At 34.3% G+C, this 108,987-nt stretch overlaps 3 protein-coding genes across 3 annotated transcripts; 2 read left to right on the top strand and 1 right to left on the bottom strand.

The window, feature by feature from the left end:
• Positions 1-5,656: 5,656 nt before the first annotated feature.
• Positions 5,657-61,398, top strand: LOC126884047 (centrosomal protein CCDC61-like). The gene is made up of 7 exons (XM_050649835.1): positions 5,657-5,884; positions 8,580-8,662; positions 22,883-23,022; positions 47,196-47,357; positions 49,875-50,141; positions 58,180-58,353; positions 61,031-61,398. The coding sequence occupies exons 1-7, from the start codon at positions 5,740-5,742 to the stop codon at positions 61,338-61,340; spliced, it is 1,281 nt and encodes a 426-aa protein (XP_050505792.1). The 5' UTR covers positions 5,657-5,739; the 3' UTR covers positions 61,341-61,398.
• A 10,599-nt stretch (positions 61,399-71,997) lies between these two features.
• On the bottom strand, positions 71,998-107,090 carry LOC126884046 (putative OPA3-like protein CG13603). The gene is made up of 4 exons (XM_050649834.1): positions 106,865-107,090; positions 89,044-89,212; positions 79,640-79,782; positions 71,998-72,430 (listed from the first exon to the last, which is right to left on the bottom strand). Exons 1-4 carry the CDS (start codon positions 107,004-107,006, stop codon positions 72,093-72,095), a joined length of 792 nt encoding a protein of 263 aa, XP_050505791.1. The 5' UTR covers positions 107,007-107,090; the 3' UTR covers positions 71,998-72,092.
• LOC126884045 (uncharacterized) lies at positions 86,530-88,635 on the top strand. Its single transcript, XM_050649833.1, has one exon. It carries the CDS (start codon positions 87,151-87,153, stop codon positions 88,339-88,341), a length of 1,191 nt encoding a protein of 396 aa, XP_050505790.1. The 5' UTR covers positions 86,530-87,150; the 3' UTR covers positions 88,342-88,635.
• Positions 107,091-108,987: the final 1,897 nt, after the last annotated feature.

The following is a 108,987-nucleotide window of genomic DNA, read 5'->3' as shown; positions in this document are numbered from 1 at the left end:
TTCCATGAATTTTGCTAATTAGCCCACAGTATTATTGTCATGAAAAATTGTACAATTTTATCGACATAGCTTATAAAAGTCAAGAAAACAAAACAATAACAATCGAATTTACTAAAATTACATAGGTATATCGTCAATATATTTAAAATAATAATAACAATAATGAAGTTAACCCGGCACCTGCCACGTGGGGTGCTACCAGCACCCCATAACACATTTTTATCAAATATTTGGTATTTCAAGTTTGGTAACCGAGCTGTGCGTCATAGTAGCTTTCTATCATATTATATAGCATAGATGTGTTAGTGTTTGAAGTGGTTATTTAGTGTCATTCTGAACTTATAGCTCTAAAGTCGAATTGGGGTGTCATCATCTGGCACTTTAGGTTTTAAATTTTTTTTGTATTTTTGATAAACAGGTCAAATTTACATTTTTTTATTGAAATAACTGATTTAAATTATTAATATAGACTCTATACTCACTAAACCTTAATTTTTTAAGATATTTTACTTGACTTCATTTATTATGGCTTGGTACTTGCTAATTTGCTTATAACATCTTTTTCATTTTATTTTTTAACTTTTATAACATATTAGTGGCTAATAAGTTAATAAAACATGTTTTTTTATATTCTTGTGTTACTCAACGCATTATTTTGTTTTTTAAACAAGTAGATCACAGAAAATCTTTAAGGGGTGCTGTGAGCACCCCACGTGGCAGTTGGCGTCTTGAAAAGCCACGTGGCAGCTGCCGGGTTAAACACAATTAATCAATTGCAAAATTTAAAATAAATTGCAAATGCATAGTCTACCTAGTAATTAATAAAAGTTTTAAAAGTTATAAAAGTTAATCTGCTGCATATGACACCCAAATATAGATAAAAAAATAATAAAAATACTACTTGTGCAAAGGGTACTGTAATTTCTTAGTTATTGATTAAGAAAATCTTCTACTGAATAATATGGTCTTTCAGATAGGTCGGCTTTTGTCAGTTTACGGAATTTGGGGAAAGATGCTGCAGATTTAAGTTGTAGAGGGAGATGGTTGTAAAGTTTTTTTGCGGAGTATAATATAGATTTCTTTACTAACTCCGAGGACAGGGTTGGCAAATAGACGTTAAACGTAGAATTTCTCGTGAAGAAGTCATGGTTAGGTCTTGGTGGAAAGACATGTATATGTTTACGAATTAAGCAAACAGTTTCTAAAATATACAAAGATGGAAGGGTTAAAATTCCGTGATCTTTAAAGTAACTTCTGCAATGTGTTGTTCTTCTGAGGCCAAACAGGTATCTTATTGCTCTTTTTTGTAATTTGAAAATAACATCGAATTGGGCAGCTGTACCAGAACCCCAAAAAGGAAGACCATAACGAAGATGTGACTCGAACAAAGAAAAATATGTTATTTTGGAAGATGCTAGATTGAGTTCATTCGAAACAGATCTTATAGCATAGTAAGCTGAAGATAGTTTCTTTCATAACAAATCGATATGGAGAGACCATTTAAGGTTGCTGTCTAAAAAAATACCAAAAATTTTTACAACAGAATCAACGGTGAGGTAAGGGTTGAAGAGCTCCTTTATAAGACAATGCTACTGTTTTATCTACGTTAAATGAGAGTAAATTAGAGGCAGACCAGGTTTTTATTGTAAGTAGATCAGAAGTTATATTAGCATGAAGAGTTGCAATGTTTGAGTTGCTCCAAGTGATACTGGTATCATCAGCAAAAATAAAGATTTTTCCATCGATTTTTAAACTAGTGGTGTCATTAATAAAGATAATGAAAAGTAGAGGACCCAATATTGAACCTTGAGCTACCCCACATACAATGTTTTTGTGACTAGAGTCTGTATCATTTGCTCTAACCAGTTGTTTCCTACCATCCAAGTAAGATTGGAACCAATTCAAAGAAATACCTCGAATTCCATAGAAATTTAGTTTTTTTATCAAAACGTGATTTACACAATCAAAAGCTTTGGCTTAGTCACAAAAAACGGTGGCAGAGTGAAGATTATTGTTCAGTGCTTGATAAACCTCATGTAGTACAGAAAACATGGCATCAGTGGTGCATTTATTATTTAAAAAGCCGAACTGATTTTGTGATAAAATGTTGTTTTCAACTAGAAAGGACATAAGTCGGGCTTTTATGAGTCTCTCAATAATTTTGGAGAGTACCGGTAGTAGTGCAATAGTTCTATAATTGCAGGTATTAGATATTTCACCACCCTTATGAAGAGGAATTATTGAATTAGCGACTGTCATCGCGACCGTCATCGCTTCAGCGAAATAAATTTTTGAAGTGAAAATTTCTTTAGGGACGTTGTGCACTTTTTGGATGGGAAAATAGTATTAAAGTAGCGACCATCATCGCTTCGACGAAATAGATATTTGAAGTGAAAACTTCTTGAGGGACGTTGTGCACTTTTTTGATGGGGTAAAATATTAAATTAGCTACCGTCATCGCTTTGACGAAATAAATTTTTGAAGTGAAAATTTCTTCAGGGACGTTGTGCACTTTTTAGATGGGCAAAAAGTATTAAATTAGCGACTGTCATCGCGACCGTCATCCCTTCGACGAAATAAATTTTTGAAGTGGATGTAAATTTTGGATGAAAAAAAGTAATAATTTAGCGACCGTCATCTCTTCGACGAAATAAATATTTGAAGTGAAAACTTCTTTAGATTAGCGACCGTCATCGCTTCGATGAAATTGAGTTTTGAAGTGAAAACTTCTTGAGGGACGTTGTGCACTTTTTGAATGGGGGAAAAGTGTTGAATTAGGGACCGGCATTGCTTCGACGAAATAAATTTATGAATTGAAAATTTCTTTAGGGACGTTGTGCACTTTTTGAATGGGAAAAAGTATTAAATTAGCGACCTTCATAGCGACCATTACCGCTTCGATGAAATAAATATTTGAAGTGAAAACTTCTTGAGGAACGTTGTGCACTTTTTGGATGGAGAAAAATATTAAATTAGGGAACTTCATCGCTTCGACGAAATAAATTTTTGAATTGAAAATTTCTTTAGGGACGTTGTGCACTTCTGGCATGGGGAACAGTATTGAATTTGCGACCGTCATCACTGAAATAAATTTTGTACGTATATAAATTATGTGTATGTATACATAAAGAGCATAGAGCATACGCATCGCGTATATGATATAGGTATAGCACTTCTTTTTGGATGGGGAAAAAGCATTGAGCTCGTAATTTATTTACTATAATAAGTTTTCACTTCTGTCGGCACTTCCACGAGTGCCTTCAATTTTTTTTTAGTGAATAGGATGTAGTAAAGCGCAATACAATATGCTCCATCCTGTTGGCACCACTTATTAACCTCTTTTACTCAATCCCTCTCTTCACTTTCAAGTTGGTACACACCGGTAACCTGAGCGATTACACTGGCGATTGGGTAACCAAGTGTAACCCAGTAGAAGGTGAGGTCAAGGCTGACGAAGAAGGAAGTTTTGATTATCCGATGAATTGGGGGTTGAGCAAAGGGCTAACAAGATATTTGCAGTTATCACCTATTTCAAGCCTGGTCTAAACCAGGGATTCTTCGCACTCTCTTTTCGTAATGTGGCTAGACCTCCTTCACATTCAGGAATGTCGGAGCTATCATAGACATAGACAGGGTTGTTTTCCTTTTTGATTTCCATTGTGTATTCCATTGAGTATTTTTAGTCTTACACTTACCAGATTGGCAACTGATGACTACTCCACACATACTCGATCATTAGAGCCTCATTATAGACTAAAAGCCGCTATAGGTGAAATTTGCTAATCATTTTAGGCACCATAAGAGTCTATAACTTAAATAGTAGAACCTAAAAGAAAACGTATGAACACTGTGCCGTCCCTGTTTAGTGGCACATGCGTCAAGAGTGGCGCAAAAAACTGTCCACTTTTCGACAGGATAAATAAATTAAAAGGTACCCTCCCTTACTCCCAGATTTCATTTTTTTATTTTTCTTAGTTCTATGTGATTAAAAAATAACACGTAGCCTAATTTTAACTTACACCCCCTTCCCCTATCAAAAACTTCATTTTTCGTTTTTATTTTTTTAGGTGGGATGCAATCAATATTAACATTCCAAAAAATTCACACGCATAGTTGAGGCTTTTACAAAACGTGTCTATTTTTTATGGACCTGTAGGTTGAGTGTACATAACCTCAAATTTTTTTAAAAAAATCCGAAAAAAAAACGTATAACTTCTTTTTTGGGATGGATGCAGGTCTATTTTTTTTAATCTTGTGTATTTTATTATTTTATCAAACACCATATTTATAATTTTTTTCAGATTTTTATCCAAAAAACTATTTTTTAGGCGGTTTTTGGGGGTTTGAAAGTGTTCCTCCCATTCTTAAATGTTTTAGTGGACTCAGTTACTTCAATTTTCATATAGCTTATAAAAAAACATTGATATGATCTATTTTGAAGTCTACAAAATAAAGAAAATCCCCCAAAACCCCCTAAAAACAGTTTTTTATATTTGAAGATGGCAAACCTTACGGAAAAATCTGAAAAAAATTATAAATATAGTATTTTATAAAATACATAAGACTAAAAAAAAATTAAACCTGCAGCCATCCCCAAAAAAAAGTTATACGTTTTTTCCAAAAAAAAACTTTAAAATTTTTTTTAGGTTATGTACACTTTTATCCTAAGGGTCTATAAAAATAGACATGTTTTGTAAAAGCCTCAGCTATACGTGTGAATTTTTTGAAATTTTAAAATTGATTGCATCCTACCTAAAAAAAATAAAAACGAAAAATGAGGTTTTTAATGAAAAATGATTTCCCCATGATGATGGCGGAAGGGGGAAGGGGTTGGTGGGTTGAAATTACGCTATATCTTACTTTTTAATCACATAGAACTTAAAAAAATGAAAAAAATTGAATTCTGGGAGTGAGGGAGGGTACCTTTTAATTTATTTATCCCGTCCAAAAGTAGAAAGTTTGATGCGCCACTGTCGACGCATGTGTCACTAAAAAGTGACGGCACAGTATTCATACGTCGTTTTCTTTTAGGGTCTACTATTTAAGCGGTATATATAGACTCTTGTAGAATAGGCAAGGAATGCGAGATTATTAACATAATCAAAGAGCGCAAACTAGAATATCTTGGCCATGTTATGAGGAATGAACAGAGATATGGCTTGTTGCAACTCATTCTTCAAGGCAAGGTATTTGGAAAGAGAGGACCAGGGAGAAGAAGAATATCTTGGCTTCAAAACCTGAGAAAGTGGTTTAATACATCGACAACCGGACTATTCAGAATAGCAGCAAGCAAAGTTAGGATAGCCATGCTGGTCGCCAACATCCGGAACGGATAGGCACCTTAAGAAGAAGAAGATATAGACTCTTATGGTGCCTAAAATGAATAGCAAATTTCACCTATAGCGGCTCTTAGTCCATTAGTTATTTTAGCTTTTTGCTCTGCTGAAATACTGAATGTTAATAAATACAATTTTGTAGAATTTTCTTGGTAAAAGTTTAAAACATATAAAATATTTAATTTTCACTTTTCAATTTTCAATATTATATTTTTATGGATATATATGACACCGTCCTTAATATGAAAATGATGGTTTCTTGGAATCTGATGGTTAGTTCGAGAAAATGTCAATTTGACAATCGATTTTTAGGAAACAGAATAAGACTTACGTAGGTACCAAAATAACACATAAAAATGTCAACGTTTTCTATTTTATACTAGTATAAATAAACTTTTACACTATGGGTGATCCCAATTTGGTTACAACCTGCAACTTCCACGGAGAAGAATTTTTATTTAAAATGAATATAATATGTAACAGCTTAGAAATATTGATAACTGACAAAAGTTCTGGTGAAGAATGGCAATGTAGCTACGATGCATCGTGTAAGTTTTAGTTTATTTAATTAATATTTTTATTTATAGGCTTTTTAATTCTTCTTAAGGTTCTTTCTTCATTATTGAAGGTTGGCCAGAACTACAGCAAATTGCTCTCTATCTTGAGCTGTTCTTAGTATCGAATGTGTGCCCATGCTTGTCTAGTCTCTTACGTTCTTCAGCCAGGAGCATTTTCTTCTTCCTTCCACTTTCTCTTCCATCATGAGTCGTAAAAAGTTGTATTTTTCACCTCTGTAAGTATGTCCTAGATATGTCCTAGATGTCTGTCCTAGATGACTCGTTTGTCTGTTTTTTACAATAGTTCTATCTCAGCCCCCATTCTTCTCAGCACCTCGTTGTTAGTCACGTGATCTGTCCAAAGTTCTTCAGAGTTCTTCAGCATCCTTCGAAAAACCCACATCTCAAAGCCTTCACATACATACGCCTTATACTTTTAATTCTGAGAGTCCACGTTTCCATTCCATATCGGATATCCAACGATAAGTTAGAGTTCATTGGGAATTTTTTCATTCTTTGAAAAGCGGACCTATCATACTCTATAAGAGCACGTATTTCGACCTCGTGGTCAAGATCGTTTGTTATCAAGCAACCAGGATACAGGAATCTTTGTACGAGTTCTATCTCTTTATTATAGATACGAATATTAATTTCGGCATTTGGTGCACGTGTTACTTTTGTTTTATTTGTGTTATCTTTTAATTACTATTCTCTAAAATTATAACTAATATTTTTTGAAAATTTCTGAAACATTGGATATTATTTTCTTGTTATTATTTGATCGTCAAGTTTTAAGGAGCTTCCGCATCTAGACCTAGACCTATACCGCGCTCTTATCTCCTGGTTGTTGGTTCATTCTTCATTTATTATGTTACCGAGGTAGTTGCAGTTCGTCACACTTTCTACTGTGATTTGGTTGACGTAGAGTTCATCATCATCGTCACGTAGCGCTACAACCCTGGGTGGGTCCTGGCTGACTGTACAACTTTCTTCCAACTTGTTCGGTCTTCCATCAACCTAGGATCAAATGGAATGTTCATTTTCCGGAGATCTGCTTGGATGTTATCTCTCCATCGCAATTCTGGGACGTCCGAGTGGTCTTTTGCCTGTAGGAATCTCCTCCCATACCAGTTTTACAAGTCTCTCGTTATGAAGTCTGTGCACGTGGCCTGCCCATCTTAGTCGCTGTGATTTAATTTCTTGGACAATATCGGTGTCATTGTAGAGTTCTTTTAATTCGCGATTGGTTCTGATCCTATACTGGTTTGTGTTAATGTCGTGGTGAGGTCCGAAAATTTTTCTAAGTATTTTTCGTTGAAAACGTCTAAGCTTTTCTTCGTTTGATTTGGTCATGGTCCACGTTTCGCAACCATATGTTAGTACATGTCTGACGGTGGATTTATAGATTTTGATCTTGGAACTTCTTGTAAGATTTTTTGATTTTATAAGCTTATCCAGTGCGAATAGACAGCGATTTGCTGATTGGATTCTGTCTTTTATTTCTTCAGTAACATCGTTGTCAGCTGTGATTACGGCCCCCAGATACTTAAAACCTTGTACTCTTTCGAAATTGAAGGTGTTGACCGTCACATTTTGTCCTACCCTGTATCTTCGTGTCGTTCTATTTATACACATATATTTCGTCTTTTCTTCATTAATCCTCAGCCCTACTTCGCTTGTTGCTTCTTCCACCTTGTTGAAAATGGCTTTTGTGGATAGGATGGAGTCTCCAACGAGATCAATGTCATCTGCGTATACTAGTAATAACTTGGGACCTTGAACCGATAGCAGTTGTTTTTATTTTGGCCGACCTCATGGCTTTCTCTAATACAAGGTTAAGAAGTAGTGAAGATAACGCATCACCCTGTTTGAGTCCACTGTTGATTTCGAAGCTGTCAGACAGTTTTTTATTTACACGTACTTTTGATATTCCACCCTCCATACAGACTTTAGTCATCCGAATGAGTTTCTGTGGTATTGAGACCTCCGCCATGGCATTCCATACTTGGCTTCTTTCTACGCTGTCATATGCCTGTCGAAAGTCTATGAAGAGATTGTGTATGGGTCTGTTATACTCCCATCCCTTTTCTAGAAGCTGTCTCAGCGTGAATAGTTGATCTATTGTGGATCTGTTTGCCCTAAAACCGGCTTGATATTCTCCTAGGACATTTTCAGCATAAGGGGTTAGTCTACTAAGAATGATGTTTGAGAGGATTTTATATGCCGTGTTTAAGAGTGAAATTCCTCTGTAATTCGCGCATTTTGTTTTGTCCCCTTTTTTGTGGATGATCACTATGATGTTTTCCTTCCATCTTGCTGGTATCCTTTCTTCTAACCATATCTGTGTTATTAATTGGTGAATTTGGCGATGTAGTGTTTCTCCACCGTATTTCAGAAATTCTGCTGGTATCTCGTCCGTACCCGGCGCTTTGTGATTTTTCAGCTTATTTAAGGCCTTTCGGGTTTCTTCAAAAGAGGGATTTTCGACGTAGAGTTGACCTAGAGAAAGTAGCACAGCAGCTTCATACTGTAGGGAAAAATATTTTTGGAACCAATAATAATATCAACCTACCTTTATTTCTCTTTTAGTAATCTAATCCTAAATAATAGATGATAGTCTTATTTTCTGATAATATAAATAGGTAATGCAAATAGACCATTTCTGTTCACCTTAAATATTTTTTAGATATAGAAAGCTTAACACGTAGGACAGGAAATTTTAAACAGTTTGATATATTTGTTGCAATGATCAAATCAGGTCTTTTGCGGGTAAGTAGATAGTTTGAAATGTAATCTTAGCCATTAGAAAAAGATAATAAAGGACCAAATGTAAACAAAAGATTCGTTTTCACCTTTGTGCTGGTTCTATATGACGAAGGTCAGAAGCCATTTTCAAAATATAAAAGAATTCAAAATTTGAAAAATTATACTGAAGTGTCTACTTTTTAAAAAGATTCTATTTTAAAACCGCCATCAAAAATGTGGGACGAAATACACTCAAGTGCAAAAAAATCGATGCACTTAAAAATTTGGTCATTTTGGATGTCTCGAATTTCCTAAACCTGTTGTACGATTCAAGTGAATTTTTTACCATATTATAGCCTTATTCATTAACAATATCACTGTAATAATTTTGTTGCTAGATAGGTAAATTGTCATTGTATACCGGGTGTACGAATCAAACTGTGTTTTTTTCTTAAAGTTCACATCACCCTGTGGACTATTTTAGCACTTATAAAATATTAAAATTAAAACCCAACCATAGCCTCAGATTTTCTTAACAATCTGTTTTTAAATTCATTCGCTTATGTTGGATAATAAAAAAGTTAGATACTTTAACAACTGGCCATGTTCGTCATCGGTACAGTGTGTTTCTAAATAAGTGCGACAAACTTTAAGGGGTAATTTTACATGAGAAAATAGTGACAGTTTGCTTTATAATCATATTATGTCCGCAAACGCTTTATTTCTGAGATACGAGATGTTCATTTTTTTACAAAATGACGATTTATTTATTGCTTTAAATCCAGTTGAGATATGCAAATCAAATTTGGTGGGTTTTAAGACGTTGTTATAGCAAATTTTTTGACACACAATTAAGAATTTTATATTCACCATTGGCGTCCATACGGGTAATATCGGTCATAATACCCGTTTGCGCCTCAATGGTGAATATTAAATTCTTAATTGTATGTCAAAAAATGTGCAATAACTACGTCTTAAAACCCACCTTTGATTTGCATATCTCAACTCGTTTTAACGCAATAAATAAATCGTCAGTTTGTAAAAAAATTTAACATCCCGTATCTCGAAAACGAAGCGTTTGCGGACATATGATTATAATGCAAACTGTCATTATTTTCTCATGTAAAATTACCCTTTAAAGTTTGTTGCACTTTTTTAGAAACAACCCATACTGATGACGAACATGGACAGTACATAACTTTTTTATTATCTAACATAAGCGAATGAATCTAAAAACAGAATGTTAAGAAAACCTGAGGTTATAGTTGGGTTTTAATGTCAGTACTTTATAAATGCTAGAATAGTCCACAGGGTGAGGCAACTTTGATAAAAAACACAGTTTGATTCGTACACCCGGTATACAATGACAGTTTACCTGTCTAGCAACGATATTATTACAGCGATATTGTTAATGAATAATAAATATAATAATCTAAATAACATGGTAAAAAAATCACTTATATCGGACAACAGGTTTAGGAAATTCGAGACATCCAAAATGACCAAATTTTTAAGTGGATCGATTTTTTTGCACCTGAGTGTATGAAATATAATAGTTCTAATCTTCCGCATGAGTCACATTTCTCTCATTTATGTTGTGCTATTTTATATATAGCAGCTTCAGTTTCTTCCTCCTCTTCTTCTTCGCCTTTAAGCAATTCTGCTTGTTCATTGGCGGATTGATACCTCTATGTAAGGTTGTCACTCCATCTTTAGCGCGGTCGTCCGATACTTCTTCTACCTATTGGTGATTTAACTCTTGCTTTTTTGACCACACGAGTCTCCGCCATTCTGCGTATGTGGTTATTCCATTCTTTTTTCTGGTTTACCGATTTAATGTTCATTGGTTTATATGCGATGGAAATCCACAAGATAGCTACGAGGAACGTAACAACTATGTTTGAAGGTGCGAAATTACAAAATATTTAGCTAGAAATGGCCAGACTAGACATTCCTATCCTAGGTATATGCGAGACAAAATGGCTAGGGTCAAACATATTTGAGAGTAATGGATACATTGTATACCACTCGGGAAAGGCAGAAGGACCCAGACGTAACGGAGTCGCAATCATTGTCAAAGAAGAAATTCGTAACTGTATCCGAAATTTCGTCCCTTTCAATGATCGTATCATGATGATTCAGCTGCAAAATAAACTACTGAATATTAATATAATACAAGTCTATGCGCCAACAGCTGACAAACCAGATGAAGAAATTGAGCAATTATACAGCCAAATTAAACAAATTCTCCGGAGCACAAAAAAACATGAAGTTACAATTATTATGGGAGATTTCAACTCAAAAGTTGGTGCCGAAATCACACAAGATATAACCGGAAAGTATGGACTTGGAGAAAGGAACGAAAGAGGGCAAAGACTAATACAGTTCTGCCAAGAAGAGAAATGCATTATAGCAAATACTTTGTTTCAGCAACCTAAAAGACGACTATATACCTGGAAATATAAGGAAAGATAGTCAGAAATCAAATTGACTACATTATCATTAATAGAAGGTTTAGAAACAGTATTACATCTGCAAAAACATACCCAAGTGCAGAAGCAGCAACTAACCATAATCTGCTCTGTGCTGGATTCAAACTAAAACTAAAAAGAATAAAAGCCCCCACAACGCAGAAGAAACCTAATACTCGACTCCTAAGAAATGCCGTAATATCAGATGAGTTCGGAAATAAGATAAATCGTGACATTAAAAAACAGTTAGAAAGATCTGAACAAGAAAATATCGGTCAAAATCTAGATCTCATGAATTCCGCCATGGTCACCATAGCAAACGAAGTTTTGAAACCAGAAAAAGACCCAATAAAGAAAAAGGATTGGATGACCGATAAAATACTAGACCTTATTCAACAAAGAAGAAATTGGAAAAACAAAGACGAGATTCGGTATAGAGAGATATATCGACAAATAAGATACGAGGTTAAGCGAGCAAAAGAGGACTGGATGGAACAAAGATGTCGTGAAATGGAAGAACTACAAAGAAAACATGACGAGTTTAATATACATAAAAAGCTTAAAGAAATTACCTACACTCAGAGAAAAACAACTCCTCACTTTATGAGAAACTCCAAAGGTAAAATAATTCTCGACTTGGATGAAAAAAAGGAAGAATGGACTTACTATATAAAAGAGCTCTTCCTGGATACGAGGCCACCACTTAACACCACAAAGTATACGAATACTGGTCCTAGTATTTTAAAAGCGGAAGTAGAGAAAGCCATCAAACAGAGCAAAAATGGGAAATCTCTAGGCCCTGACCAAATACCATCAGACTGGCTCAAACTTCTGGATGACGACAATGTCTCACAACTAACAAACATTTATAACCATATATACGAGACTGGCATGATGCCACAGATATGGTTAGAGTCTACATTTATTCCACTCCCAAAAAAGCCTAATACATCATCATGTAAAGACTTTAGACTAATTAGTCTCATGAGCCACTCTCTCAAGCTACTTCTTAAGATAATTCTTAATAGAATCAAGCAGAAATGTGAAGAGACAATGGGAAACAAACAATTCGGTTTCAGAGAAGGATTGGGAACAAGGGAAGCTTTGTTCTCAATGTTAACATTACTTCAACGATCATGGGAAGTACAGAAACCAATTTACGTCTGCTTTATAGATTTTGAGAAGGCGTTTGATAGAGTTCAACATGATAGGTTGTTTGAATATCTAGAAATGATTGGAATAGATGATAAAGATCTGAGACTTTTACAACATCTATATTGGAATCAAGAAGCTTTTATTCTGGTAGACGGCAAAGAAACAGACAAAATTTGCATTCAAAGAGGTGTTAAACAGGGTTGTGTGTTATCCCCAACTTTGTTTAACGTATACTCAGAAATAATTTTTAATGAAGCCTTGGAAGGACAATGTGGAGTTCGAATCGGGGGAGAAACTATTAACAACATCAGATATGCAGACGACACCGCGATCATGGCTGAAAATATCGAAGATCTTCAATTCCTTATAGATCGAGTCACTAGAGAATTCTCCAATAACGAACTTAACATAAATTCAACAAAGACAAAGTTACTTGTGGTTAGTAAACAAGACGTCGGCCCTATGCAACTAATTGTCAATGATGAATCAATAACAAAAGTTAACCATTTTAAATACCTAGGATGTTGGATAAATGAGACACTAAATCCGGATGAAGAAATTAAAACTCGTATAGAAATTGCAAGAGGAGCATTTATGAAACTTAGATCTATTCTGAGCAACTCTCAGCTGAACTTACAACTAAGAATCAAGTTCCTAAAATGTTATGTGTATCCTGTATTACTATATGGATGTGAAACATGGATCATGAAGGTTAACATGATGAACAAATTAGAAGCCTTTGAGATGTGGTCGTATCGTAGAATGCTCAGAATATCTTGGGTTCAACGCATTTCAAACAGAGAAGTCTTAAACAGAGTAGGTCAAGGCGAAGGTGATTTAATGAAGATGATAAAAAAGAGAAAACTTGAATATCTGGGGCATATAATGAGAGGTAGCAGATACAGGATGCTGCAGTTAATACTCAATGGAAAGATCGACGGAAAAAGAGGAATTGGTCGAAAGAAATATTGATGGCTCCGAAACCTTCGTCAATGGACTGGCTTATCAGCAGATCAATTATTACATGCCGCACAAGATCGAGAACGATATCGGCAAAATGTTATGGAAGCTACCCACGCCTAAAAATTTGGGCACGGTACTTAAAGAAGAAGAAGGTTTATATGTTCATATACGATGAAGAAGAAGTAAAAATATTTTATGATGAAATAAGAACAGCTATAGAAACAAATAAAGCAAACTACGAAATACTATTAGGAGATTTTAATGCTAGATTGGGCAAAATAGAAGAAGATTATGAACATTTAATTGGCAATTATGGCTAAGGGAAAAGAAACGATCAAAGAGAAATGCTTCTCAATTTCATGAATGAACATAACATGTACTCAATGAACTCCTTTTTCAATAAAAAACCAAGCAGAAAATGGACATGGATGAGCCCCGATAAAAAGACAAAGAATGAAATAGACTATATCTTAACGAAAAATAGAAACCTAGTAAAAGACGTATCGGTATTAAATCAGTTTGACCTAGGAAGCGACCATAGACTAATAAGAACAAAACTAGTAATAAACAAAAGATTAGAAAGAAAAAGAATACATGAAAAAAGATACAAATGGACATCTGAAGAAATAAAAAATAGTGAATTTAATAAAAAGATAATGCATGCATTAAATCAAGTTAACATTCAGCAGATAAACTCCAATGATACTGATGATTTGAATAACCTTATAACCGAAACAGTGAACAAAAGCATTCTGCAACTAAAAAAAACCAAAAACAACACACAATGAATTAGACAAAGAAATATTACAACAAATAGAAAAAAGGCAGATCTTAAATAAATCTAACAAAAAGGGAACCGCAGAATATAGAGAACTTAATAGGCAAATTGGAAAAGGAATCAGAAAACAAAAAAGAAAAGAAAAAGAAAAATTAATAACAACAACTATTGAAAAAAATAAGAGTATGAAATGCCTCAGACCGACACTAGGACGACGTCAGATAATATCATTAATGGGAAAAGACGAAAATGAAATCACAACTAGAGAAAACATACTGAAACGAATAGAAGAATTTTACACGGAACTCTACAGAACACATCGACAAGACGATGAAATGAGACCAGCACGGAAATTAATAAAAAATGTTGGATCGGAAATAATGCCAAAAGTAACAATTTCAGAGGTAACTACAGCATTGGGAAATATGAAGAGAAATATAGCTGCAGGAGAAGATAGGATTTCCACATATATGGTATTAGAAGGAGGTAAAGAACTCATTGCAATTGTAACTAAGCTTATAGACAGTTCTAAGCTTATAGACAGTTCAGCTTATAGACCAGGGCAAAGTTCCTAAGAGCTGAAACAACTCTAAAGTAATCTTATTATACAAGAAAGGTGATAATCGAAAGTTGGAAAACTACAGGCCCATCAGTTTATTGTCACACCTATTTAAAATACTCACCAAAGTCATAACTACCCGATTAACAAGAAAATTAGATGAATACCAACCATATGAACAGGCAGGTTTTAGAAAAGGCTATTCAACTTCCGATCACCTGTTAACCACAAAAATATTAATAGAAAAACGTAACGAATACAAGTTTCCAGTTTTTATAGCATTTGAAGACTACGAAAAAGCTTTCGACACTATAGAACACACGGCCGTAATAAACGCAATGCAAAATTGTAGAATAGACAGCAGATATAATATTAACTCAATAAAAGAAACTATGAACCAAGCTGCAGCTACATACTACCTAAATGAAAATGAATACACGAACCCTGTACCATTAAACAGGGGAGTCAAACAGGGAGACACTCTATCGCCCAAACTGTTCACCTTAGTTTTGGATGTCGTTTTAAAAAATCTAAATTGGAAATTGTAATGTATGCTACCTGTAACAGTTATGTTACTTCCCACCTCTACAAATCTATCTATGACCAACTTCACAGATAACCTACAATATGTAATTCAGATATTAGCATATGTTCATTTAGTATAATGAATAAAGGTTTTCATGCCGTCTAAATTGTTTAATATCCTTAGATGTGGACACCACATAATATGGCGACGAGGATAAATAAGCAGTAGACAATTTTACAAGCAAGGCGCTTGAATAAACGTTTTATTTAGTATTTGCAAGGTGCAAAATGGAAGGTGCAGTATTTCCTTCAACTCAAGTGAGTGTTCTAAGGGGCGCAATAGGCAGCTTACAAGAGTACCGGATAGGTACTGATTGGAATATATACCAGGAGAGGTTAGAGCAATATTTTATTGCAAATTATGTAGAGAATGATAGAATGGTTCCAGTATTATTGACAATAATTGGTGATAAGGCCTATGAAATATTAAAAGGATTGTGTGACCCAGTTTTACCTAAGAATAAGACTTTCGATGAACTATGTATCCTTCTACAAAAGCAATTCACTAAAAAAGTTTCTGTTTTTAAGGAACGAATAGAATTTTATTCTTTGAGACAAGCTGAAAAGGAGTCCGTGGCAGACTTTTACGTAAGAATTAAAAATAAAGCAATAGATTGCAAGTTTGGGACTACATTAAACAATGTTTTAAAAGACAAATTCGTTTGTGGTGTGAGAAAGGGACCAGTCCTGGATCGCTTATGTGAGGAGGATCATAAAACAACCTTAGAACATCTATATGAGTTGGCGTTGAGAAAAGAAGCTGCAGCAGTAGAAGCCAACACTTCAGTTCCAGTAAATAAGATATCAAGCACCAGTGTTAACCAAGGCAGAAATAGAGAAGCACGAGAAGGAGGTTCAGAAGGTTTGTATGGAGAGTCAAAGTGTAATGCGTGTGGAGGAATAAAACATGACTTTAGAAATTGTAAGTACCGAAAATATAGTTGTAAGATCTGTCGGAAGGTTGGCCATCTGGCTAAAATGTGTAATAAAAACAAAGGAAAAAGTACTCATTATGTAGAACCTGTAGAGAGTGAAAATTCTGATTCAGAAAATGTACAAGATTTTGATTTTGTAAACATGTACCATACCTCTTTTGATAATGTTAATAATGGTTTTATAAAACCACACAAGGCAAATATGTTAATTAATGATTGTACTATTTTAATGGAACTGGATTCAGGCGCAGGTATCTCTGTCCTTCCTGAAAATATTTATATCAGATATTTCAAAACCAGTGCATTACTTCCAACTAAAGTTAGACTCAGATCATTTGATGGAAGTATTATTACACCTTTAGGTGAGATTTTCGTAACTATTCAATATAATAATGTTAGGGTAGATAACTGTAGGTTAATTATAATAAAAAATGGAACAACAGCCTTAATTGGTAGAGATTTAATGAAGACATTTAATTTCGAGATTAAATTACCGGGAGTTCCTAACATTAATATAAATAAAATAGATCAGGATGCAGAGATAGCCAGGTTAGTAAAAAAATATAGTTCTCTCTTTAGTAATGAATTAGGGCATTATAGGTTTGAAAAAGTTGACTTAAAAATGGAACCAAATGCAAAACCTATATTTTGCAAACCAAGGCCATTACCTTTTGCTTTTAAAAGGGATGTTAATGTAGAATTAGATGAACTTGAAAGTAAGGGTGTCATTACCTTGATTGAAAATGCTGAATGGGGCACTCCACTGGTTCCCATTGTCAAGGAGACAGGCAAAATCCGTCTATGTGCTGACTACAAAATAACCGTAAATAAATTTCTAATTGATGTCAAGCATCCATTGCCAAGAGTGGAGGAGTTATTTGCAGCCCTCCAGGGTGGGCACCTTTTTACAAAACTTGATTTCAAAAATGCTTACAACCTATTGGAGCTAACGGAGGAGCCAAAAATCTTTTAAGTTGGAGCACACACAGAGGTATTTATCAGGTAAACAGGCTACCATATGGTACAAGACCGGCCTGTAGCATTTTTCAAAAAATTGTAGAAAAAGTTTTGTTAGGTATTCCAAATGTTATTAATTTCTTAGATGATATTGTGGTAACAGGTCCTAATAGAGAGGAGCATCTAAAAAATTTGGAAAATGTCTTTAATAGACTTCAGAAGGCAGGCTTTAAATTAAATTTAGATAAGTGCATGTTTTTCCGGCCTGAAATAAGGTATCTGGGGCATATTATTGATAAGGAAGGGTTACATAAAGATCCAGGAAAAATTCCATATGTCGGGATGATCAATTATTATGGTCGTTTTGTGGCCAACTTATCAACAGTACTGGAGCCATTGTATAGGTTATTAAGAAGAGATGAACGTTTTAAGTGGACTTCAGAGTGTGAGAATGCATTTTTAAATGCAAAGAGGGAAATTTCTTCAGGTGCGGGCCTTGCACACTATGATCCACAGATGGACTTAAAATTGGTTTGTGATGCTTCCAGCGTGGGCTTAGGTGCTGTTTTAATGCATGTGTATCCAGATGGGTCAGAGAAGCCCATCAGTTTTGCTTCAAGAGTGTTAAGCAAACATGAAGCTAAGTATTCCGTTATACACCAAGAGGCTTTGGCAATATATTGGGGTGTACAAAAATTTTATCAATATTTATTAGGGAAGCATTTCTTTTTATGTTCTGATCACAAACCACTGATGGCCATATTCGGAGAGACAAAGGGCATTCCGCAAATGGCAGCAGGGAGACTGCAGAGGTGGGCACTATTTTTAAGTGGATTTCATTACACCTTTAAACATATTAAGGGAGTAGAGAATAAAACAGCTGATGGACTTTCACGCTTGCCTCTTTCCATACCTAAGGAGGTACAAAGTGATGTTGAGTTTGATTATTTTAATTTTCTGGTAGAGGATAAATTACCAGTTACCGCTGTACAAATAATTAAAGGAATACGGTCAGACATCTGTTTGAGCAAAGTTTTTAAGTATGTAAGAGATGACTGGCCAAAAACAGTTCCAGATGAATTGAAAGCATATGCTAACAGGGCTAATGAGCTTACCATTGATAATAATTTAATTATGTGGGGGTATAGGGTAGTGGTACCTTCCAAGTTTCATAAACAAATCTTACAGGAATTGCATAGTACTCATAGCGGAATAGTTCGAATGAAGACAGTAGCAAGGCAATATTTTTGGTGGCCTGGCTTAGATGGAGATATTGAATTGATTGTAAAATCTTGTGAAGCATGTTTAAAGAATACTACAACTCCACGGAAGGCACCTTTAATTAAGTTCCAAGAAGGAGCTCATGTGTTTGATAGAATTCACATTGATTTTTTAGGACCGTATCATGGGAAGAATTATCTTGTTATTACAGATGCATACTCGAAGTGGCCCGAGGTATATGAGATGTCAAAGACTGACTCAGAACATACCATCGGTAAACTTCGAGACTGTTTTGCCCGATTTGGGTTGCCAAATCAAATTATTTCAGATAATGGTCCACAGTTTAATTCAGAGGAGTTTCAGCGATTTTGTAAAAATAATGGCATTATTCATAAAACTTCCGCTCCTTATCATCCAGCGACAAACGGAGCGGCCGAAAACTCAGTTAAAACCCTAAAATATGCAATAAACAAAATGTTAACAGGCTCCCAGAGCAAGAGTATATCTGAGTTGATTTCAAAATATTTATTTTCTTACAGAACTACCCCTCATTCAGTGACATTTCAAACTCCTGGCTATCTCATGTTTGGGCGTAAAATTAAAACCAGATTTGACTTTTTGATATTTAACGATAAGACATTGAGAGCTAGAGAACAACAGATAAAATACCATAAAGGTAATAGGGTGGTAGAATTTATAGAAGGAGAAGATGTTTATGTTAGGGATTACAGGGTAAATGCACAAAAGCCTAAATGGGCAAAGAGTAAAATAGTTAGAAAATTAGGACATCAAACATTTCTATGTCAGCCTTTAGATAATCCAAGTCTTGAATGGAAAAGACATTTGGACCAAATTGTTAAATGTGGTCATTTTTACGATGAAGAAATATCTAAAATTTCTGATGACAAGGATAGAGATACGTGTGATCCACTAAGTTCAGTTCCAAGTACTTCTGTAAGTTCGCCATTACCTTTAAGTGAAACTGAAGCTTTGGTAACCTTAAAAAATACCAGTGAGACCCAAGGAGTGTCCGGTAGTGTTGAAACTGAATTTTCGAGTGAAGATATCAGTGCGGTTCCTTCGTCAATTAAAGACAGTGCATCACAATCAACCGTTGGGTTGCAGTCACCTAATATTAAGGAAAGATTGAGAAGAACCATCAGACCGCCTGATCGTTTAGATTTATAATTGGACCGCGTTATGTAATAGCGGATTAAGCGCCAAAATGTAGTTTTGAGATAAATCGGTTTAAAGATTTTAAATTTGTTTTTGGTACTATTTCTAAAATATAGTACTGACATGTTTCATATTTAATATATTAATGCAAATGTAAATAGACTTTTACATGTGTTTAAAGTTTTTTAAAAATAATTTATATTTTAAAAGTTATTCGATCAAATGTCGCTTAATTCGTTAATGATTTTTTAAGATATGCATGAGTTAAGATCCGAATACCGGATTAAGAGACATATTTGGCGCTTAATCTGATGTTACCTTACAAAGGATGTCTTTTAATTCGATATCTTTAACGTTAGTAAATATGTTATGTTTTGTAATAAAGAATTAACCGACTATTCCTGGCGCTTGATTCGTTATTACACTTACAAAGATGCGGATTTTTGTTTATGACAATGGATTATGTACCATTATTGGCGTTTAGTTCGATATTACAAATCCTAGTGTGGGATTTTTTTAAGAAAATAAAAAATGTCGCTTAATACAGACATTCAAAAACAGCTTTTTTTAAAAATTTTTTACAAAAAACATATTTTTATACATAGATTTGCACCCTAGCTGCAAGATGGCACTATTATCTCGATTTTGGACTTTTGGCGGTTAATCCGTTATTACATAACGCGGTCCAATTAAGACTATGACAATGTGGTTTTTATATTCGGATCTTGGTGTGGAGGGATGTAATGTATGCTACCTGTAACAGTTATGTTACTTCCCACCTCTACAAATCTATCTATGACCAACTTCACAGATAACCTACAATATGTAATTCAGATATTAACATATGTTCATTTAGTATAATGAATAAAGGTTTTCATGCCGTCTAAATTGTTTAATATCCTTAGATGTGGACACCACAGAAATATAAGGGAATAAACATCAATGGTCGCTACCTCAGTAATCTACGATTTGCGGATGACATAATCCTGATAGCTACTGACCTACGCAAGAACTGAAAACCATGCTTTCAGAACTACACACAGAATCTTCTAAAATATGACTGAAAATGAATTTAAACAAAGCAAAAGTCATGCACTCCGAAGAAACGATGACAATAATAAACAACAAAGTTGTAGAAAAAGTTGAAGAATATATTATATACTTAGGACAAAAAATAATACTAAATAGGGAAATTCAAACGGAAGAAATAAAAAGAAGAAGAAAGTTAGCATGGGCAGCATTCGACAAACTGAACTATATACTCAGAAATCAGCAAATTCAACTACATCTTAGATCTAAAGTTTTTGATGCATGCATTATTCCAATATTAACATATGGGGCACAAACATGGACAATCACAAAAAAGAATATGAACAAACTCAGAGTCACTCAACACGCGATTAAAAGAGCAATGCTTGGCATATCGCTTAAGGACAGAAAAACAAACACATGGATAAGACAGAAAACCAAAGTCACCGATGTGGTACAAAAATCACTAAAATTGAAATGGGAATACGCTGGACATGTAGCTAGGAGCGATCTTAACAAATGGCACAGAACAATTCTAACCTGGAGACCATACGAACACAAAAGACCCAGAGGCAGACCTCCTATGAGATGGACAGATGATCTGAAACGAACTGCCGGGAAAAATTGGCTACAAGTAGCGTACAACAAAAAACAATGGAAAGGGAGACTTGAAGAGGCTTATGTTCAGATGTGGACGTGAATGGCTAGACGAAGAAGAAGAAGAAGGTTTATATGTATACGGTAAATTACATTTTTCTAATGTCTTCACTCGTCTTCCGATTTCTCAGCGTATTTCCAGTAATTATTACTCTCATCTCTGTCGTTTCTAGTAGCCCTTGTGTGCTGGCTATGTGGGGTTTTATTTCTGGTGTATATTACAGATTTCCTTATTGGTCTTACACTGGCTTTATAAATAATGTAGATATTCTTCTATAACATACTTAATCGTATACTTTAGACCTCTTACATATACATATATAGATTCGTCCTGCGACTTGTCTGATGACCAATTACCACCACGTCCTATCATTACAATCTTCTTCTCTCAACCCTCGTTCCCTCATTGATCTTCTAACTCCTTCCATCCACGATTTCTTTGGTCTTCGTCGTTTCCTGTGTTCCGGTGGTATCTATTTGGCTACTTTCTTTGGTAGTCTTTCTTCTGGCATTCTTTGAACATGCCCATACTAGGTAAGCTATTTTCTCTCTATGCAGTGGGTCACAGTTTCTTTTAGACCCATTTTTCCTTTATTGTGTTGTTTCGAACCCTATCAAGTTTCGTTTTCCTATAGCTGCTCTTCTTAATGCATCCATTTCTGTGGCTTCTATTTTCCTTATTTGATGTTCTTTAAGACGCCACGTTTCAGATTCGTACAGCAGTGTGATTTTTATCATATATTCTCAATTTTCTTTGTTTTCCTATTTCAATGCTCCATAATATTCCATTCAGAGATTTAATTAATTTTCTAGTTTTATTTATTCTACTGTTTATCTCTGCGTCATCCGTTCCTTCTTTGTTAAAATTTATTCCCAGGTATCTACAGTCTTCACATCGTTTTATTGTTTTCCAGTTGCAGGTCAGTAGTTTCCTCTCCTACGCAGAAGCACAACGTTTTTCCATGTTCATTATCAGACCCCATTTTTCAAATTCCTCATTCAATTTTCGTGTCATGTACTCGAGATCTTTTTTGTCATTTGCACATATTACTTGATCATCGGCAAATTGGAGGGTACAGAAGCAAGTGTCATCATCCACCTGTATGCCCATTCCTTTGCATTTCGATTTCTACTGGGGGAGAGCTTTACAATATATATTTTAAAAAGTGTCGGTGATATGCAGCACCCCGTCGTAGGCCTTTATTGACTCTAAATGGTTCCGATATTCTGTTGCCTAATTTTATCTGGGCTTCCATGTTGTATATATTCTGAACAGCCTTTAGTAACAGCCAACTCATATGTTGTTCTGAAGCTATTTCCTTGTGGCATTTTTATGATTAATTATTTATATGGGAAATAAGCCACAATTAAAATGAAAAAAATAATTTTATTAACGTTTCGACGCCCAAATCGGGTGCCGTTGTCAAAATACAAAATATTACTGAATTATAAATATATAAAATATAATATAATTATAAATATATACGAAACGTTAATAAATTCATTTTTTAGTAAAATTGTGGCTTATTTCCCATAAAAAATACGTAATTATAAATATATATATAATTAATTATAATTATATTATAAATAATACAGTAATATTTTGTATTTTGACAACGGCACCCGATTTGGGCGTCGAAACGTTAATAAAATTATTTTTTTCATTTTAATTGTGGCTTATTTCCCATATAAATAATTAGCCAACTCATAAAGACCTCTTATAATATTCACACTAATATGTGATATTTACTATTGTAGACCAGTGAAAGCGTAACTTTAGATTTATTGACATTTGAAGATTTGGAGTTGCTTAGATCAAGAAAAATAATTAGAAATGTAGGATACACCAATAATAACAGAAGATATCTTATAGTAACATACATAGTAGAGTTCGATAAGTAAGTTTCTTCTATAGTACTTTTTTATTAAAAAGTCATCAATGCTGAAAAGTTATTAGCAGTGGTTTCGGCGTAATACATGTTGTGGTAGTTTGCAGTAATACATGTTGTGGTAGATTTGGAGTTGCTTAGATTAAGAAAAATAATTAGAAATGTAGGATATACCAATAATAACAGAAGATATCTTATAGTAACATACATAGTAGAATTCGATAAGTAAGTTTCTTCTATAGTACTTTTTTATTAAAAAAGTCATCAATACTGAAAGGTTATTAGCAGTGGTTTCGGCGTAATACATGTTGTGGCAGTTTGAATTATCCATTACAAAATTATCATCATCCTCATTCTGGTTTTACAAGCACGTATTCCCATATTTCTCATGTTTTCATCGATGTTATCAAGAAACCTTGTTCTGGATCTTCCTCTTCTTCTGTGACCAATGGGTCTATCAAGAAGCCTGTTTCCATCGTCATCACCCAGAAGGGTTAGTTTGTTCCATCCTCATTACATGCTCTACCAACCTAAGACTAGACCGGACCTTGAGCTGGGTCCCTCCAACCAGCAAACACTATGAGAGGTTTGTGGGTGCAGTAATAAGCGCTGCCAAGGAAACCATCCCTAGGGGGTATCGCAAAGAATATGTGCCCGGATGGACTGAAACATGTGAAGACTTATACGCGAAGTTTCTCGAAAGTGGTGACCGAGAAATAGCCGACGAGCTTTTACACAACATCGATACAGCTAGACGACAAAAATGGATAAAGACTGTCGAAAACCTTGACTTCAATAAATCAAGCCGGCAGGTATGGTCCCTGTTGCGGAAAATTGGAGGAGCTAAAAAGCTGCAATCCAGAGAGTCTAAAATGTCTCCTAACAAGGTTGCCTCCCATATAGTATCTCTATCCAGAGCTCCACGAGATCGAAAACATACTACCAACGTGTAAAGAGACTTAAGGGCATTAAAACAAATGGTCAGAACGAACTCCGAATATTCAGCAAGAATACTTTCTAAATCACATATGCGCTGAAAAAAATGAAATCAGGTAAAGCACCTGGGTTTGATGGTATCCATCCAGAGTTCTTGATACACAGTGGTGCATACACAAAACAGTGGCTTGCAATGTTCTTTAATGATATACTTCAGTCAGGTAACATTCCTTTCTCACTTAAGCGAACAAAGATAATTGCAATTCCCAAAACCGGGCAAATCAAACGATAAGGCAGAAAACTACCGCCCCATAGCTCTACTCGGCATAGTATATAAACTATTAGAAAAGCTTCTCCTCAACAGAATTAGTCACAGGATACTAGAAAATGTCCCCATTGAACAAGCTCGCTTCCGCTCTCATCGAAGCTGTACGGTCCTAGTGCTGTCATTAACAACTTTTATAGAAGCTAGTTTTCAAAAGAAATAAAAGACAGCAACAGTATTTATAGATCTAACAGCAGCATATGATACTGTTTGGAGACAGGGATTAATACATAAACTGGCCCGTATTATCCCCTGCAGAAAGATAATTAACCTCATTGACAACATGCTGACAAACAGAGCCTTCCAGGTTATAATGGGAAAGGAGACGAGTAGACAGATGAAACTTAACAATGGTCTTCCACAGGGTTCTGTCCTTGCCCCTTTACTTTTCAGCCTCTATATTGTTGACATGTCTGAAACCGAATCTCGGAAGTTTGGATATGCTGACGACTGGACCCTTGCATCAAGCCACCAATATTTGGAAACTACAGAAATCACTCTCACGAATGACTTATCCATCCTCAGTTAATACCTTAAGAAATGGAGACTACAATCAAGTACTACAAAAACTGAAGTATCAGCTTTTCATCTCAACAACAAGCTGGCAAACAGAGAATTGCGAGTGTATTTTAATAACAAGCTGTTAAAACACAATAAATATCCGAAATACATTGGGATTACTCTAGACAGAACGCTCACATTTAGAGAACACCTGACGAAAACAGCAGCAAAATTGAAAACACGCAACAATATAATACAGAAACTCTGCGGCACTATATGGGGGTCCACAGCATAAACTTTAAGATCCTCTGCTCTTGGCCTGATATATTCGGTGGCAGAATACTGTGCACCAGTGTGACTAAATAGCAGGCATACCCACCTGGTCGACACCCAACTAAACCGTGCTATGCGTATGATAACAGGCACAACTAAGCTCACCCCTACAATGTGGCTACCTACCCTTAGTAATATAGCACCACCCAACCTACGTCGCGAACATGCATTGGTTAAAGAATATAACAAAATAATGGACAGTCGCCAGCTTCTAGTCCACAACGACATCCCCGATATTTTTGGAAACCGTCTCTGATACAGGATACCCCCTCTACAATCTGCTCAAGCGCTGCAGCAATCCAACTTTGACTTAAATACCCGATGGAGAGAAGATTAGGAAAGTAGGACAGATCCGCATTACCATAGTCTACCGGACATCATAGGAAAACCTGGCGAATTTGAACGTCCCCATAAGATTTGGGCAGCCCTTAATCGAATTCGAACAAACTGTGGAAGATGCGTCTTCTCCCTCTACAGATGGGGTTAACTCCCCTCGCCTTCTTGTGACTGCGGCGCTGCAAGACAGACGATCAGTCACATTGTTCAGGACTGCCCACGTAGAGCAAACACAGGCGACCCTATAGACTTTGTAATGGCAACCGAAGGGTCAATCGAATATATAAAAAAAACTGAACATCTGTTTGTGATGCATTGTATAATGCATAAATCTAAATATATTCTGTGATGTACTTAAGCCATACGCTAAATAAATAAACCAACCTAAGACGTCCTATCCTAATGTATTTTACCATATCTGGTTGCTGGTATACTCTATAAACTTCGAAGCTTTCTTTTGAAACATCCTAATATATTTTCATTATTTTTTGTTAGAGTCTAGGTCTCTGAACTTTATGTTAGGGCTGGGCGTATTATTGTTTTGTATAGTTTTATGTAGGTAGATGGAGAGAATACGTGGAAGAGATGTTTCAAGACCCAAGAGAGGATGAACATTTGTATGGAGGAGATGTCGACTGGACCTTATATCAGAAAGGAAGAAATTATCAAAGCAGCAAAGCAAATAAAGAACGGAAAAGCTGTTGGGGAAGACAATATCCCAATTGAAAAAATAAAGATATTCGATGAACACATCGCACTGATGGAAGATATACTTAACAAAATATACGAAGCAGGCATAATACCGAATGATTGGCTGACATCGGTGTTTAAACCACTACCAAAGAAGAGAAACTCCAAGAAATGTGAAGATCATAGGATTATTAGCCTGATGAATCATGTGAATCATAATGCTGAAACTTTTCCTACGAATAATACATAATAGAGTATACAATAAACTAGACGAACACACTGGTCAAACTCAATTTGGTTTTAAGAATGGATTCGGAAAAAGAGAAGCACTTTTTTCAGTACGTGTGCTAGTTAAAAGATGTAGAGATATCGATTCTGACTTTCAGTAGGCTTTTGATCTGGTGAAACATGATAAACTAATAGATATTTTAAGGTAATGTAATATCGACGATAAAGACTTACAGATCATTACAAACCTCTACCAAGAACAAAAGACTAAAGCGAAACATCTGGAAAAATCAATATCGAGAAGAGAGTAAGACAGGGATGTGTTCTGTCACCTTTGCTGTTCAACGTTTACTCTGAGAAGATATTTAAGAAAGCTTTGGAAGGCACCTCGGATGGTATAATTATAAACGGGCAATGTATAAATAACCTGCGATACGCTGATGAGACGGTCATTCTGGCAGATAATGCTTAAGCACTGCAACGCCTAATGGATCAAGTAACGACAGCCTGTAAAGAATTTGGAATGAAATTGAATACAAAGAAGACACAACCGATGGCTATCAGCAAGCACCAAAACAGAAAGGTGAAGGTCAATGTCGATGGAACAGATCTGGAAAGAGTAATAAGAATAACGAGCCTTGGAAGTAATCTTGATGAAACTTGGGACCACTCACTAGAGATAAGAACACGTCTGGAAAAGGCACGTACAGTGTTTTACAAAATACAAAAAGTTCTATGCAATCGCCAGCTGGATATCTTATTGAGAACTAGAAGACATAAGTACTATGTTTTCTCCACCTTGCTCTCTCTATGGTGTTGAAGCCTGGGCAGAAGCAACACAAAAAAGAATCCAAGCATTTGAACTCTGGTGTTATCGTAAAATGCTCAGAATATCTTACATGAGCCATACGACAAATGCCAAAGTCTTGCGGAGGATGAACAAGGAAATAGAGCTTACGCTTATAATAAAAGAACGGAAAACACAATATTTTGGTCACATCGTAAGCAATCAAAAGTATGAACTGCTCCAACTTACAATCGAAGGCAAAACCAATAGCAAAAGGGAATCAGGAAGAAGACACAACTCTTAGCTTAAAAACTTACGGCAATGGACGAATATGACCTCCATAGAACTATTCAAGGCGGCTGCAGATAAGATTAAATGGGCAAATGTAATTGCCAACGTCCTTAAGGATAAGGTACCGTAAGAAGAAGAAGATAGTTTTACCTTTGTATGTCTCGCTATAATTGAGGATTTAATAAGAAGATTGAGCCGAAAATAGCACTTGTTGACCTTACAAATAATGCGGTTTATAACTGTGGTAGTGCTATTTTTAGTATTGACGAGCACCCTCAGGTAGGTACCTATTGGCTCCGTGCGTCCCCTCCCCTCTATTTACAGTCACGTGACACGCTGTCAAATTTGTAAGGACGTTTTAACATTGAGTCTTATGGGTTTATTTTGTTAAACTTGAATATTTTATTTTCTAGTGATAATAACCCAATACAAATTGTTAGAATTCATTAGTTATTCTTTTATAGTGTCATTTATAGTCCAACAAAAATATTTTTGGTCGTTAATAAAGATTTTAATTTTAATAATTTATTGAGATAATCTGCGATAGTGAGGTTATATAGGACATACCGTATCCGTACTTTTTGGAGTCAATTCGAATTTTTCAGAGCTAAAAAGTGTATGTAATATGTATAAAACTTATAGAAACGTAAATAAAATTATTATATCATCTGTATATTGTCATATCCTTTGTATATTATGGAAAAAGTTAACTTCACTTAATTCTTCTAACAACATTAATCAATTTAATTCTTTAATCTAATTTTTTTTGGGAACGAGGAAAATAAAGGTATTTCACATCACTATTTCTCCATGTATTTTTACAGTGAACAACGCAACAAATAGCGTTTTATGGCGTTTTTTAAAAAAATATTCCATTTAAACATACACTAAATCGTCCTTACAAGCATTTCAAGCAACCGCCACCATGAGCAGGTCGGTCGATTTTGCTCTGACAGTTTGTTAACGCTCGGAGCGAATACAAATTCGTTAACTGCTTCGATGACATCGTCTTCTACAAGTGGTTGTAGGATTTCTGGTTGCGTGCATATTTTCATGTAGGTACTTTGTTGTTGGTGTTTATTATTAAACCCCTACAGTACCTGGCCAAATTATCAGGCCAAGCAAGGAAAAATTTACTATATGAAGTTATTTCTCTCACGATTATGAATATATTTGAAAAAATATTGTTTTGTTCCTTTTTTGTGAATATTAACTCTTAAGGTGCGTATCCATTAGGTTCGCTGCTCCGCGCTCGATGCAACTGTTTCAATTGATACAGCATGCGCTTCTTTACATATAAAGGTGCGTATCCATGAGGTTCGCCGCTCCGCGTTCCTGCAACTGCTCCACATAGTGAATACGTTGGCGCTCCTGGACCATGCAAGAATGCGCGCTCCTTCTCGGCGCTCCAATCGGTAGCGGATTATATGTAGAAGAGCGCATGCCGTATCTATTAGAACAGTTGCAGGGAGCGCGGAGCAGCAATCCTAATGGATACGCATCTTAAAGTTAATACATATTCACAAAAAGGAACAAAACGGTATTTTTTCAAATATTCATAATCATGAGATAAATAACTTCATATAGTAAATTTTTCTTTGCTTGGCCTAATAATTTGGCCAAGTACTACTGTAATTGCAAAATTATTTGGCTTTATAATATACCAAATTTAACATTGTATTTTGCTCAATCTTTGTACAATGACTGTTTCTAGAAACTTATTTATTTTTTTACTAATTTCATCAAGTAATGCGGTTTTCACAAGATAAATTGTTCAGGAAGGGTTAAAACTAACGATAATGCATACAAAAGATCGGAGGAGTGGGACGATTATTGCAAAGCTCAGACGAAATATAATAAAAAAAAAAGAATGTGTGTGTACTTTGTACGCACGTAAGAAGATATTCTTCTATTATATAACAGGTAATTCAAACGAAGTAAATATACTTAAAAGGTTATTTGTACTTATTTTATTTAAAAATCAAACTAACTTTCTTATCTACCACTTTCAGAAAAGAAGAATATCTTCAAAAATTATATAATATACTTACAATCATAAAATCTATAAAAAAAATAAGAAAATAATAACTTGCTTGGGGCTTGAACCCACTTCACGTCTACCGCGCCGTACGAAAGTTGACGGCATTTCAAACTGCACCACATTCGCGTATACGTCATGTGGGAATATACACAAACTAAACGTTTACACCATAAATTTATATGAATTTAATAAAATTATTAGTTTGATTTTTGTCGAAATAAAATACAACAAACTATAGAGTAAGAAAACGATATATGAGATGAAGATTTGTAGAAAGTTTGTTCGTAATCAGATTATGTAAATTAAAGCATTGCCTACTAATAGGTAACTACATTATTTTGTTTACATTTTCCAAATAGATAGGTATTGAAACTATTAGGTATTTCCAACTGAAACATTTAGAATTACGTACCTGCGGCTTTTCAAAACTATTTAAAAAGTAGCTATAATTATAAATTTTATTTTATTTCTGTCCACACATCAATAAAAACTAATATTATACAATATTTTTGTTTACCGATAACCTCCATATTGAACACTTATTGACAGATCATTTCAAAATTTCAACACCCAATCAGAGCCCGTATAACGACTAATACCATACTGTCGGTGTGCGCATGCGCGCGGATCAATCAAATTTTACCCTCAATCGATTCGCCGCTAAAGAAGAATAGCTTCAAAAATAATAAGTTTCAACAACAATTAATTCAAAGCTCCAAAAATTTAAGTACTTTTCAGGGTACACCTTACAGACTCCGAATTAAACTGGTATTGGGTTTGTAACGGATAGCTCTTTCGGGACGACAGACTCAGTAAAACACAGGTTAAATAAGTTACTTTTCTACAACCTTGTTAAAAATGCAATTTTTAGCACTTCATAGGAGCGTTAAAAATGCTACTTTATCGCACTAGTGCTTTAAAAATTTTAAGGCAGTGCAGTTAAAAGTGAATTGTCAAATAGTGAAACGTCAAAATATTTATATTTCATTTATTAACATTGATATTAAGAGGAAACAGTAGCGATCAACAGGTAGCGAAAACGCGTTCCAAGATTGCGGCTGTAATTTTGAATATTTTTTCGAGATATTTGGCACACGTATTCGTAATATAATAAAGAATGGCGGTACCGAGCCCAATTTGAAAAATATATTAATATGTGGAAATTACTCTGTAATTAAATACAATATTAAAAAAACGAGCCTGTACCGCCATTAAGAAGAACAAAAAAATACACTTTCTTCAAATAAACTTTTTTATCCGATGCCTAGATTTTGTGTCATTTTGGAACTACTAAAATTTTTTATTTCATTAGTAGTTCCAAAATGACACAAAATCTAGGCATCGGATAAAAAAGTTTATTTGAAGAAAGTGTATTTTTTTGTTCTTAATGGCGGTACAGGCTCGTTCGTTTTTTTAATATTGCATTTAATTACAGAGACATTTCCACATATTACTTAATATATTTTTCAAATTGGGCTCTGTACCGCCATTCTTTATTATATTACGAATACGTGTGCCAAATATCTTAAAAAATATTCAAAATTACAGCCGCAATCTTGGAACGCGTTTTTGCTACCTGTTGATCGCTACTGTTTCCTCTTAATAGTACCACTTGCGCAATTTGAAAAAGGTGGTTTAAAAGATTTTTAAAATTTAATTCAAATTGTATTATTGCATTTTTAACACGTTTGTAGAAAAAAACTATTAAAATTTGTTACAATATACAATAAAAGTAAGAGTTAAAAGTAAGTTATGTAATATAATTGTTATGATTTACGTATTGACAGTAAACGCTCTGAGCTTCGCTGGTGTCGCTCCTAACGGATTACTAATTCAACTTTCACCGGTAATTTTTAAATTTATTATTTAATTGTTATCGCTTAATATTTACAACGCAAAAAAGTAATTAAATTGTAATCGATTTTTTTAAGATTTTGCTAATCATTTTGACGTTCTATTGATAAAATATGAATTTCTTACTTAAGATACTTTCACAAGTATCGTGTAGATGGCGCTAAGATTAATAGATTAATTTATAATTACATATTACGGAACATTAAAAAACTTAAATTCAGTATTTAAAACGTAAGTATATTTAAGGTAAAAATATATACCACAGCTTTGACCAACTAATATTTTTTATAATTAATGTTTTTAATTTTAATTTTAAATTAATCACTTTGACATTTATGTTAAATTTCCGGTAAACGTTTACAGACTTGTCACTACTGGCGCTCGCGAATTTGTAAATATCCCCTCTACGTACGAGCTCACAGCGTATAAGCAGTTTTGATGTAATGTCAAGAAAAATATAAAAATGGAATGTCAGTCAAGTTCAAGTAAAAATTTTTGAAGGTAGGTATTGTCTTGTAATTAAGAATGAACAAATTAATGAATAATTGATATATAAGACGTTTGTAGATATTGTATGATATATACGTGTTAAAAAATACATTTTTAAGGCACTCATGTGAATTGCAGAATTCGCTTCGCTCATTTCGCAAACTTTCACATGCGTGCCTTAAAATTGTACTTTTAACACATATTATAAATAACTATTTTCTACAACCGTCTTAAAAATGCAAATTTTTAGCACTCCATACGAGCGTTAAAAATGCTACTTTAAGGCACTAGTGCTTTAAAAATTTTATGGCACTGCAGTTTGTATTGACCGTATTCGCGGTGTGCAAGTACTTGGAAGGGATACGCGAAACGGTCGTGCGCGAATAGCGGAGAAATATTGCAACTTTCTTAAATAATTCATATTGCCAATTGAAATTGTCAAATTGACGTACATTTCATACCTATTGTCATTTAAGAAGAAAAATTATATATTGTTCCACAATATTGATATGATATGCAATTATTATATAAAGGTAAATTTAATTAATTGTATTTTGCTTGCAGTACTGCATTTTAATAACTAATTTTATTTACTACATACAATTGTTTACGTTTAAATAGCATAACCTAAATCTTATTTTTTCTTCTTATTATTTTTTTTGGACTATGGCCTTGACAATTATCCAGTAACCAGGACCATATGATTGGCCAATATAATCAAAAGTGCGAATAAAAGTGCAGAGCGTAGAAATAGGTGTCGCTTTTCCGAACTTGCACGGTCCCAATAGGCAATTTTGATGTACCTAATGTCAAAAAAATATAAAAATGGAATGTCAGTCAAGTTCAAGTAAAAGTTTTCGTAGATATTGTCCTCTAATTACTTTTGTAGAAAAAATATTGTATGATATGCGGTTAAAAAGTTGATTTTTAAGGCACTTATGTGAATTGCAGAACTCGCTTCGCTCATTCTGCAAACTTTCACATGCGTGCCTTAAACGTGTACTTTTAACATTTATATTATAAATAACTATTTAGTTCAGAGAAATAAGGAAAAAAATAGCCTGTTGGTGACACAACCCCCTCCAGGCCGAAACCAAATTTTTTGAGTAGTGTGGACATCTATAATAATTACCTATATGTTTCCTGCAGCCGATTTTGATGATATACATAGTTATAAACAATTGAAGATCAAAAAACGCTAAATTTTCGCTTTTTTCGTTTATTGCCAAATGGCTAAGCATTTTAAACAAATTTGGAAGTAAGAAACTCATAAACCATATAAAAACCTTCAATATGGCTCCCGCTGAATATGTCTATCCTTATTGGTTGCTTAGAAAATTGCAAAATAATTCATAAATTTTGAGTTTTTATAAAAATTTATAACTTATGTAAAAATAAACTTAGAATCTTCTTATTACACAGAATGCTGGGACTTCTGGTGCTTAAATTATACACTAAATTTATAGTTTAAAAGTTATTTAATTTGTTTATCCCAAATTAATTTTTTTTGTAACACTATAAGTCAGAAAATGATGAAGTTACAGTAATACTTTGGATAGTTTATGAAAGAAGAAGATTTATACTAATAACTTAATTAAAAAGACTGACAAAAAATTATTCTAAGTATCGCAAAATTATTTTGCAAGAACATGTCGATTTTTTGCTTATAAACAATTAGAATAACTTTTTAACCATTATCCGTAGAAAAATTATTTTTTCACATTTAGAAATACTGAATTTTTATACAAATTTAGAAAAAGAAAAAATTGTCCTAGGGCACTTAGGGACGAAGTTGCCGCCCCCCATTTTTTAATTCACAGCAGCTTTATTTATAACAAATACGAAATCAAATCTGTCACATTGGAAAGAACACACTTCAGAGTTTTAATGTACCAAATATAAAAAATATATCAAAAAGTCTAAGTTTTCACTCTAATGGCATATAAAGCAACACAATGCTACTCTACATCCCACCAGAATGAAAACAATGGGAACCTTCTCTGGTTACACCTCCGAGGCTTCTACAATTTGCAAGCCATACGGATGCCGAGACTAAGGAAGATGAGGGAATTTTACAATATATAATTCACGTCCCATCTGCTCAGCGCGGTAAAGTTCCAACGAGAATAGTTCCCTTTGTACTCCAAACAGAGTAAGTAAATCAAAAATGAATAACCATTTTCAATGTCGTTGCAACACGAAACTACAGCGGCGCGATATTCTAGTCCAATCAGAGAGTGCCGCAAGCACCCCTACCGGTTTCGAAACTTATTAGTCTCTCATCAGGAGGCACATATGCTGCTCTCCCTGATCCAACCAAAACAAACCCCGGCGTGCAGTCACGGATCGCAACGAACGAAATGGCATAGATGCCCTAGCGGCAACTGCTATCAAAAGTCTAAGTTTTCACTCTAATGGCATATAAAGCAACATAATGCTACTCTACATCCCACCAGAATGAAAACAATGGGAACCTTCTCTGGTTACACCTCCGAGGCTTCTACAATTTGCAAGCCATACGGATGCCGAGACTAAGGAAGATGAGGGAATTTTACAATATATAATTCACGTCCCATCTGCTCAGCGCGGTAAAGTTCCAACGAGAATAGTTCCCTTTGTACTCCAAACAGAGTAAGTAAATCAAAAATGAATAACCATTTTCAATGTCGTTGCAACACGAAACTACAGCCGCGCGATATTCTAGTCCAATCAGAGAGTGCCGCAAGCACCCCTACCGGTTTCGAAACTTATTAGTCTCTCATCAGGAGGCACATATGCTGCTCTCCCTGATCCAACCAAAACAAACCCCGGCGTGCAGTCACGGATCGCAACGAACGAAATGGCATAGATGCCCTAGCGGCAACTGCTATCAAAAGTCTAAGTTTTCACTCTAATCCCTAATAGCACAAGGACGTCCAATGGACGTCCATTGGACGTCCTTCACGGACTTTAGGGACGTCCATTGGACGTCCGTTTTCGTCCGAGGAACGTCCTTTATACGTCCTATTTTGGTCCAAATGTCGCACTACCGAACGTCCATTGGACGTCCATCTAAGGTCCGAGGGTACGTATATTGGACCTTAATCGGACGTAATTTGGACCTTGATCGGACGTCCTAGGGGACGTAAATTGGACCTTAATCGGACGTAAATTGGACCTTAATCAGACGTAAATTGGACCTTAATAGGACATAAATTGGACCTTAATCGGACGTAAATTGGACCTTAATCGGACGTAAATTGGACCTTAATAGGACGTAAATTGGACCTTAATGGTACGTAAATGGGACCTTAATCGGACGTAAATTGGACCTTAACCGGACGTAAATTGGACCTTAATAGAACGTAAATTGGACCTTAATCGGACGTAAATGGGACCTTAATCGGACGTAAATTGGACTTTAATCGGACGTAAATTGAACCTTAATCGGACGTAAATTGGACCTTAATTGGACGTAAATTGGACCTTAATCGGACGTAAATGGGACCTTAATCGGACGTAAATTTGACCTTAATCGGAAGTAAATTGGACCTTAACCGGACGTCCTAGGGGACGTGAATTGGACATTAACAGGACGTCCAATTTTGGTCCAAATGCCACGTTGCCAAACGTCCAATGGAGGTCCACTTAACATCCGAAGGGACGTTCGGTGGACGTCAATTGGGCCTTCATAGGACGTCCCAGTTTGGTCCAATGTCTTGCTGCCGAACATTCATCTAATGTCGTGGGAAATAAAAAATATATTTTTTAAGGAACTTATATTACATCTTATATTAAATTACAATTATTGGATATTACATTATTTACATTAAATTACAATACACTTCTCCAAGAAATTAACGCACCACCTTAAATATGGGGTATTTTTGATGTCTCGTATTTCCTAAACCTGTTTTTTCATCTAAGTGATTTTTTTATATTATAGCCTAGGCTATAGGTTACCTCCTTAAGCTTGTCACGCACAGGGAGCTATGCTGTAATATATGTACATTATATCATATCGCTCTCTATAGTAATGAGTGAGCCTGCAGACAGGAAACAAATGGTTCCGTATGTACAGGCTCACTCATTACTATAGAGAGCGATGTGATATAATATATATTACAGTATAGCTCCCCGTGCATGACAAGCATAAGGAGGTACTTAACCTATAGCCTAGGGCCTAGGCTAGAATATTATAAAAAAATCACTTAGATGCAACAACAGGTTTAGGAAATTCGAGACATCAAAAATGCCCAATTTTTAAGGTGGTGCGTAATCGGCTGTATATACAGGGTGTAACAAAAATACAGGTCATAAATTAAATCACATATTCTGGGACCAAAAATAGTTCGAATGAACCTAACTTACCTTAGTACAAATATGCACATAAAAAAAGTTACAGCCCTTTGAAATTACAAAATGAAAATCGATTATATCGAAAACTATTAGCGATTTTTTACTGAAAATGGACATGTGGCAGTATTATGGCAGGAATATCTTAAACAAAAATTATGGTGAAATTTGTGCACCCCATAAAAATTTTATGGGGGTTTTGATCTTTTGTGTACGTTCCAATTCAATTTTATTATTGTGGTAGGTACCATTAGTTAAATTCAATATTTTTGTTTCTTAGTATTTTTCAGATAAGGCAGTTTTTATCGAGTTGCGACTTCTTTTTTAACATGTCTACATAAAAATTTTATGGGGGTTTTGTTCCTTTAAACCCCCCAAATGTTTGTGTACGTTCCAATTAAACTATTACTGAGGTACCATTAGTTAAACAGAATGTTTTTAAAACTTTTTTGCCTCTTTGTATTTTTTCGATATATGGCATATAAAGCAACATAATGCTACTCTACATCCCACCAGAATGAAAACAATGGGAACCTTCTCTGGTTACACCTCCGAGGCTTCTACAATTTGCAAGCCATACGGATGCCGAGACTAAGGAAGATGAGGGAATTTTACAATATATAATTCACGTCCCATCTGCTCAGCGCGGTAAAGTTCCAACGAGAATAGTTCCCTTTGTACTCCAAACAGAGTAAGTAAATCAAAAATGAATAACCATTTTCAATGTCGTTGCAACACGAAACTACAGCCGCGCGATATTCTAGTCCAATCAGAGAGTGCCGCAAGCACCCCTACCGGTTTCGAAACTTATTAGTCTCTCATCAGGAGGCACATATGCTGCTCTCCCTGATCCAACAAAAACAAACCCCGGCGTGCAGTCACGGATCGCAACGAACGAAATGGCATAGATGCCCTAGCGGCAACTGCTATCAAAAGTCTAAGTTTTCACTCTAATGGCATATAAAGCAACATAATGCTACTCTACATCCCACCAGAATGAAAACAATGGGAACCTTCTCTGGTTACACCTCCGAGGCTTCTACAATTTGCAAGCCATACGGATGCCGAGACTAAGGAAGATGAGGGAACTTTTACCCTTCATTAATATGCTTCATATATCATTTTGTGCAAGTTATTATTACCCATGCATGGACACTAAAAGCGATTTCCTAGTGCAACCCCTGTAGCCAAAAACAATAAATAAAATGGGGGGTTGAAAATTTTTTTTTTGTTTTTTGCTTTTTGATCCATATGGGCATATGCTTCATCAATAGTGCTTTTCAAAAATATATATGGTTATTGCAACATCCCTGCGCAAACCACCCCTATCCTTGAAAATATACTGCAGAAACTACCCCTATACCTTATCCAGCATGTTTTTACGATTTTCTCATTACCTATTCATTTTTTTAAACAAAACTTATACAAGGTTAAATACCACTATTTACTCTAAAAATTAGGTCCTATTCATTTTTTTCGTTTAAGCAACCGTTACGGCACAGTGGCGCCGTAAACCTCATATATGCTTTGACGGGCTCCAGTTCTTGTTTATTTTCTCGTCATCTGTTTGTTTTATTGATAAAGTACTTATGTAAAATAAAACAACACAGTGTAACCTACAAATCATGACCTATGCACATTTTACATTCTTTGCTCACCAAAGCTACAGTGGTGGCCCAAAATAATTTTTTTCATATTTTCGCCACCTACACGGATTTTATTGCGTTAATGCTACCTTAATAGCACAATATTCACCCCTAAGTGGTCGCTAAGCAGTGGCGGATCTAGGGAGGGGTGATGGGGGCAATCACCCCACCCCTCTCAAACCAAGTGATACAGTGTAACCTACAAATCATGACCTATGCACATTTTACATTTTTTGCTCACCAAAGCTACAGTGGTGGCCCAAAATAATTTTTTTCATATTTTCGCCACCTACACGGATTTTATTGCGTTAGTGCTACCTTAATAGCACAATATTCACCCCTAAGTGGTCGCTAAGCAGTGGCGGATCCAGGGAGGGGTGATGGGGGCAATCACCCCACCCCTCTCAAACCAAGTGATATTATATTTGAAGATTATAAAAATATTCATTTATTTTTATAGAAATACTTATATTATATTAATATTATTTTTATAAGAATGACTTTTTATGCTTTAGCGACAGTGGCGGATCCAGCATCGTTAAGAGGGGGTGCCAATTGGTTATATTTCTATAAAAATAAATGAATATTTTTATAATCTTTGAATATAATATCACTTGGTTTGAGAGGGGGGGAGGTGATCACCCCCATCACCCCTCCCTGGATCCGCCACTGCGTAGCGACCACCTAAGGGTAAATATTGTGCTGTTAAGGTAGCATTAATGCAATCAAATGCATGTAGGTGGCGAAAATATGCAAAAATTTATTTTGGGCCACCACTGTGGCTTTGGGGAGCAAAGAATGTAAAATGTGCATAAGTCATAATTTGTAGGTTACACTGTGTAGCTTTATTTTGCATGAGTACTTTATCAATAAAACGAATAGATGACGAAAAAAAAAATAAAAACTGGAGCCCGCCAAAGCATATATGAGGTTTACGGCGCCACTGTGCCGTAACGGTTGCTTATACGAAAAAATGAATAGGACATAATTTTTAGAGTAAATAGTGGTCTTTAACCTTGTATAAGTTTTGTTTAAAAAGAATACATAGGTAATGAGAAAATCGTAAAAACATGTTCGCCAAGGGATAGGGGTAGTTTCTGCAGTATATTTTCAAGGATAGGGGTGGTTTTCGCAGAGATGTTGCAATAACCATATATATTTTTGAAAAGCACTATTGATGAAGCATATGCCCATATGGATCAAAAAGCAAAAAACAAAAAAAAATTTCAACCCCCCAGTTTATTTATTTTTTTTTGCTACAGGGGTTGCACTAGGAAATTGCTTTTGGTGTCCATGCATGGGTAATAATAACGTCCACAAAATGATATATGAAGCATATTAATAAAGGGCATTGTGTGTGAAGGATTCCAAGAAAATCAATTTATTTATTAATTTCTCTTTTTTTTGGGGTGGTTCCGGGGAAAAAATGGGGGTGCATTATACAAATTTATAAATAGTACCAGTACATGGGTAATCGCTAAAAGTCTTTTTACTCTAGCATAAACGGTTCAGATGGTGAAAAAAGAGGTTTTTTAAAATGTAACACCCCGTAATTAAAAAAAGGGCAATTACCCTTAAGTGAAACCTATACCAAAAAATCAGTCAATTATTTGTGAATAATTGTCGCAGGATTTCTTCTTAATTTCCGTTACAGTTAGGGAAAAATATATTTCTTTTAAAAACATCTTTTTTAAAAACTTGTCAACTTTAGGGCGCCACCCCTACTAAACGGTGGATGATAGAGAGATGGTGTTGGAAATAAATCGTAGAAAATATAGTTCTCTTCATATTTCTATAAAAAAAAATTTTTGTAAAAGTTACAGGAAGGGCTACGTTCCGCAAAAACCACAAATTACCCCCTTTAAAGGGGTGAAAAGGGAGGTTCCGGGGCGAAATTTTTTCAGAAAAAGTTAGTCTTATAATAAGCACCTCTTGATATACCAGAAAAAAAATAAAACCGGACTTGTGTCCATTTTGCAAGGTTCAACCTTTGTTTCCTACAGTACTATGGAAATCAGAAAATCTCAAATAAACTAGATTTTATTTTTTTAGTAAACATGCTATTAGATGAATGAAAAACTGAAGTTACAGAACCACCAAAAAAGAGATAAACGTAATTGATTGGGGTTGGAAATTAAGCTAAGAACCGTTAGTGCCGATCCGATCAACAGATCTTGTTTATATCAGATATTTTATTAAAATAAACTATCTGCTCTTGCAAAACTGGTTGCACCGAGTACTTGTTAGTACAGAGATATAAATAGTTTATGGACTTCGATTATCAAAACCTCAATCTTTCTCTATTATCTATTTTGGAGTTTCTTTTTTTAATCTGTGTGTACTCTTTGCGTACGTTACGGATATGTTTTTTGTTAATAAAGTGGTTATTTAATTAACTATGTAAATTGTGTAAACAATTTTTGGAAATTATTTTACGATATTTTTAGGATGACTTTGTTGGCAATTATAGGAGTGGATCATATGCACTTGACTTTACAAAAACTTATAATAAATGGGTAACTGATAATTGTTACGTTTTTCATAAAAATACAAGTATTCCTAGATAAACCTCCTTTAATTTTATTTTAATAGTCTTGCTATCATACCAAAATGTATGAAATATCTTAATTTTTGTTTTTTTGCAATCTTAAAATTATAACTTTCAATGTGGTAAGATACAATTATTACAATATTGTAGAAAATTTCTGAAAATAATTTTGTTCTTTTTATCCTCTCTCTAATTTTGTTACATTTCATTTTTCGTTTATCTAGTAGCATGTTTATCAAGAAATAAATCCTAGTTTATTTGAGATTTTTTATTTTCAATTTAATATTATAAGCCAATAATTTGAATAGGATTAGTAATTAATTATAATTTGAATAGGATTTAGGAATAATTGAATAGGATTAGTAATATAATAATTACAGGGTGTAACAAAAATACAGGTCATAAATTTAATCGCATATTCTGGGACCAAAAATAGTTCGATTGAACCTAACTTACCTTAGTATAAATATGCACATAAAAAAAGTTACAGCCCTTTGAATTTACAAAATGAAAATCGATTTTGTCCAATATATAGAAAAGATTTTTTATTGAAAATAGACATGTGGTATTTTTATGGCAGGAGCATCTTACAAAAAAATTATAGTAAAATGTTGACACCCCATAAAAATTTTATGGGGGTTTTTGTTCCTTTAAACCCCCCCCCCCCCCCCAAACTTTTGTGTTCGTTCCAATTAAATTATTAATGTGGTACTATTAGTTAAATTATTAATGTGGTACTATTAGTTAAACACAATGTTTTTAAAACTTTTTTTGTCTCTTAGTACTTTTTCGAAAACTCAGTTTTTATTGAGATATTTTAAATATTCGTCAAATCCACCACATATTTGTATAATATGGTTAAGTACGATTATGAAGACTTGGTAATCGTATGAAAATTTATTATTTATAATTTACATTTTTAGGCATATTTTGAACCATATTAAAAAAGAAGCCACACCTTGATAAAAGGTGCCTTATCGAAAAAATACTAAGAGACAAAAAAGTTTTAGAAACATTGTGTTTAACTAATGGTACCGCAGTAATAGTTCAATTGGAACGTACACAAACATTTGGGGGGTGTAAAGGAACAAACCCCCATAAAATTTTTATGTAAACATATTAAAAAAGAAGCCGCAACTCGATAAAAACTGCCTTATCGAAAAAATACTAAGATGCAAAAAAGTTTTAAAAACAGTGAGTTTAACTAATGGTACCACAATAATAATTTAATTGGGTTGTACACAAAAGTTTGGGGGGTTTAAGGGAACAAAACCCCCATAAAATTTTTATGGGATGCAAAAATTTCACTATAATTTTTCTTTAAGATGTTCCTGTCATAGGAATGTTACATGTCCATTTTCAATAAAAAATCTCTAATAGTTTTCGATATATTGGAAAAAATCGATTTTCATTTTGTAACTTCAAAGGGCTATAACTTTTTTTATGTGCAGATTTGTATTAAGGTAAGTTAGGACCAATCGATCTATTTTTGGTCCCAGAATATGTGATTTAATTTATTACCTGTATTTTAGTATAACTAATATGTACGTTTTACAATAAAAGTTACATCAAATATTATTAAAAAAATTGAAAAAAAAATTGTTTAAAAAAATTTGATGGTGTATATAACAATTAGTTTATTTAAATAACGCATATTCGTAATGTACGTAAAAAATACATAATAATTAAAAAAATAAACAACGAAATAAATAATCGAGAACCAGAGATACAGCTCCTTCCCCCCTCTCATCGATATCTCATGTTTCAACGCCGGCCGATTTTAAGGACCACATTTTTAAGCTTTGTGGACGATTTCCTTGAAAGGAAATCTTTTGTATACTTGGTACGTTAAAACTTTGAAGTATGTTCTTTCAAGTGCGGATAATTTTATTTCTTAATTGTTATAAACAAATGCTGCCATGAATTAAAAAAAGAAGGGGGCTAACTTTGTCCCTAATTGTCGTAGGACAATTGTTTTTCTTTCTAAATATGTATAAAAATTTATTCTTTCTAAATATGGAGAAATAATTTTTCTACGGGTAACGGTTAAAAAGTTATTCTAATTGTTTATAAGCAAAAAATCCACATGTTTTTACAAAATAATTTTACACTATTTATAATTATTTTTTGTCATTTTTTTCAAATTAGGTTAATAGCATAAATTTTCTTCTTTCATAAACTGTCCTAAGTATTACTGTAACCTCATCGTTTTCTGACTTTTGCAAAAAAAAATTAATTTGGGATAAACAAATTAAATAACTTTTAAACTATTTAACCAATTGCTTTGAAATTTAGAATATAATTTAAGCACCCGAAGTCTCAGCATTCCGTGTAACAAGAAAGTTCTAACTTAATTTTTACATAAGTTATTAGTATGGTATAGTTAGACCCAAACCCAGACATCCAAAGTGAAAGTTATCCTCCAACACCAAATTGTTCTATATGGTCCACATAATGTTCAGAAAAAAGTCACACCATTTTGAGCGTCGGGTTTGGAGGGGAGAGGGGGGAGAATTCTGCAAATTCGTAGTTTTTACGTTTTTCGTCAATATTTCTAAAACTAAGCGGTTTAGCATGAACAACCTTCAGCACAAAATTGTTCTACATTAAATTTGAAATAAAAAAGGCCCTATGCATAACGCTTCTAAAATGAACGGTTCCAAAGTTACGGAGGTAGTATATTATAATTGGTCCAAAAAATGGCCTAACCCAGACATCCAAAGTAAAAATTTTCCTTCAACACCAAATTGTTCTATATGGTCCACATATTGTTCAGTAAAAAGTTACACCATTTTGAGCGTCCGGTTTGGGGGGAGATGGGGGAGAAGTCGGTAAATTAGTAGTTTTTTTTTAAGTTTTTCGTCAATATTTCTAAAACTATGCTTTAGCGTAAGGAATGTTCTATAGAAAAATATTCTACATAAAATTCAAAACAAAAAAGATTCCATACATAATTCTTATAAAATCAACGGCTTCAGAGTTACGGAGGGTGAAAAGTGGAGGTTTTCGATACTTTTTATATTTACCGATTTCTCCCCCCTCTCCCTTACAAACCCGACGCACAAAATGGTGTGACTTTTTCTGAACATTATGTGGACCATATAGAACAATTTGGTGTTGGAGGATAACTTTCACTTTGGATGTCTGGGTTTTTGGTATAGCTATATCATAAATATTGCCCAAAAAATATAAAAAGTATCGAAAACCTCGAGTTTTCACCCTCCGTAACTCTGGAACCGTTGATTTTATAACAATTATGTATAGAACATTTTTATTTCATGTAGAACATTTTTGTATATAACATTGTTTACGCTAAAGCATAGTTTTAAAAATATTGATGAAAAGCTTAAAAAACTACTAATTTACCGGCTTCTCTCCCATCTCCCTCCCAAACCGGACGCTCAAAATGGTGTAACTTTTTACTGAACAATATGTGGACCATGTAGAACATTTTGGTGTTGGAGGAAAACTTTTACTTTGGATGTTTGGGTTAGGCTATACTATACTACCTCCGTAACTTTGGAACCATTCATTTTAGAAAGATTATGCATAGGGCCCAAACCCGACGCTCAAAATGGTGTGACTTTTTTCTTAACATTATGTGGACCATATAGAACAATTTGGTGTTGAAGGATAACTTTCACTTTGGATGTCTGGGTTATGCCATCTTTTGGATCAACTATACTATACTATATGAACATTTATAAAATCTCAAAATTTATGACTTATTTTGCAATTTTCTAAGCAACAAATAAGGATAGACATATGCAGCGAACGCCATATTGAAGTTATTTATATGATTTATCAGCTTCTTACTCTCAAATTTGTTTAGAATGCTTCTCTTTTTAGTAATAGACGAAAAAAGCGAAAATTTAGCGTTTTTTGATCTTCATTTGTTTATAGCTATGTATATCATCAAAATCGGCTGCAGGAAACATATAGGTTATGATTATAGATGTCCACACTACTCAAAAAATTTGGTTTCGGCCTGGAGGGGGATGTGTCACGAGAAAAATCTTAATTCTCTGGACTAATTATCGCTTAGCTCATTCTGCAAACTTTCACATGCGTGCCTTAAACGTGTACTTTTAACACTTATATCATAAATAACTATTATGATATAAGTGTTAAAAGTACAATTTTAAGGCACGCATGAGCGAAGCGAATTCTGCAATTCACATGAGTGCCTTAAAAATGTACATTTTAACACGTATATCATACAATATTTTTCCTACAAACGTTATAAATTTATAAAATACAATATTTTTGTTAACTGCTGAAACCATGAAACCTATGACCCGTAAACGGTAGAACTGGTTGTCTACACTCGAGGAGAATGTCTAAAAATTCTTAGCGAAAATATTATACCGTTACATAAACTTGTTTTTTCTACAAACGTGTTAAAAATGCAATAATACAGTTTAAATTAAATTTTAAAAAACCTTTTAAACCACCTTTTTCAAATTGCGCAAGTTGTACTATTAACATTAATGTTAATAAATGAAATATAAATATTTTGACGTTTCACAATTTGACAATTCACTGATAACTGCAGTGCCCTAAAAGTTTTAAAGCACTAGTGCTTTAAAGTAGAATTTTTAACGCTCATATGGAGTGCTAAAAATTGAATTTTTAACACGGTTGTAGAAAAAATAAAGTAAAGATATTTAAGATTATTTCATTCGTAGGAGATTCTGACCAATAGAAAGCTACAGAAATCTAAATTAAACTGATAATTTTTGATAATTTTCCGTCGTCAAGTATATTACGTCAGATGCCCTTCGTTGCTACGAAAAAATACATTCAGTGACATTAATGACAATGAATGTTTTAAAAATTATAAAAGTGATGACTTTCAACCGTCAAATTAATATTTATAACAACTGTGTGTTTAATTGTATTAATTTGTAATTACATAAATAAAATTTTACAAATAAAATACAATAAAATTTTGGTTTTGAACGGTTTTATTCATGAAATAATCGCAACAAATTGCACTCGATCTCTAAAATTAATATATAATTTTAGAGCTCTTGTGCAATTACTACTGATAATTATATCGCACACCAAGTTCAATTGTGCCACAACTGCAAAAAATTCGAATTTTGGGTTAAGGCTGTAAAATATTGCCTATACCCATCTAATGCAATACAGCCTGAACTAAAATATTGTTTTGGATAAGTATAAAGTAAGTTACTTCGGTATTTCACTGTAGGGTTTTTGGAGGTTTTGAAAATGCAATATGGTCATAACTGGGAGATGTGGCGATAATATACACTGCCACAATACAACCGATGTAATTCAATACGTTCAATACGGCCACAACTGCAAAAATCAAGAGAGATGTGGCGATAATATACACTGCCACAATACAACCGATATAATTCAATACGGCCACAACTGCAAAAATCAATTGATTTTTTCATTATTTTGCCGCCGTATCTCCTAGGTATCGTTTTATAAATGACTTTCTTCACAATGCAATATCGCCATAACTATCAAAATAATAATTACGTTTTATTTTTAATAACTTGTAATAAGATACAGCCAATAAGTGTTTAATTTGCTACCTAAATTGTAATTTTGAAGCCAGTCATTCTCAAAATAAATTATTTACAGGGCATAACGCGTTTACTACAGAACGTTCTGCTCATTTCTCGAGAATATTGTGTTTTGCACTTGTGGCACTATTGAACTAGGTGTGCGATATACAGTTTAAAACAAATAAAATAAAATATAATTCCGTCTTCTGCAAAGGAAAAACAATATTAAACTTTATTACAGTCATCCGAACATAATAGTATCTAATATTAAAATGATCCGTTAAACAATACAATATAATACAATAACAACCTCGCTACGTTAAATCAACATAGCCATATATTCCGATCCGGAGATACCGCATTTCACTTCAATGCGGCACGGCTGAACGGCGACACGCAATCAGTCGTTTCTCGCTACTACCGCCCACTGCGATAACGGTTATGGCAAGACTCCACGTCACTACTCTGGCGTCCACCTAGGCATAGTTCCACCTCACATACGGTGCATCTCTGCCAATCGAGCTATTGCTAGTTCAACACGCTAGCAACGACTAATTTTCTCATTCTCCTGACTCGCCTTAAATATACTCTCGATGCCACTACTCCTTTGGTTTTCCCCAGCGGTGGTATGCGCTAACACGGATGCTCCAACGGTCGTCTCTGGTCGACTGGCCCATCGCTCGCTCTGGCATCATATCGTTACAGGTTGTAGAAATAAAATTCAGACTTACTCACAATTCAGACTTATTGAACCATAGGACCACCGATTTCGGACACTACAATTTACTGTCCATCTTCAGATCTCCGGTACGGTCAATTTAAAAGGATGCTGATTCAAGGAAACTAGTTAAACAGATGCACACTAAACGTGTTTTCGGTTTTTCTTTTCTTTAGTAGTAATGGCAGATCATTCTATCTTTGAAATGAGTGTCGATAACGATTCAAGTAAACTGTTTACCCAGGTATGAAAATACAAAACGGGCGACGCTTAGGAAAATATTCCACCAAGGTATCTCAGTTTACCCATCTGAATCGTCATCATTTTTTACTCTGATAACGAGTATAGTGTAAAATAAAATAAAAAACGGTTTCGATTTGATTTAAATCGAGTCTCTTGCCATCCCCTGAGACGTGTTTCTAGGTTTACTCGTTATCAGAGAGGCTTTGCAAGAAGACTTTTTGTAGGGTAGACTTTGATAACCGGTAAACCTAGAAACGTGCCAGGGGATGGCAAGAAACTTGATTTGAATTAAAACGAAACCATTTATTTTTATTTTATTCTATCTTTATTTGTTTTAGAATCCGCTATCCATTACCGCTGGAGTATTGTGGTCCACCAGATCCTCTGGTTCTTCAATCAACGATACGCAGATTAGAAGTCGAATTAGCGAAAAGCAATGAGAAACTCGCCTTAAAGTCAAATAGTAACGACTCTAAAAAGATCTATTTTTTACAGAAGAGGTAAGACTTGGCAAATAACTCGAAAAGTTGCTTAGAATTAGTCAGTTTATCCATTTCCGGACTTATGGGTGGTTATTTTGTTGAAAAATGAACATATTCACTTGCAAATAACTCGAAAAGTATTGATTTGGTGAAAAAACTTAATAGAACAAAAGTTGCTTAAAATTAGTCAGTTTATCTATTTCGGAACTTATCTTGAACATATATTTTTCATCCCCGAGACGGGGTGAAACTCACCCCCAGGGAAAAATCACACATCGGCACAAAATCACTTTTTTTCTTTGATTATTTATTATCTATGTTTATGCCACATTTCATGTCAATCCAAGCGGTTCTTTAAAATTTAGAGGCTTTACAATAATTTACCGTTAAAGAACGTACAAGGAATGTCTAAAGAAAATATATACAATATTCCAGGTGGGTCGGTCAAGTAGTTTTTGAGTTACTATGTCTACAGCCTTTGAAAAAAGCAGCTTTGAGGAAAAAGCGTTTAAAGTGTTGTCAACTTGTTTTCAATTTCTTTTTTGTTTGTCAAATTGTAAAATAATGCACACCAGAATATATTTTTGAATCGCGGAGTAATTTACAAAAGAAAATGAGAACAGCTGTTGACCGTTGTTCATAACGTTCAAGCGTGCTGAAGAGAACTTGCTGCAAAGCGAGTCGAAGATAGGGATATTCAACACTTTCTCCCTACTTCCCTACCTTTGACGCGCTTTGCAGCAACTTCGCACCAGCGCGCTTGAGCGTAGTGAGAAACGGTCAACAGCTGTTCTCATTTTTTTTTTTGTAAATTACCCCGCGATTCAAAAACATATTTCGGTGTGCATCACTTTACGATTTGACAGACAAAAAAGAAATTGAAAATAAAAGTTGACAAAACTTTAAACGCGATTTTCTCAAAACTGCTTTTTTCAAAGTCTGTGGACATTGTAACTCAAAAACTACTTGACCAACTCACCTGGAATTTTGTATATATTTTCTTTAGACATTCTTTGAGGTAACACTGTCGAGATATTTGTTGTTTTATGCTTATTTTTTGTTTAACAATAATAAATATGTTGATTGTCACCTTTTTTGCAAAAATCGTTGTTTTGACTTCTGAGTGATAGCAAACAGTCAAAATTTGATAAAAGCAAAAAACCCGACAGCGTTAGCTCGAGAAACTCATGAGCTAATAAAATCTTTTTGAATTTTTTGTTTACCGTGATCCAACGATGAGTTCTAATGTCCACCGCAAAATTCGTTGTTTCTTGAGGTGTCCTTAAAAATTTGACACCATTGGCTTATTTTTCAATATTTTTCCTTGAATTTTTTCTTGAATAATCTATGAATTGTACTGAATATGCCTATGTAATTTAAAAAATATTCTACCATACTTTCAAAAAATAACAATGAGCTTGAAATATTGATTTCAACCCCTACGGCCCCCCTTATGGATAGCTATGACACGATTTTGATAGGCAACCCATGCTAGAAATGTTTGTCTATGTATGAAATTTAATAAAAAAATGTTTCATCCGGCAAGCAGATGGGTACAGATCGACCTATATTCGGATCCCGTACTATTGGTACTTCATTATTTCTCAGTAAGTGGCTTTAATATGATATTTTTCTAACGTTCACTGAGTTGAAAAGTTCTCGTTCCTTGCCTATTCTTGCAGCACTTCTTCGTTTGAGGTATGCGAAGTCCATGAAATCTTGAGGACCCTCCGGTATATTCACATTTCGAAGGCCTCCAATCTACTTAAAGTTGATGCTTTAAGGGTCCACGTTATAACTGCAGAGAGACCAGACGTAGCATTTTGAGAAACAGTCGAGTTTCAAGTTTTGTTCGAGAATTACAAAATAGCTTTTACCATGATGAGTGGGTTAAGTCAGGTGAAACGGAGCTCAATACGTGAGCGAGAAAGAATACAACATCCTTCAAATTAATGTTTTTGAGTCTCTGCGTTGTCACCATCCTGAGAAATCATATAAATGAGCAATTTATTGTTATACAAGACTTTACGTTTTGGATAAAATTTTATTCCAATTTTAATCCATCGTAATCCATGTAATAAAGGTGTGAAGGTTGTCGTAGGAAGGTGATTTGGTTATTCTCATCACTTGATTTAAGATCTTATTCATTTGGGTGGTCTGCTCCATTGTTAAATATGAGTAAAGCTTGTCTTACCTTTAATTTTGGGTTTTTACGCTTACTTATAACATTTTTAACTACAATATTCTCACTTAAAACAGCAACTATGTTCACATGTGCACCTGATAAGTTTTCAAGTTAGGCTATTTGACGTGACGGAGCTCATACTCTAAGTTAGAAGTATCATGAAGGCGCGGATGGAAGGTGGACGTATCGGTTTATTAAAGTGTCGGATTACTGAGACTCTACTACCCAGAGTTGGAATAAAGTATCATCACCATCATCATCAACAGCTAGGTACTCCATCCTTCGTAGGAGGATGTCAGCCTCCCTTAGGTGTTATCTTCACTTCACTTATCTTCACTGTTATCTTTCAGAATTGATGAACTAACAGAAGAAAATTTGGAATTGACGCAGGAGATACGACGTTTGACTGCGCAAATAGAAAAAAAGCCAAAAGTATCATCACTACAAAAAGCAGTTAGTACGTTGGAAAAATGTGTCATTAGTGAACGTAATTCACATCACGAACTAGTTGAAAAATTAAAAAACGATAAGGTACAATTACAACTGGAACTAGCTAAAACAAAACAATCGGAAAAAGATCTAAAAGCCAAATTAAACAAATCGAATCAAACATCGAAGTAAGTATTTTTCGTTCGTCCCAACTTGGGTAAACTCAAACAAAACATTAGATTAAATTGAATTGTTTATATTTTTGGTATCGTATCCCAGTATTATAATATACAGGGTGATTGATTAGTGGGGTAAAGCTCCGTAGATCCGTTATAGTAATAGATAGCGATAAAAGTTAATAACAAAAATTACGGCAATGGTTTGTTGATGCCACATTTTTTTATTTATTGTCAAATTTTTTAAAAATTATTTAAAACGTAACGATTTTAACGTGAATTAAAACGCAAGTATATTATTTTCTCAGTAATTTTAAATAGACCACCCTGTATTTTATATCACTATTGAAAAGTACCATTACTGTACTTTAATTTGTATACAACATTCCCTATGTCTAAATTTATTAGTTTTCGAGATATTTTCATTTTTCAATGGACCACCAGCGTGGCCACCCAGATTACCAGAATTTAATAAACTGGACTGATTTTTTTGGGGTTACTTTAAGAATAAAGGTTATAAAATGCCTCCAAAAACAAGATATGAGATTAAAAATAGAATACAAAGTGTATTTCGAAGTGTTAATTTACAAATGATTCGTAGTGTAAGTAACTCATTCAATGACCGTTTTTGGCATGCATAAATGTGTTAGGAGGTCATTTTGAACAACTTATGTAATTAAATATTTAAAATATTTTTTTGTAAAATTTTTTACTGATAAATTAGTTTTCGTTCTTGACGTTCATTATTGTTACATTGTTACATTTACCTAGAAAAGTAGTTTTTAATTGTTTTCACAAAATGCTGTATTTTGTGTTTGTGATTTTTTGTAAAATTTGTAACTAATAAATTATTTTTCTTACATTATTTGTTACACCTACTTACAAAAGTAGTTTTTAATTGTTTCAAAATGTTGTATGGTTGTGTTATTTTTTGTAAAATTTATTACTAATAAATTATTTGTCTTTTTTTTATTTACTACATTGTTACATTTATTACCACATTGATAATCGGTAATCGTAAATTGTCAGTTTTAGACAATCCAGTCATGACTTACTTAAAATTTGGAAAGATTTAAACCCGTAATTAATAATTTGCTCTGAAAAATGAAAATATCTCGAAAACTAATAAATTTAGACATAGGGAATGTTATATAAAAATTAAAGTACGGTAATGGTACTTTTCGATAGTGATATAAAATACATGGTGTTCTATTTAAAATTAATGAGAAAATAATGTACTTGCATTTTGACTGACCCTGCATTCAATATAAAGAAAATTAGCAATATCAATCATTTATGAAAATTTTGACAATAAATAAAAAAATATGTCATGAATAATCCATTGCTTTTGTGCTTATTTTTATTTATACAGGGAGTTGAACTTGTTACGATTTTCATATAAAATTGGTTATAACTTTGTAAATACCATGTATAACAAAACAAACCTTTATATTTTTGTAATGGAGAAGTTAAGAAGATTTCGAATATAAAATAATACATGGTGTTCCATTTAAAAAAAAAACATAAGTTTGGTCTGCCACTATGTTATCGAACACCCTGTAACATTCTAATTATTTTTGAACTGTAAAGCTCAAAGTTGGCTACAATTTTTGTTATTAACTTTTATTGTTATCTATTACTATAACGGATCTACCGAGCTTTACCCCACTAATCAATCACCCTGTATATTTATTTTGTATATAGGTACCTATTTGTTATTATAACATTATTTTGTTATTATAACCAGAGAACAACATACCACTTATATTACAAAAAAGACAAAATTATATTATAGCTCCAGAAACAAGGACCACGATCAATGTCATCAAAAGCCTATCCGGATTTTTGATGGCATTTGAAATGTGGGTCTACAGTACAATGTTGCGCGTATCATGCAGCGAACATATTGTACAAATAATTCAATACTATAGTTGATCTTTTAACCAAGAGGAGTAAACTAAAAAGACAGATTTACACCCAAGAAAGTTACCAGAAGTCATCAAATTCATCTTCTTTTTTCGTTGATCATATCAGCTTTCGATGATAATCCATACATAGTAGGTATATTATACTAACACATCGCTAAAGAGTTCTAAAAATAACTGTTTTTATATAAAAGTAGACTAAAAATCTAAAAATTAAAGGAATACCTAATGCAGAAAACGCAAAAAATCGCTGATATAGTCGGTTCGCTAAACTCAGACACAACTGGCTAGTGATTTTAGAAGGTATTTTTTTTTTGTTTTTGGCCAATTTTGCTAAAAGTGACAAAATTACTAACTACCTATTTAGTAATTATTAACTATTTAGTAATTATTTTTTTGCTAATTATACCAAATTGGCAAAATTACTTACTAAAATCACTAGCCAATTGTGTCTGAGTTTAGCGAACCGACTATATATGCTTCTTTTCATGAGTATTTTTCAGTGCGTCACAAATGATAAAAAAAAGGTAAGTCCGTGATAATATACATTTTTATAACATTTATTCTAACCTGACATTTTAGTTATATCTGACAGTTGTCAAATTTTACTTGCAATTTCTTATAAAAACAAATCAATTGTGTTTATTGAGTTTATAAAATGGTATTTTCTTTTATTTGTATAGTCTTATAAATTGTACAGATTATATTCGTAGATATATTATATAATTAGTAAATAATTTTTTCGATTATAGCGCCATCTATTGACAACTAGAATAAATGTTATAAATGTCACCGACGAAATGTAATCACCGACGTGCGTTTTTTTCTTTCACATACAATTTAATGCGTTAGAAAGAAATCTAAAAACTGTGACGCACTGAAAGATCCTCATGAGAAAAAGCATACCTACATAATTAACCTATAAAATGACAGAAGTGCCAAAATTTCGTAAATGTCATTTGTGTCAAAATTTAATAACAGTGGAGTAAACTTGCCTGCGGTTGAACCAATTAGAAACAAGCATTACGGCGCGGTAAATTTGAATCACTCCTCTTGGTTAAAAAACAAACAATAGAAGAACTTAACATAAAACTAGACTCAGAACAACTCTCGACCAAAATGTACCTACCTACTAAGATATTTTGGACACATAACAAGAAGAAGACATGACATGGAACAAACGATAGTTGAGGACAATGTAGCGGGCATAAGGTCCATAGGAAGATCTCCAGCACGATGGTCGGGCCAAATAAAGGAGATGACTGGTTGCTATTTCTCCGAAGCAAACCAACACGCAAAGGGAAGAGATAATTAGACAGAAATAGTCAGACGAATTACCTGACGCCACTACATCAGTATAAAGGAAAAATGCTACCGGAAAAGGAAGCCAAGAATTTATAAAGCGTGTAAGACGAATATTGACGTATGCCTTAGAAACAAAAGCCGACACAGCCATAATAGAAAAGTTAATGCAAACGGAGCATAAGAGTACCTACTGAGAAGAATTAGGTACAGGAAATACGCTGAGAGATCGTAAGATGAGTAAAAACATTAGAAGAAAATGTAACGTACAGTGTATAAACTAATGGACACTAAACAGAAAAAGAATGGAACAACCCCGTGCTCACAACGGTGGAGACTAGCAAGTATCGAATGACCGCCGAAAATATGGAGTAACAACCTTCCATGGAGGTATCAAACCAATAATTAATGTTTTATTAACTTCTTCTTCTTCACTCCCACATAACAATGATGTTCGCATCATGTTCAAAGCATATACTAGCAACATTCGACGGAGTACATTCTTTTTAGTATATGCGTAGTACAAGCATAGCATGTACCATAAAAAACATTCTAAATTTCATGTTCTTTGCATATACTTCAAAGAATATTCTCGTGCCGAATATACTGAGCACATTTGTGTACGTAGTATCTCGGAATATTCGTAAAAGTATATTCTTGGAATGTGTTTAACACATACTTGTAAGTACCTATGTAATTTTAAAATATCTTAAAAAGAATATGTATGGTACCTACATTCCATGTCAAATCACTCAGGCAAAAAATTTTGGATCTCCGATTTGTGTGAAAATTAGTATATAGCTTCTGCGCGACGTAAAAATAACATATTTAATGTCAAAAAATCTTCTTCTTTTTTTTCTCAAAATGTTATTATATGCGATTTTACAGTGATTTGGTGTTTATTTAAACAAATTTGCATTTTCTGTCGCAAATTATCAATGAAAAACATAATATTTTAATAGAAGGGATTCAAAAATGTCATTATATGTCATTATAACAAGTTATTTTGATTCAAAACAAGGTTTTGATCAACTTTTATAGTGTAAAAAACGTTAAAATGTCGTTTTTTACATTTTTCTTCATTCCCAAAATACATCATCGATTTGGCTTAAAATTTGCCCACAGATAGCCAAAACATAGGACTTTAAGTGGTTAGAAGGATTTGAATTATATTATAATACCAAAAAAGTTTCATGCAGTAATACCAGACTTAAAAGTATATTAGTCCAGTCGGAATAGCATTTGACCTTGCATGCCGAGCTGCCCAAAATTTTATTTTTCTAATCTTGAAGGGAGTCAATAGTATTCGAAATTTAAAATCACGAATGAATTCCTCCGTTACGTTAGCCGCCATCTTGATTTTAAAGGAAAACCTGTTTTGCTCAATATCTCCACCATTTTTAACTTTTCAACAAAAATGGTAGAAACTGAAATTGTTCCAAATAAATCGTATTTACAATTATTACAATTTCTTTTTAATAATTTTTGTCGTGAGGTCGATATTTTCGTGTTAATTTTAGTTACAGTAGACGCCTATATTTTTTACTATGATATTGCATGTAACTTCTTTGGTATTGTAATATAATGCAAATCCTTCTCACCACTTAAAGTCCTATGTTTTGGCTATCTGTGGGTAAATTTTTAGCCTAATCGATTATGATATATTTTGGAAATCGAGAAAAATGTAAAAAAAACGGTATTTTAACGTTTTCTACACTATAAAATTTAGTAAAAAACTGTTTTGAATCAAAGTAACTTGTTATAATGCTATATAATCACATTTTTGAGTCCCTTCTATTAAAATATTATGCTTTCCATTGATACTTTACGATAGAAATGCAAATTTGTTTAAATAAACACCAAATCACTGTAAAATCGCAAAAAATAACATTTTGAGAAAAAAAGATGTTTTGACCTTAAATATCTTATTTTTACGTCCCTCAGAAGCTATATACAAATTTTCAGACAAATCGGAGATCCAAAATTTTTTTGTTCCAAAATTGAGTGATTTAAAATGGAATCACCCGTATATAAAGGAAGAATAATGTTAACCTTACATATTATCAATTTCGTTATTTTTAGAATAATTATTAAAATTTATTTATGTGGCTGTGTTAGGATGAAGACGAACGACAAAGTATACTAGGAACATACATATACATATAATCCCTTTATTTTGTTTGCGGTGCTTGAAAATATTAAATTCATTTTGGTAACTCAATGTTACTTAATAGTATAAGTACAAGTACATAATATATAAATTTTAGTTAAAATTTAGTTCAGCTAAATATTATACAGAGAGAGTCTGTAAAGTGGAATAAATTCAATATCTCAAATACTAATTGTTTTTTTGGAAAATGCTCAGACCCGTCGATTAGTATTTCAAATTGTCCTTTTTGGCATTCAATAAAAATGTATACAGGGTGTCCCAATTTAGAGATATGACGTCATCGTCGATTTTATTAAATGGCAACACTGTCATTTTGATAGCTAATTTGATAGGGTTTGTAAAGTTATACATAACTGCAAAATATCAAATTTTTATTCTCTACCATTTACAAGATAATAGAAAATAACAAAGTTATATCTGTAATTTGGAATATATTCAATAATTAAAATACTAACTGTTTTTTTGAAAAATGCTCAGACCCGTCGATTAGTATATCAAATTGTCATTTTTGACATATAATAATAATGTATACAGGGTGTCCCAATTTAGAGATATGACGTCATCGTTGATTTTCTTAAATGCCAACACTATCATTTTGATAGCTATTTTGATAGCGTGTGTAAAGTTATACACATCTGAAAAATTTCAAAATTTTATTCCCTACCATTTACAAGATAATAAAAAATAACAAAGTTATGAAGAACAAGAAGTAATCAAATAATAATTGAATTTATTTATTTCAATTAAGCAAATGCTCATAACGTTGCCCATTGACAATTTGACAATAATTGAGGGCAACATTATGAGTTTTTGCTTAATTTATTGAAATAATTAAATTCAATTATTAGTTGATTACTTCTTTTTCATAACTTTGTTATTTTTTATTATCATCTAAATGGTAGAGAATACAAATTTGAAATTTTGCAGTTGTGTATAACTTTACACACCCTATCAAAATAGCTATCAAAATGACAGTGTTGCCATTTAAGAAAATCAACGATGTCATATCTCTAAATTGGGACACCCTGTATACATTATTATTATATGTCAAAAAGGACAATTTGATATACTAATCGACGGGTCTGAGCATTTTTCAAAAAAACAGTTAGTATTTTAATTATTGAATATATTCCAAATTACAGATATAACTTTGTTATTTTCTATTATCTTGTAAATGGTAGAGAATAAAAATTTGATATTTTGCAGTTATGTATAACTTTACAAACCCTATCAAATTAGCTATCAAAATGACAGTGTTGCCATTTAAGAAAATCGACGATGACGTCATATCTCTAAATTGGGACACCCTGTATACATTATTATTGAATGTCAAAAAGGACAATTTGAAATACTAATCGACGGGTCTGAGCATTTTCCAAAAAAACAATTAGTATTTGAGATATTGAATTTATTCCACTTTACAGACTCTCTCTGTATAATATTTATATTTAGGTATTATATTTATATATTCAGCATGTTTATTTTGATATGCACATAATACCTAAATATAATGTTCCTATATAATATTTATATATCTAAAATTTATATGTACCTACTTACTTTTTAAGTAATATTGTAAAATTTACCTACAAACTACATTCTCGTATGCAATTTGAGTATGTAAATATGATAATTGGTAGAACCTAGGATGAGAGTAGGTGATGCTGAAAACTTACTTCTGAGCAATATAGCACTTGCTTGGAATATTCTTAAAAGTATATTCTTCGATTATACTAAATAGATGTGCGGTAGTATATGCTAAGTATATAAATAGAAGGTTTATAGCACTTCCTTGGAATATTCTAAAACGTATATTCTTGGTATATACTAAAAAGAAGTGCGGTAGTACATTCTAAGTATATAAATAGAACGTTTAAGTACTGTAATGCTCTGCACATTCGTAATGGTAATTACGCATATTCTCAGAATATACTTTTTCTGAAAAGTATGTTCTATGAATCTAGTAAGAACATGACACTGTTATGTGGGCTGTACCATGTCCTTTCAGAACGTTGGTTACCATCATACATAGCTATCTTAATTTTATTCACTGCTATCCTAAAATATGCTTGTATCAATACCATACTAATCTCGCAAGCTCTTCAATCATGAAGTCTTTATTCGGCCTGGACTTCGTTTACCTGCTATTTTCCCTTGCATGATATTTTGTAGCAACCTATATTTGGGACCTCTCCTTATATGTCCGAAGTACTGAAGCTTTCTCTTTTTGATGCTTTTTATAATGTCAGTTGTCTTGCCGAGACTTTCTAGTATGGGCTATTCCACGAATATACGGCTGTCTTGGATTATCGCGACAACGAATATTTTAGTGTGCAACATAAGAAGTGCGAAAGTAAATGGCTCTAATACTTGTTCCAATAAACAACAATGTATTCTGCAATTTACGTTCGTTCTTCATAATTTGCACAGTAAAATATTATTTGTCGAGATAATTCACAACAGTCGTATGTTCGTGGAATAGGGTATATTGTGGAGTTTCGAGTCTTCCCCATCCAAGAAACTTTAAAATTCTTCTATAGCACCACATTTCGAATGCCTCAAGGCGATTTAGATCAACTCATAAATGTGGATACTTTTGTATGTAAAAAAGTAGTTTTTGATTTATATTGATATCAAACGTTTATCGTTTAAGGTTATATATAGGAGAACAATTAAAATTGGCTTCAACCAATAAATCATCCCATTCAAGTATTAAGACAGTGTATAAAAGAAATCAATATCCTTTTAATAGATTTGAATTTCAAAGAGGGAGAGCTAGACAATCTGAAAATTTTATTAAACCAACCAATAGTTGGAACCAGTCAAGGTAAGTACCCTAGTACATATTTAGTAATTATACCAATTGGTATTAAGGGTTATATTTATACACTGTGTCCGTAAAGTAAGGAACAAATTCTTTTTTAGCTAAACAGAGCATTTTAAGAAATAATCCTGAAACACGTCGATTTTTGATTTTAATTTACCGTATTTTAAAATAATATTCTAATATACAGGGTGAATTACTTTCGAGTAATGACGTCACCGTCATTTTTTTTAAATGGAACACCCCCATTTTGTTTCAATTTTCGGATTACTCTAGCTGAGCTGATTCCAAAAAAGCTGATTCAAATTGGTACAGGGTGGACAAAAATACAATAGTTTTGTGTGTATTCATAATATTAAATTTTAATTAATTTTTGATATTAAATTAAAATATTAAATTAAACAATATCAAAAATTAATTAAAATCAAAAATTAATTAAAATATCAAAAATAAATAAGTATTTTTGATAATATTGTTAATTTAACTAACGCGTTACTTTATGAACACATACAAAGCTATTGGATTTTTGTCCACCCTGTACCAATTTGAATCAACATGTGATACATTTTTGGAATCAGCTCAGCTAGAGTAATCCGAAAATTGAAACAAAATGGGGGTGTTCCATTTAAAAAAAAAATGACGGTGACGTCATTACTCGAAAGTAATTCACCCTGTATATTAGTGTATTATTTTAAAATACGGTAAATTAAAATCAAAAATCGACGTGTTTCAGGATTATTTCTTAAAATGCTCTGTTTAGCTAAAAAAGAATTTGTTCCATACTTTACGGACACAGTGTATATTTTAAAACAAATGAAAAACAATAGTTATTTATGATATAAGTGTTAAAAGTACAATTTTAAGGCACGCATTCGCTTCGCTCATTCTGCAATTCACATGAGTGCATTAAAAATGTACTTTTTAACACGTATATCATATAATATTTTTTCATTCTCAATTACAGGACAATATCTACAAAAACTTTTACTTGATCTTGACTGACATTCCATTTTTATATTTTTCTTGACATTACATCAGAACTGTCAATATATACGTAAATCATAACAACTATAGAATAACATCTACTTTTATTGTTGTATATTCTAACAAATTTTAATAGTGTTTTTCTACAAACGTGTTAAAAATGCAATAATACAGTTTAAATTAAATTTTAAAAAACCTTTTAAACCCACCTTTTCAAATGCGCAAGTTGTACTATTAATATTAATGTTAATAAATGAAATATAAATATTTCGACGTTTCACAATTTGACAATTCACTTTTAACTGCAGTGCCTTAAAAATTTTAAAGCACTAGTGCTTTAAAGTAGCATTTTTAACGCTCGTATGGAGTGCTAAAAATTGCATTTTTAACACGGTTGTAGAAAAATAAATTTAAATTATACTTTTAACTGTACCTATTCTAGTTACTACAAATAAAAAAAATGTATATTATCACGGACTTACCTTTTTTTCTATCATTTGTGACGCACTGAAAAATGCTCATGAAAAGAAGCATACCAGACGATATTTCAAATATCGAGCGTTGCTATCTCTAGAGACAAATTAAATCTCAAAAAGGATGACTTTTGCGTCGGATGTGCCTATTTAGCATGTCCCAGACATGTTCTAATGGAGTCTTGTCAGGGCTACGTAGGGGCCAGTTTAAAGTTGTAATTCTCACTTAAGGTACTGAATCTTCTTCTTCTTAAAGTGCCTATCCGTTCCGAATGTTGGCGATCATCATGGCTATCTTGTCTTTATTTACTGCAGCGCGGAACAGTTCATTGATAGTCGTGTTATACCACTTTCGTAAATTTTGAAGCCAGGAAATGCGTTTTCTTCCCGGTCCTCTTTTGCCATTTACTTTCCCTTGGAGAATTAGTTGCAGAAGGCCGTAACGTTCTTGATTTCTCATTAGATGTCCTAGATATTCTAATTTTTTAGTTTTGATGGTCATAAGAATTTTACACTATTTCCCTATTCTACGCAGCACTTCCACATTAGTAATTCGGTTAACCCAGGATATACGTAAGATGCGCCTATAACATCACATGTCGAAAGTTTCGAACCGATTCATAGATGCAACAGTTAGTGTCCACGCTTCCATTCCGTAGAGCAGGAATATGAATATATAGCATTTCAACAGACGGTATTTTATTTTTAATGATATATCTCACTGTTGAAAATGGGTCTCATTCTAACGTATGCTGCTTTTGTATTTATTATTCGCTGTTTAATTTCTGTTGAGTGGTCCCATTGGATATTTAAATTGGTGCCCAGATATTTATATTGATCGACTCTTTCGATATTCTGTTGGTTGATTGTAAGTTGAGCGTTATTAGTAGGTATTGTTTTTTACTAATTGTCATAAAGGGCCTAGCCGAGTACGATGATGAAAAATGCCTCCAACTCGATTCGAATTCCATACATGTGTTTTAGTTTCTGATCGGTGTGATGCATGTCCACAAGTCGGGCCAAGTTACATACGTTCATATTTTAACCCACCTACATAATGGACAATACGTCACCGGACGGTACAAATGATCAACATGCGCATAAAAACCAATGATAGTTTCATGACGATTTCTGGACCGTACACAAATTGTGTGTTGGAACAAACCTATAATAGTCATCTCTATTCAGACATTTTATTTTCAATATATTTTTTCACTTTACAGAAATATAAGGAGTGCAGCCACATGCATTCGAAGCAGAGACAGTTCAACATCTAGCACGAAATACGGAGATCCAGAATATTTGAATCTATGTGATACGAGCGTACCTTTTAAACCCCATAGTCCATCTCCACAAAGAAATAAATTGCATTGTCAATCTAGATCAAGCAGTCAGGAATCGAGAGCAAGTTCAAAAGGTAGTTTAAGAAATTCAACTAAATCACTAAAGAAAAATTTGGATTATAAGAAGTTAGAAGAAAAAATTGATAATTTACAAAGGTTGTTGAAGAATAACGGTATCTGTGATAAGTAATCCTAGTGTTACCCTTGTGTTTTTTTTTATAATATACGGAAACTATTTTTTATCGTAATATATTTTGCTTTACTTTAAAAATATTTTTATGACTATAATATATATTCCAACCAGATATAAGTTAAACAGCTTATCAATTTATCATTTTTTCTTAATCTATTGGTATTTCTAACTATCATTTCGTATTTGCCGTACCATGTCATATTTAATATACACTGTGTCCGTAAAGTATGGAACAAATTCTTTTTTAGCTAAACAGAGCATTTTAAGAAATAATCCTGAAACACGTCGATTTTTGATTTTAATTTACCGTATTTTAAAATAATATTCTACTATACAGGGTGAATTACTTTCGAGTAATGACGTCACCGTCATTTTTTTTAAATGGAACACCCCCATTTTGTCTCAATTTTCGGATTACTCTAGCTCAGCTGATTCCAAAAATGTATCACATTATGTTGATTCAGATTGGTACAGGGTGGACAAAAATACAATAGCTTTGTGTGTGTTCATAAAGTAACGCGTTAGTTAAATTAACAATATTATCAAAAATACTTATTGTATTTTTGATATTTTAATTAATTTTTGATTTTAATCAATTTTTGATATTGTTTAATTTAATATTTTAATTTAATATCAAAAATTAATTAAAATTTAATATTATGAGCACACATAAAACTATTGTATTTTTGTCCACCCTGTACCAATTTGAATCAACATGTGATACATTTTTGGAATCAGCTCAGCTAGAGTAATCCGAAAATTGAGACAAAATGGGGGTGTTCCATTAAAAAAAAATGACGGTGACGTCATTACTCGAAAGTAATTCACCCTGTATATTAATATATTATTTTAAAATACGGTAAATTAAAATCAAAAATCGACTTATTTCAGGATTATTTCTTAAAATGCTCTGTTTAGCTAAAAAAGAATTTGTTCCATACTTTACGGACACAGTTTATATGATATTTGCCATATCAGTCGCCTCTTCAATATCCAATTGTATTTATTATCTTTGGTTCCAAATTGATTCTATATCCTTCCCAATCTGTCCATTTCGGATCCCTGTAGCAAATTATTATAAGGGTGGCTTACCTGTATCTAGATCTAACGAACTAACTGAGCTTTATCAAGAACGTACAGCGGTAATTAAGTCACAAAAACTTTGTTGGTTGGGCCATGTGCAGAAAATGATTTTATCCAGAATTCCTAGAACGGTACTATCTAGGGCATTGACAGGCAAAAGGTGAATAGTAAGACCGAGGTCAAGATGGAGCAACGGTTTTAAAGAAGATATGAGAATACGATTAACGTAACGAACTGGGAAAGAAAATAAAATGACAAAAGGGAGCGGAAAAGAATAGTACATCCAGCCATGGGTCTACTAGGCTCGTAGTGCTTACATTATATTATTATTATTACCTGTATCTAAGGTAAAGTCAATGCGTCGATGGTCCCAGCTCAATGGTTCTTTCGACACTGTCAGTTAACAATTTTGTTGCTAAATTATTCAATATTTCTCGTTATACATATATCAATAATATCCTGACTTTTCTTGTTAGATAGTGAGGGCGTTATAAAGAAAGGTTCATTCGATCTTTATTGATCTCTTTATTGTTCGATATGAGCCCTTCTCCTAGAATATAGTTAAAAAGATACTCGCCTCGTTCATCGGTCCTTTTGCTTCCCCATACCTAATGATGTGTTGTTGATGATAACTTGTTGTCCATTCCTTCTACAGTGTTCGATTAGTTTTCGAATCATCATAGAAGGGGTATCTGTTGCTGCTCTATCACCTGGGAAGTATGCCAAGCATACGACTATATTCTATTTGTCCGCGTTCTTCGATATTATGATCTGAGCTGTAGGTAATCAGATCTTCCGTGCAGAAACCTAAAAGTAAGATGTGATTAATATCTTTTCTAAGTAAAATACACGATCTGGGTTTTTATCCCGTTTGAGTAGCCGAGGCGGATTCTAGGCCACAAATTGGGTCTGTACCAGTAACTCAAGTCTTCTGGATTAGTGCTACACCTACTTCATTTACGAATCTTCTGCCAATGATATATGAAGCAGCCTTGTCATGTTGAAGATTCGCCTGTATGAACTAAGTAATTGTTTCCTCTTGGAGAGTCTATCGTACCAGACCCTTTGGAGAGCCATCTTTACTGGCTCCACTTTTGCCTTGTTCTCTGGAATGTTTGACCTGTAGAGAAGTTATCCTGCACCTCCTCTCCTTTCATTTTCGCGATTGCCTTGTGAGGAAGACTATATATTTCCTCTTTCTCTTTGGCCAGGCCGCTTAAATTTTCTGGAGAGTTTGACCGTTTTCCTCTTGCTTCCGTTTTCTTCGGCCTTGATTGTTCCGAGAAAGAAGATGTCTCCTTTCTCCTGACATCCGTTGGCCTAATGATGATCTCACCAAATCCGAAAAAGGGCCTGAAATTTAATTTCTCCAAAGCCTTCATAGATGGATGGTTTATTGAGAAAATCCAGGTATTTCCTGGACATGATTCCTCATAGTGGAGTACTTTCCAGTCCTGCGTTCTGTTATCGTCCTCCAGATTTATCCTTCTAGTCTGTTTAGAATTTTCTCAGCAAACATTAAGATATCTTTTCTTCGTTATGAGTTTTGGGTGCATCAATTGCTAGTAAATGATAAGCCCAAATTCCTTTTAATCGTTTTAAATTTTCCTCATTTCCTTGAGTCGAGTTGTTCAGTCGCTTCAATTAGCGATTTGCAGTTTGTTTTTTCCACATATGTTATTACCACAAGTCATCCCGGACGATATGAGCAGCCGAATTTAACTTCTGGTCCGTCTTCGGGTAAATCATCGACGGCTTGTAGGATAACTTTCTGCAGCCTCCTAAGATTATCACTATCTATTTAATCATACGGGGTACCTACTCAGGGTGGATTGACCTTGATTCCACTAGTTGCACTCCTGCCTTGATTCCGCTAGTTGCAGCTTTGTAATTCATCTCCTCGGTTCGGGATCGATTCATCCGTGAACCCGCAGGATGCTTGCATCTGGCCCGATTCTTTTCCCGAGAGTTTTGGTAGAAGAGTTTCTCTTCCTTCTCTTTCGGAGGTTTCCTTGTTTGTAGTACCTCTTCTAGAGCTTTTTATAGGATGTACCTGATTTCAGACACCGCTGTAAGCGGTTCCGTGCCGCCCAACTTCGTCTCTTGCTTTTTCCCTTGAGATCTTAAGGGAATTCCATGGTCTGTTCTTTTTCTACTTTGAAGCTGTCTTTTGCAGTGGTACTTTTACCGGCCTCATTTTTCCCCTTTTACCGCCACTTTTTCTTTTATTTTTATGTTTCATATGGTCTTGAGTATATCTAGGATATAAATGTCCACTCGCCCCGCTTGAGCAAATAGGGCTTCTTACGGATATCGCCTGGAATGGTCATTCTTCAGCACGGTGTCACACTTTGGATTACGGTTTTTTTCCGCTGGTTTTCTCCATCGGTTTTTAGGTAAGTGCAGATTGTCTCCTGGAGATGTAGGTGGGAAAATGGATGAACAACCTTGTCTAATTTGTACTCTGAGGGTAGAATAGATACATATAGTTCGCGATGTGGGGAGTGCCGTAGACTGAAGAAGTGACTGTGAAGGCCAGAGGACTTATGAAATTGTAAGAATAATAATGAAAGAACAATTTTCTTTTCCAATACAAACACTTTTTACCTGTCAAATAGGGCGCGTTCAGAAACGCACACAAATATTAAGCAAAGAAGATTGACTATGGAATATTAAAATTCACTCTTTCAGTTATTTGGCCTCATTTACTCTTTTATTTTTTTTAATTTAGCTTACTATCAAAACGTAGTTTTTTATGTGCATTGATATATGTTCATAATAGTAGGGGAGGAAAGTATGCTACATTTGCAGTTACTCGAGCGTTATGGGGACCTATTGGGTTGTGAAGATTAGGTTCTAAAACCAATAAAAGTTAAGTAAAGTTTTCCATTTAAGTGGGGATTTTTCATTTTTTAATATAATTTTCCATTTCCAGCAATGGATTTTTCCGAATATAGCGTCATCTATCCATAATACGAAAAAATATCTCGAATAAAAATTTTTACGTAAGGAATTCAAATCTGCAATAAAAAATGGGGGCTCCCATTTAAGATTTTAAAGTAACCCCCTCCTCACCTTTGAAGGGGGTCGTGTTTGATGTCATTCGATAGATTTTTCACAAATATTGAAGTGTATTTTCCAGGGTTTCGATCTGATGTTCATTTTGCGAAATATCACGGGGTTCGTATTTAAAATTTTAAATTTACTCCCCGTCCCTCTCCATGGGGGTCGTGTTTGGTATCATTCGATAGTTTTGAAAAATATTAAACACGTATTTTTTAGTTTTTCGATCTGACGTTTATTTCGCGAAATATTAGCATTTTTTTTTTGTTAAATTTTGTGACTCACCCATTTCCTTACGCGCCGCTCAAATCGTCAGATTTTTGAAATATATACTCTTTTACATATACTTAACTTACCTTATCTTAATATGACAAATTCGAGTTTTTCTAAGAAGAGATTTTTTTTTTTCGGACCCAACTTAACTAACTTCCCTGTATTGAGAGCCAATATACAGTAGGGGTACATTTGCAGGGAACAAGGTTTCTAACGCGCTCGAGAAACTGCAAAAATCCCCGCTTGGGCTCCCCTACCATAAGAAAATTTCTGAATGTTACATTAATATACCTATGTCTAAGAAAACGGATATGTTTTACCTATGTTAATTTCCTTGGTGACCCTATGAAAGTATTTACCATTTTTTGTAGTGTTATTAGTGAAATAGTTTAGTAGTTAGTGTACAATTTACTTCTTTGTGGTTTTCGTTCAAAGCAGTTGATACATAAACTAAGATGACGATACATTCATTGGATCATTGGAATTTTGAATTCATTGGATTGCCTGGACTCTCTAAAACAGTTGTTACTATATCTTAATTCAATCTTCACTTGTCCACTGATGGACATATATTTCTCTTACAATTTTTCATGTGTTTCGATCTTGTGCCTCTTGCATCCAATTCCTATGACAACGTTTTACATCATCAGTCCAACGTGTTGGTGAACAACCTCTGCTTCGGTAGGCATCATCTCTTGGTCTCCAATCCAGTGTCAGCTTTGTCCATCTGTTATCTCTCATTCCAGCCACGTGACTTGCCCAGTTACTATACTGCGTAATCAACCTTGACTGTATAATGAAACGGGACTGCCTGTGAAAAAGCTAATAAATGTCATCGAGGCAACGATCATCAAAGGAAAATACAAAGGAGAGGATATCTTGATCCAGGGTATACCCATAACTCCAACCGACTTTGATTTCAAGCGCCGCGTTGGAATTCTGCAACGACGATAAATAAATCACAAAGCCAATCATTCGAAGTTTGTGGAATCAACTTGTAGTTTCCATGTTTCATGTATAGTCATTTATACGAGGACAGGTGGGATGAAAAATTCGTAGGCTGACACATAGGCTACTGGTATTAAATCCATATTATTTTTAGTCAGTCTTAACCTTCAAAAGATGCGTTTATAAATTTGGCAACTGTCGAACTATTAGTTTATGAGATATAGCATCTTGAGTGAAGCAACTTGTGTTAGTTTAAAAAAAAATTAATAAACAGGAATTTCGTGTCTTAATAAAGCATTGCTTTTTGGCGAAAAAAAAATACTGTTGAAGCCCAGGATTGGCTTGATAAACATTCGGACTCTACACCAGGAAAATCAACCGGTAAGAACTGGTTTGCTAAGTTTAAACGAGGCGAAATGAGCACCGAGTACGATGCATGCAGCGGACGGCACAAAGAGGCTGTTCCCGACGAAAACATCAAAAAGTCCATAAAATAATTGTGAATGACCGTAAAGTGAAGTTGTTCGAGGTAGCTGAGACTCCAAGATTCCAAAGGAACGATTTATAATATATTGTGCATGAATATTTGGGTATGCGAAAGCTCTCTGTGAAAAGTGGGTGCCACGAGTGCTTAAATCGATTAAAAACAACAACGAATTGATTATTGTGAGAAGTGATTGAAGCTGTTCAATCGTAATAAAACCAAATTTTTGCGTTGGTATGTTACAATAGATGAAACATGACTCCATCATTTCACATCCGAGTCCAATTGACAGTCAGTCACGTGACGTGATGAACCGACTCCAAAGCATGGAAAGACACAACAGTCGGCTGGCAAGGTTATGACATCAGTATTTTGGGATGCGCATGGTGTAATATTCATCGACTATCTTGAAAAGCAAAAAACTATTAACAGCGACTATTACATTTCGTTATTGGAGCGTTTGAAGGGCGAAATCACGAAAAACGGCCCCATTTGAAGAAGAAAAAAGTGCTATTTCATCAAGACAACGCACCGTGTCAAAAATCAATGCAAACGATTGTTAGCCAAGTTGATAGCCAAGCAAACTTATTTTAATTATAAAATGATAAATGCGCAGAATACTAGGTACGGCTGAGGCCTGGCGCATCATAAATCGAAACACTGTCGGAGGTGAAAATCGAAACTCTTTTAAATACCCAAGTAGATTTAAAAATAATTTGGGAATTTCTGTGGATGACCCTCATGACATAGCAGAATCTTTCAGTCAACATTTTTCAAATTCCGTAAAAAATTTAATTAGTCAAACTTCACTTGACTATAATCCTAAGAGTCTTTCTTCGCCTATACACTGCCTTTTCCTTTATCCTGTTAGTGATGAAGAAATAAAAAGTATAATTAAAGATATCTCAAAAAAATCTTCGGCTGGATTGGATGACATCCCGTATTCTATGTTAACACATGTATCTCATAACATATATAAACAATTAACATTTCTAGTAAACCTTTCATTTCAGGAAGGGATTTTTCTTCAAATTCTAAATACTGCAAAATACAAAAAAAACATTATAGAAAAGTCTCAATTTGGTTTCCGTGAAGGTATAGGTATGCAAGATGCACTACTAGCGCTGTGCAATCATATTTTATCGAACTTTGATAAGGGTAATAAAGTTATCTGTTTGTTTTTTGACTTAGCACGAGCTTTTGAAACTGTAAATCATCCAATACTGCTGGAAAAACTTTATCATAGTGGTGTTAGAGGAACTGCGTTAAAGTGGATCCACACCTTTTTATCGAAAAGGTTTCAAAAAATTAAGGTCAATGTGAATGGGAATACAGTAGAGCGTCGATAATCCGAACTAATTGGTACAGGGGTAGTTCGGATTATCGAACATATGTTCAAAATACATACAAAGCTCATAAACATAGTACATATGTACATACGTTTTAGTTACAAGGAATAAAACACCTGCATAATAAACAAATATTGTATGTATTTCTGCATAAACAAAACAAAAATCATATTTTGCCCATATTGTCATATTAAATCCAAAAATTCGGTCCGCAATCATATTTCTTAATTTTATAATTTTTTTGCGTTCGGATTACCAGGGTTCGGATTATCGACGCTCTACTGTATAATATTTTCTTCAGAAGAAAGTGTCTTCTCCGGAGTTCCACAGGGAAGTATCATTGGCCCTCTTTTATTTTTGATTTTCGTCAATGATTTAAATCAACTGATAACCGATAGCTCAACATGTTTGGTTCGGAATTCATTAGATAATTTTTCTGATGCAATATGCGTTCGAGTAGAAAACGTGGAACAGCAATCAGGCTGTTATGTCACTCAATTTTCTGATGATACCACAGCTGCACTAAATTCCAATAATTTTTTTCACATAGTACAAAAAGCAAACTGTCTTATAAAAAGTATGACTCATTACTGTTTAAATAATGCCCTAATCTTAAATACATCAAAGACCAATATGGTAACCTTTTCACCTTCTACTATGCAGATGAGTCCATTAGTAAAACTTGACAATGGGTCAGTGGTAAATAGCCACTCCACTAAGTTGTTAGGTGTTTACCTGGATTCTAATTTGTCTTGGAGCTCTCACGTTGATTATGTAGTGGGAAGATTGTCTGTGCACTGTTATGTTCTATGGCAACTTAGGAATTTTGTCTCCCTAGATATCTTAAAACTTTACTATTTTCCTCATGTACAGTCAATTTTGCAATATTGTTTGGTGTGTTGGGGAAATTGCTCGCAAATTAATGAGGTGCTTGTTCTTAAAAAAAAATTATTCGTAAAATGACGTTTAGAAAGCGCTTGGATTCCTGTAGAACAGTTTTTAAACAATTAAATAAATATTTTAACTGTAATTTAGCTGTATATTTTCAGTTGTGTTGTTTATGTAAAGACACATAGATGCAATTTTATTTGCAGAAATTATGTTTCCTTAATGAGTGGCCACAAGTTTCGTTACAGAAATGATTTGGTGACCCCTGTTCGCCACTTGACCGTTGTGGGCAAGGGTCCTTACCCAACATGCGTTCGTTTGTATAATAAATTACCTAATTATGTTAAAGAGTCAAATATTTATGTATTTAAGAGAACAGTTAAGGACTTACTTCTGGTAAACACTTTCTATTCGTTAGAGGAATACTTGCAGGCATCTTTTTAACAATTTGTATATTTTTGTGTATATTTTATGTTTTTATGTTAACTGTTTTTATGTACTTAGGTATAGTTTTTACTGATCATATATTGTATTTGACGCATTTCAATACTTGTAAAAGTCAGATGAAATAAAGAATATTGATTGATTGAAATATTTCATGAATTTTGCTTCGAATTGCTTCCACTGCCACCGTATTCACCAGATATGGCTCCCAGCGACTACCACCTGTTCGCTGACCTCAAAAGAATGCTCGCTGGAAACAAATTTAGCACCAATGAAGAGGTAATCGTCGAAACTGTGGCTTGTTTTGAGGTTAAAGACAAATTGTATTATAAAAATGGTATTGAAAAGTTGCATGACCGTTATAATCGTTGTATTGCCCTCGAAGGTAACTATATTGAATATTAAAAGCAAATTTTATCAAAAACAATTTTTTCTATATTAGCCTACGAACTTTTCAGCCCAACGATTATCGGAAAGAAATTGATTCAACTTTTTTCATACATAATATTGCAAAGTATTTACTTAAGTTGGACACATATGGGAAACTTTTTTATTATTAATTTTACGAAAAAAGTTATCCTTCATAAAAAGTTCTGCATACTCTAGGGAGCGTTTAAGTATTACGTAACGCGGTTTTTGAAGATTTTTGACCCCTCCCCCCTCTACGTATCTACGTAACGCACCTTAATGGGGTGTTCCACGTATTACGTAACGCAATTTTTGAAGATTTTTAACCCCCCCCCCCCCCCAACCAGCCTTACGTAATGCTTGAACGGTCCCCTAGAACCGATGATTCAATTATCAGATGTCAAATTTTATCAATATTATACGAGGTAAGTGAAAAAATGTGAATTTCGTTCAAGAGGAAAGTACCTTTATTTCTCTGAATATCGAAAATTCTTATTATAAAAAGTTGTTTGGAATTAAAAACTAAGATCAAATATGCAATTACATCCTTCTAATCAAAAAAAATATATATATTTTCCAAATTTTTCTCAAATTTATGACTTCCAACTTCGTTTTTATTTATTACACATATAATAACTCTTTTGTTACTACTTTTACGAAAAAAAGTTATTGTTTATAAAAAGCTCTGTATGTCCGAAGATCTAAGATGCAACCATCAGATATCACATTTTATTAATTTTATACGAGGTATGTAAAAAAATATGAATTTCACTCAAGAGTAAAGTACCTTTAATTTTCACACTATTGAAAATTTTAATTACAAAAAGTTGTTTAGAATTAAAAACTATGTTTCAATATGCAATTACATCGTTCTAATTGAAATATTGTGAAATATAAAGTTACTATACTCATGAGCGAAATTCATATTTTTTGACACACCTCTTATAAAATTAATAAAAGTTGATTGATATATCATGTTGGTATCTTAGATTTTAGCCCATGCATTGCTTTTTATGAAGAATAACTTTTTTTCGTAAAATGGATAATACAACAGTTATTATATATCATATTTGTAATAAATAAAAACGATGTTGGTACCTACTTATTCATTTTGAGAAAAATTTGTAAAATTTTTTTTTTTTTTTAATTAGAAGCATGTAATTGTACATTTGATCTTAGTTTTTAATTCCAAACAGCTTTTCATAATAGGAATTTTCGATATTCAGAGAAATAAAGGTACTTTGCCCTTGAACGAAATTCATATTTTTTGACTTACCTTGTATAATATTGATAAAATTTGATATCTGATGATTGAATCTTAGGTTTTAGAGCATGCAGAACTTTTTATGAAGAGTAAATTTTTTTTCGTAAAATTAATAATAAAAAAGTTTCCCATATGCTTCCAACTTAATTAAGTAGACACGCTGTACATATATGATTACAATGACATACGACAAATGTCATTAAAAAATATAATGATGTGACGTCAGAAGTGTTCGCGTGCTTTTTGGGTCGTTTAAAATGGTTTAAATACACAGAAGATTTTAATGTACTTCTAAGTTATTGTTAGTTTTTGAGGAGTGAAATTTTGGAAATCTGATTTTTAAACAAAACTGAACATTATTATTGTAATAAAAAAAATGTGCAAGTTCCGTATTCTAGGGAGGCACGAAGTTCGTCAGATCAACTAGTATAAAATAAAAACAAAACAAAACATCTTTAACAATATTATTAGTTTACATTCATTTTTCACTTATAATTATTAACAACTTTACTTTTCAGATCTTAACTAATTACACTAAGGTTTACTTAAGGTTGCAACCTTAATAACTTTTGTATATGGTACAAGCTTAAAAACAAAAAACTTTCTTCTTCCTCGTGTACAAGTGGATAATTCCAAAACTGATCTTCAACCTCGTTTACTGCCTTTAAAATAATACTTCTAGATTCTTCCCTGTGAAAAGGCGTTTTTTCTAATCTATATGACGGTTGTGTAAAACTTTTATTTCTTTGGTAACTATTTTCGGTTGGAAATTGTTCTTTATAACTAGTAGAATTTAAAATCAAGGGAGCATCTGATACTGATGGGCCGCTAATTGGCTTCTTAGAGTCTACCTTTTGAAGTTTCTGACTGGTTAATTTTGTATCTAAAACAAATTTTGTTGATTAAAAAATTTACGTGCCATTGAAATCTAACTTCAAAATATCAATACAGTAAGGTCTCTTTTTATGATTATTTTTAGGCGATTTTGAAGTTATGCGGTTGGTATTTCATTCAAAAATGTCTATTATTAACAATTAGTATAATTAATATTAACTATTTGCATCCAGTAGTCTGAGAGTTTGCAATTCGGGTTTTCCTCTTGTTACATGATGTACCATGCAGCTAATATATCAATCTGAATTTCGCATTGAAAGGTATTAGGTCTGAATCCCGCGTACAAAAAAAAGTTGATTAATAGCAAGCTGAAAATTTGTTAATAGCTTAAGGGTGTCTAGTCGGACAAACTTTGATATATGGGAACACTGAAACAGGGGAAGTTTTAATTGTGGAACAGCACATGTATTTTGTCCGACAGAACTTCCAATTGATTTGTTACCCTTTCATTAAACTCTAATGCAAAAATCAGACTGCTATTTATCACCAAATGGGCATTTTAATGAGTGGAACACGTATACGCTGTGAGCTCGAACGTAGAGGGGATATTTACAAATTCGCGAGCGCCAGTAGTGACAAGTCTGTAAACCTTTACCGGAAATTTGACATCAATGTCAAAGTGATTAATTTAAAATTAAAATTAAAATTAAAAACATTAATTAGAAAAAATATTAGTTGGTCAAAGCTGTGGTGTATATTTTTACCTTAAATATACTTACGTTTTAAATACTGAATTTAAGTTTTTTTAATGTTCCGTAACATGTAATTATAAATTAATCTATTAATCTTAGCGCCATCTACACGATAATTGTGAAAGTATCCGAAGTAAGAAATTCATATTTTATCAATAGAACGTCAAAATGATTAGCAAAATCTTAAAAAAATCGATTACAATTTAATTACTTTTTTGCGTTGTAAATATTAAGCGATAACAATTAAATAATAAATTTAAAAATTACCGGTGAAAGTTGAATTAGTAGTCCGCTAGGAGCGACACCAGCGAAGCTCAGAGCGTATAGCCAGGGAGGTAGTGTCAAATTTGACCAGAGCATTTTAGCATGGCTGCTTTCTTTTTATTTAGTTAGGTATTCCAAAGCTTATTAACAAATGATGTGTCAGCTGGCCTAAAACCGGGGATTTTAGACAAGAAAAGGTAAAATATGAAACTTGATGGAAAAACGCTACAACTTAAGTCAAATATTTATCTACGTGACTTACAACTCTTAATAGCCTTGCTGACTTCTCTCCTAGCTTTCACTCAGGCAATCCGGGTTCAAATCCTGGCGTTGAATTTTTTTTTTGTTTTTAAGATTGACATTTTATTTTGAAAAATAATTATTTTTGTAATACTACGTTTGTATTATTTATACGAGACAATATAAAAAAATCTGTATGTCTTATAGAATTATGCATAGAACTTATGAAATAGAACTATGCATTTGATCATAAATATTATGATTGACCTTAATAAGCAAAGTTGTTGTAAATTAACCCCTGAAGCTTCCTGAGTTAGTACGACCAATCTAAGTGAAAAACGGGGTTGCCCTCCCCACCCCCTCCCGACATTTTTTTTTATTTTTTGGACAAACTGTTTTTTCTTAATGTAATATGATGTAGAACCAAAAGATACATACAACCCTAATTTTTCACTTTTCTATCACCAACCCCCATTTTATAATAGCAATCTAAATATATATATATATATATATATATATATATATATATATATATATATATATATATATATTGTTCTCTATAATAGGTATATAAAAATGGATGTTTGTCTGTATGAGGGGCGATCAATCAAAACGCAATAAATCCTGTTTTTTAGAATTTGAGTTAAATTAATACTAAATAGCTTTGTCATGAAATATATCCAGTGGTTACAGCCAATTCCTTCCAAACGTAATATATCCAATAGAAAATAGCTATCGAAAGTGTGCAAATCAATACACAATAAATCCAGTTTTCCGCTGAATAACGCCCTTATTATAAAAATAATTATTTTTCAAAATAAAATGTCAATTGTAAAAACAAAAAAAAATTTCAACGCCAGGATTTGAACCCGGATTGCCTGAGTGAAAGCTAGGAGAGAAGTCAGCAAGGCTATTAAGAGTTGTAAGTCACGTAGATAAATATTTGAGATAAGTTGTAGCGTTTTTCCATCAAGTTTCATATTTTACCTTTTCTTGTCTAAAATCCCCGGTTTTGGGCCAGCTGACACATCATTTGTTAATAAGCTTTGGAATACCTAACTAAATAAAAAGAAAGCAGCCATGCTAAAATGCTCCGGTCAAATTTGACACTACCTTCCTGGCTAGTAGAACATATCAAATGACAGGAATTATGACAGGTCATAAATAGCAGTCAGAGCTTAATGAAAGGGTAACAAATCAATTGGAAGTTCTGTCGGACGAAATACATGTGACGTTTTCGTGGTCTGACCGTTCCAAATTTTTAACCTGTTCCACAATTAAAACTTCCCCTGTTTCAGTGTTCCCATATATCAAAGTTTGTCCGACTAGACACCCTTAAGCTATTAACAAATTTTCACCTTGCTATTAATCAACTTTTTTTTCATACGCGGGATCCAGACCTATATTATAACCTGTAATAATTGTTTTGAGATTAAATTTAAATGTTGCTGATTTCAAGTTGCAGTATAATAAACAGCACATTTTGATTTGTGGATTGAAACATTCAATTAAGTGTCGTCAAGTTTTATGTTCCATATAGAAGAGGTTTTTGCAATCTCAATATCGTTAGTCTGCGTTTTTAATTTCTTCTTTAAGATTTTATTTGGCCCAATGAAGAAAAAAAAACATCAAAGACACAATTTTTGGTGCACAAACGTCCACCATTTTATGTGATTTTAGAAAATCACGGAACGTATCCCTACTTTTTCAATGCAAGTAAAGTCTTTTTTTATGTGATTTTTTTATATGCGGTTTTCTGAAGAACGTATCCACCGCATAAAACGATACCTTACTGTATTTGACTCAGGCGCGGATATAAATACTAAAGCCCCTTAGACCCCCTATCGTATTTAGTCTATAAATATTTGTTTTTACTGTTTTGCCAGTGTAGCAAAACTAACGGTATTCAAAGACGCTTAGGTTCAAAACGACAAATGCCGATATGGATGTTAAGCCCAAGACACATCCAAGCGTTTGCTGCAACTGAATATAAGGAACGGCATGACTCAGTAGGAAAGATCCTTCATCAAGAGATAGCTATTAAACTGGTACTTCTCCAAACCAACCTTCTCCCATATTATCAATACACCCCTGGGAGTATGCTTGAGAATGACAATAATTACAAGCTAAACTGGGACCGCAATATACTCACAGACCAAACAGTGGCACACAATAGACCAGATCTCATATTAGTTGATACATTAACGAGACAAACAACACTAATTGGTGTGGCTATACCTAACAACAATAATCTGCATGTCAAATATAACGAAAAAATCGCCGAGTACCTAAAGAGATTTGGAAGTACCCAGACAATACCTATTATTCTCTCTACTATTGCAGTCATTCCAAAGAACCTTCTATAAAACAAAAAAGTTGGGTCTGAGTGAGCATCTCTAAGACCACGCACAAAACTATACTACTTTCAACGTCCAGATGGGTATGAAAATTTTTGGGAGACTCTCCAGTATAATATAACGTCACCTAGGGCTCGATAACACGGAAAGAGCTCCATCAGAGCTCAATTCTTTTGATACCGGAATGAGAGCTATATGTCTAAATCTGGAATACTACTAATAATGCCTGTTCCGCGTTTAGCTACTCATTTGGTATTATAAATTGTTCAAAAACGGATATAGAAGAGGGCATGTATCCAGGGAGAACAGGACTTATAGACATAGGCTGAGACATCTGCTTTACATCGCGCAATTTGCGGAGTACCTGAAACAACGCCTCTAAACTCAGGGAACAAGCAATACCCATAGACCACTTTTCTAAAGCGACATCTCAATGAGATCAGCCAAGAATATGTCGACAATACAGCGTCGAACTATTGGTTGACATCAGGAAGGATGTTTCCGAAATCAGAGGGTTTTCTACTGGCTATTCAGGATCAGGTTATTATAAAATTAAAGACCCTTAAGACGCTAAAAAGACAAATACCGATATGGATATCAAACAATAAGAAACCATCCAACATCTTACCGCGCGATCGCAAGCGTTAGTCGATACTGGTTATAAAGAACGCGATAACTCAGTAGGAAATATTATTCACCAGAAATTAGCCAACAAACTGGGACCCCTCCAAACCAACTACCTCCCTTGTTATCAATACGTTCCTAACATAATGCTTGAAATCGGCATCTACAAGCTACACTAGGACCGCACTGTGCTCAGAGCCTTATAGAGAAAGAGAGAGTACGGCTAAATCTGGTTAATAATAATAATATTTTCGGGAAGTCTCGCCTTCCCTATTATGAATTTCTAGATTCGCGCTTGATTTGATTTAACAACAGAGATTGAGGTACCAAAAAGGAAAAGAAAATGGTATAAAAATTAGAACCAAATTTATTTATGCTGACCTTAATATATAATTCCCACTATTAATCATAGATGTAGTCTCCAGTTGTAGTTTAATCATAGATGTCCTCCTACAGTCTTTATGAAATATCTAATGCTAAAGACATTAGGTTAATAAACTTAGCAATTATTTCTCTTAATAATCTGAGCAAAGATCCTAAACAACAGGCTACAGGTTCTAACCAAAGTACTTATACAAGAAGAACAAAATGGATTCTGAAAAGGGCGCTCATGCAATGATGATGTATTTATAATCAAACAACTCATTGAGAAACACAGTGAATTTAAGGGCATAGGCGCAAAATGTTGCTGTCAAAATGTTTAATGTGTTCGAATCCTGAGGAGACTAATAAGTATTTTTGAAAAATTAATACGCAGAATGAAAGATAACATCATTACCAAGGATAGAAAAACTTGTATAGAAAAACAAAAAACTTCTATACTGTTTATTTTAATAAGTTACAGGGGTGAAAAAAAAAGAAAAAATTTAGTGTGATTTTTAATTTCAAATATCTCATTCAAAAGAAACTTTTTATTTATTCTAAGGAACTTTCTACCCTCAGTAATGATATAATCTTTCATTCTGTATTTAAATTTTTCAAAAATATTTTTTTTTTCTCAGGGTTCGAAAAATAAAATGAATACATTTAAGGCACATTGAACATTCTGACAGGCGACACTTTGCCCTTATGCATTTAAGGTGGAAACATAATATAGCTTTCAAAAAAACTTGGTAATAAAGTAAACTAAGTAAGAAATAAGTTATGTTGTAGCGTTTGAAAAAAACTCCAACATTAATTTAATATCCAATTCCCAAAAAGTACATCTATTTTTCCAATTTGTTAATGTTATATCCTACCCAAAATATTTTAAAGCCGTCCCTGTTTGAAGATTTCCAAAAGTTAGGAGATATTACGTAAGTGAGATTTTTACCCCTACTCCCCTTCAAAAAATGATTGAACTCGTCCAAAATGCTAACCCCCCTTTGAAAAAATGGTTTAGTCCAACTGAAAGTAACTGAGTTTTTGTCAAGTAAGCATCCCTGAGGATCAAAATCGCTCGGTACTTACGTCGTACTTTTCCTGTTTGTGACTTCAGAGCGAAGCGCAATTTAGTCCAGTTTTAAGATCTGTTGGAGTAACATCTGCTCCTATGCTGTGACTCGCTTGAAAAGGGCGTAGTCCCTTGCCCCTTAGCCGGTAATGTGTAGAAGGTCGTTTTGTGAAACTATGAAGATCTAAATCTATAGTGAGTGCTCTAGGAAGATTTTTTTTACACATGATAATGGATTTATATGGAAAATCGACTACTCCTATGAGTTAATGACGCAGTTCTAGAAGCCGGTTGTCTTTTGTTTCCTGTCTTATGTATGATGGTCAAGCCCTGATTTCACAGAAGAAATGTGAACCGCCACTCCTCGTGTCGAAAGGACACTGATGTTTTCGTTTCCCGTTCCAGTTCCCAGAGCCCTTTGAATCGAAATAATGAAGAACCCCTTTTCCCGTGTAGTTTGTGACCTGTGACGATGGATTTTGTTAAAATAATTAAGGTATACATTTTTAAATTTTGTAAGGATTCCAAAAGGATATAAAGTTTGTTGGTAAAGAATTTTAAAATATAATAATAATTTGCAGTTTGCTTTCATAATGGTAATAAATGACAGTGACTTTGACATTTGACAGCTGCGTCAAATCTTGTGTTGACGTACACTGCTAACCAAAGTTGTTGTATTTAATTTTGATAGAAAAATAATGTAAAGTTGAAGTTTTTTTTGTATTAAAATAATGCAAAGTTGAAGTTTTTTGTTGTATTAAAATAATGTAAAGTTGAAGATTTTTTTTATCCTGTAGTAATGTCAATCATTCCCTGTTTTTTTTTTGTTTAAAGAATTTAAAAAAAGATGTTTGGAAATATAGATTTTTTTGTTTAAGGGAGAAATAAAGTTTCTAAAGGTTTAAAATAATTAAAATAAACATAGTAAAATGTACCTTCTTTTATTTGTTTTCTGTAACCCCTATTTTGGAAAAATTTTAACTAAATTCTAATACAAATGATGTAAGTTGTAGAGTAGAAGAAAGAAATGGCATAGAAGCCAACAGAATGAGATAAAGTAGCCCAGTTTAACCCCATAGAGGAGTCGATGATGATTGTCCCCCCATTTGGTACCCGTAAGTAAGAAAAATGTCCTGTAAGTACCCATATGTGAACCAGAGGATTTATTTCGAACGGCGTCCTTTTTGTTAAATAGTAGAAAGATCCTCTAGTCTGAGTAAGTACCCCTTTTGTATTTGGTTATGGTAGTTTAGTCATCTTAACACCCTCCTACCCCCCTTAACGAATCTACGACCCAGCCACCGCACAACAAATGAGCTGTCGTTCGCATGAAGGTTTGCGTGTCTGTTCCTTCTACTAGCCCCATTTAGACCCCCCAGTATTTTTATGGTTAGTTCTTTCCTTGTCCCCATATGAGCAGACATGAAAAACGCTTCAATGTTTTCAGGATACATGGTAATGTGTAAGGAAACTAATGTAAGAAGAGATCGATTAATAATTAGCACTTCCATTTATATCACTCAAAAAATATTTCGTGGCGCATTTAAAATACATATAAAAATATAAAACCTAATACATAAAATAATTACCTAGATTTCCTAATTGCCTCGTCAATTCTCTCAGCTGTGCGCCTTGTTCCTCTGTTTGTATAAACAGTTCTCTTATAGTATTTTGCAAATCTTCCATTTCTTGTTTCTTTGCCTCTTCTTTGGCAGCTTCTTTATTGGAGGACCTATAATCAAATAAATAAAAAATGTTTTAATAATACAACACAAAATACAAAATACAACGGTCGTCGTGTAAGGCTAGAAATTTGTCTAGTGATAATTCATAGCACACCAAGGCTAAAAACCATGGCCTGGCAGGGATCAGCCGTGCACGTGTATCTACCAGGTGAATCTAAAAGTGCAAATTTAGGGGGTAAAATAAACTTTCTCCTGTAAAGTTTAAATTTAAGTATGTGTTTGAGTAAGTCATTTAGAAGAAATGTGTACAATGACAGGCGATTCTGAAGAGCAAAGACCTTGCCAGGCGAGGGGAAAGATGGTTTTTCCTAAAATTATCTTTTTTGCATCGAGCAAAGTTTTTTTATGTTTTTTGAATCATTCCAAACAGAAAAGGTCTTAAGTGACCTTAGTTTTTCTCTTAGGTTAATAGTTTTTGTTATATAAGCGATTAAAATTTTTAAAAATATCGAAATCGGCCATTTGTAACCCTAAATCGGGCATTTAACTAAAAATTTCAATGTTGCCAAGGTAGGTAGGTATTCTTTAAACATTGATTGATGAAATCCCGAAGAGTTTTTTGCAATACAATATCGAAAACCCCTTTGTTTATTAATTGCTAATCAAGCGGGCGCGACACTGTAGTATAAATGACGACGTTTGAGTTTGCATAAATTCATTATCTCGAGAATGGGCAAATTTGAAGAGAAATCCTCAGAGAGGTCGATTCCTATTTTTAAATTAGGACTTTTTGGCATATATATATAATACTAGTGACGTCATCCATCTGGGCCTGATGACGTAATCGATGATTTTTTTAAATGAGAGTAGGGGTTGTGTGATTGCTCATTTGAAAGGTTATTTAATTCTCTATTCAGCAATATAAACCTTAACATAATTAATAAATCATACAGAAGTAAAAACTTCGTTTGTACAATGGTATAAAAAAGTTTATTAAAAACTATTAAAAGCCATCCAAAAGGATTTGCAAAACGTTGGTCTGTGTCCATTGAACTGGCAAGAACCACGATTTTTTATCGAGCAGGGAACCATGTTGCCCTTTGAGCACTCCTAACACATTTAATATTTTAACATCGACTTGGAGTCGCTATAAATATTGTATAGTTATCATGTAAACCATATTTCTCGATGTTACCTATTTCATAAGGTTGCTAGTTCCATGTACTAGGCAGAACGCACTGAAGATCATCTGACCTAGATCGAAAACGTTTTGCAAATCCTTTTGGATGACTTTTAATAGTTTTTAATACACTTTTTTATACCATTGTACAAACGAAGTTTTTACTTCTGTATGATTTTTTAATTATGGTATACAGCCAGCTACTGGGTATTTTCCCATTGATTTTTTTTTCTTAACATAATTATTTATACAGGGTGTACAAACAATTTTTTCTTCTTTTTGTCTAAATTAATTTAATAAAAAAATTTTTTGTACACCCTGTATAAATAATTATGTTAATGTCTATATTACTGAATAGAAAATTCAATAACCTTTCAAATGAGCTATCACACAACCCCTACTCTCATTTAAAAAAATCATCGATTACGTCATCACGCCCAGACGGATGACGTCATTAGTATTATATATATGCCAAAAAGTCCTAATTCAAGAATAAAAATCGACCTGTCTGAGAATTTCTCTTTAAATTCGCTCTACCTCGAGATAATTAATTTATGCAAACTCAAACGTCCTCACTTATACTACAGTGTCGCGCCCGCTTGATAAGCAATTAAAAAACAAAGGGGTTTTCGATATTGTATTGCAAAAAACTCTTCGGGATTTCATCAATCAATGTTTAAAGAATATCTACCTACCTTGGCAACCTTGAAATTTTTAGTTAAATGTCCGATTTAGGGTTAAAAATGGCCGATTTCGCAATTTTCAAAATTTTTAATCGCTTATATAACAAAAACTATTAACTTAAGAGAAAAATCACCAAAGACCTTTTCTGTTTGGAATGATTCAAAAAACCTAAAAAAACTTTGTTCGATGCAAAAAAAAAGAATTTTAGGAAAAACCCATAATCTTTCCACTCGCCTGGCAAGGTCTTATGCTCTTCAGAATCGCCTGTCATTGTACACATTTCTTCTAAATGACTTACTCAAACACATACTTAAATTTAAACTTTACATGAGAAAGTTTATTTTACCCCCTAAATTTGCACTTTTCGATTCACCTGGTAGATACAAGTGCACGGCTGATGCCTGCCAGGTCATGGTTTTTAGCCTTGGTGTGCTATGAATTATCACTAGACAAATTTCTAGCCTTACAGGACGACCGTTAGTCGGAGGGTTCACTAGCTCTTAGACTATAACTTGACATGTTTCACGTACGTGAAACATGCATGTTTAAAAGTGTAACGCATATATGACCTAGGACTGGAGATTGTTAGCAATGGAGCAGTTATGTCCTATGGAATGGAGACTGTGACACTTACAGAGCTATCAGCCAATGAGGGACACTGAACAAAGCTACGATATGAGTTTTTCTGAGAGAACATAGATATATACGAAATGAGAATGTGCGAACCAGTGCACAGGTGGAAGATGTAATTGGAAGCATTGTGCAAATAAAATGGAGCTGGGTAGGACACGTGGCACAACAAGACAACGAAAGATAAACGAGAAACATTGTGCAATGGAGACCACGCAAACTCACGACTGTAGAGGAAGACCACCAAAACAGTGACTAGACGACATTAAAAAACAATTGGGGAGAACCTGCTACCAAATAGCACAAAACAGAGAAGTTTGGAGAATGAGGAGGCCTTTGTCCAGGAGTGGATGCATAAAAAATACTATTATCAGTGTATCAGTAATATTTATACAGTGCGTAAATCGTTCAGCTGGACATAGGGAACATACATTGTATATATTTAGATACCTAAATACACACATTGTATTATATTAAGATAATTGTGGCAACTTCGCTCTCTCAATGACAATATAGTTGTTAGCATTAAGGGGCATTAACCTCAAAATTGACAATTAATTTCGGGTGACACAAATAAATGTCAAAACATGACATTGTAGTAGAACTATTTTTGACGGATAAAAATTGTCAGAGTTGACAGTTTTTAATTTTTGCTGAAAAAACCTCATCAAACCTAATTTAATTTGAAAACAGTTGTTAGTTCTTGTTAATTTTTTATTTATAGTTGATAAGAAGTCGAGGTCCGCTGGGATGAACAGCCTCGGCTTCTTTTCGCAGTGAATATCTGTTGTGAATTTTGTTGTGTTTGACATTTGATTTTTTGGAAGAAAACTTAAAATAGACAAATCTGTGATTATCGTTCGAGGTGAACGGACGACTTTTGAAACTCATCCAAAGGGTAAGGGCCAAAACTATCTATATTTTCCTGTTAATTTCTAATTTGCATCGACTGACATAGATTTTAAATTCGTCAATCTGCCGCATAAGATGGAGGAAGAAGTTCCTCCCGATCCTCCTCCACCACCTGACCCTCCTAATAAAATCAACCAACTTGAATGTCAATCTCAACCTCCAATTATTCAGAAAAGTCTTAAAGGAAAAAAACAAATACTATATTCGGAGACCGATATAGGTCCTTATGAAGTATTTGTCCAGGGTCAGGATAAAAATATTGGAGATTACCACGTGTTAAGTATAGCTAAATCTATTTCCGTTTTAAAAATTAAAGACATCACGAAAATCAGTAGAAAAGGTAAAAACAGGATAGGGGTATTATTTGCCACTAGAAAAGCAGCCAACGATTTCGTTGTGAGGAAAGATTGGGAAGCCCTAGGGTATGACGTGTTCATTCCATTTCATCAGATTTCTTGTAGGGGTATAGTAAGGGGAGTTAATAAAAGATTCACAGAGGAAGAAATAAAGGAGGCATCAGAAACAAACTTGGCTTTATGTAAGATATTAAGTGTTAAGCGAATGAATCGAAGAGTACAAGTGGATTCAAAGATTGAATTTGTCTCCACGGGAACTATTAGCATAACTTTTTCAGGAAAAACTATTCCTAAAGAAATTTCCATATATCAACTACCAATGAGGGTCACACCATTCATCAGCCCTGTTCTTCAATGTGGGAATTGCTTATTTTATGGCCATTCTACGAACCAATGTAGAGGAAAAAAGAAATGTGCTAGATGCGGAACTTCTCATGAGGATTCTTCATCTAATACGTGTACAAAATATTGCATTTTCTGCAAATCTTCTGACCATGAATCAAGTAGTCGTAATTGTAGAGAGAGAGTCAGACAAAAAGATATTAAGGATCTAATGTCCTTTTCTAATCTATCTTTTTATGAGGCAAGTCAGCAGGTTCCTAGGATCTCTAATATTTCATCTTTCAACTTAAACGATTTCCCCCCCTTACATAACGATCAGAATAATTCTAATGGCATCTTACCACAGGAGAGGAGGTCTGCAGCCTCAGCTCAATATTCAAAACCTTTTAGTCAAGTCACTCAAGCTCCACAAAAAAGAAGAAGAACTTCAATACAAGAAAATACAGGTTATGATAAAATCTCCCATCAAAGACTACTTATTAATCCATCAGGTAGAAGAATAAATGAGCCCTCAACTTCAAAATTCAATCCTGCTCATGATTCTCAAATCACTAACTCACAATCTTTATCCCAACTTCATTTGGATTTCAATCAGGCCATGTCTATGCTGAACCAATCTCACGTCATGACCTTCATTGGGGACTTAATAAACTCAAAATCATTCTCCATCCCTTACAATATGGTAGATCTAAAGACCAGTATAACTAAAAATGTATCACCTTTCAATACAAATGTAAACCAGAGTCGGAGGGGAATAGAGGATCTCGAGCCTGGGGATTCGAGATCTTCTGACTCCTTGGTCTAGCAAATATACTCTATATAATGAATCCTAACACTCCGATAACTATTATTCAGTGGAATATACGTTCATATAACACTAATTCTGACAATCTAAAAATCCTTATAAAAAACCTTAACCCAGATATAATCCTTATTAGCGAATCTTGGCTCTTAAACCAACATGTTATAAGATGTAGAGGGTATCAAATAATCAGAAAAGATCGAGAGGATGGCTATGGCGGATTAATTACTCTTATCAAAAACAATATTGATTATAGGGAAATTCAAATTGCCAATCCAGGCTTCAATCATGATGTCCAATTCCAACTCACATTTCTCCCTAACTTTAATTTGAATATTCTTAATACATACTGTCCACAAGACAACTCTATCTCCAAATCCAACTGGTCTTCCCTTGTGAAATCACTTAATAAGCCATTTTTAATCATGGGTGATCTAAATTGTAATCATAAGGCATGGGGTAGTTCTAGAGACAGTCACAATGGTAGGATTATTTTTGATTCTTTGGAGGAACTTGAGCTAGTATTTCTCAATGATGGGTCTCCAACTAGATTGGTGGCCCCAGGAGGCAGTAAGTCGGTAGTAGATCTAACAATGGCATCAGTCGATGTGGCAGCCAGGGTGGGCAAGTGGTCCACTATTTCAGATACTGGAACTAGTGACCACTTCCCCATAATATGTCAGTTAAATGTATGTCTTCAATCTCCCCCGCATTCATGTAAAAGAAGAAATCTGAAGAAAGCTGATTGGTCTACTTATCACAACAATTTAAACAGCATTTTCTCAGCTTCTCCCAGGGAAGATTACGATTTTTTTACTAACTCCATATCAGCGGTAGCTGATGAAACAATTCCTTGGCTTCACCCTGCTAATAATTCCAAATACCACATTCCATGGTGGGATGACTCATGTGCTGAAGTCGTCTCTGCGAGAGTGTCTGCCTTAAAAAAATTTAAAAATATCCCCTCAATGGAAAACTATATCGAGGCTAAAAAGAATATAGCCAAATCAAGAAAATTCCTAAAATCAAAACGTAAAAATAGTTTCAGGCTATTTTGCAGTAAATTAAATAGAAACACTCCTCTTAAAGTTGTGTGGGAGAAAATTAATAAGGTATCGGCTTCGAAACCTTCAATATATACTCAATTGCCTTCTACTCCTATATCCCACGAAATTCTATGTTGCTTAACCCCTCTTTCCGCTGTCAATAAAGTATTGGTTAGATCTCCTCAAGCCCTAGAACCGCCATTTGCTCTCGACGAGTATCAGAACTCCCTCTCAATTAAATCTGACTCGGCTCCTGGTTTGGATCAGATTTCCTACTCTATGTTAAAAAATCTTCCCGTTGTTGGATCTTTGTTATTAATTCAACTTTTCAATGAAAGTCTTAGAACGGGTATAGTTCCTGTTCAGTGGAAACAATCAGTAATTTTACCTATAAACAAAAAAGATAAAGATTGTAATAATCCGTTAAACTTTAGACCAATAGCTCTTTCTTCATGTGTAGGCAAAATGCTCGAAACTCTTATAAAGAATAGAATAGAGTGGACTGTGGAACATAATAAGATTTTTAATCCACTACAACTAGGATTTAGAAGGGGTAGAGGTTGTACGGAATGCCTTACATACCTCAACTCAACAATTCAAATAGGCTTCGCTCTAAACCAATACACTATTGGCATCTTTCTAGATATCTCTTCTGCTTATGATAATGTCAATGTATCACTCCTGTATTCCAAATTATTAAAGTATAACATTCCAACCCAACTGGCTAATTTGATTTTCTGCCTTCTAAATGACAGAGAGCTATTTGTCAAAGACAAACTGGGACAAACCCATGGCCCAAGAAAATCAAGTCTGGGACTACCCCAAGGTTCCCCATTAAGCCCTATCCTCTTCAACTTATATTGTCTTTCCCTGTATAATATAATCCCCTCTTCATGCAAACTAATTCAGTATGCAGATGATTTAGTTCTTCTTATTAGAGGGAGTGATATTAATGAATTGGTAATTAATGTAAATAAATTCTTGATTCAGATGGAATCATGGTTGCTAGACCATAATTTAAATCTATCTCAGAACAAATCTTCTGCAATATTATTTACAAAAGGAAACACGAACATCTCTCCCCCCAACGTAATATTTTGTAACCAGAATATTGGTTGGGTGGATTCAGTCAAATACCTGGGGGTAAATATTCAAAAAAACTTAAAGTGGAATTCATATGTAAACTCAATAGAACTAAAAGTAAATCGTGGCCTGAATGTGATGAGAGCTCTTTGTGGGACTTATTGGGGAAGTGATCCAAAAACCTTACAAATTGTACACAATGGTCTGATTCAGAGCCATCTGGACTATGGCTGTCAGGTAATTTTCGATTGCCCAACTTCCTTAATTAAAAGATTGGAGAAACTAAAATACAAAAGTATCCGAATTATAACTGGATGCATGAAATCTACCCCAATCCATGCTCTCGTAAGTGAAAGTGGTCAGATCTCGCTTAAATCTAGATGGGAATGGCTAGCTCTAAATTTATATTAAAAAATTTAATGTTAATTGGCAACCCAATTATTTCCGCTCTCGACCTGTTAGACTTGGCAATTCAAAGGAACCAAAATCATTGGAAAAACAGAAATATTCCATTTCTAGTGCTTTTAAAAAACAAATTTAAAAGTACTTATCCCAACTTATATTTAAGTGACTTATACCCATGCCATAACTTTGAACTAGACCATCAATTATCAACAATTCCAATCATAAATATCCAATCTAATCGTTCAGATGAACTTGCCTCAGTTCAACTCCAGAAAATAATTCTAAATAAACCTAGTCACATCAAATTCTTCACGGATGGCTCGGTTGATGGTGAAGGATCAGCAGGCTTTGGTGTCTTTAGCCCAGAGATCAACTATTCTTATACCAGTAAACTACCTAAGTATACCCAAATATGTACGGCTGAGATTGTCGCAATTAATCATGCCCTCCAAATTATTTTGAAAAATGGGATTAAACAAGCAATCATCTGCTCGGATTCTAAAAGTGCCATACAGAAAATAGGCAGATCAACCTATTCTATGGAAACAGAACACTCATCGTTCATGACCAAAAGAGGTATCATTGAAGCGGAAGAAAATAACGTTAATATTAGTCTGGCATGGATTCCAGGACACTCGAATATTAAAGGGAACATGGTGGCTGATAAACTAGCTAATATAGGTAGAACCTTAAATGTAGCTGCTGGTATCACTCTTCACTATTCCAACTTTCTACCAGACATCAAGCATTCCATCTGGAATCGGTGGAAGCAAGAATGGCAGGGGAAAAATCGAAATAATTCATTTTACTCTAAAATTGTAGGTCAGATAGATAAACTCCCCTGGTACCACAATTTTGCATACCAAGACAGAAGACATATAACCACCATTATTAGAATGAGGACAGGTCATTGTGCTACTCCAGTTCACCTATTCAGGATAGGAGTAAAAGACAACCCATATTGTGACTGTGGCCGGGTTGGGTCCTTGAATCATCTGATTTTTGAGTGCCCTATAAATATGTCACCCAATTTTGACCTATATAAAGAATTAGCTAAAACAAATATCCCTACCCCCATTGAAATTTGCCTACTTATGTCCAACCTTAATCCACGTAGGATTAACTTGATCCTTAAATTCCTTAACTTAGCTAAACTTAACTTATAAATTAATCAATTCCCAACTTTGAATTAAAAAAATTAAGAAGATAAAGATATAAAAAGATATTAGACCTCCAAACGATAATAGTTGTAACCCTTATGTTATAATATTGCCTTTCCTGTAGGGACTGTCTGGCCTATAAGAAGATGTTTCTACTTATATTTAAAAAAAAAATTGAGGCTTTAGCATATATATTTGGAAATATTCGATTGCCCAGAGCAAGACAAGAGTATTTCCCTGGTGTAAGCTGGGCGAATTATCCCGAGGGATATAACCCAATAAAGGAAGAAGAAGAAGAAGAACTATTTTTGACCTAATGGGAAAACTGTGTCTGTTTAATTTGGAAATTAATTTTTAAATAAAAGATATTTTAAAAATTAAAGTAAAATTATTAATTCATCAGTCATAATCTTTGTTTTTGATTTATTTATGGACTGCCTTGCATTCAAAATCACTCATTATATTCGTTCTAACAGCTCTATTGCACCAGAAACTCGTAGTCGAACAGAAGTTTCAACTAACAGGTTAGCGCAGTTGCCACAATGATCTCAATGTATATTCCCTATGTCCAGCAGAACGATTTACGTACTGTATATATAATCAAATTCTCTTCTACCCTATTGGTGTCGGTATAATCAGTAATATTTAATATTTGTAATAAAAGTTTTAAACGAAAAAGTTAATACAACCATCAAAATATATATTTACCTGTTATATTCCGCGATAAGTAAACCGGCAGCTATCAAAAAAATAATTCCCTCGCCTAATAAATTAGCACCTAGCTCAATAGCCATAGCTTCGTTAAGTACAGGAATATTTACAGGTTTTCCTAAGTTCAAGATCCACATTTTCGTTTTTACCTCACACCAGTTATAAACTGCAACAAAAAAAAATAAAAATAAATATTCAATTAAGAATCGAATAAAGAATTGAATATAAGAATAAGAATTGAGTCGTTATCGACACTCATTTCATTTTTCCTCATTAGAGGTCGTTCTAATCATCCTCCGGTGTAAATATTTTATTATTTATACCAAGCAGTCGGTGCGTTTTGATTCAGATCAGTCTTTATGCAAAGCCTCTTTGATAACGGGTAAACCTAGAAACATGTGTCAGGGAATGGCAGGAGACTCGATTTGAATCAAAACGAAACCGTTTATTTTTATTTTAAAATAAATAGTTTATATGTGCACATTTAATTAATAATGTTTATACTGTACATTCAGTTCCAACACTCAAATCCCACAAATTGACACTTGACACATTTGTGCATAGTTCAACATTTAAAAATCCATTAAAACTGAAAGAAAATTTATTGTATCTGAAAACTGAGCTGCTTCAATATGAATTGCAACTTTGACCATAAAACGTTTTTGAAGAATTTGTAAATTAAAATTAAACAGTGTCAGAAACTTTCAATAATAAACAATTAGACTTTTAGGGGCAATTCAGGACTATAAAATATTTGCGAGTGATCAGATCAGTGCTCTATAAATAATTTTTAAGACTTGGCACAGAAAATTTACATGCCTGGTCCACGATATTGCTAAGAGGTCTTAAGGCCGGCCGTTGTATGAAAGAGAGGTCCCCTACTAGCAGTACAACAGAGAGAAAAGATTCTTTCCCGAGAGATGCTGCGTCTATCGGAGAAATAACGCAATAGATATTTAAGCGAGACCGCAGACTGCAGACTTTTTAGTCGGCCGATAGTTTAGTTGGGTTCTTAATCAGTACAGAGAGGTATGCAGGTGCGCACATTACACCGATTCAGTCTCGGCCGACAACTAACGCTAGGAGATAGGAACAGCCCAACCCGACTAAACTATCGGCCGACTAAAAAGTCTATTCTACTATTTCTTTAAATTGCCCCAAAAGCGGCTTACATGAAAGCAAGCGGTACGCGTCCAGCGAGCGGCGAATCGGCGAAACTTCAAAGTACCGCAAAAGCGGCTCACATGAAAGAAAGCGGCGCGTGCCATGCGAACGCCTAATTGGCAGGAGGTGGTACCGTCGGCACTACAATCGATTCCTACTGTAAACAACTGGGAACAAGGATCGAGCAGTAAAATCAATGATAATCCTTTGAAGATTTTTGGCGGTGTTTTTTAAACAGCAGCCTCGTTTGCGGTAGGGCGGCGACAATTAATATTTTAATTTGTCGGTTATTATTTTCAAAAGAAACTTTATATTTAAATAGGGCTGAAGAAGCCCGACTCCCGACTCTTTCATTGCTCATTTGGTAGTCGTATCGTTCTTAGTGGTTGTTCTAGTTAGTTCTGAGTGTTTAATATTTTACAATTTAATTGTGTATTGTGCAAAGTGAAAAAGAGGTAAAACTTAATTTAAATTATCTAATGTTACTTGAATCTAAATTTTATGAAAACGCCAATTTTCGACTTTCTGAATTAATTCAAACTTATTTTTATTTATTAGAATTTAACTTATTATAAATATTTTTTGGTTGTTTTAAAATTTTATATTTCAAGAAAATATATAATCGAAGTTGGTATTTTAATAAAAGACATTCAAGAATTTTTTAATCATAGTTTATCCTATAAATTAAAAAGTGTAGAGTTTTCGATTTCCCAATTTTTCGATTTTTTAATTTTATTATTTTTCTATTTTTCGATCTTCCGATTTTTCAATATTTTCGATTTTTCGTTTTTCCGTTTCTCCCATTTTATAATTATTCGATTTTCCGTTTCTTTTGTTTATTAGAAGTTCAGATTTTATCATTTTTAGATTTTCCAAGTTGTCGATTTTTCAAAATTTTGAATTTTTCATTTTTAATTTTTTTAAAGTTCTTGTTTTTACCATTCTCCCATTTTATGATTATTCCATTTTCATTTTATTAATTTACTTCATTTTATTAATTTAACTCATTAAATCGTAGAGTTATTGAGTATGATTCAACAAGCCGTAAACTAGTTCAAAACGGGAATAAGTTGGCGCAGATAAATTTTGGTACCTCTATTTTAATATTGCGCAAACTAATAGGCGTTCTGAACTAGTTCATCGGCTTTTTGGAAGACATCCATTACCTGTTGAAGTCGAAATATTAGATAAGGGCACCGCTCGCCATGCATTTCCTATTGCGAGCAGTGTCCTCATTTAATAAATCGACTCTACACTTCAACCGTTTGCAAGCGAGAGTAATAAAAGTAATATATTATTCCAAGTACGCCCTGCTAATAATGAACCACCCGCATCCCTCACTTCCCATTGGCCGCTCAAAACGTTAGTACTCTGTACAGTACGACTAGAATAGCAAGAGACGCTAAGGTCAGATGCGCCGTTTTCTTTTTTTATTACTCTCGCTTGCAAACGGTTTAGTAAACTCATATTCGTCAAGTACCGAAATTTTCAAAGGAAAGTTTCAAATGGGCCATTACGCTCCTGAATTTTTTATATTTATGTAATTTTTTTCGTAGCGCCATCTTATACATAATGGCTACATTAACAGAGCTTAGATTCTTACAGATTCCTATACTTTTTTCGTATTATATGTCCAATATTTACGTTTCACAAGCCAATTTCTATTAATTGCAGAAATTTATTTTAAAAGTACACCACGCAAAAAGTATTTTATTAATTCACATTTTTTTAACGTTACATCCTTCCATTACATATATTCTAGTTCTAGACGGAATTTTATCATGAAATTCATTTAAATACTTGAGTAATTTAGACATAAACGCTCTTATATTTATTGAGAAAAAAGCAAAACTTTCACATTTTTTATAAACAATACACAACAGGTAGGATAGCAAAAATATGGCTGTAATTAGCGAGATATATTGCTAGTAGGTTAAGCATTTTTCGGTATACATATATGCTCTAGATTATGAGTGGTGTACTTTATAAAGGTGATGGGATCGCCTATACTTATAACAATACCAATGGCCGGCCTTAATGCAGTTAAGAAAACCATATGAATATTCTAGCGGGTAAAAAGGATTGTTTGAGTACAAATTGAAGGAGTTATAATCGCCAATAGAGAAACAAAAACATTTAAATTCAAGTCAGCAAACTAAGGCAACCACCAGAAAAAAAAAGAAGATTCTACAAAAACAGCCAGTTATAGAAATTTCTAATCTGATCAAAAGAACTTCTAAAAATAATATAAAGAAATGCCATTACTCTGGAAGTGTCTTAACATCATGATAACTAACAGTGTCTTAACAGCAGATAAGTTATTAACTGATACATCTTTTTCTTCTTCTTCTTTTTGTCAAGACATGGCTCTGGCTGTTTTCCCCAGTAAGTTGTCATTCCATCATTTTCGTGGTCTCCTACTGATCATCTCCCTATTGGGGAACCGTCTCTCGCCGTCCTTACTATTCTATTTGTGGTCATTTGGCTTATGTGGTCGTTCCATTCTCCTCTTCAGTTTTTTTACCCAGGTATTAATGTTGTCCACCTAGCATCTCTGTCGTTTATCTGCACTTCTATCTGCACTCTATCTAGTGATGTAAGAAGACAATATTCTCAAGAGAATATTCTCGTTCTTGAGAATATTCTCTTGAGCGTTGCTGCGTCATTAATCGTGCCAAGACGATACATAAAAAAGGAAAATGAAAAACGGAAAATGTGGATACGACTTTTCTCAGTAAACGCGAAACAATGAGGAATTTAACTATGGAAATAATGCTAGACAATTATGTGTTTAAGAATTTTACAAGAATGTCAAAAAGTGATTTCTAACTATTAATAAATATGATAGGGCCAAGAATAGAGAAGAAAGATCAAACATGAGAAACGCAATACCAATCTCAAGTTCTTCAGTTTTTGGCGACTGGTGACTGCTATACTAAAAGTTTTAGTTTAATGAATTTATTCAGGGTGCACTACTCCTCCATTTGTCTCATAGTTCCAGAAGTATGCCAAGTTCCACAACTCTGGACGTAAATGTACTGCATTAACAAACCTTATTGTGATTTCATTTGACCAGGTATTCGTCTTTTCTTTGTATGTTTTGACAAAACCAAATTAAATTTCAACAGAGTACAGGAAATAAAGAGGAAATATAGAGCAACATGCAAAATTTTCCACAACAGTTCGACTTTATCGGCAACGCATCAGCAACTAACTGCAATAGTGTTCAAATAACAGCAAGATTTCGACCACATGGCTCGGTCATATGGCGATATTTTAATTAAATGGCTGTAATGTTGCCAGCAACATACCAAATATATATTTTCAGCAACATATTGCTTCAGAAACAGAAACTAAATGTCACTTTAGACTTAGACCAATCCATGACTGAGCTGGGGACTCGTGAAAAACGAAATCCCACAACTTCTCATCAGTACAATGAAATGCAGAATGTAGATGACCAGGATCAGCTAATGATAGAAATAGATTCTGAATCTGAGGCCTCATCTTTTTCTGATTAGATCTTTCATTATTTGCTGTTAAGAAGAAACTTTCATTTTTTTATCAAATAAATTTTGTGTTCTCTGTTATTTTTGTATTTTGTTTATATATAAAGAACACTGTTGTATAGTCTCATAATTCTGTATATAATTTCCTGATTTTAATACCCTATTTCACCTTTAACAATATCCCTAGGAACGTCATTGGGTTCATTCTCAGAAAATTCTCCATATCGGGAATATTCTCCGATTTTTCATTCTCGAGAATTTTCCAACACTAACTCTATCCCCTACTGTCTTACCATCGATTTTTCGAAGGGTTGTCATCTCTGCTATTTCTAGCATTAGTTTTGTTCTTTCTGTAGCAGGTTGTGTTTCATGTTCCAGGTCGAAGTCTGGAAAAAATCGAAACATGTCACCCTTTTCTTACTATACAATCCGCCAGATAATATACCTGCATTGGAATTGGTAGAGCAACAAATCCAGCCAAGTACCATCATAATTGGAGATTTCAATAGTCCATCCACGAGATGGGGCTACTCTAGAACCACCAACGTTGGGAAAAACCTGGAGGACTTTTTGGATAACAACCAACCTTTTTGGTCTTGATGTAGTGAACACCCCACCTACGTTCTTATCGTTTAGAGGAACTCCATCAAGGCCCGATCTTGTCGTAACACACCCACACATTACAGGGAAGACCAGTGTAACCCTCCTGGACGACGCAGCAGGCTGTGGTCACCGCGCTCTGCTAGTGAGATGCACACTGGCAAAGGACAACAAAGCCCAAAATCGCGCCCCGCGCTGGAATTTTAAAAAGGCAGATTGGAAAAAGTACAGGGAATGCACAGATGAAGTCCTTACTCAACTAACACTACAAGAACCAGAAGAAGCAGCAAAGAAAGTAACCGAGGCCATACTTAAATGTGCAAAAGAGTGCATACCGCGAGGTCAAATTAAGGGGTATAAGACTTTCTGGTCCCCAACGCTATCCAAATTGAAAGCTGCCAGAAATAAAGCCAGGGGCAAAGCTGAAAAATCCAGGCAAATGAACGATTGTGTAGAGCTTCGAAAGAGACAAGCGATCCTAACTCAAGCCATTAAGTCAGGGAAAAGAGAAGCTTTCAAATCCTTCCTTGCTAAGCTCGACTTCCGAAAAGACGGCGTCAAAGCGCATAGGTTCGTTACTACGCTAAACAATGATGGAAACAAGCAACAGCAAATGCCAATGAGAGGCATGGCTAGAGAACTCACTACACATGCTGTGAGTAATATTAAGATAAATAAGAGGGAGAGAGCAAGACTGTTGCGCTAGAAATAAAGCCAGGGGCAAAGCTGAAAAATCCAGGCAAATGAACGATTGTGTAGAGCTTCGAAAGAGACAAGCGATCCTAACTCAAGCCATTAAGTCAGGGAAAAGAGAAGCTTTCAAATCGTTCCTTACTAAGCTCGACTTCCGAAAAGACGGCGTCAAAGCGCATAGGTTCGTTACTACGCTAAACAATGATGGAAACAAGCAACAGCAAATGCCAATGAGAGGCATGGCTAGAGAACTCACTACACAAAAGTGAGTAATATTAAGATAAATAAGAGGGAGAGAGCAAGACTGTTGCGCTATCCCCCTCCCGGCGGATGAGCAAAAGTATAAAGGACATCTGTACAGAAGATTTCTCGATATCAGAGCTGGAAGCGGCTCCCTCTGACACAAAAACGAAAAAGGCAGCAGGGATTGACGAGTTGTACCCGGAAATGCTTAAATATCTGGGAGCCGCAGCCAAAAACACCATTCTGAACTTGATTAACCTAACATGGAATTCAAGAGTCCCAAGTCAATGGAGGAAGAGCGAGGTCATACCCACCCTAAAGAAACAAAAAGACCCGAGCCTGACTGATAGCTACCGGCCAATATCCCTCACAAGCTCCTTATGCAAAGTAGCCGAAAAAATGGTTCTGGACAGACTGAACTGAGCCATAACCCATCTTGAACTGATTGACGACGCACAAGCTGGCTTCAGGAAACACAGGAACACCATGGACCATGTAGTCGAGTTTGCTCAAAAAGTCAAGGATGCTTTCCACCGTAAGATGTCAACAGTTGCAGTGCTAGTAGACCTCAAAGCTGCATACGACACAGTATGGAGAGGTTTGCTGTTACACAAGATAGCGAAGTCTGGAATTGACGGTAAACTGTTTAATTGGATAAAATCTTTTCTCGGGGAAAGGTATCAGAGAGTCAAATTTCACAACCATTGTTCCAAATTCAGACTACAAAGGCAAGGGCTGCCACAAGGAGCTGTCATCAGCTGTCAATTGTTCAACCTAATGATAAACGATGTGCTCGCAATGGTTAGAAAGACACCTGGTGTTGAAGCCCTCCTGTATGCCGATGACCTCCTAATATGGGCATCAAGTAGCAGTCTGAAAGCGCTCGAGGGAGTAATGAACCAGGCTCTCAAAAATCTAGAAAAATGGGCGGATAAAAACTGCCTAACTGTCAGTACAACCAAAACCGTACATCAAGTACTTACCCTTTCAACAAAGCAGACTGCTGTCAAGCTGACATACAAAGGAGTCGACCTGGAAAGAGAGGATGTAACAAAATACCTGGGGGTGTACATAGATAAGAAAATGACGTGGAAACCTACGACGACATTGCAGAGAAAGCCACAAAGAGATGTCGACTGCTCAAACGTCTCACAGCAACAAAATGGGGCGCCACGCAAGATGTCTTGGTAGCAACATACAAAACCTATGTCCGGCCGATACTAGAATATGGGAGTGAAGCTACAATAACTGCGAGTACAAACACCACCTCCAAGCTTGAAGTCGCCCAGAACACTGCCCTTCGCGTCGTCACCGGTGCTCCAAAATCAACACCGATTACATCAATGGAAGCCCAGACCGGTATTGAACCAATACAATGCCGCAGAGAGCAACACGCGTTAACCTTCTGGGAAAGGCAAAGACGAATACTTCCACAAAAATGGGACGAATATAGACAAGCAGCCTCACGTCTTAAAACACACACCACTCCGCTTACAGTAGCAAATCAAATCATGGAAAAATACCACATTGACCTGTCGAAAGCCGCCCCCTTCCCAGCGCAAACTACACTCGCCCGCTGTCTACCAAACACAGAATTGCGTCTTGAAAACCATAACGACCCGAAGCACTTATCGTCAGACATTGTCCTAAGGAAAGCCGCCCTAGAGACGATACACACCAATTACCCAGCGCATGAGTGGCTCCACATCTACTGCGATGGCTCCTCGATGCCGGACTCGGGAAGAACAGGAGCAGGATATGTCTCAACGTTCTCCAAAGGCTCCATAGCTGTGGGTGCCCCTCTCACCAACTATGATGGCGAAATTGCTGCTATACACGAAGCCGCTAAAAGTCTCGAGAATCTCCAACACCCCCAAAAAGTTGCCTTCTTCATCGACTGCCAAGCCGCAATCCTCGCCCTGTCGACAAATCGATATACCGACTGTGCCCAAACAATATCTTGCCGCGTCCAGCTATCGAACTTGCTGGAAAAAGGGTGGCTGATTACTTTACAATGGATCCCTAGTCATGTCGGTGTTCAAGGGAATGAAGCGGCGGATGAACTTGCAAAAGAAGGCACTACTCTTCCACAGCCCCCTAGCTTCCAATCGTACACATCAGCAAAGTCCACCATTAAAAGAGGAATCAAAGCGAAGATAAAAGACCAGCAAATACAAGCCGGTGCTGGAAAATCTTGGGCCCACCTAATAGAGTCACCAATCCCTCACAACTTGCCGAGACCCATCAGTGTAGTCGCGTTCAGAACAACTACGGGGCATGACTACCTGGCCTCCCATCTACATCGTATCGGCGTCCGTGAAAATGACAACTGTCCACTATGTAATCAGCCCCAGATGGATGCTGCTCACCTCCCAGAGTGCCCAGCCCTGATAACAGATCCACCCGAGGAGGATGAAGATCGCCTACGAGAAACGGCTCGTCTATACTGGTCAGCGCGCCGCCAAATGGCTAACATGCCAAGGGTGGGCGTTGGCTAGTAAGTAAGTAAGTAAGTAAGTGTTTCTGCCGCGTATGTCATTATTGGTCTGATGACTGTTTTGTAAATTCTGCCTTTCACTTCTTTTCCGATATTTTTATTTCTCCATATTGTTTCATTTAGCGGCCCTGCTTGCTTTATTCACTTGATCTTTCACTTCTGTTCGATCTGATGGAGCTTTTGATATTTTCGATCGTTTTAATTATCCCTAGAGGTACCTTTCTAGTGTACAATAAATGGATAATGTCCTTTAATTTGACCCTGTCAAATGATTTCTTAATAACTGATATTCTTCGGTATAACTGTGGTGCTAAGGCAAAACGCGATATGTCAAAAAACGTGATTTTGCAGCAGATGAGTTTAAAAGTTTGCGGTGTTGTTGTAATAGTGGACATATCGGAAACTAATTCTATCATCTACTGGTTATGGTTGCGTTTAGCCATGTAGGGTTTTGACATCATATTCTTCATCCCTCAATGTACATATTCGCATTAAAAACGAAAAATCGATCATTTTTTAAATACCGGGTTTTGCCTTAGTACCACAGAACTGATACATAAAGATGCAAATTCAGATCCCATAGTAAAAGATTAATTTGTCTGTTTGATGGTAAGTCCTCTTGCTCCATTTATCTCCTAAAATTTGAAGTTAGTACAATGAACAGAAGCAAAAAAGGAAAGTTTGCTTAACTGCAGCTTCAGGAAGCCATCCTGTCAATATTTTATGATCGAATCCTAATAGCTAAGAGAAATGTTATCATACTTTGTTCAATTAACTGTGAAAACTCCATAGAGATACCCATCTACAACAAGTATCTTAACCATAACTGCAAAGTATAATCCAGCTTGCAAACTTGCAGAAATTTGATGCTGATGTTACCTTGTAAATGCTCATCCAGAAGTGCCTCATAATATTCTGGAAAAAACAGTTGTAGATACATTTAGTAAAAGCTTGGGAGTTAAAGTGAAATCAAGAAAGCTTTACCATTAGCAAGGCCAAAACTATTAGATGAAGCTCTTATTTCTTTTAAACTAAAGAAAATACAGTAGAACCTCGGTTAACCGATTTCCGGTTAACCGAGATTCCAGGTTAACCGAAGCCATACTAATATGAATTTTATAAATTTGAATGAGAAAGTTATCATTTTTAACAAAGACTTCTTTGTTAAAAATGATAATTGATTCACATGTAGTGTATTTGAGATTCAACTGTTTTAAAGTTATGTATTATTAAATGCGTTTTATACCAAAACAATGTGTGTTTGTCCCAATTTTTATGTTAACCTAACAATCGTCTTTATATTGTACTATATTTAGGTTACGTTCTGTGTTATCCGAGTTTTGCCGTATCCGAGGTACTCTCGGTCCCAATTACCTCGGTTAATCGAGGTTCTACTGTACATAGTTTGAAAAATAATTCATAACATGATGCTGATGAAACATCATAGGGTATAAAAATTCAATTAAATACCTTTGAAAAAGGTATTCGGTGAGAAATTGTAAGCACTATTCAAAACTAAATCAGTAACCTGCTACACAGAGCTGCTACACAACAGCAAACTACTAAGCCAGATAAGCAAAGAATTCTGACTTTAGGTAAAATTGGAAAAACAAAAATAATGATCTTAGACAGGGAAATAATAATCTACTGAATATACACTAGAGTGGTGCAAAAAAAGTCAAGTTGATAATTCCGTATCGCTATAGTGCGGAAAAGTTGTGATTGGTAATTACAAGCAAAACAAAAAAAGAATTATTCAAATCGGACTTTATCTTCCGATCCCGCAGCGGACCTAAAGATTATGAAAAACATGAAATTTTACCTTTTTTTCAAAAATTTTTATCTATCCTTCGAGTACGTTTTATTTATCGCTATAGTAAAATTTATTTACACTTTGCATGGTTGAGTACTAAAAAAATTGTTTTACGCATTTAACGGATATTTTCCGATCTCACAAGGTCAATCAAAATCTATAAAAAATTGAAATTTTTGATGATTTTGAAAAATTAAAAAACATTTAGTTATCTCATTTTTTTGTTACATTGTGAAGCTCTTCGCTTGTTTAGATATTGTATGACAATATTTAAACAACCCAGATCTCAAAACGAGGGGGTGGTTGCACTTCTAGCTCCACACGCACCCTTGTCTCCAACCAACCAATGAGTGTGTGTTTTTTACATTATTTACATTATGTACATTTCTTTTTCATCTGTTTGTGTCCAGCTCTCAAACACCAACTTTGCATTGTGATTTCTTGATAAAATCTGGCAGCATGGACCTTGATTTAAGTGTTATCCTGATGCATCCATCTCTTGATTGAGGCCCACATACATTAGCATTAGACGATGCTTCTGTGGCCAACTTTAGACACCGCTCATCAGCTGGCTTGTGGCAGGGATAATTTTGTACATACATTCCAGTCTGACATGTCGCCTGATGTAATACAGGGAGTTATATCTTCATTTGAAACTCTTCGAGGAAGTGGTGGAGAAGATAGTTTTGCATCATTCCAGTCTATTATTTTAGTTTAGTCCTATGCTTCAAAATTTCAAGTATGTAGTATAGAGAAAGGAAACACATTATAGAAAGCTAGGGCCAAGAAGAGTGTTAAAAACCGGACAGACTAAAGCCAAGGGCAAAAGTATTAGAAATGTCGTCCCTCCTACTTTAAATTTTCAAGCACAGGACTACACTGAAATAATAGACTGGAATGTTACAAAACTGTCTTCTCCACCAGTTCTTCGAAGAGTTTCAAACTTCTTGCATTACATCGGGGGACATGCCAGACTGGAATGTACAAAACTATCCCTGGCACATGCAAGCTGACGAGCGCTGTCTAAAGTTGCCCACGGAAGCATCGTCTAATGCTAATGTATGTGGGCCCCAATCAACAGATGGATTCATCAGGAAAACATTTAAATCAAGGTCCATGCTGCCAGATTTTGCCAAGAAATCATAATACAAAATTGATGTTTAAGAACTGGACACAAACAGATAAAAAGAAACGTACTTATGTAAATAATGTAAAAAACACACTCATTGGTTGGTTGGATAGAAGGGTGCGTGTAGAGCTAGAACTGCAACCACCTCCTCGTTTTGAGTCCTGAATTGATTAAATATTGTCATACAATATCTAAACAAGCGAAGAGCTTCACAATGTAACAGAAAAATGAGATAACTAAATGTTTTTAATTTATCAAAATCATCAAAAATTTCAAATTTTTATAGATCTTGATTGACTTTGCGGAATCGGAAAATATTCGTTAAGTGCGTAAATCAATTTTTTCTACTCTCTACCATGCAAACTGTAAATAAATTTTACTATAGCGATAAATAAAACGTACACGAAGAATAAATAAAAATTTTTGGAAAAAAGGTAAAATTTCATTTTTTTCATAATCTTTAGGCCTGTTGCGGGATCGGAAGATAAAGTCCGATTTGAATAATTCTTTTTTTGTTTTTCTGGTAATTACCAATCGCAAATTTTCCACAATGTAGCGACACAAAATTATCAACTTGACTTTTTTTGCACCACCCTAATATACACCAAGTGGCGAATTTTGAAGTAGCAGACAGATTTTAATGGTTTAGTTGTAAAAGTAGAATTTAATGGTTTAGTTGTAAAATTGCATTTAACACCAAAATGTAATTAGTTGTTGATAAAAAGAGACTTTTTTCCACTTAAAAAGTTAATGTGTTTTGGTGACCAGTGGTGGAGTGTTCTTTGAATTCAACAAAGGATCTAATTGTTAAAACTTAAAAATGGCTGGAATATGTTATAAGTGTCAGACTTCATGTAATTATAAAGAAGTCAAAAATGAGATGTTTGGATGCCCATGTGATTTATGCAAAAGAGTAATTTGTAAATCTTGCTCTGGCTTATCAGCTTCTGAAGTAAAAGTTGTAGTTATGTCTAATAGAATAATGCCTTTCTTTTGCCCTTCATGTAGGGATGCTTTAAACATACCTGCCCTTATAAAAAAAGTTAATGATCTGGAATTAGAACTCCAAAATTTCTCATCAAGCCTTAATTGCAAAATCACAACTTTAGAGCAAAGGATACTAAGAATGGAGATTTACGAAGCTGATAAAGTAACTCAAAGTTCCAAATTAACTGTTTCAAATTCTGATCATGTGAAATCAACTGACACTGGTAATCATTATGAATCGTTTATAAGTGAATATAGTGAACGTCGTAAACGTGAAAATAACCTTATGTTGTTCAATGTTCACGAATCTGCCGAAGATTTAAAAACAGTTGAAGAATTACTTTCAGGTTTTACTGAAGTATCCATAAAAAAGTTGTTTCGTGTTGGAAAGCAAAGAAATAGGCCTCGACCAATTAAAGCAATTCTGGACAGTTCTGCTAGTGTTATTCGTGTACTAAAAAACCGAAGTCAATTACCTTCAAATATTAGAGTTAGCTCCGATCTTACTATCAGTCAGCGAAATTATTTAAATGAACTTAGGAAGGAACTGGAAATAAAAAAAAGTGCTGGTGAAACAAATCTGACTATCAAGTATGTACATGGAATTCCTAAAATTTTACCTATTAAAGAAAAAAACTAATCTGTAGGGATAAATCTAATTTAAATCATTCAAAGCTATCTGTTTATTTTCATAATGTGGGAGGCATGCGTACGAAGTTGATAGATTTTAGTCTAAGTGTATTATGTTCGAGTTATGATGTTATTATACTTGTTGAAACATGGTTGACAAATAGCTATTCTGATTCAGAATTGGGCTTGGATTCTGATTATAATATCTTTCGAGCAGATCGTGATAATTTTGATCATTTTAAAGATAAGGGAAGAGGTGGCGGTGTCCTTATAGCCGTTAAGAAAAAGTTTAACAGTTTTGCTCTATCTATACCTCATACTAAAGTTGAACAACTTTTTGTACTAGTTAATATTGGAACAGAGAAAGTTATTTTTGGCTCTGTGTACATACCGCCACGGTCTGATCATGAAATATACGAAGATCATTGTAATGTCCTTGATTTTATATTAATGAACAATAACTACTCTAAGGTTTTTATTTCTGGTGACTTTAATCTTCCGAATGTTACGTGGACAAACGATAATTTAGGAGTTAGTTTATTGAACTATCCGCCAAATTCACCAGCTTTACATATGGTCAATTGCTATAGTTTTTACAACCTTTTTCAAAATAATTTTGTGTCCAATAGTAGAAATGTAATTTTAGACTTAATCTTTTCTAATTGTAACGAGTTGAGTGTTGTAAATGCTGCTGATTTAATTTTTCCTAACTCCCTTAACCACAATGGTGTAACATTTGATGTTAATATAATAAATAACAGTGATCCTTTAAAGTACGCAGAGTCATATTATGATTTTAAAAACGGTGATTATATTGGTATGAACTTTTTCTTGTCGGAAATAAATTGGGATTCACTAAAGGCTTTGAATATTGAAGACGCTGTGTCTAAATTTTACGATATTGTCAATCATGCAATAAATTCTTATGTTCCTAAAAAAGTATGTAAGACAAGTACATTTCCAATTTGGTTTAGCCCGGAGTTAAAACGACTAATAATAGAAAAGAAAAAATATCATAAAAAGTATAAGATGTTCAACAATTATGATGATTTTATTATTTTTCATAACTTACGATCTGAATGTAGTACACTGAGTAAAGATTGTTATAATTTATATGTTAGAGATTCTGAATTTAGAATTAATAATGACCCAGGCACTTTTTGGAAATATATAAACAGTCGCAAAAAAAATTATGATGTACCTTGCCATTTATATTTAGGAGATGATCAAAGTAGTTCTGGGGAGGAAGCTGTGAATTTATTTGCCAAATTTTTTTCTACAGTGTTCACTGACCATAATACTACCCCCCACAATATCAATTTGAAAATGCTGGTAACATGAGTTCATGCTCTTTTAACATAAATACTATTTTTGAGAGTATTCACAATTTGGCTCCTAAACTAAATTTTGGCCCTGATGGCATTCCTAACTATCTATTAAAACAATGTGTTTGTACTATATCTAAGCCATTGTGTATACTCTTTAATAAATCTTTGCAAGAAGGGGTTTTCCCTGATTGCTGGAAACGAAGTTACGTAAAACCTATATTTAAATCTGGTTCAAAGTCAAATGTGGAAAACTACAGAGCAGTTTGTACTATATCAGCAATTCCAAAATTATTAGATTATTTAGTTACTAAGCAGCTTACTTGTGAATTCAGCAGTATTCTGGTGAATGAACAACACGGTTTTGTACAGGGTAAATCTACAGTAACTAATTTACTTCTTTATCAGAATGACATTGTCATTGCTTTGGAGAACAAATTACAAGTAGATTCCATCTATACTGATTTTTCTAAAGCATTCGATAAGGTCAATCATAATATCTTACTTGCAAAACTTACAGCATACGGTGTTTCTGGAAGTCTCTTTGATTGGATGCAAAGTTACCTGACTAATTGAAGTTTAAGTGTAAAAATAGGATGTTTTCTTTCTAATGCTTTTACAGCTACATCTGGAGTACCGCAAGGTTCCCACTGTGGCCCCCTTCTATTTAATCTGTTCTTGAATGATGTTCACTCTATTTTTAAGGAAGTTAACTTTTTAATGTTTGCTGATGATGTTAAAATATATAAGACTGTCAATAATGAGGATAACATTTTTCAGCTTCAGTCACAAGTAAATGATTTTTATGAGTGGTGTGGTAGGAATGATATGGAACTTAATATTAATAAATGCTTTTTAATAACTTTTGCTAGATCCCATTCGCCTATTCACCATCAATATTTTATTAATAATACTCCTGTCACACGTGTGAACGAAATTCGGGATTTGGGTATAATATTTGATTGTAAATTAACATTTTACTCTCACATTGACCATACTGTTTCGAAAGCATTTAAGATGTTGGGTTTTGTATTGCGTTCATCAAAATATTTGTCAATTCACACAATAAAAATCTTATATTGCAGTATCGTGAGATCAATTATTGAATATGGTTCTATTATCTGGTCACCTAGTTATGCATATCAAATCCTAAATATTGAAAAGGTTCAAAACAAATTTTTACGTTTCGCAGCTTTTAAGATGGGTTTAACAGTTAGAAATTATACTTATGATAATATATTAAAGAGATTAAATTTACAAACTCTTGAACGCAGAAGAGTCATGTTGGATATTTGTTGTCTTCGCAAAATTATCTCTGGTGTTATTAACTCCGAAGAATTGATAAGTCTTGTATACTTTAATATACCTGCTAGATTGACACGAAATCCACAAATATTCAAGGAACAACGACATGCTACAAATTATGGTCAATATGCACCAATTAGTAGATTGGCCCTGTATGGAAACAAGTTTAGTCATGTAATAGATCTGTTTGGTTCTTCAGTTTCCTCTATTAAACAAGAACTCGGGCGTCTTGAATTTTGAATTTAAAAAATTAAATAGATTTAACTGTTATAGTTAATTCAGTTGTTTTCATCATTTACAAATAATTTATATTCTTTTTTATTTTTTATGTTTGTGTTTTATAGTTGTAGTTTTACATGTATCTAAATTTTATATTTTCATTATTATGACAAAAGCTCTGCTTTATTGTATTTTGTATGTATTGGGTTTATCCCGTTAATAAATAAATAAATAGATTTGTATATTTAGGCTCCCTAATAGCCAACAATAGCAATAGCTCCCCAGAAATCGAGCATAAACAAGCAATGACCCAAACCACAAAAGCTAAATTAATTAAAATATGAAAAGACTGAACAATGTAATACTTATCTCAGGTTGGTCAATGTCCTTATTTTTCCCATTGCTACATAAGGAGCTGAAACATGGACTCTCAAAAAAATTGATAGAAGTAAGGTTGAAGCCTTTGAAATGTGGGTCTACAGAAGAATTCTATATGTGTCTTGTATTGATTCAACCTGTCAATTCTAGAAGAGCGTCACATAAAAGAAAGCCTATTAAAAAATTCAACTGAGCATACTTAAATTACTTTGGCCGTAGAGCTAGAAGAACAGAGACTATGGAACTATTAGTAGTAGACAGTCTCGGCGCTAGAGTATAAGGTGCCCTCCTGCAAAACTAGCATCAGTGCCCTTTAGTTTCTTCAAATAGTATTTTGTATAACACCAGCAAAAAAGCTCTTTTGGTGACCCCAAACAGGAGCACCTGCCTGCAGTGCATCCCCTGCTGGCCCATTATTGCTGGCCCTGGTATTAGAAGTTGACCAATTGACTGCCAGCAATGCAGCTCTAGCGTTTTGACAAACTTTGTTTATGTGCTGGCAACGCAGCTCCCACATTCTTCATGTGATTCATCTTATGGGTCTAATATTACGCTGGCATATAGATATTAACTTCTTATTGTGGCTGGCAGTAAAAAGGTTAAGGCAGAAGGCAGAAGACCAATACGAAGATCTCCAACACAATGGGTAGACCAAATGAAAGCTCCGATGGGGAAATCCCTAGAGGAAGCTGTCTATCTGGCACAGAATCACAACCAATTGAGACAAGAAGCTAAGAATACCTACTTAGAGTAGCACACACCCTGACAAGGGCTCAAGGAGTGAGGAGGAGTATTCAAAACTAGGGGAACAATTTTCCTACAGGTGATCAACCAGTCAAAAAATATCAATGGCGATATCTATGAGCAAGTCTCAGTTAATCCTTGAAATATACTATAAATTATTGTCAAAATTTTTTTCCTAAAAATAGAAAGATATCAACGAAAAAGTAATAAAGACTCAATAAAATATTCAGAACAAGGAGGGTTGTCAAAAAAAGATTATAATGGTAATCAGAGATGAGTAATATCCCAAAAGTAGATTGAAAATATAAGTTAAAAAATATACTGACAGCCACTATTAGTAATAAAAAAATGAGGAAGACGACAGTAAATAAAAGACAAAAGTAAATAAAACTTCGAAGAGAGATAATAGCTGAAAAAACAAAAAGTTTAATCAGGACATAATACTAGAAAACCAGTCTGATAGGTAAAGGGTGGTAAAGGTTCAGTTGGTCAGTAGACGAGTAGACGACCAATATAATATATTTGTATACAATGTAATATATTTATTTTAACGTTTATTTTTGTATTAAAGTATAGACTTACATTGGGCTGGAGGCATACAAACATACTTCCTAAATACGGGTGAACTTTTCGCTTGAGTTTTAAGAGCATTCGCTATCGGTTTACTAATCTGTTTTAATAAAAGTGCTCCTAGTTTTGCAGCTGGAAATGCACCAACGACCATGTTTAAACCAAAAAATTATTTCATAACAAAAATGTTTTTAAAAGTCCTTGACAGAAATATAACTGTCAACATTTTAGGTTAGGTTAGGACAACACAAGAAAAAGAAGGCGGGAGTGGCGATATAGTTTTCCAGCCAACAATTTATCTCCTATTTATCTATCTCCCTTTTGCTTCTATCTATATCTTTCTCTATCTAGCTCCAATCTAATCCACTAGACCTCGATTTTTGACCCTTTAGTGCCCTTTACCACCGCTTTACTGCTCTTAAGTCGTCTACTCATCTCTTTTGAGAACTTCCCATGCTTCTTGTCCTCTTACAGGATTTGTAACCAGCCCACAGGGACCCGGACTCCGGACAGGGCCGTAACTACGATGTTGGGGGCCCCGGGGCAAACGTGATCTGGGGGCCCCTACCGTGGAGTCTGGGGTTTATCCCCCAGCGAGGGTCCGGAAAAATGATTGATATTTAACCCCTTGAAAACTCATTTTAATGCATTTCATGACTGAAGTTTCTTGTACCTACATATTGCTATTTTAGTTGACCAACACAAAAAATTTTGAAATCACCTTATTTTAAGTTAAATAATTTTGCAAGTACCATCTTATCTGTTTTATCCAAGTACATTGTTTAGCTACAATGTGGTTCCTTTCACTTAATAATATGTGGCCTGGGGTAAATTGGTTAAGACAATATAGCTGGGACGGGGGCCCATATTCCGGTTGCATTTCAGTTTTTATTTCGCCAAAATGACTAATTTTCTCAGTAACAATTTATATCTTTACGAAAAGTCTCGGGGGTCCCAGCTTAGCCCGGGCCTCCTCTTTCAATGACATTTTAGGTTTTATTACGCCAAAATATCTAATTTTCTAGGTAATAATTTAAATTTTTATGTTATTGTCTCGGGGGTCCCAGCTTAGCCCCCTCAGCCTTATGTTGAGATCTAGGGTGCATCTGTAAGGTCTTTTTAAAATTGTGTCATTTGAAACTATTTCGTTGGGATCGGCTTTTAAAATACATATTTTTATTTTCCTCGTTAAAATCTATGCACGGCCAACCAAACGAGGGCCCCTGCGGGGCCCCTCTTAGCTGGGGGCCCCGGGGCACTGCCCTGGTTGCCCCAATGGTAGTTACGGCCCTGACTCCGGACCGAAATGAAATAAGAGGTTCCGGTCCGGTTCCGGTTCTAGTAAAATTCAAAATTTTAGGTCCGGTCCGGTTCCGGTTTTGTTAAAACATTTTGATTCGGTTCTGACCAATTTTTTCGGTCCAAACGGTTTTTTTCAGTTCCTTCAAATTTTTCAATTTCCAGTCTGATAAAAAAGTAAATATAGGGTGTAATGTAAAATTTTTTTATGTAAGATATAGTAGGGGAGGAAAGTATGCTAAATTTGCAGTTACTCGAGTGATATATGGGGACCTATTGGATTGTGAAGATTAGGTCCTAAAACCAAAAAAAGTTAAGCAAAGTTTTTTATTTAAGTGGGGACTTTCCATTTTTTAATTTATAGTGTTCCATGTCCAACAATCGTTTTTCCGATTATAGCGCCACCTATCCATAATTCGAAAAAATATCTCGAATAAAAGTTACTTATTTTTATGTAAGAAATCCAAATCTGCAATAAAAAAATGGGGACTTCTATTTCAGATTTTAAAGTAACCCCCCACCCCAACTCCGTGGGAGGTCGTGTTTGGTGTCAAAATATTGAATACGTGTATTTTGCACTAGATTTGATGTTCATTTCGCGGAGTTCCTATTTAAAATTTATCCCCCACTCCTCTCCGTGGGGGTCGTGTTTGGTATCATTCGATAAATTTTTGAAAAATATTGAAAGCACGTAATTTTTACTTTTTCAATCTGACTTTGTTTCTCGTAATATTCGCTTTTTTTCTTGTGAAGCTTTGTGACTCACCCATTTCCTTACGCCCCGCTCAAACCGTCAGATTTTTTAAATATACACTCTTCTGCATGTACTTAACTAC

Source organism: Diabrotica virgifera, chromosome 4 (genome assembly GCF_917563875.1).
Source record: "Diabrotica virgifera virgifera chromosome 4, PGI_DIABVI_V3a".
Lineage (NCBI taxonomy): Eukaryota > Metazoa > Arthropoda > Insecta > Coleoptera > Chrysomelidae > Diabrotica > Diabrotica virgifera.
Note: the sequence above shows the minus strand (reverse complement) of the source record. Positions and strands in the feature narration are given on the sequence as shown.

Coding starts and splice junctions, on each gene's coding strand:
- LOC126884047 (XM_050649835.1), top strand. CDS start 5,740: ATGGGTGATCCCAATTTGGTTACAACCTGCAACTTCCACGGAGAAGAA. Junction 5,885..8,579: donor ATGTAGCTACGATGCATCGT/GTAAGTTTTAGT, acceptor AATATTTTTTAG/ATATAGAAAGCTTAACACGT. Junction 50,142..58,179: donor AAATCGAATCAAACATCGAA/GTAAGTATTTTT, acceptor TTATCGTTTAAG/GTTATATATAGGAGAACAAT.
- LOC126884045 (XM_050649833.1), top strand. CDS start 87,151: ATGGGAATGGCTAGCTCTAAATTTATATTAAAAAATTTAATGTTAATT.
- LOC126884046 (XM_050649834.1), bottom strand. CDS start 107,006: ATGGTCGTTGGTGCATTTCCAGCTGCAAAACTAGGAGCACTTTTATTA. Junction 89,213..106,864: donor TTGTATGCCTCCAGCCCAAT/GTAAGTCTATAC, acceptor TTTTTGTTGCAG/TTTATAACTGGTGTGAGGTA. Junction 79,783..89,043: donor CTTATCGCGGAATATAACAG/GTAAATATATAT, acceptor ATTTGATTATAG/GTCCTCCAATAAAGAAGCTG.